The following is a 144,179-nucleotide window of genomic DNA, read 5'->3' on the forward strand; positions in this document are numbered from 1 at the left end:
CTTGCCTTTTTCTCAAACGTTGCATTAAATTCGACTTGGGCATCAAGACAGGTTTCATGTAACAATTTTGTTGATACCTTGAAGTACCAACTTTAGTAGTCCTATTCAGAAGTTAGCACAGCCGAGTTGTATGCATGTAACCCTGTACTGGCCAATGGGGCTATTATCCTTTTCACAGTAGAAAAACAATGTTTTTTTTTTTACTGTTAAGTTATATAAAGACACAGTAATACTTACATCTTTATTGTTAGGTTATATAAAGACTCTTTTTAATATATAGTACCCTGCCTTAGAGCTCCACAGGCCTACCTAAAGGGTGACATAAATATTAAAAGGGGAGGTCTGGACTTTGTCATTAGTTTAAATGGCAAAGTCGAGTTAGGAGTCTAAAACTGCTCTAGAAGTCTGCAGTGGCAGACTGGGAGTCATATTTTAGGGTCTTATTAAGAGTTTGGTGGTGCAGGAGCGGGACCGTCAAACACTGGTTTCTCTCAAAATATTTAGAATTGACATTTAATTGTAGTGTTGTATTAATTTCTCCATTGCGCTTTACAAAATGATGTTATCTTTGTCAATCTCTCAGAGTGGTCATATTTATATGGTAAATGTTTTATGAAGATTTTTGTGGACATACAGCATTAACTTTGTATATATAAGAGTCTTTTTAACACAATTTGATATCAACCCTAGATTTTGTGAAAAGAAAAATATCAACTAAAGATTTTGTGAAAAGAAAAATAATAAAAAAAGATTTATTTTTATGTGTGAATTATAATCATTGCATAGATATCTATGATGTAGCTGCAGTACAGATGTACAAGTAGCACTTTTGCCCAGTGTTAACCTCTTTTTCCAATATACATCCAAAACACCACTGCCAGGTTTCTTTTTTCCCTCCCCAAATTCTGTTTGGCTTCTCAGCTCTTAATTAACCTTCACTGTCTCCCTACTGCGAAGTGCACCATGTTTAAGGTGCTCTGCATCTCCCACAAGATTCTCTATAAACAAGGAGTGCCAAGTCTTGCTTCTCTGATGCAATCTTACTCCCCTACGAGAGCCTTAAGCTCGGCAGACATGAATCTGGCCTCAACATTCGACCCAAAGCAATCAATTCAAAAAAATAATTTTGAAACATTGGCGTCTACTCACCACTGAACCTGATTTCAAGGATCTATTTGTCAACCCCCCGATTTTTGCCTACACCAGGGCACCCAACTTGAAAGAGATACTATCTAAGGATCCTAAAGAACCAATCACGTACCACGGAACACGTCCTTGTCACAACTGCAACAATTGCAACAACGTAATTAAAGGAAATACTATCAGCCATCCCATGAAAGGGCACAATGTAAAAGTCAACGTCAACGCAACATGTGATTCCATGAACCTAATTTACTTGCTGAAATGCCCTTGTGGCAAGATTTATATCGGGAAAACAGAGAGGAAAATCAAAACAAGACTTAATGAACATAAGTCAAACATCCGAACAAATAATGAGCATTCAAGCCTAGCCATGCATTTCAAGGAACAAAGACACAGCATTGCCCAGCTCAAATTTATGGTCCTTGAAGTGGTAGAAAAATGTGAAGAAAAGGACAACAACAAAACTTTAAAGAAACGAGAAACATCCTGGATTTATCGCCTTCAATCTCTGAAGCCTTTTGATCTCAATGACCTTATTGAATTCAGTTGTTTCCTATGATAACTGCTACCAGCACTGACACATTGCCAAATATTGTGGTTTTGCTTCATAATGCATATTTTATTTATATCATTTTGGCTCTTTTATTATCATTGATGACAAGTGTATCACCTGTCCGTTTTCCATATTCATGACAGTCAAGCTTCACCTGCACCATCATGGCCGCCAAACTATTTTCACATTCGAAGTCCGTTTTCACTCATTTTTTTGAAACCTCCGCCCCTTCCGGGCTCAGCCCATGTTAAACCCCCACACGCACACAATCAATATGTATATAAGGAGAAACCCTTTCACCTTGTTCCTTCGAACCCCCGAACTTCCAAGAGACTTCAACTTCGCCATGAAGTAAGTTCATTTCACGATTGGGCTGTAGTGTTTTCCCACCCGTAACATTAGGACACCGTTTTAATTACCCATTTTTTTTAACAGACTTGAACACTCCGCTACAGAGAAATTTCGGTATGTGTTTACTTATTCATTTTTTCGTACTTTTTCTAACCACACGGCCACAACATTGCTATAATCCTCATTTTGAATCGTAACACACAGGCCAACCTGATACCATGTGAGACTTGTTTACAATATGGATTGAGTCAATGTAATTTACTACATTTGTACGTGTACAGGTTCAACCCGATATCCATTGAAACTTGTTTGAAAACAGTGACTTATTTAATGTGATTTATTGCATTTATAAGCGCATTGCATTTATAAGCGCATGTTAAAATGTTTCATTTCCATCCACAGAGCTCCTTGACAAAGGGCACAGCCCGAAATGCATTGGAGCAATTGCATTTGTTTTTGGAGGATCTCACTTGGAGAATTGTAAATACAAGAGATGAATTGAGAAATGTACAAAATAAAAAACACATTCTAAACGGAACTATTGAACTTTATTTAATCACGTCTCTGGAGTCAGTCACAGCAGACTAACCCACACGGTGTGCCCAATTCACAGGGACGCACTCACGTTGTTTGTGCACCACTTTTGCTTCACTAATCCAGCGTATTAGGACGGTTACGCCACCTGTTGGAGCACCCAAACTTTCAAATTTTGTCCACCTGACTGTCACAATTTGTTCGAATAAAACACTGCTGTGCACCTAGCCTACAATTAATTTGTCTGGCCTCAATGCCCCACCATAGAAGAGCCAGGATGCGACGATGCTCTTTTTGTGTCCTTGCCCCAATGCTTTGGAACTCTTTGGTGTCCTCATTAAAAAAAGACTCAAAACCATTTAAGCTTCCAAAAGCAATTGAAGACTTGACTGTTCTCCCTTTAGGCCCAGCCTGCTCTCTCCTACTCTGGGGTCGTCTTACCTGTGACTAGCCCCATGTATGCCCACTTGGGGGCAACCATGCTCTTTAGAAATCTTCAGAATATAACAAAAGTGTTTACTACCACCCTCAAGCATCACTAGCTTACTAGCCATCCCCACCTCCCAACTGAAAGCTGCTAGGATCTCCTCATCTGATGAATATTCTTCTAAAGCTACACTTAACATTCCAGTGGTAACCTTTCTCTTGGGGCATGCATCATCACTGTGGGATGTATGACGTTACAACGCATACTTTTACTCCGCATACCATTACAACGCGGTATTTACAACGAATAGCGTTACAACGCATAGCGCTTAGAGGTGCTGGATAGTGGTAAGTATAATTTTCTATTCCAACTCCAGTCCCCGTGGACACTAGGGAAGGTGTTGGATAGAAAATTAAACTTATTCCCTATCCTAGAGCGCCCCCCAGCGCAATGCGTTGTAATGGTATGCGGAGTAATGGTCGCGTTGTAGTGGTAGTGCGGAGTAAAAATTGCGTTGTAACAGGTGTATACCTCACTGTGGTGTCCTGGCTGCTGACAATGAAAACACAACCTCTGCTCCAATAGTTTCATTAGCCCTGGGTCCCTACTACTCTGCTTGCCAGGTGTGGAGACTCCAGACGATCCAGAAGGCTGAAGCCAGACTCATTCTCAACCTGCCAAAGAGGACCCACATCACCAAGCACCTGAAGGACCTCCAATGGCTCCTGCCCCAAGCCTACAAAGCCCTTCATGACCAAGGACTCACTTACATGAACCACCGCCTGAACTTCCACCTACCTCCCAGGAACCTCCGATCTGCTCACCTCACCCCTCGCACACATACCACTCATTAATTGCTGCCGCACCGCAGGATGGTTCTTCTCCCACCTCGCTGCCAAGGCCTGGAAAGCCCTTCCCCTCCACATCCGCACATTATCCTCGCTGACCAACTTCAGGAAGGGTCTCAAAACCTGGATCATTAACTGACACCGCAGCATAGCGCTTGGATACACTCTTGTTATGTTGGGTTTTGACTTCCTCTTTAGGGTTCTGAGGAAATTACATTGTAGAATGAATACTCCACTCCTTTCCTTTGTGTGGGCCTAGTCCCCCTTCCTAAGATCAACTCCTAGGACTTCTTAGGTACCCTTGTACACACCCACTCATCTGTCCAGTTCTTTGGGGCTAGATAGCTTTGAGTCCACCAGATGCCGGTGTAACTTCTCCAAAAAGCAATTTTTAAATATGTGCCCATCAAATTGGAGAGTCTCTCAGAGATATCGACCTTGTTACCCTTAATCTAGCCATCTAGCCTTTACTGAAGCTAAACGGCCTTAACAACCCTGGCTTAACCACGAGTGCCGTTTTCCTGCGAGCTGTACCATGCTGTCATTAACCATGCACGTGCCTTCACCACGCATATGCGTGGTTACGGCAATGCGCTGTCTAGTTGCTGAGCGGAAGGGGAAGACAGGAAAAGGAAGACTGGCATCTCGGAAGACTCGGGAGAAGACACTGTGTAGTAAGTAGTGCTGGGGCTTAGTCTTGGGGGGTGGAAAGGGGTAGTTTTTTGGGGTGGTGGTAGGTTTTAGGATTAAGGAGGTAGTCAAGGTAGTTTTTATGGTGGGGTAAAGCTTTTAGGTCAAAGGGTGGGGGAAAAAGGGACAGTTTACAGGGCAGGCAGCAGGGTCGGGCTAATTTAGGGATGCAGGGGATCGTTTTTAGGTCTCAGGGCAGAGGGAAGGGGTAGATTTTGGGGCATGGGTTTAATTTTTAGGGCTCAGGGCAGGGGGAGAAGTGAGGGTTTACAGGGTTGAGTCGAGGTAGTTTAGGGATGTATTGATAGTTTAGGGCTCAGGGCAGGGGGGCTGGGGTTGGGGTAGTTTTGGGTGTGTGGGTTTATTTTTTAGGGCTCAGGGCAGGCAGAAAAGGGACAGTGTACAGGGCTGTGAGCAGGGTCGGGTAGTTTAGGGAAGTAGGGGATCGTTTTTTGGGTTCACAGCAGAGGGGCTGGGTTGGGGTCATTTTTGGGGCGTTGGCATAGTTTTTAGGGCCCAGAGCCGGGGTAATTTAGGGATGTAGGAGATCGTTTTTAGGGGTCAAGGCAGGGGGCAGGAGGTTGGGTAGTTTTTGGGGCATGGGTTAATTTTTAGGGCTCAGGGCAGGGTGAGAAGGGACAGTTTACAGGGCAGGGTCGGGGTAGATTAGGGATTTATTGATAGTTTAGGCACAGGGCAGGGAGGCTGGTGTCATGGTAGTTTTTGGGGTGTGGGTTTATTTTTAGTGCTCAGGGCAGGTAGAAAAGGGACAGTTTACGGGCAGAGAGCAGATTTGGGGTAGTTTAGGGATGTAGGGTATAGTTGTTAGGGCTCAGGGTAGGGGGCTGGGTCGGGGTAGCTTTTGGGATGTGGGCTTAATTTTTATGGCTCAGGGCAGGTGGAGAAGGGACAGTCTACAGGGCAGGGTCAAGGTAGTTTAAAGATGTAGGGGATAGTTTAGGGCTCGGGGGCGGCTGGGGTCGCGGTCGTTTTTGGGGTGTGGGTTTAATTTTTAGGAAGCAAAAGAGAGAGAAAAGGGACAGTTTACAAGATAGGGGGCAGGGGTCTGATCTTTAGCCCACATATCCCTTTACTCATCATGTCTTTACCTCGAAATTGGGTGAGGCTAAAGACACAGTTGTGATAGAGACCACGTGGTACAGGCATGCGTGGTTTAGGCATGCATTCTACCATCATACAACCTTTACCGAAGCATCCATAAAGTCCGCCCAATTCTGTGTTGCCCCTTTGAGTGTATTCCTAAACTTGTGTCTGTACTGTGAGTGTAAGACTCTGCCACCTCATCCTCTAAATTAAACATACACTTTTAAGGGACAGAGCACTGGCACAGAGGTCTGGTTAGCGGGCCTCAGTTCACTCTCAGAATCATCACACCAGCACCAAATAGTCAAAAGGTGGGACAGAAAGTGGGGGTTAACCTGTAAAAAGCCATTTCCACAAAACCACCATCCCTGCCATGTGGTTGAACTCATAACCAAGCCACCATTTAAAAACATATTGGAGTTAGACGATTTATTTGGTGCCTGAAATCAAACAATAACTCCATGATGGGAGGAGGGGGGTCACACTCCAGAGCAAGGACATCTGCTGCCCAAAAAACGTCTGGCAGGGCTGGCCATCAGCGGGGCACAGACACTGTCCGCAGCTGTTTCCATCTGACCTGGTTGCAAAGAAAAATGGGAAACCCCGGCACCAGGCCATGTCCAAATTTTGTCAGTGCTTTTTCTTATGGCCCTCCTGTGTCTTATCCCCTGCACCTTCCTTTCAACCCTCCCATTTTTTCAAGACACAAATCACGAATCTGAGGTTGTGCCAACTTTGGTTTACTCATGTGGCAATCTGTCCAAAGGCCAATTCTGCCTTCTCTAATATACGCGAACGCCGAGTACCACCCAATGAAGAAGGACAGGAGTACTGATTGTGTCTAGCGACCCCAAAGAGTGCAGTGCAGGACAGGGAGGGAGGAACGTCTCGTATCAATCCGCAGAACTCACATTCAGGGAGTTATTTATGAGAGAGTTACGCCGCCGGACCATCACTTTTTTGATGCCGCAAATCTTTCAATCATATCTATGAGGCGACGCAAACTCACTCTGCATGGCTTTGCATGGCCTCATAGATATGGAGTAGAACAAAATCAACGCATATTGGTACCTTGCCTTACTCCGCACCAAGGAGGCATTCCATGGGTGTTGCAGTGGGTTTTCCATGCAGCACCCATGGATTTTGACGCTTCTCCAGATTTACTTAACTCCTTGGGTGCTCATGACGAGGTCAGCTCGTCATGAGCCACAGCGCTCCGGTGCTCATGACGAGCTGAGCTCATCATGACCGCGCCCGTTCTGTGGAACGCTCGCACGCTGGGCTGATTCCCCTGCTGTGCTGAGCGTTCCATGGGAACAGGTGTTGCCAGGGCGAGCTCAGCTCGTCATGAGCACCGGAGCGCCGTGGCTCATGAGTCAGACGAGCCGACCTTGTCATGAGCATGGGGGCGCTGTACACGCCCCCCCCACCCCGCCCCCCAGCACAGCGGGGGGAAACAGTCCCGCACGGAGGGGTTAATCATGTAAACCAGGGGCAGCGCCAAAACCTTGCACCAAAACCTTACGCCGTCCCAGAGTGGGCGTAACATGGAGAAAAGTTTTTTCCTGTTTCCATAAAGGGGAAAACGCCTCTCAGGATTGTTTTTGCACAAAGTGCAAGGGTGCCTATGTTAGCCCTAGGCAGCAAATTGTGCTCCAGTGCAGGGGGAAAAGAACAGTATTGCACCGCATTTCATAAATTCAGTGCATTCCTGCCCGTTCACAATTGCCATAGAGCAGCGCAGCATGAAGACTTACGGTGCTGGCCAATTCCTCATAAATGATTCCTTCAGTTCCTAAAGGTTTGCTTGATTAATTGCATTATGCCAGTATTATGGGCTATTCCCTTGCAAGCAGTTGGAAGTCGTTTCATTATTTGGCCTTAACCATGTCCTATCCCAGGACCCTCTTGTTCCACTCCCTAATGGGAGAAAACATCTGTCAGCGCGGAATTGAGGATGCTCGGCTTGACAGGAATTTACGGTAGGAGAGGAGGATAAGTTATAGTTTAACTGCTACTGTGTCTTGATTGTGCTCTACACATACTGAGCACATGAATCATATTTACGCTAACCCATTTTTCCACCGTCATTAGTTTAAGCACATCATATTTCTTTCAATCGTCATCTTATTTACCTTGTTGTGAGTTATTGCTTGTAGAGGTGCTCACAGCACTCGAGTGTTCATTGAAACTAAATAAAAAATAAATAACAAACATAAAACCATCCAAGAACGCGTTCCAACTAGTAATGCTTCAAAGTCACCCTCGAAGTTCTGTAAAGTTGACAGCTTTCACACTTCACTCAGTTTGGGAACTTTGACGAGTTTAGCAGTTGTCCTACTTTTCTTTTGGAAGCTTTTTTCATGCAAAACTATCCTTAGTGGGAATTTCCTAGCATATACATTGTTTGTAATTTTCAAACTTTATAAAATCGGCAAGAAACTTTACAATGTTGAAAGACCTTCGCAGTTTTGCATACACTATTCCCATTGAAGACGTGCCAATATGGTTGCTTGCACATCTGTAAGACTTAATCGGATATTGTATCTATATGTGTGTAATGCCAACAACATAGGCACCTCTGCACCTACAGAGAGTGATTCACTGATAGGGTCTTGAGAGAGAAAGCCCCCTAGAGGACAGAAGTCCAGGGTTTTGTCATAGTGATGTATCAGTGATATACCACTTAGACCACAAACTCCTGCAAAGCATGCATTATCTGCTTAACCCATGATGATTGATGTAGCATGGACTCAAGCAACATGGGTTCAAAAATAAACAAGTACTGGCAAAGGAAATAGGTCTGCTTACATTGGGACTTACAAGTCATACCGATTGGCTTTACTTATGCTTGTGGGTTCTGGCGGAAGCTGCTGCCTGCGATTAACAGCTGCAGCGACATGCTGGTATGGTGGGGGCGCTGCTGAGGCTGCTGCCTGCGCTTGGCAGCAGCAGTGGCATGGTGGTAAGGTAGAGGCGCTGCTGAGGCTGCTGCCTGCGCTTAGCAGCAGCAGTGGCATGGTGGTAAGGTAGAGGTGCTGCTGAGGCTGCTGCCTGCGCTTGGCAGCAGAAGTGGCATGGTGGTAAGGTAGAGGCGCTGCTGAGGCTGCTGCCTGCGCTTGGCAGCAGCAGTGGCATGGTGGTAAGGTAGAGGCGCTGCTGAGGCTGCTGCCTGCGCTTGGCAGCAGAAGTGGCATGGTGGTAAGGTAGAGGCGCTGCTGAGGCTGCTGCCTGCGCTTAGCAGCAGCAGTGGCATGGTGGTAATGTAGAGGCGCTGCCGAGGCTGCTGCCTGTGCTTAGCAGCAGCAGTGGCATGGTGGTAAGGTAGAGGCGCTGCTGAGGCTGCTGCCTGCGCTTAGCAGCAGCAGTGGCATGGTGGTAAGGTAGAGGCGCTGCTGAGGCTGCTGCCTGCGCTTGGCAGCAGCAGTGGCATGGTGGTAAGGTAGAGGCGCTGCTGAGGCTGCTGCCTGCGCTTAGCAGCAGCAGTGGCATGGTGGTAATGTAGAGGCGCTGCCGAGGCTGCTGCCTGTGCTTAGCAGCAGCAGTGGCATGGTGGTAAGGTATAAGAGCTGCTGAGGCACCTGACTACGCTTAACTGAAGCAGTGGCATGGTGGTAAGGTAGAGGAGATGCTGAGGCTGCTGTCTGTGCTTAACAGCAGCAGTGGCATGGTGGTAAGCTAGAGGCACTGCTGAGCCTGCTGCCTATGTTTAACTGAAGCAGTAGCATGGTGGTAAGCTGGGGGTGCTGCTGAGGCCGCTGCCTGCACTTTACAGCAGCACTGGCATGGTGGTAAGGTGGGGGGCTGCTGAGGCTGCTGCCTGCACTTAACAACAGCAGTGGCGTTATGGTAAAATAGAGGCACTGCGGAGGCTGCTGCCTGCACTTAACAGCAGCAGTGGCATGGTGGTAAGGTGGTGGCTGCTGAGGCTGCTGCCTGGCCTGCACTTAAAAGCAGCAGTGGCATGGTGGTAAGGTGGGGGGCTGCTGAGGTTGCTGCCTGCACTTAAAAGCAGAAGTGGCATTATGGTAAAATAGAGGCATTGCTGAGGCGTCTGCCTGTACTTAAAAGCAGCAGTGGCATGGTGGTAAGGTAGAAGAGCTGCTGAGCATGCATACAGAGTGAGCAAAATCCCAGTAGCAGGAGAGAAAAGCATTTGGACAGACTCACTGTGTGAGCAGCATCCAGGCAGTGGAGTACAGGCAGGAGTTAATGCAAAGCCAATAGGCACACAGAAAGGAAGCAGCAACACAACAGAAGGAAGGAAGAGGAGCATTGCAAACCAAACAGAGCAATAGTAGGCCGTTTGTGATCGTACAAGTGCTAGTGTTGTGATTTTACTATGTAGCGCTACACCTCAGCGAAAAGGCCCAACCACTGAAAGACCTCCCAATAAACAATATGAACTGAATAGGAAGCGCTCTCCAAATAATCACTGCGGAATGGAAATAGTATCCATATTAAGGACAGAAAGAGAATGAATGTAATCATATTAAAGTCCATCTAGATTGGTACAAAGATTCTTCAATTTCGTTCATAAACACACAACTAAACGAATAGGTGAGGCTTCAAAACACTCTATTCCTCATATATTGAACATCCAGCCCAGCCAAGTGTTTCGCCCTTCATCAGGCAATACAAATATCTTTCTAATAATTTCACCACGTGCAGTATTATACTCGTAAGGTATAATATTCCAGATCAGTGATGGTCATTGGAAATGAGACCTCCGTGACAAGGTTTGGCTCCTGGCACATTCACTCCTCTCTAGAACGTTGTGTATACTAGTGGGTCAGTGGTGGACCTGTGGTCCCCCATTATGCAGGGGCACCTGTAACTTTAAGGTAGTCCTTCTGCCTCACAGTATCACGCAGCAGAGTGGTATGATTTAATGATATGGTACGCATACGCCGTTCCACTGTCTGCCACTGCTCTCTATGCTACTCCACTGTGTGCCACTCCACTGTACACTACTCCACTCTACACAACTCCAGTGTGTGGCGCTCCACTTTACCCCACTTCATTCTGCGCTATTCGAGTGGACCTTACACCAATGTACGCCACTCCACTGTGTGCTATTACACTCTACCCCACATCACTGTATGCCACTCCACTGTACGCTATTCCGCTATACACCATTATACTCTATGCCACTCCACAGTACAACACTCTGCTCTACACCTCTCCAGTCTACACTATTACACTGTAGGTAACTCCACTCTACTCCTCGTCAGTGTATGTTGCTCCACTGTATGCCACTTCGCTATATGCTATTCCAGTACATGCAATTTCACTCTACGCCATTCCACTGTATTCCACTCTATGCTATTCCACTGTACGCAAGTCCACCGTATACTACTCCACCCCACGCCACTCCGGTGCATGCCACTTCACTCGACCCCATGCAATTCTATGCTATTCCATTTGATGACACTCCACTGTACATCACTCCACTGTATGCTATTACACTCTACCCCATTCCAGTGTACGCCACTCAAGTCTATACCATTTCACTGTGTTCCACTGCTCTGTACGCTACTCCATCATACACTATTACACTTTATGCCACTCCACTGTATGCTACTACACTATATGCTATTACACTGCACGCCACTCCACTGTACTCCACTCCAGTCTATGCTATTACACAGTATGCCACTCCACTATAAGCTACTTCCCTCTATGCCACTCCACTGTACTCTCCTCCACTTTATATAACTCCACTCTACAAAACTCTACTCCACTCTACTAGATTCTACTCCACTCTATCAACGTACATGCCACTGCCGTACTTTGTACTCCGCTCTATGCCTGTACACTCTATTATACAACACTCTACTCCACTCTACGACAGCTTTCACTACTGTACAGCATAGCACTTCACTATATGAAATGCCATCCAATTTATAACAGTTTCCTCGTCTCTATGCTAAACCACTTCAATGTATACCACCCCACTCTATGCTAACCCACTGCACCCTACTCCACTCTATGCCAATCAACTGTACACCACTCCACTTTATCCTATTCCACTCTATGCCACTTCACTCTTCTACACTCCACTGTCAGTATTCCACTGTACACTATTTCACTGTATGCTACTCCACTTTACGGTAATCCATTCTACGCCAGTACGGTGTGCACCACTCCACTCTATGCCACTCCATTGTATGCCACTCTCCTCCACTCTATAAAAGTTTACCACACTTCATGGCATCTATGACATTCTACTCCCCTCTATCCCCGTACACTCCACTGTCCAACTCTACACTCTACTCTATGTTTGGACACTCCAATGTACAACACTGTATTCCACTATACATTACTTTTATATATGACTGAGCAGTGCACTCTACTGTAGGAGATCCCACTCCAATTTATCAGGGTTTACTACCTATGCTATACCAGTACACTCCACTCTATGACACTCTACTCTACAACATAACAATACACTCTAATGTACTTTACTCCACACTGCATTACACCACTCCTCTCAACTCTACTCCACTGTACAAGACTTTACCTCACTCTATGCTACTGTATTGTAATCCACTTTACGCAGATCCAATGTTTCACACTATACTGTACTCTATGTAACTCCACTTTACAACACTGTACCACACTCTATGCCACTCTCCAACACTTTATGCCTGTCTATACCCCTTCACTCTACTGTACAACACTGTACTATACTATTGCCACTGTACAACGCTCTACTTCACTCTACTCTCAATACTTTAGTTCATTATATGACACTGTATGCAATTCTTGGGATGCCACTAGCACCACATTTTACTCCACTCTACTCTGACACAGTACTCCACTTTACTCTACTGTATACCAATTCACTCTATGCCACTCAATGCCATTGTACTCTATGACACTGTATGCAAATCCACTATACCACACTCTACAGCACTGTACTGTACTGTACTGTACACCACTCCACTCTACAAAAATCAACTAGACTATATGCCACTTTACTCTACTATAGCCTACGTTACTTTCCAATACTGTACAACACCCCACTACACTCTACTGTATAACACAGTACTCTAATTTATGACATTTTACCTGACTGTATGCTATGCCACTCCACTCTACTGTACTCTACGCCACCATAGTCCATGACATGCCACTCTACTCTATGACACTTTACTCCACTCAACACTCCCCCACTCTAGTGCACTCCACTCCACTATACTCAACTCTACTACACTGTATCCCATTCTACACTACAGTATTATACTCTGCTCTACACCACTCCAGTCTCTGACACTCTAATCCACCAGATGCAACTCCACTCTACAACACTGTTTTACACTCTATGCCACTCTACTCCACTCTATGCCCATCCAGTCGACTCTACTGTACCACACTGTGTGCCACTCGATGACACAACACTGAACTTCTCTCTACAATGCATTAAATGACACGGCACGCCACTCTACGACATTCTCCTCCCCTGTACTCTACTACACTACACTTGATGATACTCCACTCTATGACACTCTACTTCACGCTACTCAATTCTAAAACACTCTACTCGACTCTCAGACACCCTACTCTACTGTCCAACACGACATTCCACTGTACAACTCGCTGCTCCATTCTACGAAACTAGATTTCACTATATGAGAAACCAGGCCACTAAGCTTTATAACACTTTAGTACTCTACACAATACTCTACTACACTCTACTCTACTCCACTCTATTACAAGCTACAATACTCCAGTCTAATACAGTAGACTTGAAAACACTCTCCTCCCCTGTGCTGAATGACACTCCATATAACAACTCTCCATCTGTGACAATGGACTCTACGCTTCAAACACATTTTCATAAAATATCAAATAAATCATTGAAATTCAAAGAAAAAAACAAAGGTTAAAGCTTAGTCATACTTAGGAAAACGTATTTCCCTACACCAACCAAATTTAGACTACACGAACATTACAGATTCTAAAGTCATAGTTATAACTTTCATTTACAGTTTATCCACCACCTTCAAATTATTATAAGTATCACACCTTTTACACACTCTTTTCAGCTCGCTAACCAGGCAAGTGTATAACTCGCTACTCTACTGTGCTATGTGTTGTGACAAATAATGTCATGTGAAAAGTTAAAATTATGTGTACTTATGCATATTTATTAACCTTTGGTTTTTTCTCTCTCTCTCTCTCTCTCTCTCTCTCTCTCTCTATATATATATATATATATATATATATATATATATATATATATCTCTCATCAAAGTGCCCCAAAGCTCGGGAGAGCACACAACTGTTCGCCTCCCATCCGGGCTTCAAATTTCACTCTCTCCAGCCTTCTGGTTAGTATTTTTTAGTTGCCAACGCGTTTCAAGTCCTAAAGACTCTTCTTCCTGGGCAGTGTACAAATGCAGCAGAGACTTGTTTCACTTTATCAATCCACCTTTTTATTTCTTAGTCGGCCCCTCAATGAGCCTCACTTTGACAATGAGCCTCGCTTTGACATTCATTGGCGCTTTGCGTTGTGGGATCAGTAGTCCCAGAAACAAGACAAACTCCATTGCGTTCGTTTTCGTTAAATTCATTATTTCCTTATAGTAAGGTCCAGAAATAAAAGCGAGTGTTTTGTTAAATTGCTGGCTTGCAGTGCTGCATATTGATAAAGAACAGTTCCTCACCGCAGCTTCCCTTTCTGATGGGCTGGTGCCTCTCCCCACGGCTCGGGCGGCCGTGTAGTAATGTCTCTCATCAAAGTGCCCCAAAGCTCGGGAGAGCACACAACTGTTCGCCTCCCATCCGGGCTTCAAATTTCACTCTCTCCAGCCTTCTGGTTAGTATTTTTTAGTTGCCAACGCGTTTCAAGTCCTAAAGACTCTTCTTCCTGGGCAGTGTACAAATGCAGCAGAGACTTGTTTCACTTTATCAATCCACCTTTTTATTTCTTAGTCGGCCCCTCAATGAGCCTCGCTTTGACAATGAGCCTCGCTTTGACATTCATTGGCGCTTTGCGTTGTGGGATCAGTAGTCCCAGAAACAAGACAAACTCCATTGCGTTCGTTTTCGTTAAATTCATTATTTCCTTATAGTAAGGTCCAGAAATAAAAGCGAGTGTTTTGTTAAATTGCTGGCTTGCAGTGCTGCATATTGATAAAGAACAGTTCCTCACCGCAGCTTCCCTTTCTGATGGGCTGGTGCCTCTCCCCACGGCTCGGGCGGCCGTGTAGTAATGTCTCTCATCAAAGTGCCCCAAAGCTCGGGAGAGCACACAACTGTTCGCCTCCCATCCGGGCTTCAAATTTCACTCTCTCCAGCCTTCTGGTTAGTATTTTTTAGTTGCCAACGCGTTTCAAGTCCTAAAGACTCTTCTTCCTGGGCAGTGTACAAATGCAGCAGAGACTTGTTTCACTTTATCAATCCACCTTTTTATTTCTTAGTCGGCCCCTCAATGAGCCTCGCTTTGACAATGAGCCTCGCTTTGACATTCATTGGCGCTTTGCGTTGTGGGATCAGTAGTCCCAGAAACAAGACAAACTCCATTGCGTTCGTTTTCGTTAAATTCATTATTTCCTTATAGTAAGGTCCAGAAATAAAAGCGAGTGTTTTGTTAAATTGCTGGCTTGCAGTGCTGCATATTGATAAAGAACAGTTCCTCACCGCAGCTTCCCTTTCTGATGGGCTGGTGCCTTTCCCCACGGCTCGGGCGGCCGTGTAGTAATGTCTCTCATCAAAGTGCCCCAAAGCTCGGGAGAGCACACAACTGTTCGCCTCCCATCCGGGCTTCAAATTTCACTCTCTCCAGCCTTCTGGTTAGTATTTTTTAGTTGCCAACGCGTTTCAAGTCCTAAAGACTCTTCTTCCTGGGCAGTGTACAAATGCAGCAGAGACTTGTTTCACTTTATCAATCCACCTTTTTATTTCTTAGTCGGCCCCTCAATGAGCCTCGCTTTGACAATGAGCCTCGCTTTGACATTCATTGGCGCTTTGCGTTGTGGGATCAGTAGTCCCAGAAACAAGACAAACTCCATTGCGAGCTTTGGGGCACTTTGATGAGAGACATTACTACACGGCCGCCCGAGCCGTGGGGAGAGGCACCAGCCCATCAGAAAGGGAAGCTGCGGTGAGGAACTGTTCTTTATCAATATGCAGCACTGCAAGCCAGCAATTTAACAAAACACTCGCTTTTATTTCTGGACCTTACTATAAGGAAATAATGAATTTAACGAAAACGAACGCAATTGAGTTAGTCTTGTTTCTGGGACTACTGATCCCACAACGCAAAGCGCCAATGAATGTCAAAGCGAGGCTCATTGTCAAAGCGAGGCTCATTGAGGGGCCGACTAAGAAATAAAAAGGTGGATTGATAAAGTGAAACAAGTCTCTGCTGCATTTGTACACTGCCCAGGAAGAAGAGTCTTTAGGACTTGAAACGCGTTGGCAACTAAAAAATACTAACCAGAAGGCTGGAGCGAGTGAAATTTGAAGCCCGGATGGGAGGCGAACAGTTGTGTGCTCTCCCGAGCTTTGGGGCACTTTGATGAGAGAGATATATATATATATATATATATATATATATATATATATATATATATATATATATATATATATATATATATATATATATATACATATATATATATACATATATATATATATATATATATGTGTGTATATATATATATATATATATATATATATATTAACACACACACACTCATACGTATATATAATCACTGAAAACCTAAAGGTTAAAGTAATGACATAGTTAGGTGAGAATTTCAGTGATAACGTAATGTTTTAAATGTACAAAGCCACTGATATTCCCCAGTTATAGTTAGCTCTGTTAACGATAACTCATGCCCTAAGGTAACTATAACTTGCACCCACGCCATGCAGACTGACAAATATAATGAATGCTATTGTTTGGCATTATCCATTTGAGACATTTTAGAAGGGGTGGATTCCATGAACAGCCCAGGGATTGCCATTTTTTTGGGATGTGATAGTTTATTTGCAAGGTTGCTGCACTGTAGTGCACTGTAGTATTAATTTGTGCCTAGTAACATATATGAAGTGGTATGTCACTTTCTTCCGTTCCTCCATTTTTTTGGGTGGTGAACAATGGCGTGTTGTGACACAAAATTTAAATATTTGTATTACCTATTATCAGGGGTTAAAGTTCATTAAAAAAGTATGGGAACTGTGTTGCTGCGTGCAATGGGGGTCGTGTCAGTGAGCGTGGGGGCGGGGTCAAAGGTGTGGCTAACAAAACAAAATATTCTGTACGTTTTTTTGGTTTACACCTGCAGGTAACTACATATATAATAATGTGATCAAGGGTCTACGGACCCGAAACGCGTCATGGCTGACGTTTGATTGAGCTGCAATAAACAACTCACTGCACCGCACAAAATTGTGGTCTGGGCTCCTGTTCTTCACCGCCTCAACTATAGTACAATAGGAGTTGCTGTTATATATAATAATGTGCAGCTGAAATGAAAAATAAATACAAGTTAATCAGTGGGAAATGTACTTTCGTCAGGGCCACAGGAATTATCCAACAGGAACTGACAAATTATGCGGCAAGTTGAGTAAATTATGAGGCAGACAAGGCACATTATGCAGCATAATGCAACACATTTTGAAAGAGTATTACTTCATTATTTCCTTATTTCTAAACCTGATAATACTCTGTGGGCATTGGTTCTACCCCATTAGTATCATCCAAACATAACATTATGCAAAAGAAAGGTGACCAGTCCAGCTTTGTGAAGGGCCTTCTACTTCGCAAGGAATACGGCGTCTTAGTTTTAGTAACTTTTGAATTGCTTGAGCTTAAATAAATGTTATTTTGTTAAAATCTGCAGATTATTCAGCAGATCATGGATTATGTGGCAAATGCAGAAGATCTATGATTCTGTGAAAATCGCAGCGACTGCACACAGTATAAGAAAGGCTGCTACAAAATGTGCAAAATGAGATAGGCCGCTACAAAATGTGCAAAAAAGTTCAAGATTAAAAAGATGCTACCCAAATATAGATTTTAGTATTACCCAGACTGGATGTAGTCTAATTTTGTTTTTATATAACAGTACCTTAAAAGCATGGATTTCGTAACTCCCGTGTACTGTCACTCAAAAAATATGAATCTGAGTCATTAGGAAACTTCAAGTGATTCCATCAATTAAAGCCAATGCCTTCTTCCAGGCACCCTTTACATTTGCAGATTAACCAGTTGTGCACATTTACATTTCTTTCAGACATGCAGGCACCCAGGCAAGAAGGCGTGTTTATTGTAGCTGTCTGCCCCACCCTCGATTTCATAGCACAGAATCCTTACACTCTAGTTGAAGCATTTCAACTCTCTGAATTAACTGCAGATAGTTGTCTTTTCACAAAAATAGGGGAACTTTTTTTAATTTAAAAAACATAGGCTCTTCATCCCCCTCCGATCCCGACCACTTGAACCTCTGTCTATTATACACAAAATGCAAACATAAACTTCAGCTGTCGTAGTCGACACTGTCTTATGCACAAGGAAATGGAGCAAGATGTCAAACATAGCATGTATTTGACACGTTCACCCCGAAGGGTATCTCGCGCTGAATAAAAGATGTTTATTGTTACCACACTCAATGGCACTCATTTTATCGACCTCAGAAGAATGAAAAACTGAGGATTTGAACCTGTGATCATGAGGACATACACAGGCCCCTACAGTGGATACATTAGTCCACTAATCCACGACACCCAGCAAACAACTTGAAAAATGGTGACTTGTGGTTGTAATTTCACCTCACTTCAAATTTACACAGACGAAAAGAACATAGCATTGCCTGAGCTGTAACTCTTACTACAACTGTAGCGAGCTGGCAGTCTCCAAACCTTTCGTCATATTGATAACCCAAAACCGTATGACACCAATTGCCGCTTTCTTTATAGTAGGGAGGTCACCTCCTCCATGTCATCACAGCCACATATTCTAGTCCTGAGCTTTTCACCTACAAATTATTGGTATTATCTGGTGTCAGTTTATTAGTTCAATAAAAGCAAAAACAAGCCTAGAACACCCAGAATGCAGATGGCTGAAGCCGAGGATAGTGGGGCCGATTCACAGAACTAACTTAAGACAAAATCCTAAACTTACTACTTTTGGTATTTACAGAAGTTAGGATTTTGTCTTAAGTTTGTCTTAAAACAGACTTAAGACAGACTTAAGACAAAATCCTAACTTCTGTGAATACCAAAAGTAGTAAGTTTAGGAATTTGTCTTAAGTTAGTTCTGTGAATCGGGCCCAGTGTGTCCTTAAAGACATGGAGTGAGATGTCAGCATAAGCAAACGAGTGGTATAGAAGAGCCTGTAATGATCTACCACCATCAAGCAAGGAAAACATTGTGGTGCATTAATACAATAAAAGAACCAACACAACATGCTAAATAAAGAACATATTTTTACTTCTACAGACGTATCTGTAGGTATATTAATTACTGGACGTTCTCGTTAAGGTGCAGTATTTAGGGCTTATTCTGATTTTTATGGCATGATGTAAAACAATCCTCAAGGTCAGAGCTCCTTTGTGTTGATGGTCTGAGGTATGCCAAATAATTTTGCATGACTATTTCCTAATCTTCTACTCAAACTCACTCACCCACCTCTCTGCTTCACAGATGTATAACCAAACCAACATTTAGAGACCCTCATGTGGGCACGATTCACAAAGATAAACTGAGACGAAAGTCTAACTTTACAACTTTTGGTATTCACAAAGGGCATTTACGAGTAGTAAACTTGGACTCTTATCTCAGTTAAACTTAAGGTTTGGTCTTAAGTTTAACTGAGACCAAAATTCCTGGTCTCAGTTAAACTTAAGGCCAAAACTCAAGTTTAACTGAGATAAAAGTCTAACTTTACTACTCATAAATGCCCTTTGTGAATACCGAAAGTTAGACTTTCATCTCAGTTTACCTATGGGAATCGGGCCATGTGTTTTTATTTGTACACCTGACAGCTGGAGAATGCTTGCTGAGTTCTCCATTCTACTCTAGGCCTTTCGGCGTTTGCGATCGCAATTTGGCTCAGTGGTATGTATGAAAGCACAACTGCGTCGCAAAATAGGGAATCTCAAAATTTGCGATTGGCACCCTTGAAATTGCATTCTTAATTTACGATTCTCTAATTGAGAATCGCAAATTGAGAATATATTCCCATTCATTCCTATGGGCCGAATGGGGAGGTATTCCTTAATTGCGAATTGCAATTTGCGATTCGCAATTAAGGAATATGTAGGATTCGCAAAATTATTTGCAAATCCTAAACACATAGCATGTTACGATTCTCAAATAGTCTGCCCCCAACTAAGAACCATGCTGCCTCCTACTTTTTCCATTACACAACAATGGAGGTGAAACCACTTGTAGTCTATGAAGTTGGTGCTGGTCAGTTCTGTATCCTGACACAACATGCACTAAATGCCTCTTCATCCTCCCCCAACCATCCTTTGTTTCTCTCACCCAACAGAGGGCATTACCACGAAGCGAGACCACTTCCCACAATCGACCTGAATATAGAAAGTCCAAACAAGCAAAGGACAAAGAGGAGTCATCGTGTATTGGAACGAGAAAGGAAGAAATCAGAGTAATGAAGATTAACAATAAACAAACCCCTCATGAGATCATGCCACTCTGCCCTGTGACACTTTGAGGCAAGAGGACTACCTGAAAGTCAAGGTGCCTCTGCATAATTGGGGGACAACAGGTCCACCGACGACTCTCCGCAACCCAGGGACAATTTACTAATACCTGTAAGCACTTTTGAGGCTCTAGTCTTAGGGAAAAAAATTCATTTCCGCTTACTGTCTCGGGCTAGTTAAACGTCTTCCAATCAGAGTCCTGGTGCAAACTGACCTATCAGCAAGAACCACATTTCTGGAGTTGTTACCTATTTGTTGACAAGTGGCAGTCCTTGATTGGCCATTGTACTCCACAGCTCTATGACCTTCTAATGTCCCTCAAACTCTCTCCATCCTGAGTGGCAGTTGGTGAATCAAGAATGCTCTGAAGTGGGCAAAGGACTATCTATGCTAATAGTTATAATAGTTTGTTCTTTTTACCTTCCTTGTTTCTCATGGGCTTGGCTCCTAGATCAGTTAGGCCAGGGTCATAATATCTTAAGGGACAAAAAAAGATACATGTTATAAACTAGAAAACAGAAAACCCTTGATATGGCAATTACATCTTTGACATATTCCCAGCTAAATCTATTTGTAAACAACCTTGGAGTACAGAGAACATTCTTCACTGAAAAAAGTACTTACAATTCAGTAAATGTTTTCAGATTGAACAATTTTCAGCTATTCGATTGATGGAGCGTCTGTAATAGACAGATTCTGTCCTTATTTAATTGCTTCTTCTGTTATTTTTGGCTTGATCTCATGTGGCTCTTCTCACACTCCTACCATTTCCCAAGCGATTAGTAACATAACAGATAAAGCCAAGAGGTGGTGTGATGGTTAGTTAAAATAAAATATTGCAACCATTTGCCAAAAAAATAAGATGAAGAAAAAGAGGACACATGCTGCTGCTTACATGTGGCAACAATATGTTCGCAATAAAAATGTAAAATTAAAAAATAATATCTGCCCCATATTATTTAAATTGACGAGTGCAGGTGCACCCTAGCAGGCAGGTTTAGGAACCCTTTTTAGATTTAATGTACTATACAAGAAAGCATAATTCCTAGTGGCACAAACAAAATGTACTATTGGCTTTGAATGAATGTAAACTGAAAACATAGGTTAAATACGTAAGAATGTTTTCTTTTAAATAAAGAGTGTAAAGTTTTGAAAGAAATGCATGGCTAAGAAAACAATTCGATCACCAACCCTTGCATTCAAGTGCACTTCTTTTAGTTATATGTGCACATGTAATCAGGAAGATTGCAGTAACTCTCAATTCAAGAGAGCCAATGGCTTAAATAGGCCAACCCATTGCCCCATATTGCATGCTGTGGTGGGCGGAAGCTAAATATGAATGCCAGTTGAAAATACAATATATGACGAGAACTTACCCTAAGAACCTCAATATAGGTATAGGTCAATATATTTTTTATTTATGATTTCTTTTTATTACATGTCCACATTAAAAATGGAAAGACACATTAAGGGGCATATTTATGACTGGGGTTGAGTCGCGCTTGCACCACACAATGTGGCGCATGTGCGATGCAAGTCCAAAATGCGATTTATGAAGCTTTGCAAGGCCACCTTGGCTTCACATATTCGGAGTAATGCAATGCAGCGCAAATCACTGTGTTGCATTGCTCTACACTTGGTGCTGTGTGGGTGTTCCCATGCAACATCCATAGATATTGACATTTACCAGATTTACCAGAAGTGGTGGACCTGGGAATGTGCCAAAATGCTTTGCCTTCCTAGGTGACGGGCAATGAGGGGAAATATTTCTATTTCTCCTCACTTTTTCATTCTGCAGCAAACATAGAGGAATGCCTCATGGATAGTTTTTGTGCAGGAAGGTGCCCCTTCCTTCACAAATCAATCCTCCTTACAACGCAAGCACCCTTGTACTATGGTGCAAGGGAGCCTGCATTGGCGCTAGGCAGCCAAAACTCCACCAGCGCAGGGACAAATGCAGGAATGTGCTGTATTCTTTTAAATACAGCACATCCCTGCCCTTTCCCAGAGCATGAGACACATCAGGGACAGACAGCAACTTAATTTCAATTAAGATAAATATTCAAAACTTCTAGAAGCAAAATGCCCCAGTGCATCGCAAATTCATAAGCAATCGAAGTTCAGTATCACTAATGCAGCTTACTAGATGAGTCTAGCTGAATGATTTGGTCCCAAAGGTTTTGGTTTTAATAACTTTGCAAAGGTTTGCATTGTAACGATGAATGCATCATAGTATTTGTAGGACATTTGCAGAATCTACTGCATGGATTTCAAGTAGTAGAACCACCCTACTTTAAAGTCTTATTTCAGGTCAGAAGGTTGTAGAACCCAACACTCATAAGGATTATCATCTTTTGTCAGTCGAACAGATCATCGTACGTAACTAATAAAGGAATATTGCCATCAAAATTACAGCAACAAAAAAAAGACTTGGATTTATGGCTTACAGAGTCAGCAGTAACAACAAAGAGTATTGGGTGCATGAGGAAAGTCTTCCAAACTCTTGGTCCGCCTGCATCATTGGTAGATGGACAGATCCTAAGATTTCCTTAGATGGAGCTCATTTGACGGAAAGCCTCTTCCAAGTATTCGATGGAGTAGGGGGATCAGAAGAAGGACGTTGCACCTTCTGCCCTGTTTAGGGTGGATGATGTGATGCCGATTTTGTGTGGAGGTCACCAACACGGGAAAAAAAAATGCCCCCTCCCAACCCCTCCCCACACACCCTGAAGAGGAAACTCCCTGAGTGTGGGAGTCATTTGTTTTTTTGTCTTTCAAAAACAAACTCTCACTCTGTAAGTTTTCTTTAGAAAAATAAAAATCTTTAAAAGCTTGGTGGACAGTCATTAAAACCAATGACGACATTCACCAAACGTTTTTATCTTGAAAGGGACAGCTGAGCTGTGCGGGTAGTTTCTTTCAACATACAAAGATGGCTATTGGTCTGGCAGTTATCTCTAAATTCTGGCAGACTGTAGTCCCTCAGGAAGGTGGAGGTACTGTCCTCTGTCTCTTTGACAAACTGTTCTCCATCCCCAAAAGTCAAAATCAGGCCCAAACAGTAAACAAATACAAGGGTAAACTCAAGGCTCTAAGTAGCAACCAGGGACAACACTGGTATCAAGGAACAGCGGGTTCACTGTAGACTTATCTTTAACACTGTTATTTCCTACTCAGAGGCTGTATAATCCATCCAAATATGAACATAATCATATAGACAGTTTGTGGCCAACAGTTTTAAAAAAACAACCAAATAATAGAGTACTTAATACCTTAATACATTTATTTAATCAGCGAGTAATATATACTCACTATCGAAGTGATAAAATCAGTGATCACATGGTGCAGAAAAAGGGAGCAAGTGACAAGCGTGTATTTATAAAAAGACTCATGACTCTTGGCTCCTCGGGCATTTGTACGATTAACTCAATAGAGTCTATGTTTAGCCTGTTGTTGACAATGCTTTGAACTCTAGAGTTACTAAGAGGTTATTGTTATGTTTCCGGGTGGTTAGAAAGTTCTAATTGTGCCTCCCGAGGGTGGATTACAAAGGAACAACCCTGTTACGTATAGCCATGATGTAACAGAGGAAGGTAATAAATGGCCCGGGACCCAGGATCTTGTGTCAGAAAACCCTACGTGCAGTGCTTGTTCCTAGTCACCTGTGGTTGCTCGCTTGGCTTTTTACAGAGGAGCCCGTGGTGAATTGTGACATGGAACACTGCGTATGACGCCATTCAGCCCTTTCAGTATCTGTTTGTGAGGAGATGCTCGTAAAGTTCTGAAAACAATTGATGTGCATGCAGAGGTACCACATTCATCAGTCACTGTCTGTTTGGCCTCATCATTATTGCCTCCATTGTACTTGCCTTCCCTGCTGGTGAGCCTTGCGTTATCCTGTGTTTGCTTGTTCTGGCATTGGTGGTGGCCTCCTTGTGAGCATTTTGATTTTGGAGTTCATCATATTATGCCTCTTATGCCGAATGAATTATACACGTGGACTCAGCTCTCTATTGATTTTTATGTATCTATATACTTTGATATTGAGGTGTGTTTATATCTAGTTATTTTTGGCCTTATAATAAATCTCCAAAATGAGGAATTTGTAGTCTGTGGTCCTTTAAAGCATGACTACATTGAAAATCTAATCTTGAATTGTTTTACTTCCTTCCACACTTTTTAGCAGGCAATAAAAGACCATCTGCCTTAAAATTAGTCGGGAAGGTAAGGAGCAAAATTAACGTCACTAAATGGTAGCAGAGGATGGTTGCCTCTAGAAGTGAGGAAAGAAGAAGGGAAAATAGGAGTAGGACCGGAAGAACAATGGGGCTTTGGACACAGAGTAGACGACGGCGAAGGCTGATGGAGGTCAGCGGACGTTGATGGTGCGGCGGAAACAGTGGTAGCGTGAGTAGGAAACTGTGTGGTGTGTTAGATTGCGGTGATGAATTAATTGTGTGATGTCTTTCAAAGTTGGGATGCAAGTTGAGTGAGTGTGGGTTTATCGGTTTACTGGTCCGGACACCTGTGGATCAGGAAGTTTGGTGAGAGGACAAGAGAAGTCCAAGATCCCGGGATAGTTTTGTATTTGTAATTGTCTGATCAATATTGTGGGTGTTGTGAAGCGCTATCGACGATTCACTCGTGAGAGGGAACTTTGTGTGAATGTAGGAGCACGTCGCGGGTAGAAAGCCTCAGGTACTGGGGGTGGACTATGGCGATTGAGTGACCAACGCAGGTCGGGGGTCACAGCAGATGAATGTTCGTTTAAGTGTGTTCTATTGATCTTTTAGTGGATGGACAATTACTTCTTTTATGTAACTGTAAGTTATTGTGACTGCTTCTGGAGCATTTATTTGGTTTAATAGATATACAGTTACTTGTTAGTACGAATGTGTGAGCGAGTGTGCGTGGTAAAATTGTAAAGGAGGGTGAGCCGCTGCAAAGAGGGAGCAGGTATGTCAGCGCACGCCGCGCTGTGATAAGTCAGTTGGTGTACTGCAGCGTTGGAATTGGTGGAAGTTTGTTAGAAGTTGAATACTGAAACTTGGGTTGCAAATAATTGATTTTAACAATGAGATGTTTTAAGGTGTTGCGAGATTTGTGTAGAGGCAACACAGGGGTGGTGACTCGGGTAGGGGAAGAAGCTCCGCCAGAGGATACCCCGGCACATTATATGGCATCAAATATAGGACTCAACACTATAGTGTGGCTTCAAAATTGGCAAAAAATTACAGAGAAAGAGGGAGAATTGGCTTTCTCTTGTTATGGGTCCTTTCGTATGGAGGTGCTGTACCAGCTGGGCGGAGAGATGTCTTCTCTGAAACCTTTGCCCAGACCAACACAATTTGAGGCATTAGATGCATGGATGAGAGCAGCAATAGCAAAGAAAAGAGAAGCTTCACAGGGAAGAATGAAGAAAGCAAGGAAGGCATATCAAGATGCCAGGAGGGACGCACAGCTGAAGAGATGGAGAGTAGACACTATAGAGGGAGAACTATTCTATCCATTTCGGTTGCTAGAAGAAGAGTCTGGAGGAAAGAGTAAGACAGAAGAGGAAAGTGATAAAGATGAGTTTTCTTGATAGATTGCTAGCAGAACGTCCTCTACCTTGTGACTCTAGGTTGGAGATGGAGTGGATGCAGCAAAAAGATAGGAAACTTTAGGAGTGGGGCGAATGGGTTCAGAGGATCAGACAACAGGAGTAAGAGGGAGGATTTCAGTGGGATCAAGAATTGCAGTAGAGTCTGGAAGGACAGGATCGGCAGATCCTGAGTCAGGAAAAACTGCATGTACCATGCGGTTACCAGAAGCTCTTCCGGTACCAGTTACTTTTGGACCTGTGGTTTCGATATATAACCCTAGATAGAGAACAGGTGGAAGTCAACAGCAACCAGGAGAAGGGGGGAGAGACTATATCTGGAGGAAGTCTTACAATGAGTGGAACAGGTATGGTTCAGATACCAGTGGAAGCTAGCATTCCACTGCCAACTACAGCTGATCCGTCGAGAATGGACAGCGAGTCGGAACCAAGACGAACAGGAGCTCTGGCAAATTCTAGGTCAGACATCAGAATGTGGGTTTCACCAGTAAGGGAGTCAATGATACGGAGAGAGGAAATGGGGATAAGACGAGAAGCACCTAGGGTACTGTTTAAACCACAGAATTTGTGTGAGGGTAACCATTGGAGAAGTCAAAGTTGGGAGAGAGAAAGTTGCCCAGTTTTGAGAATGGAGGAGAGTGGGGTCAAAGGAGAACACAAAGTTGTGACAGGGAGGAATCAGAAAGTGAAAGAGATCAGAGGATTTTACAAATTACAGTGAAGGCATCATTGTTAGATGTGGAAAGATTAAAAGCAGAAAATAGACCAGTTTGTCAAGATTTCAAAGGTGTTATGGATTGATTTGAATACTTTGTTTGATTTAGTGGTCCCTGGTGATCTGTGGGCAGCATGTAAAGTTGCAAATGATTGGCTCGCTGCAGAACCAGCTAGGGATCCTGTGAATCATGGTCCTTCACCTGAGGTAATGAAGAAAGATTAGCAAGTGATTACATGGTTATAATCCAAAGTAGCTCCTCAAACTGTTGTTTGGCTTAAAATCGATTGTACTACTCAAGAGTCTAAGGAGTCGGTACATGACTATTATGAGAGACTGTTATTGCCTTTTAAACAGTATAGTGGATTGGACACTATTGAGCAGAAAGATATGGGACAGTTTGTCTTGAAGTTTGTATTGGGATTGAAATCTGATATTAGTTTGATGATACAGCAACACTTGATATGTTGGCAGAATTAGTCAGTGGACAAAATTCTGCGTTATGCAAAATTCTACATAAAAGTTGGCACAAAAGAAAACGAAAGACCAGTTGATGTAGGTACAGTTGATGAAAGGCCTGATCTGATGCAAGGGGTTGAAGGAACAATGGGTCGAGGAAGAGGAATGGGTCAAAATATGGTAACCCAACCTGGACAGGGAAGAGGAAGGGGAATGAATGCAGGTACAGGAGGTGAAAAGGTGGCAAATCAAAAGAAAAGTCACTGCTTGTCATTATTGTCATATAATCGGGCATTGGAAGCGCGAGTGTCGATTAAATCCGGCAAAACAAATACAGAATGAGGGAGAGGGACAGATGTCCGAGGGTTTGAACATCGTGACTACACCTAGGTCCATGTATGGGGGAGGTTATGAGCCACAGATGCCGATACCACAGCCTCTGAGAATACAGACAGATAATCAGGTGTACCATCATAGGCCCTATTTTGAAATACAAGACAGATTTGACAAAACTCAAGATCCTCATGAGTGTTAGAGGGGGGTGCAGGAGGAATGCACTCTGGGTGTAGCCTTGGAAGTAGATCAGAATGGACCGTTTGTAGATGCAGAGGTTAATGGTCTTCCTGTTACCTTCTTGTTAGACACTGGAGCTGCGCGCTCCACAGTAAGGACAGAAGTGGTCCCAAATTAATCCCTTTCAGGACAATCAATTCACGTGGTGGGAGTTACCAATAAGAGAAAGACTAACCCATTAACAGACGAGTTACCTGTGAGAGTAGGAACATTCCGAGATAGACATCAATTTGTTGTGTGCGATTCAAGCCCGGTTTGTCTGTTGGGACGAGACCTTTTGTGTAAGCTAAATTGTACCATTATCTTGCACTCCGAGGGGTGTGGAGCTGCAAATCTGTGATGACGATGCAGATTTTAAAATAGCCAACATGAATTTGTGTGCAAAAATGTTTGTGGTTCTCACGACAGAGGAGTTACCGCATGATTTGAGGGACTCAGTTTCTACGATATTGTGGGAGTTCACGGGAGAGGAGATAGGATTGATTCGAGGGGTTGAACCTGGTAAGATACAGGTCAAACCAAATGCCGAATTTCCACGCACTCTGCAGTATAAATTGACTCCAGAAACTGTGGCTGGAATAAGACATGTAATCGAGTCTATGATTGCACAAGGCATTCAGAAGGAGATAAGAGGAAGTCCCTGCAACTCACCTATTATGGGACTGCAGTAGCCTAGTGGCAAGTACAGAATAGTGCAGGATTTGCGCAGGGATAATGAAATTGTGATTCCATGTTGTCCTGTGGTACCTAATCCAGCTGTTATATTATTGCAGATACCATGTGAGGCAGATTGGTTTACGGTCATAGATTTATGTCAGACATTGTTCTCCATACTGTTGCATGAAGACAGACAATTTTTATTTGCATTTAGGATGGAAGACCATGTCTTAACATGGTGTTGTATCCTTCAAGAGTACACAGAAAGCCCCTCTATCTTTAAACAGATTTTGAAAAAGAATCTTGAAGGGCTGGTGGTGCCCCAGAGCTCAGTTCTGGTTCAATACATCGACGACCTTTTGGTCGCTTCAGAGACTGAGGATGCTTGCTCTGGCTTTTCTGAATCATTTGGCAAAGAATGGATACAAAGTGCCCCAAATAAACTTCAGTATTGTCAGACTGAAGTTCAGTATCTGGGTCATCGGATTGAAAAGGGAAAACGAAGAGTGTCACCAGATCGCATAGAGGTGATTCTGCAAATGGGAACACAGAAAGAAGTCCGCATGTTTTTGGGAATGGTTGGCTATTGTCGACAGTGGATCCCAAATTTTTGTTGCAAGCAAAGCCACTATTGAGGTTGACTCGAAAGGACATCAGTGATTCGGTACCATGAGATGAAGACTGCTTGAGAGCCTTCCATGAGCTGAGAGAGAGCCTATGTCGCGCTCCAGCTCTGGGAATGCCGGACTAATGCCGGACTATAACGAAGCGTTTTCGCTTTTCTGCTGTGAAAAGGAGGGGTGTGCATTAGTGGTCCTTGTACAGACACATGGAGGTGCCGGTAGACCAGTAGCTTACTTTTCAGCTTCATTAGATCCAGTAGCTCCTGTGCTGCCCGGAGGTCTTAAATCCGTTGCTGCAACAGGTGTCAGCATTGAAAAATGTGAGAGCATAGTGATGGGTCATCCACTTACCGTTTATGTGCCACATTAGGTAAAGCTGTTAATGACAAGAACCAAGATGTGGCATTTAACAAACAACAGACTTACAAAGTATGAGCAAGTTATATTGGCTTCTGAAAATGTCATTATGAAACGCTGTACCACCTTGAATCCTGCCACAGTGTTGCCACTTCCTCAAGAGGAAGAATAAGATTGTGAAGACCATGACTGCCTAGATGTTACTGAGCTATCTACCAAACCCAGACCTGACATTGTTGATGAACCACTGCCTGAGTCTGATTTGGTCCTTTTTGTTGGAAGAGATGCCATGTTGAGAGTGTTTAGGCAAACCTGGTTTAACCCACGATTTTGTGTATGTGCTGAAGCAGTGTGTCACAGGTGTGTTACATGTTAACAAATGAATGTTGGAAAGAAAACTGTGGTTGCGATGAGTCACATTGGAAGATCAGGAGGTCCTTTCAATAGGATACAGTTGGACTATATCGAGATGCCGAGGTGCAATAGGCTGAGATATGTTTTGGTGGTGGTGTGTATCTTTTCACATTGGGTTGAGGCAAATCCAACTAGATGATGTGACAGTCATACAGTGGCAAAACTGCTATTAAGGGAACTGACTCTGCAATTCGGATTTCCAACCTCAGTGGAGACAGATAGAGGAACACACTTCCATAGCGAAATCATGAAATTGTTGTGTACAGCTTTGAAAATTGATCAGAGATTGCACTGTGGCTACAGGCCGGAGGCATCTGGTCTTGTGGAGCAGATAAATGGCACGATCAAGATGAGAGTATCAAAGGTTTGTTCGTCAACTTCTTTGAACTGGCCAGATGCGCTGCCATTGGTATTGATGAGTCTGCGTAGTACTCCTGATAAGAGGACAGGGCTCTCTCCCCATGAGATATTGATGAGAAGAGCTATGCGATTGCCTACAGTGCCAGCTACAGCATTGATAAACATAACAGATGATTTGGTTTTGGATTATTGTAGGGTACTGGCTGACGTGGTTAATTCTGTGTCCCACCAGGTCGAGGCTGCACCCATCTCGAGAGACTGCTGCTTGACCTTAACCCCGGTGACTAGGTGCTTGTCCGAAAGCACGTGAGGAAGAGCTGCCTTGATGCATGCTGTCGAGGACCATACCAGGTGATTTTGGTCAAAAATACAGCTGTGAAGTGTGGAGGATTGCCAAACTGGATCCACGCCCTGCATACCTGCCGAGTTCCAGAGCCTGTGGAGGTAACGACTCCCCTTGTTCCGAGAAGTGCAACTGAAAATGCAACAGGAGGGTAGGGAACAGGTCATGTCGTAAGAACTCTTGGTGAGGCTGGACAATCAAAAGAGCAAGGAAGAAGAGATCAAGCTGCTCCAGAGTTGAGTTCAGATTCTGAGAGAGCAGAAGTAAACTTTGAACCAGATCAGAGTGAACAGCCTAGTAAAGAAGGATCAGATCGAGAGGAAGAGAAGAGAGCAGGTGCTGTAGCCGAGACGTGGCCAGCAAGAAAAGAGAGGCTGAAAATAAGGCTCACATCTGAGAAGAATATCGCTCTGATTCCTGAAACGTCTGAATCAGATCAAAGTGAAACTGAAGAGAGACCGGATGGTCTAAGACGATCCAGAAGAGAGAGAGTACCAAAAATACTCATCTCCTGAGTGGACGTACTTAGTTGCAGATGCAGAGACTGAGGAGATCAGGGAGGCTGGGGACCGGTACAGTGAGACACAGAGAGAGCACCCTGACAATTGATATTTAGTTGCTGGTCCCTGGAGTTGATGCTTTCGGAATTCTGACTCTGACAGTTCCCGATCCACCAAGGCTGAGTGGTTTGCGATTTTTGATCCTTAACCAAGTTGCTTTCCCTACCTTTAGTCGACAGCCCACCACACAGGAAATGGGAGAGATTTGTGAAGAAATTCTGCAGCTTGTTCTTACAATGCTTGGATTTAATATCATTAACAATGAAGCTTGAAATGTGAAAGAAAAACTTATTAGCCTTTAGAGATAAGATAACTTAGGCCCAAGTGGAAGAAGATCCACCAAGGCTGAGTGGTTTGCGATTTTTGATCCTTAACCAAGTTGCTTTACCTACCTTTAGTCGACATCCCACCACACAGGAAATGGGAGAGATTTGTGCAGAAATTCTGCAGCTTGTTCTTACCATGCTTTGATTTAATATCATTAACAATGAAACTTGAAATATGAAAGAAAAACGTATTAGCCTTTAGAGATAAGATAACTTAGGCCCAAGTGGAAGAAGATCCACCAAGGCTGAGTGGTTTGCGATTTTTGATCCTTAACCAAGTTGCTTTACCTACCTTTAGTCGACATCCCACCACACAGGAAATGGGAGAGATTTGTGCAGAAATTCTGCAGCTTGTTCTTACCATGCTTGGATTTAATATCATTAACAATGAAGCTTGAAATGTGAAAGAAAAACTTATTAGCCTTTAGAAATAAGATAATCTAGGCCCAAGTGGAAGAAGATTTAAATTAGGGACTTTCAATAAAAGAAGAACTGAGGGCAAGGTTAACTACATCTCTACTATAGGTTAGTACTATTGGACTGAATATTGCAATAATTGAATGGAAAAGGAAAATAAAAATACATTGTAAAATACAGGACAAGGCAAAGAAAAGAAGAAAAAGAGACTTTGTTGATTTTGTTTGTGCTTCAAAAACAAACAGTGGTTTGAAATGGAGACTGGAAATTCAGGACGCAGGCAGGAGTGTATAATCGGTACCCTTATTGTTGTGGTGCTTATTGTTATAACTGGGTTGATTGTTACATCTTTGGTTGGATCACACAATGTTGAAAAGAATGGGGAACTGGCAACACCTACCCCACCCGCCTCAGATTTAGAAGAGGGCGCATCCGCAAAAGATAGAGATATGATCAGGGAAACTAGTCGGATGTCACAAGTAGATTTGTCAAAAGGTGATTTCACATTGAATGCATATGCTCGTTTGTTGTATGAGTATGTTGATATAATGGAAGCGAAAGACTGCTATGTGTGTATGCAACTGCTAGCATCAGTAGAAGAAGGTATTCAATACAATCATTTACCTTTGACATATGGCATCACATGTAGTGTGTTGTTGAGCATGTTCTATAGTAAGGCACATTTTGAGTACTACTTCTTTAATTATGATGTGGTACTCTCAGAAGTACCAGTTCTCTAGTATATGAATAAATATGATTACTATAAGGAGGTAGAGAGGATGTCTACGTATTTTGTGGCTACTATTACTTTAGATACATCTCATGCCCATAGATACAATTTGACATGTATGTTATCCGAAGTCGAAAAGAAGTTTGTAGATCAGATAGAAAATCAGCATAGGCAGGCCTTATTTAGACCAGATCCAAAGCATAAAGCTATTCCATGGACCCAGGAAGAATTGGATCATAAGGCAAAGGGGAATTCTGGTCCAATAGCTTTAGATTTCCAGCAAAAAGGGAAACTGTGCATTAGGTATCCGTCAACAAATTATGCCAAGATATTTGTTGGTGAGAGTGATTGTGAACACATTTTCTTTATAAAGGACTCAATAAGGAAGGCGCTATTGGACAAATTAACCATAGTGCCAAATGTGTTTTTGTATGCAGAAAAAGTGCTTATGTGAAATTGTATGTGTTATTTGGCTATGGTATTTCCCAAAATCTTTAATGTAGATGATTTATGGCCTTTGGAGGGAAAAAGAACTCACAGAGGAAAATGGGGTGTAAGTGCGGGAGAAATTGCTGGGGATGTATTTTGCGCCATGATACCCAACTTGTGTGTGATTTTGAATGATGTGAAAATTAATAAGTTGGCAATGCTGGTGGATAAGCTCTCTGTGAATACGGCCCAAAGTTTATTGTTTGTTGATGGGGAGATGGTTTTGATAAGAGCTATGGTTCTTCAAAATCGTCTTGCATTAGATGTGTTATTAGCAAAAGCCAGAGGAGTCTGTAAATGATTGAAAGTTCAACAGTGCTGTACTTATATTCCTGACAATAGTCGGGATATAAGGAAGTACATTAGTAACATTTCAGATATACATCAAGATTTACATGATCTGGCTGCTGATGGACTTTGGGAACAAATTGGTAAGGGATTTGGAAAGGTTGGGAGCTGGTTTGGAAGTCTGGGACAAGGAATAATGGGTTTACATCTTGAGACCTATCATAATAGCTGTCATTTGTATAGTTGTACAATTGGGAACCATCAAGGCTTACAAATGGCAAAGGGCACGACATAATGAAAATTCTTTGAAAAAGCAAGAGCAGCAGATGGAACGACTGTAGGACAGTCATTATCTGCACCTTAAGAAGTTAGAAGGATTTAGGCAGGGATGGCAGGCTACAACTTCTGTTTAGGTCGGTCTTTTCTACAAGGAGAAAACTATGAGAGGGTAAAGTATTGGTGTTATGACACTAGTCATAAGAGGGGGGAACTGATAGAGCGCTTATAGTATTCTAAATTCTATGGGGGCACTATACTCATGGTTTAAACGCACTCACATGTATTTTTATCGTTTGCAGTGTTTCATGATTATTAAGGTACATTTATTCGGGTTATATTGGCATCAGAATGTAGTGAGCACATTTAATTAGGTCTTTGTAAGTATTAAAGAAACTTATAATTCCTGTATGTGTGATGTGCTTGATGAAATTATACTTGTGTAATGTAATTCGTATTTAGTTTAAATTGACTGTATTGTAGGCCCAAACTGTAGGTTGTTTTGAGTTTTGTTTCTACTTGGTTGCTCGAGAATGATAATTAAATGAATCCTTTTTGTGCTCGATGACAGTATGTTCTCATCCTACTACAGGTGCAGGAATTTGTTCTCGTTATTCTTGGATTTAAGGAGATACCTGTAACGTCTTTGACAAAAGGCAAAAAGGGAGGACGACCTTCGTGTCTGGCCTATCTGGGAACAAAGGCCACTGCAAGAAGAGTCAAATTAATTAGAGCTTCTGTGGAAACTTACTGAAAGATGGTGCAAATGGAAAAGTTTACCATGTGACGTATTGTGGGTTGAACTTTGTCTTTTTGTATAATGCACAGAGACAGATTTGGGAGACTTATGCTTATTTTGGAGGAGAAGGAGCATCTTAGAGCGATCCATTTGAAGCAAGCACTTCTTAGGAAGTCAACACGTGCTGACACCTTTGGATTAGGATATTGGGGAAATAGGTAAGTCTTTCATTTAGAGCAGAGTAGGGAAACATACTTTGTTTTTCTCTCAGATGAAAAGAGAATTGGACTCACCTTCTATCCTTTGTTGCATTTTGATTTTGGAGTTCATCATATTATGCCTCTTATGCCGAATGATTTTATATACGTAGACTCAGCTCTGTATTGATTTTTATGTATGTATATACTTTGATATTGAGGTGTGTTTATATTCAGTTCATTTTTTCATTCGAAAAACTTTATTCGATTCTTACGAATCATAAAAGTACATGATTACAATGATAAAATATATACAATACATAATAATTATTCCATATTACATTTTGCAAAAACTAAGTGTAACCAAACAGCATATATAGTTTCAAAGCAAGGTTTTCTGTAGGCTGCCAATTTCCTTATATCCATCCAGAATAAATAAATAGCTTAAAATTACTTAAAGCCCTATTCCCCGATTTCCCTATCGCAATTCATATCTTTTCCTGATTCGCAAAGCAGTTCTATTAAAATTTAACACAGCGCAACACATTACGGCATTGGACAGAGATCGTAAATGATTAAAACCGTCCAGGTATGAACAAGGGGCAATTTCCCTCAGAATGGGCCTAATAAAACGTGCCCTTACATCTTTGTATAAAGTGCAAAACAGCATAGAGTGCATTGTGCTTTATTCGGCTGAATTATTGCATGAACAGGTAGTCAGTCTCTCACACCAACTCGCCTGGATAGGAAAAGCCGCAAAAAAAGGGCAATGTGCAGAGTCGAAACCTCGTCAGAAGGTAGCAGGAATGTGTATGGGTGCTAAAAGATAAATAAATTGTTGGATATTTGGCGACCCATAGAATGGGGTCTTGTCATCCTGGTTAGATATTACTAACTCATTATAATAGGCCTTTTTAATCAGTGATTTTATATTAGATGGTGTGCCATCTGGATTTTCAAAGAAATTTCCTAAGCCAATCTTACTTAAGACATTGTTGATATAGCATAGCCAGGGAATACACGAAAAATTTTCTAGACTTAAACAATCCCTTATAATGCTCTGGTAAAGGATAACTCTTCTGATGACTACACTTTCCCCCATAAAATCAGGGGCGCGATTTTGACTCTATCTTCAACAAGATCCAATCCCAGCTCTGAATGGCAACGTTTTGTAGGAGAGCTGATGGGAACCATCAGCAATCTTTTTATGAATTTATTTTCCAAAATTTGCAATTGCCTGGTTTTTTGACTTCCCCATACTCCTGCCCCGTAGGTTGTAACTGACTGACATTTTGATTTATATAAGGTGAGAATTTGTATCGCTGGCTTAAGACCCAATTTGGACGCAAAGCGAAACAGGCCCTCTATGATTCTGCTGGTCTGTTGGGCCCTGTTTGCAATTGAATTGTCCCAGTTTAATTTGTTGTTAAAAACATTACCTTAATATGCAAAAGAATGGACCTTTTCAATGTTTCTACCGTTTACCACAAATGTCCTCATTTTTGTGTTTTTCGGGCCATAGACCATAATAAAAGACTTATTAAAATTGACCTTAAGATCTAACTCTGTCATAAAATCAGTAAAGCGATCAGGGCTTTTTGTAGACTATTGGTTGTCAAGGTCATCAATACGGTGATAACAGGGGAACTGGATTTCCTCCTACAGTCGGATAATCCAAGTGCTGCTCTATTAGGAATTTCTCCACCCCATTTGTGTATAAAAGAAATAAAAAGGGGGCCAAAATACATCCCTGACGTACGCCCTCTGTGGATGCGATGGACCTAGATTTTTCTCCTCCTGGTCCATAACGTATAGAAACAGAGGTAGATGAATGCATCCTACGTAGGAGGGTAATGAGTGCCTCTTCAAAGCCCATCTTTTCCATGAGTAACCACAGCTTCCCCCTATTAACTGTATCAAATCCAGTGGATAAGTCCATGAAGGCCAAGTGGATTGATCTTCACTTGGCCTTCATGTACTTACCCATGACTAAGGACAAATAGAGGCATTGTTCGTTCGTACCCATCCCCTTTCGGAAGCCGTATTGTGAATGGGATATCAAGCCAGACTCATTTGCCCAAAGCTCAAGACAGGCAAGAATTACCCTGCCCAAGACTTTGCATGTTGTGTTAATTAGGGAGATAGGCCTGTAACAAGTGGGATCATTCCTACTGCCCTTCTTGTATATTGGGACCACCACAGCTTCTTTCCAAGAATCAGGGATGCGGCCCACTATTACCGATCTAAAAACATTTGCCAGCAATGGTGCCCATATTAGGGGATTGCCTTTAATCATATCTAGAAGGACACCGTCTGGCCCTGGGGCTTTTGCAGAAATGCCCTTCAGCAATGCAGCTTCGACCTCCCTAACCGTAATGGACAGACTCAATTGGTTTGCAGTTGTAAAATTAACGGCTAACTCTTCTTTTTGGTTTTGCAATGATACACCCTTGGGATTAAACATTTATGAGAAATGAACTACCCATGCATCTTCAGTTATTAATAATTCCATGTTCCTAACCTCATCCATAAAGAGTGGGCGGTTTATGACTTCCCAGAAGCCTCTGGAGTCCTTGAGGGCACCAGCTCTCTCCAGGTCATCCCAAGCAAGGCTTCTTAACTCTTCTTTTCTTTTCCCAATTACTAATTTATACATTTGTCTTGCTTTCCTAATTAAATCCCCAGCACGGGAGACCATGTGCAGGGCTTTTTTTAGGTCTTTTTGGGCCTTAGAGCACGCAGCATTAAACCACTTTACAACCTGTGGTTCTTTTTTCTTTATGGTCCTTGTCAAATCACGAGCCACGTCTCTACAAGTTTCTTCAAAACTCTGTGTGACCTCCTCCAAACTAAGAACATCGTATGGACATATCATAACCTTATCAATATTAGATCGTACGATGTTCTCTTCAAAATCAACGGGGTTTATTTTACTCCATTCTAATCTCACTCCTTGGTTGGAGTTATAATTTAAGCTGGTCGTAAAATAACAACCAGGGGGTTATGAATGATCACTAGTGGGGTTGGGTTCCACCACAACATTTTTCACCAAATAGGAACATTTCCTAGAAATCAATGTAAAGTCTATAGTACTTGCCCTATCCCCTCCCTGGAATGTTGGATACTGATTAAGTGTAGTACAAACCAGAGTATCAACAAAGCATAATTCGTTAGTTGCGATGATATCATTTAGAGCCTTGTCCTGGACTGTGTGTTAAAAATATGGGAGTGGTTGGTTTTCAATATCTAGCACCCCACAAACCATGTGCGAGCTATACTAACATAAGGAGCAATTGAAATCCCCCAGACAAATTATACAAACAGGAAAACATTTAACTATGGCCTTGTTTATCTCCTCTTTTAAATTAATAATGACCCCACTGTCATTGTGGTCAAAAATGTTATAATACCAATTAATTAGTAAAATTGGGACATTGGTTAGGTTTGAGACCAGGATGACCTGAAACCAAGGGTAGGCCATAATATTCTCAATCTTTATCATTCCGTATTTTACAGAGATTAGGGTAGCTATACCACCCTTTGCCCTCCCTGCAGCAGATGGAATTGCCTGGACACTAGATGAGCAGAAACCATCAATAACCACCTCATCCCTACTCCAAGTTTCTAGGAGGCAAATAATGTCTAAGATCTTAACATTTGGTAGCCAGGCCTCATCTGAGATTCTTGATCTAATACCCGCAATGTTCCATGAAGCCACTCTTAGAACATGTGCATTTTGAGTGGGTATGACCATTTCTCCCACACCAGCGTCAACACCGGGATGTTCTAATGACAAAGTACTCATTTCCACGTTGTGCTTCTTGCAAACTACAGGTAAGGGATGATCAAAATGATCTACCTGATTGGTTATATGTGAACAATCCACCGGGTCATTAAGGAGATCGGAAGCTATCCCAGGGTTACTATTTATAGTTTCCAGTTTCTGTGGGCCGCTAATGCTAGAAGCCAGTCAGTATATATCTCCAAGGTCGCTCAATGGCTCATATCGATTTGAATGATACCATGGGGGTACATAAGATGTTGGTTAATTTGTCTTGATCTCATCCTATCTCTGTCAGACCCCAGGTCTCTCTGTGGCTGATAGAAGAAACCCAGTGGTAAGATGGAAATTCCCCTGGGATACAAGGACCAGGTGTTAGACCTTTCTAATATAGTTTTAATCAATCCTGGGGATCTGAAGGATAGAACAACACAGTCTCCCGGAAATTTCTTGGTAGATTATTCAACCCCAAATCAGCAAAAGGAGTCAAAGGGGGAAGAAAAGGCGGGCCGCCCCCTCTCAATTCATTTCAGACAATAGAAGGCCCCACCTACGTTGCACTTATCATAACTTGAAACACGGGGGATATTAGTAACGTTATCTTATTCTCCTCCTAGTGTGTTAATTTCCACTACTATGTTTCATCAAGGTGCTCCTTTAGTACTAAAAACTATCATCACAGGTCTAAAGTGACTCGTGGAAAAGTGTGGTGTGTGAAGAGAGAGTGCCACACGGTAGCAACATCCGAGGGGGTTCCTGACCTATAATTGCCAGTCTACCCACTTCTCACCATTGGTTGCTCTCTCTTCGTAGTTTGTATGTAAAAAATAATAATAATCACCCAAAAGAACTGATATGTTCCCTTTTCAACAAAGCTTGTATAGTGAAGAAGTAGTGCCCACTACACTAACCATTTATGTGCTCACAAAACCCCAGTGAAAACCAAAAAAGAAAGAGATTTTTTGTGTTCTCACTTATTAAAACCGGGTACTGCTTGCTGGCCATCCAATTTTATTCCTAGCTGCAAGTATTCCCATTTAAAAATGGTTACCAATCAACCATGTTTTGCGCCAGCATGTTTCATTGCCGGAAATTTTAGGCAACTTCGTCAGGACTATAGGGGTTTCTAAGTTCTTATTCTTCACTCCTGGTGAATCCCAAGACCTAGTGGTTGCTGTCTCACTGCATACCTGCAACCACCGTTCATAAAAAGGACCCTGTGTCAAGAGATCACGTGTCCACTGGGTGGCCCCTCAATGTCGAGCACCCAATGCTGAGTCCCTCCGGCGCGTGTAGAGCTACGACCCAACCCACCCAATTCGACAAACCATTTTAAAATCTGTGAGTCATCCATCCCCATCTTCTCCCTTCTATATTCAGTTATGTTTGGCCTTATAATAATTCTACAAAATTGGAATTTGGAGTCTGTGGTCCTTTAAAGCATGACTACATTGAAAATATAATCTTGAATTGTTTTACTCCCCTCTACACTTTTTAGCAGACAATAAAAGACCATCTGCCTTGAAATTAGTGAGGAAGTTAAGGAGCAAAATTAGCGTCAATACTGGAAATACTGGGTGGAGCAGTTGGAGACTAATATCGCTACAGTAGCCCTAGAATAGAACAGGGAATGCTCCAGTCTGTTGCACTTAGGAGGTCCCACGATTCAGAAGCTTGGTAAATCTATGGTTGAAAGTGGCCCGTCCTTTAAGTAGGCAGTCTTGAAGCATGCCACCACTGTGCATTTTGAGCCGCTCGCCAATCCTGACTACAAGCGGTTCTTCCTACGCCAGGCCAGGGAGATACCCAAAGAATCAGTGGGCCAGTTTTATGCTCGATTAAGAGAACTTGCGAGCACATGCATACTGAAGAATGCAGATGATGAGGTTCAGGACCAATTTATACAGGGTTGTGATTTTGGCAAACTGAGGGAGAACATTCTGCAGGCCCGATGATGTCCATGGCTGAAATGCTCACAATGGGGCATTCGAAGGAACTCTCTAAGGTGTGTGCTGTGCATATGGAGGTGGCTCTTCAACGGCAGGTGAAGACGGATCCGGTCAATGTGGTTGTGACGACGTGGGAGGAAAAGAAGAATGTCTGTCCCAAGCCTGCTACAGCTCCCAAAGTATGCTACACGTGCGGAGGACATTAACCCCATCAAGGATACTGCCCCGCCCACAGAAAAAGATGGTCAGCATGTACAAAATTGAACCATTTTGCCAAAGCCTGACATTCATCCGCTACTCTCAGGTACCCAAGTCAGTAAAAATCATGCATACACCAGGTGCCCCAGATGAGAAAGAGGATATAGATGATAATGATGTGGAAGGAGCCATACATGTCATCCATGCCATGCAGCCGGTACCGTATCACCTCCAGCGTATTCCGAAGTGTACCATCCTCCTCGGGCCATCCAGTCCCAGCTTTGATTGAAACGGGAGCTTCAATTAAAATTCTTTTTTTTTCCTCTTCTTACCTTTAAGCAAGTTGCAAAGTGTTACAGCCGTTTTGTGGACCTGGGCTCCCTCCGGCCGACTGCACATGCTTAGGCCCCCTGACCGACTCCTTACACTAGAGTTTTAAGGTGTAATCATAGGACCGGGAGCCTTCACACTTCGTATTTCGTTATCTACACAGTCTCAGATCTCTGCCCATGGTAATAAGAGGTTGCCAGAGGCTATTTGAGATGTTACCAACGCTTGCAACATCAAGACGAACCATTGCAAATGCAGAGTTCAACCATTCTTCCGTCCTTGGGGGGTTGGGGTCTTTCCATTTCATGCAGATTTCCCTGCGCGCTAGTAAAATAAGACACAGTAAAAGTCCTCGGTCCTTTGCTACAAAGTTCTTTGTTGTAGTGCAGTCATCGGCAAAAAAGACTAGAGTCCCATTAACCGTGATATTTATACCAAAAATCTTGCGCAGGTAGCCCCCAATACCTTCCCAAAATGCTACAAGCTTTGCACATTCAAAAAAAAACATGTATGTCATTTGCTTTAGGGGCCATGCATCTATAGCATTTCGGCTCGGGGTTGGGGCAAATTTTGCTATTTTAGCTGGGGTATAGTAGATACGATTGGTGACAAATAAATGGTTTTTCTTTAGGCTAGCTGATTTTGTATATTTGTAGAGAAGATTTAAGGAGGGCTCTAATAACTCTTCTATACCAGATTCAAAGGGAGATTGTCTCCAGACCAAAGCCTGAGATGGAATATCTTTGTCATCTGCTTCAACCAATTTCTTGTACCAAATTGATACATCTCTCTTTATCAAATTGTCTGACATAAAAAAAGAGCTCTGTTTCCCAGTCTCCCATTATACCCCCGCTCTCTGCCTCGAACCAGGATCTCAGTTGTAGAAACTTAAATTTGGAAAATTCAGGGCCTAGCTTTCAATATTTCCCACGGATACACCCCATCAGTATCCCCCAGGTCTGACCAAATGTAACCTCCAGCCTCCCTGATGGGAGCAGCCAACCCATCTTTAAGAGGAGTCCCCGGGAAATCCCAGATGGGGGCGTGGTCCGAGTAGTACCCTATCTCTCACCTAGTCCTTACTTTGCACCAGATTTCTAGTGCATTTTTCAGGACCTTCAGACGCACCTTCTTAAAACATTTTGGTGCTCCAAATTTATAAAGGAACCCTTCTGTTCTACCCCTTTCAACATTGCTTGTCAATTCACTAAGCAGAAACCCCCAAGCTGAAAGTGTTGGTTTTGTTAAAAGCATCCGGATGGCTTTAAATTGAAATGCTACCAATTAACATTCTTGCCTAATCGGTGGGTCAAACTCTCCCACTGCTGTCAGTTCTGCGCCCCACAGCCACTCAAGTATTGGCTTATGGGTCTAACACGCTGCTCCCACTATCAGGTGTTTTCAGAGCGGATATAGCTCATGAGTCCCATTTCACAGGGGCCAAATGTATGTCACCAACACCAGCTCTGGAATGCTGCTGTGCTTCCAAGTCTCCAGCTAGTCTCATTTGCTTTCAGTATACATCTCATACACCTCCACATCAATGACTCTATCCAGCCTGTGGTGCTGAGACATCGCCGGGTACCATTCCATCTGCTCCCAAGGGTGGAGGATGAACTAAGAAAATTGGAATTAGCAGATATCATCGAGAAGGTAGATGGTTCAACACAGTGGGTGTCGTCGATTGTAGTGGCTCGTAAACAACTGTCAAGATTGAGTGAGCCTATCCTAAACTGAGCCGTTCTCTTCCTAATTCTAGAGTTGGGCAGGGTATTTCGTTCAGGAAATCACCATTCAATTGGAGCCAATTGGTAGCTAGGCAGTTCCAGTCAAGGGCTGATTGGTTGGTTTCTGCCGTTTTCGGTGGAATTCTAAGATGGTGGCAGCTGATTAATTTGTAGATGGCAGTCTAGTGCTTCTATCAGTTAGAACAGCATTACGGTTATAGCGCTCGCCCACCAGGGGCCTAATTTATGAGGCCTTGTGTCAGTTTTGCGCTTCCGATGCGTCACTGTTTGTGACGCATCGGCGGCGTAAAACATGCCTCCTGTTGCGCACTATTTACAAAGTGACGCATCTAAGCAGATGCGTCACTTCGTAAACCCCTGCGCTACATTATACCTGCATCAGGTATAATGTATGCAGAGGGGGCGGTCCCCCGCAAAAAGCCTCGTAATAGTGACGCAGTGAAATCTATGAGATTTCACTGCGTCACTTTTAGGACGCTGTTGCGTCAAAATCTTGCGCCTGCCTCACAGCAGGCGTAAGACTGACGCAAGCCCTTTCACATGGGGCTTGCCCCATGTGAAAGGATGCATTGCTGGAGTTGCGTCACTTTTGTGACACACCCCAGCAATGCGTGACTTTTGCGCTTACAGATACGTCAGAAATACTGACGTATCTGTAACTCCTTGCAACATGATGCGTCATACTGTAAATATGACGCATCAATCATGTCGCAAGGAGTGCGCACTGAGAAGTGACGCATCGCTGCTTTCACGCAGCGATGCGTCATTTCTCATAAATGAGGCCCCTGGAGCGCAGGCACACTTCAACCATCTTCCTTGAAGGAGTAACAGCGTCTTATCCAGTGAAGCATTCCTGACAGGAAAACTCCAGCAAGGATAATTTTGTTTGCTTCCAAGCTTGTCAACCGTTCACTGTTAGGCATCCTGAAGGTTGGTAGAGCCACAGTTTTTCTCAGGTATTTTCTTGGGGCTTTGAGAGTGTCCTCTTTTCTGGGGATATTCTCAATGTCCATTTCTTGCCTCAGACATTCGCGGAAGAATTTGTAGTGCACAGTTACGAACCACTTCTACTACTGCGCAACCATTATTGCTAATTGAATAACCATCTAAATTTGAAAAGCGCACATTTACGTACCTCAACTTGCAGCAGCGCTTCCACCTTTGCTAAGAGGCAATTCAGTTGGAGTTAGCAGTACACGATGACATTCCACTACTTACTGCTGAGTTACCTGCATTGCTAAGAGACTAATCTTCTGAAACTATTAGCGTGCAGCATAGTCACCTACTTATTGCTGTGCCACTAACTCTATTCTACAACTAGCTTTGCTTGACTCATCGTAACTTTACTAGTAGCTATAAATCTATACTAATATAATAAAGAGAGAGCCCAAACCTTTGAGGCGGGTAATCTCAGGAACCACAGCACCAATCACAACACCCAATACAGCGTTGGAAAGGGCAGTTGCAGCAGAAGGACATAGGCTATGCAGACGCCCACCATATACATTTAAAAGGTAAAAGAACCGTGCCAGCAAAGTAGTCCCTTGTGGGTGTGTCTGAGTTGTGCTGTGGGCGTGTGCTGGGGCTTGACAAACGCTGGGGGCGTGTGTGACGTTCCGCCCTTCATGCCATGTCTCATATCGTGTGCTGTGGGCGTATGCTGGGGGCGTGGGCGTGTGCGGGGCGCGGAATTACCGGAAAAAAAAGCGAGCGTTGTGCCCATTATTTCATTGTTTTTTTCTTCCCAGGTTCTGTACATTCCAGCTCCGGGTGTGCTTGCCCCGCGCACCCATTGACGTGCACCTGCTTTACAGTATGGAGGTCAGGCATGGCGCTATTCCCAAGGGCCGGAAGGAGCGCAAACAGGGGCCATTGTGCAGGAAATGTAATCTCGCCTTAACTTCCGGTGACGCCTGAAGCGCACACTGGAGATTTTCCACTTCTGTTGCGTACAGGCCTCGCGCCACGCACATCCGGACACAAGGCCCGCCTCCACGGAAATAGCAAGAAAGGGACTATCCCTCCCCGGGAATATGTGATGATATTCCACAAACCAACATCCTGCATACCATCACTCCGCAATTTTTATAACGCGGGACTATTACTCCGCAAAGACATAATTTCTAAAACTTTTAAAACGCATATGACTTTATCACGCATGCCATTATAACGCAAATGCATGTGTGGTAAAGTCATATACATTGTAAAAGTACATTATTAAAACATCAAATATATGTTTGTATATATGTGTATTTATATATATATATATATATATTTTTTTTTTTTTTCGAAAAAGATTCGCACCTTGTGGAAATGCCCCACTGATAGGTTGTACTCCACTATTCAAGCGTGATGTGCAGCAAGGAGCGCAGCGCACACAGTCCCCTCAGCCAAACGCGTTTCAGGATATTCCTCCCTTGATCACTGGCAAACAGGAAACCAATCACAGAACGATTGCAAGAAACCACCATTTTATTTGCAACAAAGCCCCGCCCACTGGCCTCCGGGCATTCTGGTACTTGTGGTCTTGCTTGTCTTTCCCCAGTGGGCTCCGTGAGTGTTCCCCATTATATATTAAAAACCCCAGTGGGTGGGTACTGAGCATCGCTTCACTCCCTGATGCTTTTAAAGTCACGCTGTTGGGACCCCATCAGTCGCGAGTCCAAGAAGTCCTGCACTCCTCTTTTCCCGATATCTTTTAAAAGGGCAATCTGGTCAATTCTCCTAGTTAAGTGTTCACAGAGAGCTGTATTGTTCTCTGTTACCTGTTTCTCAGGGTGAAACAGAGTCTCTGCCTGAAATAGAGGGTCCATTTTTGCCTTCCTTAGCAGTCCTTTCCAGGCCCTGCCCCGATAGGCCCTTTCTTCCCTGGTCGAGGGCCTCATCTTACTTATAAGTGCCACGCTGAAACTGGCTAAATGATGGTCCGACCACCCCACCGGCAGAATTTTCCCCATAATAATAGGGCCTTCCTCTGCAAATATCATATCTAAAATGTGGCCTTCTGTGTGCGTTGTTCTGACGCCCATTGTATCAGGCTCAGGTTTGCACGGGACTGAATGAGCTTGTTGTATGCTTTGTCCATTCTTCCAGTTGCCCACAAATTAAAGTCTACTAAAAGCAATAGCCTAGTATGTGTAAAGGCCATGTTATTACTTGCGTCAATCAAATCCTGCTGTTGTTGTGTATTAGCTGCCCCCGGCAGCCTGTAGCAGACCATGCCTGTAAAGGCGTGTCCCGTCGGATCCTCAACGGAAAAGACAAGTATTTCCGCGCAGGTGATCTCATCTATGTCCAGCGGAGTAATATTCTAGGCCTCTTTAAATATAATTCTGATCCCTCCACCACGACCCCTGTGGCCTGATTCACAGAATGAACTTAAGACTCATTCCTAAACTTACTACTATTTTGGTATTCACAGAATGCACTTACTACTTTTGGCAATCACAGAATGAACTTACTACTTTTGGTATTCACAGAAGTTAGGATTTTGTCTTAAGTTTGTCTTAACACAGACTTAAGACAGACTTAAGACAAACTTAAGACAGACTTAAGACAAAATACTAACTTAAGTCTGTCTTAAGTCTGTCTTAAGTTTGTCTTAAGACAAACTTAAGACAAAATCCTAACTTCTGTGAATACCAAAAGTAGTAAGTGCATTCTGTGAATACGAAAATATAGTAAGTTTAGGATTGAGTCTTAAGTTCATTCTGTGAATGCCAAAAATAGTAAGTGCATTCTGTGAATACCAAAATAGTAGTAAGTTTAGGATTGAGTCTTAAGTTCATTCTGTGAATCGGGCCCCTGGATCTTGGTTTATGAAAAGCCTTATATCCCGCTGGACTGGCCAGTCCCAGCTCTAACTCCAGTCCTGCTGTGTTCCATGTATCTGTCATGAACAGAGCGTCAAGCTCATGTATTTCAAGCAGTAGCTGAATCTCTGTGGAATGCTTAAGAATTGATCTTACATTAAGCAGACCAACGTTTAGTCTGTCATTTTTCACTATGCAAAGCTCAGTCCCTATTGCATTATCTAGTGGCAGTTTACAGAACACGCTTACTCGTTTGCCTAACTCACAAAGTTGTTCCTTAGAGTAGCTACGGCTAGTGTTATCCATCACCACTTTGTCTGAACCGGCAGCATTTCTGGCGCTGTGCGCTGCCGGTGCGGGACAGGCGCAGACGGGCTTGCCTTTGGCACGCGCGCTGTGCGCTCGCGTGCACATTGGTCTTTTGAGGAGGATCGGGTATGAAGTCCTGCCTCCCCGACCGGAAAGGGAAGTTCTGTCAAGCTTAGCCCTGCCCTCCACACAAACGGCACACAGCCGGGGTGGACCAGGGTGGGCGAAGAGGCAATAAGGTTTGTGCAAAGTGCAAAAAAGGTCAGTGCAAAGTCTTGGACAATACAGAATGAATTAAAACGTATTTGTATTTTTCAAAGAAGTTTAACGTTAAAAGCCATCACACGCGGCAGACCGGCATTCTCACCCGAGTCTCTCGCTGCGCTCGCGTGCAGTACTGTCTTTTGAGGAGGATCGGGTATGATAGAGCGCGCGAGGTCACCCAGCCAATGATTCCGCCGTTTCCGGCTTCAGGGCCCATATACTTTCAATTCACACTATTCATTGACAGGGCGACTTCACGGGCTGCTACCAATTGTGTGTGTTCCCTACTGTTATTACTCAGTGTACCCGATTTACCATCCACCGACACGGGTACCTATGACTTCAACGGATCAGGGGCCTAGCTGTAAAAGGAAAGGCAACAAATGCAAATTCAAATGACATTCAATACTGTTGTAAAATGACCACGGACAACTGGAAGTTTAAAATGTTTATCTAAAGTTCGTTTTCATCAAGCATCAAACTTACAAGAATAAGGCAATCAATAACCAAGATAATGAAAGTACATAACTATAGAGAAATAAAGTCAGGGTAATCATTCAAATGCAAATATGAGAGGCAAGGGAAATATGCTATGCATTCAAGGCAAAAACTCTTTAGAAAATTTAAGTAAGGCTGTTCTAGACCATATCAGAAAATGACAAACTGCAATGCAAAATATGATTTCTAAAAGGTAGGATAGCATAGGAACAATTTAAGAAAATATGTAATTGACTTTAAGATCCAATAGTTTGCGGCAAAAGCATGGAAAATCAACATGTGCAAGATGTCACTTTATTAAAGCAAAGACAGAAAAATAAAAAGGTGCAATTTTAAGAACTTAGAGCAGTATTTACCTAGACTGGTGTGGAAACCAAACCCTGGCCACGGGTCAGTTTAAGGACAGGAAACCCTCAAGGAAGGATACCCCTCAAAGGACAGCAGGTGCAGAATGGACACCCAGGACAGGACAGGATACCCTCAGATTAGGAATCAGGACAGGACCTCAGGACAAGACAGCAAACCCTCAGGACAGGACCGCTCAGGACAGGACCTCACCCGCAGTTTGGAAGCAACGCCTGCGCTCCACCCTCTCTGCAGCTATCGATCAAGACCCCGATTGGGTCAGCGAACTCCCAGCAAAGTGCTTCGCCAGCACTTTAAGGTTCAGTAGAACCTTAGTCTATGGTCAATTTCGGACAGAGTGCTCCGCAGCGCTCTGTATCTTCAGTCACCTATTGAGTACGATGGGTCAGTGACAGGTCAGCTAAACCAGACAAGTCGGACAATTTCCCTAGGTGAACCCAGGGTAGATATACAGTTTGGGGACGGTGTACCACCCCCCAATGTTGCAAAGTGTCAGAATCCCTCAATTCGGATTGGTCCTAAGATAGGATTTGGGTAACACACCAATCATAACACACTATTTGGATGCTTCATTTACATATCTGGGTACCGCCTAGCGAGATTGGGGTTCCCATGAGAAACTGCATAGAAATACAATAGAGATATTACATTGTTTCGGAATAAGAACATGTGATTCCGTCCTGCTAGGTTTGCAGGTCAGTTCTCAGGAGCATCTTGCCCATCACTGTCAACTGGCGGTGTTCCATCAGCCAAGGTTGTCGGTGCCCCAGAAAGTCGCACATGCGTAGAAGGGACCTCCAAGATGGCTTTTGGTGCAGTTAGACCCCCATTCCCCGCGGTACATGAAAAGTAAGCGAAAACAAATTAATACATAAAAATAACATTATGAAAACACATCACAGGGTTTGTACTTTCAACTTTTCACTATAAAATATACTTATGCAACCTAAATGTTAGCTACATATAAACAAACACAAGAGCAGTGGCACGAGCAGTACCACGTTACTGGCAAAGCTATGTATTACGCATGCGCATAAATTTCCCTCCAACTCTGCAGACACGTCAGGACACGTGAGTGTGACTGACGCATGCGCAGTAACTAAATACAAGCAGCGGCCATGTTAAATCACTCGAGTGAATTATTTTAGTAAAACACATATGCAAGCATCAAGAAACCTTGTTCAAACATAAAATAACGTTAGTAAAACATACATGTGATTACCTTGTTACACATAAACGAGGTTCATGACTTCGGCAAGTCGCAAAATATGCGAAGCTTTGCTTCATCAATCCCCTCTTTGATGATATTTACTATCATCACAAAATTTTAATGGAACCAGATGCCAACTTTTTTTCACACTTTGTACAACTCTATCTCTTCCAGCAATTTCTCCAGTTTTTCCCTTTCAGTTTTGGTAGGGTGAGAATTCTTCACCTTTTTATAGATCTGATTATTCACTTCCTCCAATTCGAGCTCATCCACACTTCGTTTCACCCCTCTTGCATTCACTTCATGCTTTCTGGTGTGCTTACGGCATTTGCAACAGACAAATATGAAAAATAGGATGAGACCTATAATTCCAATTGGCATCAGTACTTTAAACAATAAGCCTTTTCCTATGCTAGCAAACCAATGACCTACATTTGAGAGACCATCTACCAGTCTCTTCCAGGCACTATCAACCTCGAGTGGTCTGAGTTCCTTTGCCAAATTAGTAATGTTTTTCACATATCTTTTGAGCTGTACACTTTTATCCGGAATATAAGTGCAACAATGTTGAGCCTTCAACATCCGGCAGACTCCGCCCTCTTTTGCCAATAAGGTATCCAGAGCAAGTCGATTCTGCAAAACCATTGATCTGATCGCAACCATTTCGGTATTGACCAGCAGAAATCCATGAGCTGTCTCAGTCGACAACACATCCACTATAGTGGACAATTTGCAAATTCTGTGAGTGTTCAGAACCACTCCCACTCCAGGTATCAGTGCACTGAAAATACTACCCATTATTTCACCCATGCTTTCTCTTTTACTACGCACTAAGCCATTAGTATTTTCACTGCTTCCAGCAACTCCATTCACATGGTATATTTTCGGGAAGACAATGCCAAAATAGCAACTTCCATACCAGTGATCCGGCAATTTGAAATAAGCCTTGTCCCCACAAATATAATAAATTCCAGGAAACACAGGCTCTGACCCATTTTTGAAACCCCAACCTCCAATTACCTTGTAATTATGTTCGCATTCACTGGAACCAATGAAAATGTTATTATAATAGCTAGTCTTCTCGCGGTGAAGACATAGCTTGCCTTTCTTTTCAAAATCCAGCAACAGAGCAGGACCCGCCCCACCAGTTGAGGTGCCTTCCATGTTCTCTGCCCACCTTGGTCTTTTCTGACTTTCGTCATTTGCTTTCTTTTGTATTTTTTTTATTTTAATTCTCCTTTTCTCTGCCATGTTCAGGAACATCTTTTCCTGCTCACGCAAAGAACAAGTCAAGTTATCTCTGTGTGCTTCACCTATGTCAATATCACCAATAGTCAGAAAGTAGTCTCCCATATATCGTATTACGTCGCTTTTTGTATGTACAGGATTCAAGTTCCCACGTATAGGAAGCTCAGAAAAGATCACGTCATTATTAGAGTAATAGTACTGTAACGGTCCTCTTTTGTAAAATAAACTAGCTAAAATGCTACAGGAGATTCCGTATGTCAGCGGCAAGTGATGGTATGTCACGCCTTCAGCTACAGAGGTAGGTAGCTTCATGCAGACATAGCAATCTTCAATTTCCATAGTCTCTACATAGTGTATTAATAAGTTTGCGAAAACATTTAAGCGTGTCCTGTTTTTAATTCCATGATAATGTAGTTCTCCCTCATCTGATGCTTCTAAGTTTTGTTTTGTTTGTCTCAGTGCTCTCTCATGTCTAGCTACACTCTGTGTTGTCAGCTCCTCACTGTCAGCATTTACAATTTCAGTAGGGACAATATTAGTATCTTTGCTTACAGCAAAGGGAATGAAAATTGGTAGTCCTATCCAGAGTAATATCAGGACAACTATACTACAGACACATACCTTGCAGCAAGTTTTGCAACTGCTGCGACTAGGTCTACCATTCACGTTTGCATCAGACATATTGGCTCAGTAGAAGTTTCTCAACCCTTCTTTGTGTCTCTACACAAGTATCTTACTTTGTGCAAATTCACGGTGGCTCTTCTTCTTCTTCGTCAGAGTACTCAGGGACGGGCTCTCCGTCACTTACGTCAGTGATGTCGAGATCTTCAAGTTCTTCTAACACAAGGGTCCATTCAGGTGACTTGTACTTTTTGTTTTGCCTCTTTATTCGATCACTCCTTCTTTTGGAAGTGTCTTCTGGTTGTTCTGCTATGCGAGCACTTCTCCTTTCCTCTGCACGTTTTTCTTCTACCGTTTTTATTCTCAGTCTCAATTTCTTTACGAATCTAGGCTCCAGATGCTTTCTTTTCTTAAGTCTTTTCGTTGGCACTTGGACTTCGTTTTCTTCTCTTACCCTCTTATTTTCATTAGCTTGTGGCAATTCTGCTTCAGTTTCTTCTTCTTCTATCTGACTAATTCTAGGGCTAGCATCTGTTTCTTCTGCCTAGGTACTAATCTGGCCTGGTTCAGGTAAATTGTGTGTTTGCTCTTCAAGTGTCTCTGACTCTGTTTCCTGAACACGTTCTTCTAATTCTATCTGATCCTGTTCAAGCACTTCGATCTCTGGACTTTCTTCTGCTCGAACTATTACGCTATGTCTAGTCTGTCCCTTCCCGATATCAGGTGTCAGTGGAGGAGTATCAATCACTTGCTCTTTATTCCTCACTTGTTCAGTATCCTTCACTTGTTCAGTATCGGGCACCGGCTCTGCAGCATTCACTTGTTCTGTATCAACCACGTGCTCTATCCCTGTCTGACCTTCTCCTTCCTCAGTTTTGATGTGAATCTCAAGAGTCTGAGGTTCTTCGCCTGTGCCTTGCTTTTCCTCTCTAGTCCACTCTCTACCTTCCCAAAGTCGTTCACTTGTTTGAATGGGGTCTTCGGTGAGATCAATCAAGGGAATCCACTCCTCTGGCCATATGCTCGGCTGCTCGTCTTCAGCTACTTCTGGCTCAGCTTCTTTGACCCCTTCAGCAGGCTGGGCTCCTGGTAGTTCGTTGTCAACTATTCTTGGGCCAACGTCGGCTGATTCTGTAGCTCGACTGGTACTGGGCTGTACGTCGTCAGCTACTTCTGGTCTGGCTCCTGCAGAGTCCTCTGCGGGACGTCCTTCTGCTTCAGGCACCTCGTCTGGTGGTACCTTCTGGGTGTGGCTGGCGTGTACCCAGCGTGGAACTCCTGCACACTTTACTGCTGTGGTAGTTACCAGGATCACCTGACGCTTTTCTCCCCACCTTGGCTCCAGGCAGCTCTTCCGAGTATGCTTCTTTATCTTCACCCAGTCCCCCGGGACCAGTTTGTGGAGAGGAGTCGTTGGATTGAGGATGGCGTCTTCTCCGATCTGGCGAGAGATAGAACGCACTTGGTCACCCAATCTCTTGCAGTATTCAAGCACCAAATCATCAGTAATACTCAACAGTTTGCTTCCAGGCACCCATGCTTGTCTCATCACTCTTCCCATAATGATTTCATGGGGACTTAGGCCTGTTTTGCGATCAGGAACACTTCTTAGTCCCATCAGGACCAGAGGCAGGGCCTTCACCCAGGTCAATTTAGATGCATCACACAGTTTTGCTAGTCTGTTCTTGATAGTTCCATTTATTTGTTCCACTACTCCAGAAGCCTCTGGACGGTAGGCACAGTGAAGCTTTTGTGAAATTCCAAAGGCCTTACAGAGTTCGTCGATCACTTCATTATGAAAATGTGAGCCTTGATCTGATTCAATAGTGACTGGAACCCCGAACCTAGGTATCAGTTCTTTTAATAAACACTTAGCTACTGTTTTTGCGTCATTTTGGGGAGTAGGGAAAGCTTCCACCCACTTTGAAAATAAACAGACCATGACAAGGACATACCGCTTCCCTTCACAACGGGGCATGGTGATGAAATCAACCTGTATTCTCACAAAGGGACCCCCTGACCTCCCAATTTTTCCCAGTTCAACCACCGTCTTCTTCCCTGGGTTCATCTTTTGACATGTCAGGCACCTCTGGCAGAGGGACTCTGCTACTTTCCTGAACTTTTTACTGTACCAAGTCTGTTGGAACACTAGAATCATGGCGTCCCTACCAATGTGTGATCCTTCATGTATCAATCTCGCCATTGTGCTAAGTAAGTGTCTAGGTAACACAGGCATACCAGTTGGACCTATGATGACACCATCAACACGTCTTGGTCTACACCCATCGTCCTTCCACTTCTCTCTCTCTTGCCAAGGTGCCGCCTGCTGCCACTCTTTCACTTCATCCCATGTAGGCACTTCTTCAAACACCTGAAGTTGGCAGCTGGTTCCTGGCCCCCCTCGTTTTGGATTTACGATATACCGATCTCTGGCGCACCATTGGGCCACTCGATCAGCAAAATCATTTCCCAGTGATACAGTGTCCAGGTCCTTCTTATGGGCGACACACTTTACCACAGCCAGTTCCTTTGGTAACTGGATTGCCTCTAAAAGGTCTTGAACAACTTTTCCATTTCGAATAGGGGTACCTGATGAAGTCAGGAACTCCCTCTGTAGCCACAACTGGCCAAAGTCATGCACAACCCCATAACAGTACTGACTATCAGTATACACTGTTATGCGTAGGTTCTTCCCAATTTGGCAAGCTTTTATCATAGCAATCAATTCAGCTACTTGTGCAGACTTTATGTGATATAAATAACCTGCTTCTTCAATTTTGGTTAAGGAGACTACCGCATAGGCAGCACTCAGGCCTCCTTGTTCATGTCTCAGACATGAACCATCCACAAATAATTCCTTGTCATGCACAGGCAATGGTGTTTCTTTAATGTCTGGACGTGGCTTGGTATTGAATTCTATTAAATCGATGCAATCATGCTCATCATCCACCCCACCTTCCATATCCATTGGGTCGGGGAGTAAGGTGGCAGGGTTCAAAATACTGCACCTAACAATGTTTACTTTTGCAGCACCCACCAGAATCCTCTCATATTTAGTCAGCCGACTAGGGGTGAGATACTGAGTCTTTGTTCTGGTCAGTAAAATTACCACTCCATGTGGGACATACACAGTTACCGGATGTCCCATGACAATGGACTCACTCTGCTCTAAACTTGCGCAGGTAGCAGCTACTGCTTTCAGACAACCTGGTAATCCAGCAGCCACTGGATCCAGGGTGGCAGAGAAATATGCCACAGGCCTTCTTGTTGTGCCATGATCTTGTGTCAGGACTGATAATGCACAGTTATCACGAGTGTCACAGAATAGGGCAAATTCTTTGGAATAGTCTGGCATTCCCAATGCAGGGGCTGTACACAGACAATCTCGCAGTTTCGTGAAGGCTGTTAAGCTTTCATCATCCCACTCTACAACATCTGGTGTTCCTCTCTTGGTCATTTTTATCAAGGGCCTAGCTAGGACTGCAAATCCCAGAATCCACTGCCTGCAGTATCCCATCACACCCAGGAACATTCTGATCTCTTTCTGAGTACGGGGTAACTGCATCTTTTGAATTATTCTCACTCTTTCCGATGTCACTTTCCTGACCCCTTTCTCTATCTGGTGCCCCAGATATTTCACTGATTTTGCACAGAACTGTAATTTGTCAGGGGCCACTTTATGTCCCTTCTCACACAGGTGATTCAGTAAGGCAATGGTGTCAATCACACAATCCCTATGACTTTTAGACGCCACCAAGAGGTCGTCTATGTATTGTACTAAGACAGATTTCCCAGGTAAGACCAAAGTTTCCAAACATTTTTTCAAGATCTGATTAAAGATAGAGGGGCTCTCTGTGTACCCTTGAGGGATCCTGTTCCAGCAATACACGTGACCATTGAAGGCAAATGAGAAAAGAAATTTGCTATCTGGATGCAAAGGAATGGAAAAGAATGCATGACACAGGTCTATCACAGTGAACCACTCAGCATCCCAGGGAATCTGATACAGAATCACTGCTGGGTTCGGGACAATAGGGCAACAGGGGACCACTATCTTGTTGACTTTTCGCAGGTCCTGCACTACCCTGTACTTGCCGCTAGGCTTCTTAATGCCCATAATCGGGGAGTTACATGGGCTACTCATTACTTCCTGTATGATGTTTCCTTCTAGCAATTTCTGTATTTCCAGAGTAACACCAGCTTTCACTTCTGCATTCATTCTGTAGGGTTTAGTATTGGGGTATACTGCATTGTCCTTGATGGCTATCTGTATGGGGTCCACATTTTTCATTAACCCTACATCTTTCCCAGTAAAGTCCCACACCTCTGGCTTCACTGCTTCTTGGAGTTCTTTGGGTAAATCCTGCATGGTCATTCGTTTAATTTCCGAGTCAGGGCGGACTAACATTATTTTATAAATGCCGTCTTCATCTGGGGTCTGAATTTCAACACCCTTTGGTGTGCAAAAGATGGTACAGTTCATTTTGCACAGCAAATCACGTCCCAGCAAGTTCACTGGACTGGTGTCGCAAACGACAAATCTATGCATTTCCTTAAAGTTTCCAATTGAGATCTCCATGGGCTTGGTAACAGGAGTACTAATCAATTGATTAGATACACCCACTACTTGGATGGCTTCTCCCGAGAGGGGTAGGTTTGGAACGTCCACTGTTCTCACAGTAGAACGGGTAGCACCAGTGTCCAACAGAAAAGTGACATCATTTCCGTCAACCTTTCCTTCAATGTATGGTCCAGACTGGTCTACCGGCAAGGAGGCGCCAAGTACGCACTCCTCGTCCTCCCCTCTCAGGCCCCGTCAGTACTGGTCATCACAAAGGAAGGTATCATTTAATAGATACTGTGAAGTTGCTGCATTTCTGTTCTCATTGCTTTCCCAGACTTCTATCTCATCTCCCTCTGTTTGTTTTCCCTTGTATACTTGCTTTGGTGCTCGGGGCACCTGAACTGTTTTTACCTGTGGTTGAGTCTTTCTTGGTCTTTCTTTCTGCGTCTGTGGAGTTAAATCAGGTGTTTTGGGGTTATCATCCGGCAAGTAAGGACACTCGTTACGCCAGTGTCCAATTTCGCCGCACTGATGGCAGGGAAATTTCTTCATAGCCTCCTCCCTGCTCATTTTGGGCCAGGGCTTACCTCCTCCCCCACCCCCAGTACCTTGGTTCTGAGTGTTCTTGACCATGTTACTCAACTGTTTTTCCTGCTGTTCTGCGAGCTTCACCTGAGCCCACATGACCTTCTCCTTGAGAGCCTTTTTCTTTTCTGCCATCTCGTCCTCGCAGTACTTTGCGTACCGCAGGACCTCGTCTACCTTTTTGGTATGCCAACAGATTTTATTATCTTTTATCCACTGACAAATTTCAGGCCTTAAACCGTTTACAAACCTGTAAATGAAATGCGTCATATCCTTCATTTCGATGTTATCTATACCACTGTATGTTTTAAACACCTGCAACAGCCTTTCATAATAGGAGTGCACTGTCTCCTCTCTTTCCTGCGTTGTTCTATCTATCCTGGTCCAATCAGTTTCCTTTGCTGGCACCTTGTTTTTCAAATGCTGAATCACTTGTTCATATTTTTTCATCACTTCAATTGACGGCTCCCCTGTGGCGGAGTCCCTCGGGTACTCCTCACTAGGCCAGCTTATGCCTATTTTACACTCGGTCCATAGATCGACCGGGACCACAATATCGAAAAACCCATCCAGGTCTTTCCACAGGCATTTTTGCACCTTTACGAACCTTTCCACTTGCCGGTACCATTCAACTGGCTTTTCGCGCAACTTCGGGAAATCGTTAGTAAAGGACACAATATCCTGTCTGGACCATGGAACGTGCACATACCTCCCACCTGGCACTTCACGCATGGGGCATAATGTTTCAGGCTTGTCTACTTCTCTTAAATGGAACTCAGGGGTAGCTTGTCTGGATCGAGCCTCATCTTTCTTTCTTGCCCACCTGCTTCTCCACCTTTCCACATCTCCCCATTTTTGCAAAACTGCAAGCAACTCTTTAATCTGCACCTTCTGCCCTGACACATTCAGGTTCTCTAAATCCTTGTCTGAGAATTCAGCTCTGTAAGGCTTTTGTAAGGGCTTGGATCTTGAAATATCTACCCCCATACTAGCTGCGGTGTCTGTCAGCTTTTCGTGGAGCACCCTGGTACTTCTGGTAAGGCTTTTACACATGAACAGCAATTCTTCTTCAGAATAGGTGTTTAATCTGTCTAACGCCACATTTCCTGCCATCAATTCCTCTATTTCTACCCTCAGCTTGTAGAGGTCTAAAGGTTTCGTTTGCGGAGCCTGTTTTTCTAAATCACGACTCCAACTTTCAATCTCTTCCGGCGTTACCAAGGAAACACTCCTAGTCCCTGTTGCTGATTCTAATTTGATTTCTTTCGCATCAAAAGGATTATGCCTCTTCTGCACTCCCTTTCCGGTCTGTTTGTTTGGCAGATCCAAGAACACCACTTCGGACTCGCACTCACTGGACTGATCGTCTATCAGTAGGGGCTCTTGCCTCGGCGGGGCCATTATCGGGTTCATAACTGGAGGGTTCGGATTTCCTTGACTATTCCCATACAACGGGACTACTGGTCCGATCGTTACCGGAATAGTCAAAGCTTCAGGACTGGTATTTAACTGGGAGATTTTCTGAATTATTTCTGTCCTTTGTCTAGCTAGGGCCTCTTGCTCCCTTTCATCCAGTACTCTTCCTAATGTCCGGTCAGGTATCATCTGTGGGGTCAGGTGAGGGGTAAGACTCGGGGCAGTAGGATGCGTTTCACTTGGTCCTCCACCATAATTTGGTTTTGGGAACAAAGTTCCTGTGCCAAATGACCTGCGCTCCTCCCCATATGGAGGCTGCAAAAAGGGTACTCCTGAACCTACTGGCTTTTCTTCGTTTTCATACAGAGGTCTGGGAAAAAATGTTCTTTCACGGGAATATTTTTCCTCTGAGCTCACGGGCATTCTAGGATATATATCGCGTACCTCTGCGGGTCCGGGGTTCCCTGGCCACCTCCCCCCCTACATAGGGATCTGTCCTCCTCCTTAATAGATGGACGCTGGGGATTCTCTCCTGCACTGGAAGGTCGGGCTCCCTCATTATAAGGGGGCGGACTTCTCGTAAAGATGTCATCTAACAATTCATCGTCTGACTCCACAAGGGCCCCCCAATGCTTACTCTTTTCTGTCCTTTTCTCTCCCCCAGAAGGGTTACCTGCTGGCATCATGGGAAACAGACCCTCAACAATCATGCTCTGCCTCCACTGTTTCATCCTTTTATCCCTGGTCTCTTGTTTCAGCCTTGGGTACCACTTGGTCAGACCTTTGTCCATTCGGGGTTTCTCTCTTTCAAAAGCCTCAATCTCCCATTCCTCTAATGCCTCATACTGCGTTAGTCTCGGTCTGGGATGCAATTCATTCATGCGGGTTCTTAAATTAAATAAAATCCTGCCATTGAAAGTACCGTCTAACGGAAAAGCCAATACTCCGTCATCTTTTGTGTACTTTACCCAATTCTCCAACCACACACAGGTATTGTACCCTCGGTCAAACATCATGAATGAGGCAGGAGTATTCGGTGGCGGGATAGTAACGCCCTCTCTAGATTTAATCGGTTTGTCCGTTTTGAAATAATTCTTTACCCTATTTACAAGGGACATCTTTCTCTTAGCTCCGTACATAATATCGTATCTATTAGCTTTCCACTGATCCCTTTCAAACCCTTGGTTTCTTGGATCGGGTCTAGTCTCTGGACAATACGAGTGCCACATACGATTTCTACGCTTAACTCTGTTTACAATGTCACCTCCAATCAGAACGCGCCTTGCAATTCCGTGCGACCAATGGGTGCACGCGTTCAAATAATTTCGGCCAATGGGTGCGCGGCCCCTTCGTGAGACTGTCCTCACGCTCCGGCGCTTCACCCCTCCTTTACAATTCCAGCCCCGCTACCCGCCCGCTGCTTCTACCAATCCCAGCGTGGCACGGAGTGACGTCAGAGGCGCTTCGCGACTGACTCCCACCCTTCACAAGGTAACGGAAACTTTCTTTCCTTTTAAAGTGCTCAGTGCTTGGTTATTTTACAACAAATACACATTCGCCACAGTGCTCAAGTGTCTAGACAGGATAGCGTTGTTTTACTGCAAGTAAACTACTTCCATTTACTTTTCACGCGCTGCGGGCAGATCTCTTCCGCCTACCCTTCACTCCAGCATCGGTGCACCTGTTATTCCCCTAAACTCAACCACTTCTCCGGGATATATCCGAGTCTAAGGTTTCCCAGCGGACCCCTCTGCTTTCACCCTAGCTCCGAGGAACCTGCTACTTTTCCGATGTGACCCTTACTAGGTTACGCCACTATGGGAATTTTGCCAATGAACCTCGTTACTGACATTTATTCACACATGTATTCAGAAAACCCTAGTTAGTGCTACCCGGTTATCCTAACCTGCACCTAACTTTCCTTAAGCCTGTGACCTCAGGACAATGGATTCTATTCACCACTTGCCCTTTCAATTCCCCGGGGAGTTCGGACAACACTGACTGACACGATTTACAAACGCATGGATTAATACATATAACAATATAAGAACAAGAATAATAATGAAAAACCAGTTCATTGATTTTCAGCAGCGTATTCACAAGAGATTGATCGGGTCCCTCGGAACAGCCGCTCTTATAGCAGCATTAATGTACTAGCAGCTACCGACTTAACTAGTCTAACTAGTCCTACCTAAACTTTAGCTAGTCCCTAACCATCCTCTGATCTACCAGAAAACTGATAGAGCGCGCGAGGTCACCCAGCCAATGATTCCGCCGTTTCCGGCTTCAGGGCCCATATACTTTCAATTCACACTATTCATTGACTGGGCGACTTCACGGGCTGCTACCAATTGTGTGTGTTCCCTACTGTTATTACTCAGTGTACCCGACTTACCATCCACCGACACGGGTACCTATGACTTCAACGGATCAGGGGCCTAGCTGTAAAAGGAAAGGCAACAAATGCAAATTCAAATGACATTCAATACTGTTGTGAAATGACCACGGACAACTGGAAGTTTAAAATGTTTATCTAAAGTTCGTTTTCATCAAGCATCAAACTTACAAGAATAAGGCAATCAATAACCAAGATAATGAAAGTACATAACTATAGAGAAATAAAGTCAGGGTAATCATTCAAATGCAAATATGAGAGGCAAGGCAAAAACTCTTTAGAAAATTTAAGTAAGGCTGTTCTAGACCATATCAGAAAATGACAAACTGCAATGCAAAATATGATTTCTAAAAGGTAGGATAGCATAGGAACAATTTAAGAAAATATGTAATTGACTTTAAGATTCAATAGTTTGCGGCAAAAGCATGGAAAATCAACATGTGCAAGATGTCACTTTATTAAAGCAAAGACAGAAAAATAAAAAGGTGCAATTTTAAGAACTTAGAGCAGTATTTACCTAGACTGGTGTGGAAACCAAACCCTGGCCACGGGTCAGTTTAAGGACAGGAAACCCTCAAGGAAGGATACCCCTCAAAGGACAGCAGGTGCAGAATGGACACCCAGGACAGGACAGGATACCCTCAGATTAGGAATCAGGACAGGACCTCAGGACAAGACAGCAAACCCTCAGGACAGGACCGCTCTGGACAGGACCTCACCCGCAGTTTGGAAGCAACGCCTGCGCTCCACCCTCTCTGCAGCTATCGATCAAGACCCCGATTGGGTCAGCGAACTCCCAGCAAAGTGCTTCGCCAGCACTTTAAGGTTCAGTAGAACCTTAGTCTATGGTCAATTTCGGACAGAGTGCTCCGCAGCGCTCTGTATCTTCAGTCACCTATTGAGTACGATGGGTCAGTGACAGGTCAGCTAAACCAGACAAGTCGGACAATTTCCCTAGGTGAACCCAGGGTAGATATACAGTTTGGGGACGGTGTACCACCCCCCAATGTTGCAAAGTGTCAGAATCCCTCAATTCGGATTGGTCCTAAGATAGGATTTGGGTAACACACCAATCATAACACACTATTTGGATGCTTCATTTACATATCTGGGTACCGCCTAGCGAGATTGGGGTTCCCATGAGAAACTGCATAGAAATACAATAGAGATATTACATTGTTTCGGAATAAGAACATGTGATTCCGTCCTGCTAGGGTTGCAGGTCAGTTCTCAGGAGCATCTTGCCCATCACTGCCAACTGGCGGTGTTCCATCAGCCAAGGTTGTCGGTGCCCCAGAAAGTCGCACATGCGTAGAAGGGACCTCCAAGATGGCTTTTGGTGCAGTTAGACCCCCATTCCCCGCGGTACATGAAAAGTAAGCGAAAAAAAAATTAATACATAAAAATAACATTATGAAAACACATCACAGGGTTTGTACTTTGAACTTATCACTATAAAATATACTTATGCAACCTAAATGTTAGCTACATATAAACAAACACAAGAGCAGTGGCACGAGCAGTACCACGTTACTGGCAAAGCTATGTATTACGCATGCGCATAAATTTCCCTCCAACTCTGCAGACACGTCAGGACACGTGAGTGTGACTGACGCATGCGCAGTAACTAAATACAAGCAGCGGCCATGTTAAATCACTCGAGTGAATTATTTTAGTAAAACACATATGCAAGCATCAAGAAACCTTGTTCAAACATAAAATAACGTTAGTAAAACGTACATGTGATTACCTTGTTACACATAAACGAGGTTCATGACTTCGGCAAGTCGCAAAATATGCGAAGCTTTGCTTCATCAGGTATGAAGTCCCGCCTCCCTGACTGGAAAGGGAAGTTCTGTCAAGCTTAGCCCTGCCCTCCACACAAACGGCACACAGCCGGGGTGGACCAGGGCGGGCGAAGAGGTGCAAAAAAGGTCAGTGCAAAGTCTTGGACAATACAGAATGAATTAAAACCTATTGTATTTTAAAAAAAGTTTAACGATAAAAGCCATCACACATGGCACACCAGCATTCTCACCGAGTCTCTCACTGCGCTCGCATGCACTACGGTCTTTTGAGGAGGATCGGGTATGAAGTCCCGCCTCCCTGACCGGAAAGGGAAGTTCTGTCAAGCTTAGCCCTGCCCTCCTGACAAACGGCACACAGCGAGGGTGGACCAGGGCGGGCGAAGAGGCAATAAGGTTTGCGCAAAGTGCAAAAAAAGTCAGTGCAAAGTCTTGGACAATACAGAATGAATTAAAACTTATTTGTATTTTTTTTTAAAGTTTAACGTTAAAAGCCATCACATACGGCACAACGGCATTCTCACCGGAGTCTCTCCCTATCCTGTGAAAGCACTGGATATTCAATCAGCCCCCGCTCCTACTACTGTCACAGGTGTTCGCAGTTTCTTTGGGGTGGTTAACTACTTTGGCAGTTTTATTCCAAATCTCACTTCTCTCACCTCTCCCCTATGTGAACTAACTAAAGCCAGTGCAGTGTGTGGGTTGCAGACTGCCCGGGAAGAAACATTCGCTGGGACCAAACAAGCTTTGTCTGCACACAATACCTTTACATACTTTGATCCTCACCGTGATTCTGTGTTGCAAGTTGATGCTAGCCCCATTGGCCTAGGAGCTGTTTTGTCTCAGCACCTGAGATCATGGCGTTAAAATAAACATTTTAAGCTTGCTCGTGTCTCCATTTACTCCCTGTTCTGGACTGATATGAGAGTATAACGAAAGAGTGCTCACGTTTCTCACCTCACCTATCCTAAGTCGCATGTTCTGGGTTGTCTAACCATTGGTGACTTTGCTATAGGACGAAGAGCTAATGAGACACTGATGCTAGTCTGGTAGGGGATGTTGGGTACTAAGGTGAGTTTTTTGGTACACCCTAATTCACTGAGGTCCTGAGTCTCTGTGCACAGTTCTGTGACTGAGCAGAATCCCTTCAACAAAACAGGATGATGGCCGATGGGCTCCTGTGGCGTATGCAAGTAGGGCTTTGACTGAAACAGAACAGCGTTACTCTCTCATCAAGAAGAAGGCCACTGCTGTTCATTGGGGATGTAGTCATTTTCACATATACCTCCATGGACAGCCATTTGCAGTTCATTCTGACCACAAACCATTGATACCGCTATTCACTGGTTCCTCGTCTAAACCACTGCCTAGGATTGAGAAGTGGATCCTCCAATTACAGGGATACTGGTTCTCTGTGGTGTAGTGTCCAGGTTCTCTCCAGACATCAGATGCCCAGGATGTGGAGGAATGTTTGAGGCATGTGGTTGAACGCTCAAGGTCTTTGCCAATGTCCCTTGAGGAGCTTGTTACAGCCAGACGTTCTTACGAATATTTAAAACTGGCGGTCTCTGTAGTGGCATGAGGGAATCGGGTCACACTCGGAATGCTTCATATCACACATAGGAGGCATGTGCAACTCTGGCATCCCTGCATAATGTGGGCAATGACCCGGCTGTATCACCGGAAGGGTGCTTACTGAGAGGCCCTTGTCTGGTCATTCCAGAAACACTGCAACATCAAGTGGTGGACCTCGCTTACACAGCCCGTCAAGGGGTCGTCAAAACAAAGTCAATACTTAGATGTAACGTCTGGCTCCCTGGTTTGGCTGATAAGGTAAAACAATGCGCTTTGTGTCAAGCAACTGGTTCGGCAGAACCACCTACTCCTCTTATCACTGAATTCATTCCTCCTGTTCCCTGGCAAAGAGCTACTGTGGATTTTGGAAGCCTACCCGATGGTCAGCACATGTTGGTGATCATATATGATTTCTCAAAGTACTCGGAAGTAGACGTTCTGGAGTCTGTGACATCAAACCTGACTATTACTTGTGTTGAGAAAGTCATGGCTGCTCATGATTTACTGAAGGAGCTAAGAATTGATAATGGCCCTCCTTTTTCCAGTCAGGAGTTCACTGATTATATGACCTTTTGAGGGGTTTGTCATCGGAGGTTTACTTTCCAGTGACCACATGCAAATGGGGAAGCAGAACGTTTAATGCGAACCTTCGAAAAAGTTCTGAGAATTGCACTGGCAAAAGGGCAGAACATAGAGTGTGCTCTGTATGCCTTTCTATGAGTATATCAGCTTACTCTGCATGCCACAACCAAGGTGTCCCACAATGCTCTATGCATGAACAGAGTTCTTGGAGATATGATTTCTAATGTTGAGGAACCATCTTTGCTCCGGGATCAAGTTGCTGATGCCTTGCGCCAGAGATGTTCAAAATGACAAGACGTCCAGAAAGAGACGAGCTAAGCTGAGGCATTTTCAGATCGATGACTGGGTGCTTGTAAAGAATTGAAGTCCTGTGAGTAAATGTTTGTTGCCTTTGGAGGTAGACCCCTGGAGGTTGAGTGCATTGAGGGAGTAATGATCAAGGTTGTGAGACCATTGCAAGGAATGTCTCATATTTCAATTGGAACCAACAGCGGGATGTTCAGTTGACACTTGTGGGATGCCTCCTATTTGGGAGCGAGTCGGAGAGCATGGAAGTCTCACAAGGTGGTCTCTGTGAGCAGACAGGAGCCAAGACTGGGAAGCTGTTATCTACAAACTGCAGAGCCAGCGGAGTCTTGAGAGACTTTCCCGAGGACTGATGTCGAGAATGGTCTAGTTGGGGAGTCTCCTGCATGTCCAGATGTGCCAGGAGAAGTGGATCCTGGTTTGTGTTGGCAAGGCATGGCAAGATACAATCTGTGGCCTTGTCTGGCTGTTGCTACAAAGCTGAAGGGTTTTATACGAACTTAAGGGCATATTTTTCTGTCCTTGTCAAGTGGACCCAGTTGTGTGTGCTTTATTTCTTAATGTAGTGCTAGCTGAATGTGAGGGAGCTGTTGTGTTAGTTTAACACTGACATATGTTCCATTGGCTGCTGATTGTGGTAATTTTAAGGTTGAGCCTAGGTAGCACACACCCGCTGTCTCTAGACATGCTGTAATCTACTTCTGTGAGCTTTTATCACATCCATCACTTTCATTCGTTCCTTGGCCTGCCTTATGAAATTTCTTTTGATTGTAATGCTTTAAATGTGTCCCTCCTTTTGTTATTTATGTTATGTTAACAGAGTTTGTAGAGCGCACTGTTACCTTTGGGTGTCCGGGCGCTGAAGCAACTGTCACCCTAAAAACTGTAATCTACCTATTCCAAGAAAAGTAAAGTTTTCAATCCTCTTCCGAAGGTGAGGAGATCAGAGGAGTTTCTGAGCTGAAATGGCAGATTGTTCCATGCCTTTGCAGCTCCCCAAGTGAAACTACGTCCATCCCAGTTAACTGTCTTGACTAAGAGGACAGCTACCTGTTTGGCTGTCAGTGAATGCAAATATCTAACCGGCATATACCATTTAAAGCGGCCTTTAAGACATTCTGGTCCACTGTTCATTAGAGCCTTAAATACAGTACATAGGGCCTTAAAGGTAATCCGCTGGTTCACTGGCAGCCAGTGGAGGTGTCTAAGACCATTTCTCCCGGAAATGAACTTTGGGGTGTTGGTCAACAGTCTGGCTGCGGCATTCTGCACCAATTGCAATCTGTGCAGATGTTTCTTATGCAAATTCAGAAATAATCCATTGCAATAATCTAGCCTCGGCAAGACAAGTGTGGTTACAACAGTCCTGAAGCTGTCCTCTGTTAGCACCGATTTAATCATTTTTAATTTTCTTAGCAGAAAAAAACTTGTGGAGACTACCAGGCTAACATGGTCCCGGTAGGTGAGATTGCTATCCACCATCACCCCCAGGTTTTTGGCTTTGAGAACGGGTGAGGGTAGATCGCCAATTTCCTCTGGCCACCATTCCTGAGACCAGAACTTGGGTCTATTACCGAAAATAACCACTTCCGTCTTACCGGCATTAAGTTTCAAACAGTTTGCCGTCATCCATTTTGAACTGGAACTCATGCAATTGTGGCATTTTGAGGCCGCATCCATGTAATTATCACGCTTCAAGGACAACACAATTTGCGTGTCATCAGCATAGGACGTCAAGTTAAACCCAAAAGATCTAATAAGAGATGCTAGGTGGCTGACATAGACGTTAAAAAGCGTAGGGCTTAACGACGACCCCTGGGGTACTCTGCAGGGGAGCACGAAAGGCTTGGAGCTCGCTCCTCCAATTTCCACACATTGCGTCCTGTTTGCCAGAAAGGATTTCAGGATACCCCTGATCCCGGCTATGGCTAGACGGTCCATCAAAACCTCATGATGGACCGTGTCGAAAGCCGCGGACAGGTCCAACATAATGAGAATAGCCGAGCCCCCTGATCCACCGCTTCCCGAATCTCCTCAGTGGCTTTTAACAGGGCGAGCTCAGTACTGTGTTCAGCTCGAAACCCGAACTGGGTGGAATCAAGCACACTATTATCCTGGAGAAATTTGTTAAGCTGAACATTGACCAGTTTCTCCAGTATTTTAGCCGGAAGAGGGAGACGAGAGATTGGTCGATAACTGTTGGGATCACCAGGGTCCAACGTGGTCTTTGTAATCATTGGAAGAGTTAAGGCTGACTTCCAAGCCGTGGGATACTGACCTGACTCCAAGATGATGTTAAATAGTGGTGTGAGCTGCTGAGCAAAAACTTCAGGATTGTTGTTAACCAGAAAAACGGGGCAGGGATCTGATGGCGAACCTGAACGTGCTCCTTTTAATAGGTTGATAATCTCTAACAGATTTATGGTGGAGAAACTCTCCAACTTTCTCCCTACCCGGCCCTCCTGGACAGAAGGCAAAGTTGTAGGCCCTTCATCAGGATTCCGGTTGGAAAAAGAGGAAAAGATATCCTGCACCTTTTTAAAAAAGAAGGAGGCCAGAGTGTCACAAAATTCCGGGCTACTAAGTGCCCTAGGTTCGCTAGGAATTAAGAGCTTTTGAATAGTTTTAAATAATTTGCTGGAAGAAGATTTAGCTTTTAATATCATATCAGAGAAATCGTTTTTTTGCCTCTAAAAGGGCTTGTTTATACAGAATTAAGCAAGCCTTATAGGCTGCTGTCTGTTGGGGGCAGTATCCCCTCCTCCAGCTGCGCTCACGTCTCTTACAAACAGTTTTAAGCTCTTGCATCTTTCTTGAGAACCAAGGAGCTGATGGAACAGCTCTTCTTGGGGTGAACTTCTTGACAGGAGCAAACGCGCTGCAGGCAGCATTGATCCAATTTGTATAGTTTGAGGTGTCTTCCTCCACATTTGATGAAAGGGAGGGGGGCGAGCCTGATAGTACCCTCCCTAGCTCGTCCTTATCTATATTCTTCCAGTCTCTGACAGCAATTTCTTTTCTAGGGTCCATTTCTGATGTCTTGGGCTGTTTCAAACCCAAGGAGAAGAAAATGGCCGAATGATCGGACCAGGCTAGGGGCAGAGTTTCTTGAATTGACAGATTAGGCAGATTAGAGAAAAGGCCATCCAACGTGTGGCCAGCATCATGCGTTGGACCCTTAACTCGCTGCTCAAGATCCCCACCCAGCATAATCTGAGCCAGTCTTATGTTATCTCCATCAAAGGCATCCTCCAGATGGAAGTTAAAATCCCCCAGCACAGTGAAGGCTGTTTTGGCTGGTTTGTTCCAGCCCTTTTACGATTAGCCATATATAGTGTTGACGCACTACTTTTTCTTTTGCCTCAGCGTGTTATGTAATTTTCCTGGACTTTTCCGAACTCTGCTTCCATATCCAAGTGCCATCCGTTGCCTTTGATCCTGGCTCCTCCCGCCGTTGTCTGTGTTGCCTTTGTTCCTGCCCACCTCCCCTTGTCCATGTTGCGTTGCTACTGCCCTTGCCCCTACCCATTGACCATGTTTTCTTTTCCAGGCCCCTCCCATTGTCCGTGTTGCCTTTGTTTCCACCCCCTCCCGTTGTCCATGTTGCCTTTCCTCCTGCCCTCCTCCCAGATAGCATCAGAAAGGGTCCTGCTAAAGCCCTTGATTTTTGACTGGAAATTTCAGAGCAAGAGTAATTCAAAATTCAAGCCAAAGTTCCTTGCCGGCCAGGATACTTTCAGTGCCGTCATCCAGTGAAGATATCTACCTTCGGACTTAGTAACTTTTCTGGTCCCCTGCAGTACTAGGCTGAATGCTGTTGCCAAACAAGGCCGGATTGCCTTTCTGCAAAGTCCTGCTGAAACAGATGTGTCCCAGTGACAAAGCTCCTTCATCGGATTGACTTGCCAGACTTGTCCTAGTCCTCTGGATGTCTTTGGAGTGAAAAAAGGTACTAAGTCCCAGGTTCCTCAGGACGTTAGGAGGAGTACAATTTGATACACCCAAGGGTCCCAGGACCTTAAAATCAGCACTGGAGACTGATGACTTACTTCAGCAGAGGCCATCACCAGTCTCCATGGCAAATCCAGTTGGAACTGGTATGCTGGGATCTTGAGCAAAAGGGCTTTTAACAGCTTGTTGTATCCCTGTAGCTTAACAGGAGGTCAGCCAACTGACCCTTCGTGTCCACTTGTTGGGTGTGGGTACAATTTGGAGTCGGTCTAGCCTTTCAAGTATCCCCACAGGTTTCAGTGGCATGTGCTGTCCTTCTTCTCCCTGCCACAGGTTCAGTAGTGTTCTGAAGAGGGTGACAGGGGGATGCCACACTAGTGCCTAATGGTAGGGGTGACTTATGGCACCTCATTAACCAATAGGGAAAACATTCACCGGGGTAACTGTACTTCTCAGCAATTCCTGTGAGCCCTTCCTCAAGTTGTTAAATCAAATCTAGCAGAAACGTTCTCCCCCTGTGCAGAGCTTCTCTTCCAACACCAGAGGTGCAGCCAGGAAAATGGACAATCCCTCCTTTGTGATTACTCAAAACTGATTCTCAGGGCAGCTCCTCTCCCACTGGATCAGGCCTAGGTGTTAGCTACATCTACCTGTGATAGGGTAGCCATATTGAAGTTGATTAAGTTCCTTGGCACTGCCCAGATAGTCATAATGTTAGAGGAAAAGAATACCTCCCAACACTCAAGGCCTTTGTCTCAACTCTGGGAGAAATGTCATACCTCATGAAAGGGCTATTCAGCTCCTGGGTGACAAGTAGAAGTGCATGTAAATGAATGCTCTCCAATCTTTTCTGTAATAAGAACTACTTATGTTCAATAAAAACTTACTGAGAGCTACTAGTATTACTAGTGTTGTAATAGTAACCACATCTGACAATATTACATTAGTGCCCACCACATGCAAGTACACTTCTAGCGATTAGGCTTGGTTGCCAGTATCAATGTAAATACATCTTGGTTAATATGGAATGCTTCTACATGGGTAATACATAACAGCCACAGCAGCAATACCTTTGGCATCAAGGTTATAACATTTTTAAAAAGTCTCCCAAATATCACATGATTTATCTGTCAAATATCAGCGTAAAATATATGTAGGAAATTCTGCCATTTCATTTTCAAATATCAGTTATGAATTCTGAAATTAAAGACATTTCTGCCTCAAATATGCATCTTACTTTTGGTGTACCTTTGTTAATTCGACCAAGGAAAACCTTCTAAATTTAGTAGGCTAAGCTGCACATTGTAGAGCTACTTACAGGTAGCTGGAGAGCTAACAATAGCTCACAAGCTATTCGTTGGAGAAGCCTGACGATTTAGACAGGCAAAAGGTGACTTTTTAAGAGTCACTTTAGTTAAATTCTGAGCACAAATCTTTCATTATCAATGAATTTGGCCTGTCATAAATATTTTACAAAGTCCATGAATTAACTTTGTATCTGTCCCTTAAGCAAAGATAACATACTTTCCTTTTAATGTTATATCCCAATGGTTTCCTATGGTGCAACCAACATTATTACAATGAAAATACGTTCCAGGGTTGTTCTCACTGTAAGGACATGTTTATCATTAAACATTTACATGTTCTACTTTTTTATATTATGCATCCTGCCTTTTTTCAGCATTAAGGTCTACTGACGGGTGATATTCATATTTAAAAGGAAGGCTTTAGACTTGTCATAAGTGATTTGGCAGGTCAAGTTCGCAGTTTTAAAACTGCACAGACAGGCTACAGTGATAGGTCTTCAGTCATTGTTTGCAATGTCGCTCTTGTGGCAACGCAATATATGCTGCAGTCCACTAGTAACATTTAATGTACAGGTCCTGGGTACACTGTGTATCATATGCTAGGGCTGATAGGTAAGTTAAATATGCCAATTAGGACTGTACCAATACAATATGTTTTTAGGAATCAGAGCACCTCCACTGTGCACTGCACAGTCCAAAAACCAGCAATACAATCTAGCACAAAGACAGGATGGCCATGCAAAAAGAGGCATTTCTTGTCCACTCATTTTATATAAAATATTTCTGAGAAAAAACACCTCCCCTTCAACCATACATGTACAAATATGTTTTCTAATTATAGACTGTTTTTGTGACTGAAATTGGCTACTGTTAAAAAATATATATGTTTAATTTTGTTACTTTTTTGGGTAAGAAAATCTCCAAACTATTTTGAAATTGTTTTCAATTGAGTTTTCTTCACTTTAGTTTATTTCTAATCTGCTTTTTTTACATCTAGATCAACAGCAGCTGCAACAGACTGTTACTTCCTATCCTTTAGGGTTGTTTTTGTTATGACTACAGCTCGCTCAAATTTATGAGCCTACAAAAGAATTGGATGGTTAGTGAAACTCATGTTTTATGGTTTTACAATTTATCACTAGAAATAAAAACTCACATAAAAATGAAGAGAAAGAAGGCATGGGTGACTGATTTGTATTGTTGGCCCCCTCACCACAGTGGCACACAGCAAAAGGCATTATGTTAGAGAAAAAGATTGTTGATCATCAGCCTTTAAGATATCCATATGAGGTGGCACCTAAGAACAAGAATCAGTGGTTACTCATACCAGGAGGAAATCCTGAAGAAGCATGCTAACACTAATAAAGTAATATAAAGCACTGAAACATGATGGATGGTTCCTCTCTTGAGATGCCTACAGTATAAATGAGGATTTCAAGAACTCTTTTGAACTCTATTTGGGCTTAAACTGTTAGAAGTCCTATATTTCGAAGAATGAAAAAGCGCCTATTGTTCATTGTTATTCAATCTGGGATGCCTCAATGTAAGAAGCTAATCACAAGTTGGATATTTGCTGGAAACTAGGAGTAGGGGAACCTGCATTTTGTCCACATTCAATACATGTAACACAAATTGTGCTTAGACTATTGTTTACGGGAAAATTGTATGTAATTTTTGATACAACTGCACAAAATATGGTTCTGGGAAGGAGTCTACCACCACCATGCCATTTAAATTGAGGCGATTCCTACTCCCTGTACACGTCATTCGCTGATGATGTACAGTCGGTGACTGAATTGCTCTGTTTTTTCATACAATAATCAAAACTACTTAACATTTTAAAAAAAATACACAAAGTAAGCCCTTGTTCAAAATGAATGTGCGACGAAATAACACTTTTGTCCATTTAGCTGATGAAATCATGCAGTGAACGTTTCTAGCTCAGCACCTAGTGCTGATGCAAAACATCCTGGTCCATAATCCCTGCAAAACATTTTCTACTGAAACCGATTCTTCCATGAGTGAAAATTACATGAACAGCGTAAGAGTAAGGAAAACAGAGATTATGCAAAATAAGCAAATGTTAATGTTGAGGATTTACATGAGATTATGCTTGTATAATAAGATTTCCTTACAGCCCTGGGTCTATTTTACCGGGGTGCCTTTGGGGGTGCAACAGGCGTTTGTCTGCTTTGGGCATTCCCGGGGCACTTGGGTATTACAGAGTGGGCCGCAGACGCGTCTCCTTCTGTAATACCGATAGCGCTGGTGCACATAAAGCACCAGCCCTATCATCAGAGGGCATTCCCTCATTTTCATGGGCCCCATGCAAATGAGGTAATCCCTTTGCCTTTGTACCTGCGCTGTATTACAGTTGTGGGTACAGAGGCAAAGAAGCTGTCAGTGCACCTCCTGATAGCAGCCCTCTGGGTGGGGAAAGTGGGTCCCATGGACCACCGAGACCTCCCCTTGCAGGTGTGTGCAGTCACTCAGTGCACTTGCCTGCAAAGGGGATCTCTAATCCCCATTCGAAGTGCAGGCGGGTTGCCACCTGCAGTGTGAAACACGCTGTTTGTCACCTGAATGCACTGCCCTCAGGGCAGTGCTGTTTCGCAGCTGCCCTGCGGGCAGCGCATTCACCATAATGCAGCACATTCTACTGGTTTGTGCTGGGTGCACCTTTTGAAACGTGTGCCCAGCCCTAACCAGGAAAACGTGCCCATTCTGTAACATGGCCCCTGACAGCCCAACTGCCTGTTACCTTCAGTACGGTCTGCAACCTTTTGCCACTTAATCTGAGTGTCATGTGTCTAGAGGCAGAAAGCACCCCCTCAACATAAGCTACAAACAGCAGCCCATGAGCACAGTGTCATTTTGTGGAGCAGGCGTATGTTTTGGAGCTGTAATCTCAGTTGATGCACTTGGTGTAAATATTTTTAGATTTGGATTAGGACCCCTTTGTGTTTCTGCAGAGTTTATGTTGAGAAAATTAAAAAATGGTAAAAGAGGGTTTTTGGACCAACCCCTTCAGCCACAGCTGTATGGGTATTAGAGACAAAGCAGGCAGGGTCTTTCCACTAACCCTGGAGGCCTTGTCGGATATCCCTGTCACTAGCAGAAGTAAGGGTGTCACAAAGCAGGAGGTCACTTCTAAACAGTGCAGTGTCTTTCCAGCGTGCTGTGGCTACACTATGAATTAGATCTGATGTAACAGCTACAGGAGGGTGTAGACAGCTCCTTCTTCTCCAAGCTGATCTACATCACATTGTGTTGCAGCTCAGAAGAGCAATGTTCTGTGCTGCTGCTGCAAACCCTGTAGATCATGGGTACACACAAACATTTTCCATGGGGCACAAAGTTTGATCTGTGATGTAACCAAGAGCCACTTTGATACCAGCTAGGTGGCGGTCTTGGGGGCAGCAGTGGTATGGTGGGTATGGGGAAGTAAGGCATGTACATCTAGTGGCTGAATTGCACAATGTGAAACCAGAAAACCTAGGATTTATCTCAACTTCCTCACTTTACCGAATTGTGTCATCGCAGGCAATTGTTTTATTTCACGTTTCTTCCTTTTTCTTCATTATTACATATAAGAGGACCTCGAAAACACAAGACATCAGGCTGTGCACTGTACAAAACCTTCTCCTGTGTTTGATTTACTAAACTATAATGTTGTTCATGTACAATAGGAAGGCACTCACATCACCTTAAGATTGCACATAAGTGCACATTAGAACTTACTTGCCTCTTATTTCACTATTGGCAATTTTGTTGGTATTTGAAGAAGAATTAATGTTTCTAAATTCATGTTTCAAAACTATTACTTTAAAAAATACTTCTCAATATAAAGGGGTGATGTTGAATTCTGTTGCATTGGGCAAAGCTTAATCCCTGTTGTTTGCCCTCCGATTGTGCTCTGTGAATTCAGTAGCATGTTGGGTTTGCCTAAATGAGAATGGTGAAGTAAAACGATTTTGACTTCCTTTGATTTATTGCAGTGCTTAATTTGAGCTGTTGGTTTCCGACTCTCAGCACCAGCACTTAATAGTCAACACCGACTCTTATGACAGTCTGCCACATGGTGGCGCTGTTTGTCTAATTTAGAGATGAGCAAAACAACAGTTGATTATTAATTCAATATACATTCCAAATTACTTATACCTGCCACCCAAGCCATTCTTATAGTGTCTGGGCCTGGAGTAGTCTGAATTCTCACACATGTAGAAGTGTAATGGTTAGTAGTTGTGTTGGCACTGTCATTTGCACCTCTGGCAGGGTATGGGGGATGCAAGCTGCAGTGACCTCCTAGAGGGTCCTGGCACTTATTTTGTTGCAAATTAAGCACTGATTATGTGGCTCACTTACGTCCTTGCTATCTACTTCTGCAGGTTCGATTAGGGGGAAGTCCAAAGGTTGATTTGATTTAGCCTGTTCCCTTGCATATGGCAGTCTTATTTCTGCACTAAAAAGTCACCTGGAACACAATATGAAATTCAGCTCTGTAGACATGGGCATAAAAACCCTCTGTGAGCTAGAAAGGAATATGTAGGGGAGGAAGCATGGGTGTCAGTGTTTTCAGCTGGTGCCACTCTTGATTTGCTACATTTTGGAAGGTTATGAATTAACCCTGGGCGAAGGACTTCGCTTCGCCCACACGGAGTGGGCGTAGTGTTGCCTACTTCGCCCTTTGCAAAGTAGGCGTAGCAGGCAACACTACGCCCACTCCGTGGGCGTAGCGAAGTTGCCCGCCACCCGCCGACCTCCCGCCCTCCCCTACATACCTAATTTTGGAAGTTCTCGAGAGAAATGTGCATGCGCGGGCGGCCGCGCATGCGCATTGTTATCCAAGATGGCGGCGACGGCGGCGCCAACGAGCAGAGGGAGCCCCGGGATGCAGCAGACAAGGTAAGTGCCTTTTATTTACTTTTATTTCTGAATTTACAAAAATTAGGTATGTAGGGAAGGGGGGCAGGCGGCGCTTAGTGGGGCTGTGCGAAGTGCATAGGTGGCCGTAGTTTCTCGCCCACTTTGCGTAGTTTCGCGTAGCCCCACTACGCATACTACGCCAAGGGTTATTATGAATACCCTTCATAATGATGAGCCTCTTTAAGTATGGAAGCTTTAATACTGGAATTTAGGTGGGTGGATCTTTTTAATAATGTTTATACTTCACCTTATTCAGATACTTTTCATTTGGACGTGCCTTGTGCTGATGTAGACATAGAGCTTTTAGATAATGATCTCCTCTGTTTTCCTTTTTATTTGACTCTGGTCATTTCGGCAATTAAGTAGAGTCATGGTTTTCCAATGGATGTATTTTTTTAAAATAACATTGATTTATGGGCCCCTATTATAACTAATGTCATAAGGACTGCAGTTGGTAGCCCTTTGCCTCTTTTATGGTCCAAGATCATCATCGCCCCGATATGATTTAAGAAAGGTGACTAAATGAATCAATGAATAAAGGCTTTTATATAGTGCACAGCTACTCAAAAGAGTGCCCCAGCGCATCAAAGGCTCCTGGTGCAAACCCCCTACACCAACATCAATTGCAGAAAAGAAAACAGAAAAAGAGGAAAACAAAAAGCTACGGGCAACTCACAATATTGATTAAAAATAAGAGTGTTTGAGAAGCTTCCTAAAAGTAGCTAAATCTGACACCACTCTCAAATAAGCGGGAAGCTCATTCCAGGCCTGAGCACAGAGGAACCCAAACGAGGATGCCCCTGCCCGGGTGCGAGAAATTCTAGGGACTGTTGCTAGATTCATCGAGGTAGATCTCAGAGTTCTGGAAGGAACATAGTGGGCATTCCTTCGGCAAAGGTACCTAGCCCCCTTTCCATGAAAGGCTTTAAAAAAAGCACCATGGCCTTAAATCTGAATCTATTCTTTACTGGGAGCCAATGGAGTGCTGTGAGATGGGGGACATATGAGTTCTAGCTTTAAGCCTTAGAATGGCTCTGGCGGCGGCATTTTGAGCAACCTGCAGATGCTTGAGAAGATATTCTGGGCGGCCGAGGTAGACTATATTCACATAGTCCAATGTTGAAGTAATCAATGCCTGGACCACAGATCTCCGGCAGTCTAAAGTCAAGAGTGGAAGGAACTTCCTCAACATCCTGAGGAGACCAAAGGAGGTTCCCACCACTGATTGGACTTGGGCCTTAATAGATAAGCGATCATCTATGAAGACATCAAGGTTCTTTACCTTTTGTTGTGCGGCGAGCAGTGGAGACATTTCTTCTGGCCACCAGAGTCTCCAGTCGTCTGGCGGTTGGGTGGTGAATAAAGATAATTTCAGACTTTTTTGGATTGCATTTAAGCTGGTTCAATCTTAGCCCTGCAAACACTTTCAGAGAGGAATATTTTGATCTTGGTTCCCTCTAAACTCCTCCCTTTGTCGCACGTGAAAACGAGCTGTGTGTCGTCAGTGAATAAATTATTTTAGCTCCATATGTCTCTGCCAGGACAGCTAAAGGGGAGATATAAAGATTGAATAATGTGGGGCTCAGAATGGAGCCCTGAGGGACTCCCACACCCATTCCCAGGATTCCAGCTGCAAAAAAAAGGTATCCAAACCTCCTGCTCCCTGTTTTCCAAATAGGAGGCAAGCCATTTTTAAACTGAGCCTCTGATAAGAGTCTGGATCCTGTCCAAGAGCTTATCATGAGGCACGGTATCGAAGGCAGCTGATAGATCTAACAGGATCAAAATGGCTTTCCCTTCCCATCCAGGCTCTCCTTAATGTGTTTAGAGCCCTCTAATAGGGCAGACTCAGTACTATGGCTGGCTCTAAACCCAGACTGACCAATGCGGAGAAGGCTGTTGGTTTCCACATAGTCAGTAATCACCAGGTGCTACCTCACTATCTCACTTCTTGACTCCACTGTTAAAATCGTGGGAAGATGTCTGCTGGTGTATCAGAAGCTTGGGTTGTGCAGAACACTATTTTATCAGATGTCCATGAGGGGTTTCTGGCAAGGACACAGGACTGTAGAACAGTGCCGGAATTTGTACTTGCTTGTTAGAAGGTACATGTTGGCAAAGAAAGGGTCCATACACTTTGCCTTTATGGACCTGAGCTGTGCCTTCGAATGTGTAAATCGTTTAAAGCTCTGGTCTATTATGATAAATGTATATTCTGATGTTACCACAAAGACAAACTTGATATTTACAAAGATAAGAAAGTTTCCTCTTTTTGTGTGTGGAAAAAGGAACTAATAAGGAGTAATAAACATATTTCTCCTTGTTACACCTCATTTGGGAATGGATAGCATTTTGACACATTCCCAGGTTTACAAGTCTCTGTAAATCTGGAAAATGTCAAAATCCATTGTGGATTCTTGGGAATGCCCATGCTCCACCCATGGAAAACCACCCAAGTAGAAATGTAATGGTACATTTCTTCGCAAATCCACACAAATCAGGCTTTGCTAACTTTGTAAGTATTGCTGAAGCCTTGGCATTGTTCTTGCACAACCTTGCCTGATGCAAGGACAGTGTAAAGGCTGTATAAATATGGGCCTCATTCCTTAAGTGCTGTGGGATGTAAGAACCACTATAGAGTATTGTAAATCTTCGGTTTATAGCACACTTTAGTTTCTTCCCCTCAGCCTCTACGGAACATGTGGTCAGTTCACAACACAGATTTTATCTTATTTGTTTTGAATGAATCTACTTCCTCTCCTGGTTTCATTCTCCTAGTGAGGCTCTTGGTCAACAAAGATTGTGTGTTGTCCATGTGATAATCAATCCTCCCTGAGAACACTTAGGGGCATATTAGCAAGTACCTCGTTAAAATTATCGCCGTTTTAGCGGCAGGAAACTGCCGTTAAAACGGTGATAATGGGCTTGCTAATATGGTTATAGAATGCCAATAGAAGCCCAGGTTAGATGTCCTGCACCTCTAACCTGGGCTTCTATTGGAATTCCATAACACATATTAGCAAGCCCATTATCACCGTTTTAGGTGCAGTTTCCTGCCGCTAAAACGGCAATAATTTTAACAAGGTTCTTGCAAATATGCCCCTTAGTTTTTTTTGGTTTTTTGTAAATTTAGTTTAATCCCTAGGAAATGGTATCCGTTACTAATACTCCGTGTTTTAAACATGAGCCAACCTAGACCCACTTTAGTCCTTTTGCAGCGGCTGTCCTCTAAAATCATCTGTCTGGCCATTGTCAACTTTGTGCATAGTGCGCTCAGAACAAACATAGTTTACAGTAGTTATGACCAGTGGAATCTAGATGTGTTTTAAAAAAAATATTATTATGTTTGTTTAATTATTTTGTTAATGATGAACTGCCAGTGGAGAGATTGGCCGCAGGTACACAGGAACGTGAAGCCAGGAGGAAATCTAGGAGGTATTATAGGGCACCTCAAGGCACCATAAGCACCAAGGGCACTTGGGCCCGCAGCCCCCACCTCAGCCTTGCCCCCACCCCAGACCCACATAAGTGCTGGAAGTCAAGCGCCCTCCCCTGCAGCAGGACCAAGTGTGCAACTGTGCCGGCCCCTCAGGGGGAGCCCCGAGTAGCTAGGCGAGTGGCAGTGTGTTCCTGCTCCCGCAAGTCTACAGGGTTTGGGTGCACGGGTAGCGGGGGCTCCAAGTTTGGAACTGGTGACCATCTGGGGATAGGACTACACAGGACCTTAATTACCTTTAAATAAAGGAAATCTATAAAATAAGGAAAATTACAAGACTGAGGAGTGGCGGTGGCAGTACAGCACAGCACTTCAGTATCTTGTCAGCTACTGTAATGGCACAGCAGAGGTAAGTGAATTAGATATAATGAATCAGTAGGGAAACATTTAGAATATAAAAAGAATATAAAAAATAAAAGGAAGTCCCAATTGATGAACTATTGCGGCAGATGGTTCGTTAACAGCTTTGCAATGGTTTGTAAGGTGGATGGGGAGTTATCCACAAGGTGCGTAAAGCAGTCCATCTGCAAATAAGTAATAAGCACTGGAAGAGCATTGTGGGGGGATGCTGAAAGATAAAAGAAGGGCTAATAAGGTAAACTTAAGCCCACTACCTCAGTCACCAAGCAATGGCTCCTGGAAAAAGAAAATTACAAAAAGGGTGAAATGGGCTCTTACAGGCGGATCTTGAGGCTTCAATAGACATTGGTACACTGGAAGAAAGTGTGGGGAATCCTAAAGAAGGAGAGAAAAGGCCATTGAGGAGAAACGCAAAGAAGAAACCAGTTCCAGAAAGCCCACAGTATGGAGAGAAGGGGGGTGTCTGTCTCCAAATCAATCAAGGACTTTGTGGGCAAACATTTTGAGAAGAAACAATCCCCATTAGAAACATTGAAAACTGGAGATGTGCAGCTATTAGAGAATGTGAATGCAAACCAATGTGATCTAGAGTCAAACTTAGCCATCATAAATTATCAAAACATTTTAAGCCAGGATGAATCTACCATGGAACCAAGACTGTCCTCATCACTGCGGCTTTTTACTTCTCAAGATGAAGAAGCAACGCAGCAGGTGGAGAATAGTATTGTATCGAGTGATTGAGAACACAGAAGAGTCAACTCAAAATACTATGCTAGATTAGATATCTTGGCTACACCCTCAGCCTCAATGCTGGACATAATGCTAATGTTGCAAACAACTTTGCAAGGTTTACTAGAAGTAACTATGATGAATAATAATATTTTAAAAACCCAAAAAGATCAGCTACAGCTATTCTGGGCCATATGCCGTCTATAGAAAGACCTGTCTTTTAAAATCAGAATATGGGAAGTGCTGGGGAAACCCTACAGTCGGTAGAGTTGGAGAGTGTGTATGTTTCCAGACGCCCTATGTTGATAACAAAAATGGGGGAAATCATTGAGGTATAGGCAACATGTCCCGCGGTTAAAAATACGGAGGATGGCCTGGCAACAGGGAAAGGGGAAGGAAAAGAAATGGCAGAAAGGAGAAGATGGAGCAAATCTCCAATCAGTGAATACTCAAAAGGGGAGAAACTCTGGAAGTGATTTAAAGAAATGGGTAAAGAAGGGGACCTTTGGGAAAAACGGGATGGAAGCCCAAGTGAAGAAAAGGAATGATCAATTAAAACCCCCACGAAAGAATAAAAGGGAGGAAGAAATGTACAAGCCACAGAAAAAGGGCTCGGGAGAAAATGAAAACAGCAGGGATAAGGTGGCCAGAGGAAAAAAGTTACATGCAACACTCAATAAAATAATGGGGGAGGAAAGGGGGAACACTCTCAAGGTAGATAATAAGGGTATGGATAATATGTGGTTGTATTTTGAATGATCCCAACTAGAGAGTGGCAAGAAAAAAATAAGAAAGCTTCGACCCTTAAATCTGGTCCAGCTCATATTTGCTTTTTCCAAATGCACAAGTTTAAAGGAAATAGGAACCAAGGATCTTAGACAAGTGGGCTTTACCGAGAATGTAAAGGAAACAAAGTCACAAAGGTTTTGAGGTACTCAGGGCTGGTAAAGGTGGCTATTGTAAAAGCAGAGAAAGAGGTATTGGAGAAAGAGATAAGAATAATCTCGAAACAGAATTGGACGTGAAAAGATACCAAGGTAAAGCTTTTATGAAGTACCATGCTGGTTTTGGGGTAAGACAGGTCAGGCTGATAGATCCAGAGTGTGAGGAAAAACCAAATATTGAAATTACTGTAGGCACTGCAGGGATCAGCAATCATTGGGTTAACTGGAGCCTTGAAAACACCTTGGTAGGCCCTTTCTCGCCAGCCCTGGAGGAGGTGGGTTGCTTAAATGAAATTGATTAGGACATTGGGTTGCCGCACAGCCTTGGAATTCTAACATGGAACATAAATGGGCTTGGAAGAATGTCAAAACTAGAAAGCCTTAAAAAGTTAACCAAACAATTGGAGATGATGTCTTCGCAAGAAACATGGTTGTGCGACGAAACCCATATATTTGAACGGTTTGTTCAACTAAATAGGCCTGGGAAGAAAAAACAGCAGGGAGACCCCGCAGGGGGATTATGACCCTAATATCAACCAAGATTACAAAAAAGGTGACATCTATAGCTGTAAAATGTAAATGGTTACTGGCTTGCAGAGTATGCTTGTTGGACCCTGATCTCAAGCATGAAAATATGGTAATTATGAATGTATATATGTAGTGGGGGATCCCAGAAGAGTACATGATAGAGATGGGGCATTTTAAGGAAGATGTGGACTCTCTATGTGAAAATTGTGACAACGATATGCTTATTCTAATGGGAGAGTTTAACCATAAAATTAACCCAAAAATGATAGACCCCTGGTTTAAAGAAGTACTCCGATCATATAAAATAAGTATGGCTAGTTTCCCTGAAGGTATACAATCTCGATGAGACATAGCATTAGGGAAGTACCTGGGCACAAAGGTTTTGTTTGGTCTGAATGGCAGGATAGATACCTATTGCCCTGCTAAGCAAACGTTTAAAGTAGGCACCCAACTCTGCTCAATCAATTACATCTTCCTACACACCTGGAACTTTGAAAAAATAAAAGGGTTTGGTGTAACACAAAGAGTAGAAAGTGATCACAATCTGCTGAAACTAGAAATAACTTTAGGTAAAAAGAGCTTATGAGATAAACTAATCCCCCAACAACTAGTTTCTCAAAGTGAATAACTACTAGATTAACTGTGGAATGTTTGGCAAAACTGGTTAACTTGCAAAAGAAATTAAGCCTGGGGAACGTCAGGTTACAAAAAACTTGAAGGGTATGAAGAAATGATTAGACAAGTGGTGCAACGTCTTAGGGTAAAACTAAAATACAAACAATCAAGGACCAAGAATAATCAAACACATGATAGAATGAGAAGGTATTGGTTTAGTGAGGAATATAGGAAATGAATGAGGTTGAGAAGGAAAAGGGAGAGAAGCCTTAGAGTTAGATACAATCTTGGGAGTTATACCACTTTAGTTAAAATGAGGAAAGTGTATAAAATGCTAGTTCAGAATCAGAAAAGGAGATATAAAGAGGAGTGCTGGGGGAATCTGCTGGAAGCAATAGAAACTAAAAACACACAAAAAGTTGGGAAGTTAATACAAGAAGGGTCAGGTAGGATACAGGGGGCTATGAGTTGGGTGGTGGAGGAAGGAGCATGGGAAGAGTATTTGGGGCACCTGTATGGCAAGCGGACAGAGCCCGTAGAAAGAGATACTACACACTAGGTAGGGGTGGATGAAGATAAAAAAGCACATTTCTCAGTTGATAATGTAAAACATACTATAGCGAAACTAAATCTATCTTGTGCAGCTGCCCCAGATAATCTCCCCACAATTAAAATAAAGATATGATCTGAGTGGTGGGCTGAAGTGCTATCTCAAATGTTTTTGAATATATTAGATACAGGTCAAATCTCTAATAGCTGGAGAGGGGCCATAATACAACCGTTACATAAGAAAGGACATGTGAAATGCCCAAAAAATTATAGGCTGAGCAGCCTCCTGGATGTGGGGAAAAAAGTGTTTGCGAAAATAGTCCTGGTTATGCTGAAGGAATGGGTGCAACAGTGGTCAATTGTTGCTTTGTAGATTTCCGGGCAGCCTTCGATCCGGTAGGCCAGAGGTGCCTATGGAAAACTCTGACAAAATATGACATTCCTAATGGGTAACAGACCATAATTCAAGGGTTGCACACGCTAAATTGGACACAGGTCATTAAGGACACTGAGAGGACATTGACTCTAAAAATATCGATAAATAATGGTTTAAGACAGGGGTGTGTGCTGGCCCTTCAACTATTTGCCATTTTTCTAGTGGACCTTCCTACTGCCCTCAAGGTGGAGAGAAGTGCAAGTCCCAGAATGAAAAGGAAACCAATATCATGTTTGCTGTATGCAGATGACTTGTTATTTTTTAGATCAGACAGATGTAGGTCTTCAACGGAAGTTGAATGCATTCAGTGAATATTGTAGGTCTAAACATCTAATTGTGAATATGGACAAAACCAAAGTGTTTGCTTTGGGAAAAGAGTAGATACGTTTAAATGGTATCTGGGCCCCACAAAGTTGAAAACAGTAAATGAATACAAATACCTAGGGGTTTGGTATGAAGGGTCCCTGAAATGGCATACACATTTGGAGGCCCTAAAAGCAGGAGCCCTTACATCTGAAAGTGGTTTGAAAAAATGTAATTGTGACTATGGAGAGTTGTCCCACCATCCTATGTTGTAAGCTTTTGGTACCATGATACACCACAATTACAATATGGTGCAGAAATACTCTGCATTAGTGGAAAAAGTGGGTGGGATATTGAGGAAGGGAAAGTGTATAAAGAATCTATTTTCCCTTCCAGGCTCATCCATGATACAAGCAATAAGAATGGAGACGGCATGAGCTCATGGAATACATAGGATCAAATGGCACTAATAGGATTTTGGAAAAAACTGGGCTTGAGTGAGGAACAGATATTGTCCCAATGGTGTAAGAACGAGATCCTGCAAAGGTTTCTAAAATGGGCCAAAGGAGTTAGGAAACAACTGAAAACGGTATGCGGGAATTTGGATGTGAGAGTATGCCTACAGGCGTTACAAGTAAAAGTTGCCAAGGGGGAATTAAGAATCCTAGGGAAGGAACTATCTCGGGAAAAGGATTGGCAGCACTTGAGAGAAAAAAAATCAGTTCAATTTATGTTAAGCTCCTGGCAGAAAGAAACCCGGTTCTCTTACTTGGATATATTACCAAATCGCTGGTTTAGGTGTGAATTATTGAGAATAAGAATTAGTATAAATCCATGGGTAACAAACGAGAGAATAAAAAGGGAAAATTATCCATCCTGATGGGAAATGTACTTGCGAATTGGATACAAAATGTGATACTCTGCATATATTAGTGGACTGTTTAAAAGTACTACCCTTGTGGAAACTGATCCTACGCCCCATCCTTTTAAAATAGGGAATCAAGAACTGTGCCCAAGCCATGAAACTTCTTGTTGATATGTGTAATCTAGATATTGAAATATCTATTGGAAGGTACATGACTGCAGTAAAAAGATTTTGCTTAGAGCAATAAAACGTATCACACACTTGGGTAACTAATAATTGAAATAAAAGCCATAATCTGAAAAGTATAATATCAATGGTGTAGGAGTTTAGTTTGATTCTGGTAGAAGAATTACAGACAGGAAAAACCCTCGCTGGTAGGTAATATTTTTATGGAATATGAAGTGTTATGCGTCTCATTTTAATTCTATCTGAAATATGGCAATGATATGGTTAAATTGGATTTTTTAACCCCTTCGACGCTGATGACGAGCTCAGCTCGTCATGAGGTACACCTCTCGTACGCTCATGACGAGCTGAGCTCGTCATAAACCGCGGGTTTTTAAAAAGTCAGCGCACAGCGGGAAAATGCGCCGCACGCATGCGGTTAAGGATTATTGTTTTAACTAAAATTGTTGGCAAAATTATTTATTATATTAGAGTTATATATACATTGATATATTTTTGCACTGTTTAAAGACCAACGGTCTAAATAAACATTACTTTGACTGACTAACAAAACTGCTTTTTAATGCAGCTTGTTATTTGTTTGTGGAACTTTTATGTTTTAATTAACTATATAAATTAGTGATTGATTGACTGATTGACTGATTGAAATGTCCTTTAGCATCACATAACACATTGGCCCTCATGTAGGTTTTTAGTGGGTCAGTAGCTGACCATTACTGGCTGACAGTTACTGAATGTTCTGCCTCTACAGTGCCTCATTTATACTTTGTTTATGCTTTAGAATTGCTCCTTGCGCTTACTGCTGGTCTCTTCATCTTGGAGGTCAAGGCAGATGGCTTTTCAATTATTTTGTGAGCTGGGTGACGCACAAGAGGAGGCGGTCACCGCAGGAACTCGGCTTTGCGCAGGCCATGACTCATGGGCAGTGTCAGAAGGACTCTTCATTAGAGGTGACAGTAGGAATAGAAGAGGGTGGGGGTACGTGCAAAAGCTGCAAACGGCATGTGCTAGGAGCCACGGTAACTGAGGAGAACCTTGGATTAAGTAGATGGTCAGTCGGCGCAAACTGTCAAGAGCTGGAATTGGGATTCGGCTTGAACTATCATTGGTCTCAAAGTAGCAGAGAAATTCAAGGGACGTTTTGCAACCACCTGTATCCACAATTCAACCATCATGTCAACCAATTCAAATGACACAGTATTACAAATGCAACTGTACGCTTAGTGCAAGAAAAAAAAGAAAGTAGGCATAAACAGTGACCAATTTATGGGCCCGATTTACAGAACTAACTTAAGACAAAATCCTAAACTGACTACCATTTTGGTATTCACAGAAGGCACTTACTCATTTTGGTATTCACGGAAGGCACTTACTCATTTCGGTATTCACAGAAGTTGGGAGTCCTAACTTTACTACTCCTAAACTGAGAAAAATCCTAACTTTAAGACTTTCGGTATTCACAGAAGGCATTTAGGAGTCCCAAAGTTAGGACTCCTAACTTCTGTGAATACCGAAATGAGTAAGTGCCTTCTGTGAATACCAAAATGGTAGTAAGTTTAAGATTTTATCTTAAGTTAGTTCTGTGAATCGGGCCCCTGGTATCTAGTTTTCATAACCAGGTGACAATGGCAACCATGTTAATTGTGTTACCTTTTATCACTGACAACCATAGAGCTTTCAGCCACACATCATATCTTTAATCTCCCCCTTGTCAAGCGTCTTATCTTTTCCACGGGCAACACAAATACCCATGTAGTACTAGGAGAATGATTGAAGGTCTACAAAATTGCTCTTAGGTAATGACATGCTGTCATATGACTGCAAAAAGAACGCACTTCCACAGTGTTTGTGGAAGGTAGGTTTAAGAATATTTCATACCTTGCCTGAACTAGGGAGTGATGACTGCAGAGATAAGGGCATGAAACACCTTGAAACACATTTTGAATTAGTAACTAACATACTTAAATGTTACACATTCTTTTTACGAAATCAAAGTGAAAATTAATCCATGGATAAATGTGTTGCCTACCTTAATAGTTTAATAGTGAACTTTAAGTTTAAAAGGATGCTGGATGAATATATAAATGCTTAATACATGGCCCTTTGATGCAGGAGAAATAACAGCAAAATGTGTAGTACATGTAAATGAAAAGAAACAAAATGTGGGTGGTAGAAGGAAAACAGTGAAGTGAGACAAACAGAAAGGAGAAAAGAATACAGTTAGAGACAACATTAAGAATGTTTTCAAAGAGAAACCGGAGCCTATCAAATATGAAAGTTTCACTGAGGAATGGTAAATGAGATATGGAATGTTTATCAACAGAGTAGATGACAGGGGATGTACTGCCTGGAAGCAATATGTGTGAAGTGCTGCTTTAGGCTTAATTTATTCCCACGTCTATTGCCTTCTAATCATGGCTGTTTCAAGGATTTGATGATGTCCTTTTGTGATGGTGATTATGTTTCAGCTAATGATACCTTACACATTGTCAACAGGTGGGTGGGTGCCAATAAATCACTATATCCCGGGTGCAATGAGATAGAAGAGAAGGAGATCCATGTGATGTTTTTTTACCCAGCATACCATCCGGCTAGATCTAAATGGATTCTCCAACTATGTAAGAACTTAAGAACAAGAAACTACAGAGAGGTTTATAGATTACTAAAGCATGATACGCACCCGGTTGTTGTTGTTGCTATAGCAAAATATTTATTTGCAATGTGGTGCAAATGCAGATGCTTTGTGAGATGCTTGGATTGAGTTTTAGATGGTGTTGTTTTACTACTGATCAATTTCCTGATTTTAAATGGTATTAACTGATGTTGAAATTTGTTTAACCTCCCTTGTTAGCTTATTTATATTTTTAAATTTACATTTTTAGTATTATATGATGGTATTTTTCTATCTTGATTTTAAAGATTGATTATATTTGGGATGCTCGATTTTGCCTAACTGTTATCAAGGGTTAATCTGTAGAGGGGCAGTCTCCCTCTTTATATTGTTTAGTTTTTGATATTCAGGGTTTAAATGCGAGAGAGCAATTATTGTAATTGTTTTTATACTCCATTATGCTATCTTATGCTGTGGCATTTTTTAAGTGTTTCATTACTGTGCTTTTATGGCAGTATTGCCGAAAGTTTTTGAACTGAACTAAACTATAATGTTATTCATGTACAATAGGAAGGCACTCACATCACCCTAAGAGTGCACATAAAGTGCACATTACAACTGACTTGCCTCTTATGTCACTATTGGCAATATTGTCGGTATTTGGGAAAGAATTAATGTTTCTAAATTCATGTTTAAAAACTATTACTTAAAAAATACTTCTCAGTATGAAGGGGAGATGTTGAATTCTGTTGCATTGGGCAAAGCTTAATCCCTGTTGTTTGCTCTCCAATTGTGCTCTGTGAATTCAGTAGCATGTTGGGTTTGCCTAAATGAGAATGGTGAAGTAAAACGGTTTTGCCTTCCGTTGATTTATTGCACTGCTTAATTTGAGCTGGTGGTTTCCTACTCTCAGCACCAGCACTTAATAGTCAACACCGACTCTTATGACAGTCTACCACATGGTGGAGCTGTTTGTCTAATTTAGAGATGAGCAAAACAGCAGTTGATTATTTTTTTTTTTTTATGTTTGAAAGCTTTATTAAAAGGAAAATAGATATTACAATAAGGTGACATCGGCAAAATATGAGAAAAGGGCATACAATGGAATAAAGTAAATAGAGGCAGCCAATATCACAAGGAAAAACAAAGCATTTTAAATTATTTGGGAGGGGAGGAAGGGGGAAGGGAGGAGAGAGGGAAAGAAAACATGGTATTTATCATAGAAAATAGATAAGTAAATATAGAAAATACAGTAAATGTGAATCAAAGAGTACAGTAAAAAACCATCATATTCAGTAAGTACTTGAATGAAACCTGAAGTAAAGGAGACCAATATAAAGCTAAATTATTACAATATGAAAACTGAAAAATATCATAACTGAAAAATATCATAAAACTACAGGCAAGAGTACATGTGTTCAGGGGGGTTTGAAATTATCCGAAGAAAGTGGAGAGTAAAACTTTTTGGCAGATTGATCTAAGTATAGAGTAAGAGGTAGCCAGTAAAGGTCAACATTTCGGGAAGGTTTGCAGCAGGAAGCAAAGGCAACATCAAGTCTGTGTGATTGACATACAAGATTCCACCAACAGTTTAGAGACAATTTGTTCAAAGATTTCCAATTGGAAACGATATGTTGTAATGCAAGAGCCAGCATAAGATCAAAAAGACCATGAGAATGTGGGGGGAGAGCTAAATCTTCTGAGAGGCTACCGAGAAATACAAAAGAAGTGGAGAATTGAACAGAGATGGTAAAAATACGAGAAAGACGAGAGAAGATCTGAGACCAGAAAATACGAGTTGAAGGACAGAAAAAGAAGAGGTGCAAAAGATCTGCAGAGGGAGTATTACAGGTCCAACAGGTAGAAACAGAATCCGGATGAAAGCGAGAGATAGAAAGAGGAGAAAGGTATAATCTGTGGTAAAAGAAAAATAGGGTTTGAGTGAGAGAGGCAGTACGGGAAGTCTTCAAGGATCTAGCCCATATTTTGTCCCAAAGCGAAGTCGGCCATGAAGAATGTAAATCCGATTCCCAAGTGTAATAATCCAATAAAAAGCATTTAGTTGAAGAAGCTTTATTCAGCAGCACAGCATCAAGTATATAGCTTCAAGGTCCAAGTACAACTGACAGAGAGAGATAGAATGCATTACCAGGAAAGTTCTGAGAACCAGAACTGTATGAATATAGTCTCATGCAATTAAAGGAGAAGTGAAGTATTTTGCAGGATGTAACACATCTTCCCCATAAACAAAATGAACAAGGTGATTAACATATATACAAAATCATAATAGAACAAGGCAAAGCTTTGCGGAGCAAATTATTATACATAGTCTCGTAAAGAAAGAGGTTTCTTGCGATTGCGGGAACCTAATTTGATTCTGGTAGCAATGGTGTCAGTAGGGGTTTTAGAACATAGACTTGGTGCAGAATTGTGACAGGAAAAGTGGGAATTCACATCATACTGGATTGGGCACTTCGCAATCTTGCTCACATTCCAGACCTTACCATCTTGCGTGATAACAGAATTTTGGAAAACATTTTTAACTTGAATAGGTCTACTATATCTGCTCATTCCTTTGCTAATAAAGGAAGGTTTCAGAATTTTGACCCAATCACCCACTGCCAAACCATGTTCCTTAGCTCTCCACCTTTTGTTGTACCACAGGGCAGATTTACTTTGTTTAGAAGCTACTCTGTCCGCAACAAGTTTGACATCAACAACTTCCTCACAAAAGGCTTTACATTTTTCTTTGAACCACCAAGGACAAATAACAGAAGCAGGGTCTCTTCCTTTGAGTAACTTAAAAGGACTGATCTCAGTGGTGGTGTGTGGAGTTATGCGATAATGCCAAAGCTTCTCTCTGAGAATATTCAACCAGTTGCCTTTTTCCTTAATGGCATCAATGACAAAGTTCTTTAATACACGGTTGAAACGTTCAACCTGACCATTCTCATGTGGCTCGTAGAGTGATGTCCTAATATGCTTTATGTTGCAAGATTGTAAAAATGACTGCATTTCTGATGAGACTAATTGTACTCCATTATCTGACACTAATGTGGAAGGACAACCCTCTCTAGAAAATACTTCTTGGAAAAACAAAATTATGACCTCAGAAGTAATTTTTGACACAAATTTTACCTCTGGCCACTTAGAATGGTAATCAATAATCACAAGTGCAAAGCGAGAAGATTCAGGCAAATTATTGAATGGACCAGATATGTCAAAGGCAATTTTACTCCATGGAACCTCAGGCCAAGTTACCGGCTTGAGAGGTGGAACAACAACTTTTAGCATTTTGTCTTTGTCACAACACTCACTGCAATCTCTAACCACCCGATCTACGAATCTATCCAGACCAGGCCACCAGAAATTCAATCTAATTAAACGCTTCATGGCAGAAATACCGGGATGGGTTTTGTGCGCCAACTTGAGTATCAACTCTTGAACACCAATAGGTGGAACACACTTGTCACCTTTGAACACAAGATCACCATCACAGAATAATTCATCAGCAACATTGAAGAATGGAACTATATCTTCTCTAACATTGATTTTGTTGGGCCAACCTTCTAACAAATATTTCTTCAAAGTAAGAAACTTTTCATCTTCTTCTTGACATTGAAACCAAAATTGTTCAGTGATCCCTTGATACTGTGAATCCACGAAGTCCTGCAAACCACACACAAAATCCAAATCTTCACCCTTTTTAACACTGTCAATTAAAGTAAGACAAGGCAGGCGTGACAAGCAATCAGCCGTCACATTTTTCTTTCCAGGAATGTATTCCACTGTAAAGCTGTATTCTTGTAATCTGGATGTCAAACGTGCGATCCTTGCTGTGGAATTCCAACCTCCTCCCACTGATAGAATATTTACAAGGGGCTTATGATCAGTCCTCAGAATGAACTTACTGCCCCAGATATATATTCTATAGTGTTCTATAGCCCATACACACGACAGTAATTCTCGCTCAATGACTGCATATCTGCGCTCTGTCTCATTCAGTGTCCTGGATGAGAATGCTACATTCCATTCTGACATACCATCAGTTTGGGAAAGTACACAACCTAAACCATATAAACTTGCATCTGTAGTGATTATACACTTCTTTCCCATTCTAAAGGGTCTCAAAGTCGGGGAACCTACAATATCCTTTTTAATTTCTGAAAAGGCGTTTTCTTGTTCTGTGTTCCAAACAAATTCATTCTTTTGTCTTAAAAGTTTTCTCAAGGGTTCCATTTTTGTAGCAAAGTTAGCAACAAATTTGCTGTAATATTCACACATGCCTGAGAAAGACAAAAGCTGTTCCTTATTAATGGGAGCAGGAGCATTAAGTATGGCCTCTACATTTGATTTTTTAGGAATTAATCCTTCCCTTGAAAGTGTGTGCCCCAAATACTCCACAGATTTCTTAAACAACTTGCACTTGTGTGCTTTAAGGGTAAGACCATAGTTTTGTAGTCTGGAACACACTTCATTGAGATGAACAGAATGTTCCGCATCATTTTTCGAAAAAATTAGGATGTCATCCTGAAAGCATTTAACATAAGAATCTAGATCTCTAAAAATTAGGAACATTACCCTCTGGAATACAGAAGCGGCAGAAGCCAACCCAAATGGCATTCTTCTGCACTGAAAGAGACCCATGGGTGTGATGAAAGCAGTGAGTTTCCTAGATTCTTCCGTTAACTCTATTTGATGGTACGCTGATCTAAGATCTAGGGTGGAAAAGATCTGCGCACCATCAAAAAGTGAAACTAATTCGTTGATATTGGGAAGTGGATGGCAATCTATAACTATGTTAGAATTAAGAGCTCTCAAATCAATACAGACTCTTAACTTTTGATCATGTTTTCGTACGAGAACAATGGGTGAAACCCACTCAGATGACTCAATAGGTTCAATTATATTATCTTTCAACAGATCATCTAACATGTCTTTTAGTTCAGACCTGACATTGAGGGGTACACCTCTCAATTTTTGTTTCACAGGAATAGTATTGTCTTTTAAAACGATTTTGTGTGCAAAACCTTTCAATTTTCCTAATTGATCACAAAATACTTTATCAAATTTTTTACTCCAAAATGAGATAACATCTTCTTCCCGTTCAGAAATACTATTAACCATCTCTTGGTCACTACACAGTTCAATGGGATCTTTGGCTCGTGGATTTAGTTTGATACCAAGTTCCCATTGATCTTGCCACCCAAGAACATTTACACCTTTGGACGCTATGTACAATTTAATATAGGCAAATCTACCTCTAAAAGTCAAATGCACATTTAAAAATCCTTCAATTGAAATATCGCCTCCATTAAAGTTTTCAGCTAAAATGTCAGAAGATTGTAATTTGGTAAAATCACACACTTCCTGTAATTTTTCATCAAAATATTGTTTAGTTATGATGGTCCATGGGGAACCAGAGTCTACCATCAATTCTAGATCAACCCCAAGTATGTTAAAATTGCATTTGGGAGATTTCTTGCTAGTAAAAACAATGGTACCCTTTTGTAATATGGACACAACGTAACCTCTGGAAATCTCTTGTGGGGTAAGTTCAGAATCATTAACTGAAGAAACTTTGATGGGAGTGGGATAATTAGGAATAACACGTGATTGTCCTGTTCTTCCTTGTGAGTTAAAACGTCTCTCCCTACAGACATTACTAAAGTGTCCCAATTTACCACAAATGTTGCAAGTTCTATTAAGAGCAGGACATCCTGGGAAAGAAGCAACATGTGCCTTATTGCCACACCTATAACAGGAAACTAAATTGCTACTAACATCAGGTTTCCTGTAATTACTATTTGACCAATTTTTAATGGTGGATTGTGAGGTATTGCTATTCTTTGCTTCGTTCTTGGACTTGACTAAGCATACTTCTTCCTCAACATTAGTTTTACTAGCATTGGCACTTTGTTTATCTACGATGTCCATCCATTTTTCAGACATTTCTGTAGATTTAGCAATGGCAATACTCTCTTCCAAACTGGGATCACCAAGGCACCATAACTTATCTTGGACTTTCTTATTCTTAACGTGGACTATAATTTGGTCACGTATCATCTCATCAGCCATTGTACCAAAATTACAACGTAATGTTAGGGCTCTTAGAGATGTGAGAAAGTCATCGAAAGATTCATCTTGTTTCTGTGCTCTGGTGTAAAATTTAAATCTATTAAGAGCAATATTAGCAGTGGGTTTAAATCTTTTCTCTAATCTGGCAAGAGCTTCAGAATAAACATTGAGACTATCACCACTGCCAGAAGGAGTAGAAATGGGGGGCAGAGTTCTGAAAATCTCTTGTCCTTCTGATCCTATACAATGTAATAAAATGCTCTTTTTCCTTTCAGAACCCATTCGCTCTCCGTCAATGGCTTTCATATAGTTGAAGAACTCCTCCTTCCATCTTGCCCAAGGCAAAGGAGGATCACCTTTAATTTGCAAAAATTTAGCAGGAGGATCAAACTGCATTTCCAAAGACAGAGTTAAAATTAAAGTAATTGCTACAGAACTTGTAAAATAGTGTAGTATATCAATATGCACAAATATAGTAAAACATAGAAAATATTGTAAATATAGTAAATGAAGTGATATTAATCAAATAACGCCTTAATTCAAAGTCACTTGTAGAAATTAGTAAAGTTTCTTTAAGTAATTAACACGAATAAAGTACCTTCCTTCATGACACGGTGGCAGAATGTTAAAGATAAATGAAATCTCACAAAATAAAATTAAATTGTAGTAAACGCTGTAAACAGCGATGAAAAAGTAGGATTTCCGTGAGAAATTGATTGAATGGCGCGTCTGTATAATATTAATTAAAGCGTTGGCAACCTTCGCGTATAACTGAAGTTTCCGTGTAGGATCGGCGAAGGGTTGCTAGGTAACTGGAAACAAAACAAGATGGAGTTACGTTGCACGCAGCGTGTGACGTAGGACGTTACTCTGCGTGTAGAGTGCGTTTCAATGCGCACCAGTAGCTGGATAGAATACGTGCTGGCTTGTTGACTGACGTGTTGAGACTATGACGCTCCGTGGTGTGTTGCGTCTCGGTGTCCAGGCAACAGATCGGTACCTTGGCAATAGGAGACGCGTTGGATGACGTCTATGAAGGCTCAGCGTCTTCGTATCCTGGTAACCAGAAACGGGCTTCGGTGAGGCTCGAGCAGCGATTGAAAGATGCAAATTCTTTAAATTGATGAAATGAAGTCGGAAAAGTCTCGCAATTTTCGCAGTAGGCTCAGGAAACCCAGGAATAAAGGTTGAAGAGGAGCAATTCCAAGTGGGATGATTTCGGGGAGGTGGCAAATGTATAAAATCCACGGAAATCCAGCAGAAAGTCTAAAATTGATGAAAATGGGGTTCACTCCGCTCCTGTGCTGTAGATGGCTGGAGTCCTCGTCGCCAAATTTTGTAATAATCCAATAAAAAGCATTTAGTTGAAGAAGCTTTATTCAGCAGCACAGCATCAAGTATATAGCTTCAAGGTCCAAGTACAACTGACAGAGAGAGATAGAATGCATTACCAGGAAAGTTCTGAGAACCAGAACTGTATGAATATAGTCTCATGCAATTAAAGGAGAAGTGAAGTATTTTGCAGGATGTAACACCAAGACAATTCCAATTTTGATTTGAGACGATCTGGGTTGGGGGCTGAGAAGTATCGGTAAATGACGGAAGCTTTAGGAGTTGTAGAAAGAACAGTGAGTAGAGAGGAAGACGAGGCTGATAGGTTTTCAGAAGGGAGAGAGTAATAACGATCTAGAATGGTTTCCATAAGGATTGGGAATTTCTTTGCAAAAGAAGGAGGGCAGTGGAATTGGGAGCGAAATTTGGGAAAGGAGCAAGGGGATGAACCATCAAAAAGATGATGTACCCATATGATACCTTTCGCTCTCCATGAGGGCCATGCAATAGGTCTGTTATTAATTAAAATAAGTGAATTGTACCATATAGGCAATAGTAGGAAGGATTCCTGTGATACTGAGGTAGGAGAGACTAAAGGATGTAGAAGAGAAGAAGTATGTTTGAATAGAAAGGGATTAAGACATGGGGCTTTAGAGGTGAAGCGAATTACCTCTTGGAAGGAGTATGGGAGCAATAATTCTCGTTCAACAGAAAGCCAGAGGGGAGAAAAAGGGGAGGGTTCCTGAGATAACCAACGGGAGGCTTGTCGAAGGGAGAAGGACTTATGGTAGAGGCGAAAGTCTGGAAAGTTGGTACCACCATTAAGTTTAGATTTACGTAGGTGTAAAAGCGATATGCGAGCTTTTTTCTGCTTCCAAAGAAATTTGGACAACACAGAATCAATACGACGGAAATATGAGATTGGAATACGAAGTGGGAGCATGGACAGTAAGTAGATCAGAATAGGGGCAATCATCATTCTGATGGAGTCGAGACGGCCCCACCAGGAAAGAAATAGTGGATTCCAAGAGGTGAGTAATGAGTCTATTCTAGAGATGACTGCATTCATGTTGAGTTGAATAGACGAAGAGATAGAGCTAGAAAAAAGAACACCAAGATATTTAATTTTTGTAGAATTCCAGGCAAAGCCAGTGGCTGTGAAAAAGTGGGGAAGGCAAAATTTGGTTAAAGGAAGGATCTCTGTTTTGTCAGAATTTATTTTGTAACCTGAGACCAAGGAAAATCTCTCAAATTCATTTAATAAAGCGGGGACAGAGGTGGTCGGATCTGAAATAAATAAAAGGATATCATCAGCATAAGCAGACAATTTAAGATGGTGTTTACCATACGGGAAACCAGAGATGGATGGATTATTTCGTATGGAAGTAAGGAAGGGCTCAAGCGCTAAAATAAATAAAAGAGGTGATAAAGGACAGCCTTGACGAACGCCACGTTGGAGTATGAATGGGGAAGTGAGTTGACCATTAACGAGAACAGAGGCTTTGGGCATAGAATATATTAAAGAAATATAAGATATAAATTTGGGATGGAAACCATGCCATTTTAAGGAGGCCATGAGGAAGGACCAGTCAACCCGGTCAAAGGCTTTCTCAGCGTCTACTGAAATGGCTGCAAGGGGAAGTGAAAGTGAAGGGGCTTTACTTAAAACATTAAGGAAAAGTCTAGAGTTGTCCGACGTTAAACGGCCTTTAACAAATCCACATTGTTCTTTGCCTATAAGATGCGGTAGGAGCGGGTCAAGGCGAAGAGCTAGTAATTTCGCAAAAAGTTTATAATCCACATTAACTAGTGATATAGGTCGGTAATTTTTACAAAACTTAGGATCCCTACCATCTTTAGGGATAAGGCATATGGTAGCGTCCTGAAAGGAGCCTTGGGCTGATCCAGTAGAACAAAAAGACTGAAAGAGAACTAGAAGTTTAGGGAGGAGGAGGTCTGAAAAGTGTAAGTAGAATTCAACCGGGAAGCCGTCAGGTCCTGGAGTTTTGCCTTTAGTGAGGGAGGAAAGAGCAGAAGACAGTTCCGAAATAGTGAGGTCAGAATCGACGTCCGAGAAATTAAGGTGGGAAGTATCTGGGTGAGGTATGTTGTCAAAGTAAGATTGAATAAGCTCTGGGGCGGGAGGGTTTTCCGGAGTATATAAAGTCTCATAAAAAGAGTGGAATTGTTCTAAAATTTCTGCGTCGGTATGAAGAAGAGTATTAGAGGGGGAATAAATAGAGTCAATATTAGTTCGTTCTTTACGGGATTTTAAATAGTTAGCTAATAATTTACCTGATTTATTTCGACCTCCATAATATCGCGCGCTGCTCCGGAGGAGAAAAGAGGAAGCAGAGTCCGTGGTAAGTTTGTTAAAGGCTATCTTAGCTTTAAGCAATTCAGGGGACATAATCTTAGTAGAGGAAGTATAGAAATGATGTTCCATCGATTTAATATGTGCAAGGGTAACTTTACGTTCTTGAAGGAATTTTTTCTTCTTTTTGGAGACAAAATCAATAATAAAACCTCGGGCTGTGGCCTTAAAAGAATCCCAAAGAATATGAGGGGGGGTATCAGGTGTATAGTTGAGGTGAAAAAATTCAGAGGTGAAAGAGCGAAAAGAGGAAGAAAAAAGAGGATCAACAAGAAGAGAAGGATTAAAACGCCAGCGAGAAGATTTAGGAGTCAGAGGAAGAAGGTCAAAAACAGTGATAATAGGAGCATGGTCAGAGATAACAATCGGTTCAATAGAAGAGGAGATAAGGTGTTGAGAAAGAGATGAAGATAGAAAAATATAGTCTAAGCGGGAGAAAGAGGCATGAGGAGGAGAAAAAAAGGAGAAATCCATAGCATCTGGGTGAGTGAGCCTCCACGAATCTACAAGGTGAGATTGAGTGATAGTGTCAAGGAATTGCTTATGTGGCTTGTGAGGGGAAAAACGAACAGAGGATCTACGATCTAAAAATGGGTCCACGATCTGGTTACAATCTCCACCTAATAAAAAGGAATCATCTTTATATTGAATACATTTTGCCGTAATGGAGGGCCAAAAAGAGGAATCAAAACAGGTAGGGCCATAAACATTGAATATCGTAATTGGGATATTATTAATTATTAGCTTAGCCAAAACCCAGCGCCCCTCATCATCCTTTTCTTCTAGAACTACTTTACACTGGAGTCGTTTATGAATCAAAATAGCCACCCCATTCTTTTTTTGAGAAGCAGGAGAAAATAAAACAGTTCCAACCCACAATCGTTTTAGCTTCAAAGATTCAATATCAGATAGGTGAGTTTCTTGAATAAGGACAATATCTGGATTGTAAGATGAGAGGTGGGAGAGTACTCTGTGCCTTTTGATAGGGTGATTAAATCCTTTCACATTCCATGAAACAACTTTGAAGGTGAAAGCTTATTAAACTGATCAAAACCAAGAATTGCAAGAACATACTGTACATCTAGTAATGCAAACTGTAGAAAAATAGTAACCATAAAACTTTTCAAAAAGGAAGAAGGAAGAAAAGGTAGAAAAGGAAGAAGAAAAAGGAAAAGGGAGGGGGAGAGGGGTAGGAACAGGGAAAGAAGATCAGTGGGGGAGGAAGAAAGAAGGAAAGAGAGAAGGCATAGAAGACAGTACAAATCCAAAAGGATGACTGTATTAAACATACCTGAAAGGGGAAGTATACAAAGGGAAGGTGGGGAGGTGGTGATGCGTTACAAGACGTACGGACCAGGATCAGGAGGAAAACCACATCGAGACCGCACAAAAGGAACATGGGACGGGACAAAATGTTGAAAAGGAGTATCCGATATATATCCGTCTGGGGAAGAAAAAGGAAAAATTGTTAACATACAGAACATATGACGCAGAAGAATAGGTGCAAAAAGTAGGAAAAGAAATCAGAGATATATAGGAGACGCAAGAAAAAGACAAAAGGGAGAGATACGCCAAAAGAGAACGTGAAAATTGAGATGAGAAACATGGAGAAGTACATGAAGGCAAAAAGAAGCCATTAGAAGAACAAGCATGTAGACAATAAAAGTCCCATTTCAGCCACTGTGCGAAGCAGAAGAGGAGGCGTCCATCCCTTCTTCACTGTGTAGAAGAAGAAAGTTTCTTAATTCTCCAGGTTCCTGAAATGACCAAGACTTGTCGCGATAGGTGACCCTGAGAGTACAAGGGTGAAACAAGCCATATCTTGCTCCCAGGGAGCGCAGAGAAGGACGCATAGCCAGAAATTCTTTCCGTCTGGAGGCAGTGACATTGGAAACATCCTGAGATAGAAATACTCGGTGACCTTGCCAAGACACTTGTTTTTTAGTTCTTGCAGCTGAAAGAATCAATAGGAGATCTGTGTATTTCAGAAATAAGATGATGACTCCACGAGGTTTGGAGGAGGAGCCCGTTCTGGCACCTAGTCTATGGGCTCTTTGTATACTAATGGAGGTGGACGGTGGTAGGTCTAGAAGTTTCGGCAAGAAAGTGGTGAAGAAAGACACTGGATTGTCCCCCTCAAGATTTTCCGGCAAATTGTAAATACGGAGGTTATTCCTCCTATTGCGATTTTCCAAATCTTCTGTATGTTTTTGCAGTGAGAGGACAGTTTTTTCCAAAGTGTCTATACGTTGTGTGTTGGATTGAACTTCAGGAAGGTGCTGTTCTACAGTAGAAAGACGGGCGTCCATATTGTCCCATTTATCTTTTAAAAGCTGCATATCTGTACTCGTTTTTTCAATAAATGGACGTAGCGCACGTAGCTCCTCTAGAATTTGGTCAGTAGGAGAAGTGGAAGGATTGTCTTCTGGTGTAGGAGAATGTTGCTTAAGGCGTTTGCCCGTTGGAATAGGTGGGGGAGGCTTACTGGTGTTGGTATGAGCCAATGAGGATTTTTGAGAAGTCATTTTCATAGAAGTTGTGGCTTAATTTGTACCAGATGAAGAAGCCTCTGAAGCACTCCCCGATGGCGTGAAGACAAGTTTGCGCAATCTGACCGTAAAAATGACTGGTCGCGCTTCACATATTCTCAATTCCCTGAAAAACAACTAAAGGTGCATTTGAAATGTTCCAGAAATATCTCCAAAGAGAGGCGAAGCACCAAGAAGTGACTGATTTGAAAAAGCGTCAGGGAATTAGAGTGAAATAGGCAGTGAGTACAGAAGAGAGGAGACTAGAATGGGAGCATATGGAAGGGCTTCCTGAAGGAGCTGAGGCGCATGAAAAATGAGCAAAGAGTCTCAGAGAAAGTCGTTATAATAGCGCCATGAGGAAGAACACTTAGGAGAAAAAGGATTTCAGGGCGTTGAGCATGTTAGGGCATGAAAAACACAGCTGTCAGGGGGTGACGCGCTGTGAAAACTGCGGGTTGGTTGTGCCCTCCAATGTGGAAGAGGAGAGAAAAATGTAGGAAAAGAGTTTTCACATGAAATGCATCTCTCACCCCTGAAAGGAAGTCGGCGTCTGCAAGGTCGTTGGTGTCCAGGGACACGTCGCGTAGTGGCAGCGCCCGGCAGCAGAGGCTCCGAGACTCGGAAGAGCCTCAAAATGGCGGCTCCGTGAGGGGCTGAGAAAACATCTCGGAGAGGGGCGAAAACAGCACCACCAGCGCCGCAAAGCTGCTCCACCGACTCCGCCTATGTTCCGCAAGCTAAATCCAGCGACGGTGCCCAGTAGCGGTCCCGTTTACATCGGGAAGATATGCCGTGAGGTGATCGATGCGGCGGAGCTCCGTACCTAGCCGGCCATCTTGCGCGGCAGCCAAGCCACGCCCCCCAGCAGTTGATTATTAATTCAATATACATTCCAAATTACTTATACCTGCCACCCAGGCCATTCTTATATCGGGATCCCCTCGCTTGAAAGTGCTCAACTGGCTGCCCTTCGAAGCAAGAATTCATTTCAAATTAGCATGCATCACTCATAAAGCATTGCACCACAAAAAGCCAGCTTACCTAGCACAGAAACTCACGCTTTCAGGAGGATACCGATTCTCCAGGAGCAAAGCTTATCTACTACTGAAACCAGCTTGTTTTTGTAAGAAAAGAACTTATGACTGAGCATTGTCTGGGGCAGCACCGAGAATTTGGAATGCACTACCCCGAGCATTAGAAGAATTCCATCCATCGCAGCATTAAAAAAAGAAGCAAAATCATTTTATCTGAGGAAATTAAATTTCCCCCATAAGACCATACAGCAGAACTTATGTCTACAAACCTTTCATGTCTGTTTCCATGCATCCGCTAGCCTTTCACTAACCACACATGGGCTTGTATATATGTTTTACACGTGGTTGTATGATTTAAGCTTTTTGATATTAATTCAACTGTTGACTGATATATATGTTTATACGCTTTCCTGAAGTTTAATGCTGTAAAGATTATGGGCCAGATGTAGGTAAATCTCATTTACCGATTTTTAAATAACAAATTTTACCGATTCGGTATTCATGAATCGGTAAATGAGGTGTAGATAAAAAATGGGTATTTTTTACCGATTCTGTAAAATTCGGAATCGGACATTCGGAATTTACCGATTCTGTATTTACCGAATCGGTACTTACCGAATCGGCATTTCCCATTCATTCCTATGGGCCAAAAGGGCCATAGGAATGAATGGGAAATACCGATTCGGTAAATACCGAATCGGTAAATACCGAATCGGTAAAATCCGAATCGGAAAGCAAGCAAAAGTGAAACTGAAGAAAACAGCCAATCAGGTGCTACCACCCTCCCCCTCCCTACCAGTAAGTGGCTACCCAGGCAGCTGCCTCTAATTAGAAGGTTCTGGAGAGGCAGTCGGAGCTGAGCAGAGACACAGAGCAGCAGGGAGAGTTTTTTTGAAACTTTACAAACTGAAAAATGGAAAGCAGCAGTAAAAGCCAGAAGGCAGACAGAAAGAGGAAAATAAAGTTCAGCAGCATGGAGCTGCAGGTTCTTGTGGAGGAGGTAGTGAGAGTGCACATCAAACTTTTTGGCAGGCACTCCCTCACTGTTCCTGAGTCTGCCAAACGAAAAATCTGGCTGGCAATTGTTGAAAAGGTGAATGCTGTGGGAGTCACACCCAGGAATACTGAGGATCTCAAAAAAAGATTCTATGACCTCAGGAGCCTCACCAAGAAAAAAATGGCTGAAATCCACAAGCAGGCTGGCCTAACCGGTGGAGGCAGGAACCCAGCGCCCCCCCCTGACTGACCTTGAGGAGTTGGTGGCCTCAACCATTGAGGCAGACAGCGTCTGTGGACTGGGAGATGTGGACAGTTCAGCCAGAGCTGCAACAAAAAAAGGTAAGATGCATGCGCTGCTTTACACCCCATACCAACCTGCTTCCCTTTACCCTTTGTGGACAAGCAAACCCCAGTCCAGTACTGCTATCACTACACAGGAGCAATGCATTATGGGAAATGTAGTCAGCAAATGTAAAACCATGTGTAACAGCGCAGACATCAGCAAGTTAGTGAAAGTAATGCAGTTAAATGAAAGTTAAATGTGTAAAGCATTTATTGTAGTGACTGTGACACAGTAGCACTCAGTTGATATACGCTTTTTCATACCTAGGGGCTAAATCAGGCAGTCGACCCACTAACACAGAAGGGACTGCACCAGCGAGGGAGGAGAGTGAGGAAGCAGGTCCAAGCCAAGTGCAAGCCTCGCAGGAGGAAGGTGACACGACTGGCATCTCCCATGAAGATGACAATGTTCATACCCCAGTGTTGCTGCACTCCCCACAGCTTTCCCAATCCCCTTCCTTGGTATTCTCACCAGAAACTTCACCAACACTGCTCCAGTCCACTCCTGCAACCCCACCAGCCAGGAGGCGTGTCGTGGCCCCACTACCAGTAATGGAGGCAGCAGAGGGTGAGGGTGAGGCTCAAGTCACCGTAGATGTGAGTTCAGCAGCACTGCAGTCCACAAATGAGACAGTCACAGCTCGCAGGAGACAACGCAGACCCAGCAGTGCAGGTGGACGTGGTGATGGCACTGTGTTCCGTGGGCTGGAGGGCAGCATGGTGCGCATTCAAAGGATGCAGGGCAAATCCATCCAAGCCTGCCAACGCCAATTCAGAGCCCTGAATGTGCAAATAGGAGACATGGGGAAAGGCATGAGAGACATTGTGGAGGCAAATGAAGAGGTTTCAAAAAAATCAACTGACATGGCAGCAGGGATGCAGCAGATGAGCAACTCAATTACGCAGCTATGCTCAAAACTTGACAGTCTATCACACACAAGGTGCAGGGATGCCCGTGCCCACAATACAGCCATCAATCGCTTGGCTACTGCCACATCCCTGCTATGCAGGAGGGGCGTACATATGCAGGAGGCTTTGACACAGAATACAGCTGAGGTCACCGGGGGCATGGCCAGAATAACAAGTACACTAGAGGCAATGTTGATTTCACACACAGCACATAATCCTGCCCTGGACGTGGCAGAGGCTGAAGACACTAGTAGCCGGAGCAGCCTATCAAGCACCATTGTGGAGACACGGAGGAGTACCAGGCGCCAAGCTGAGGCTGCAGGGCACGCTGAACAAAGCGAACAACATCCTAGTGGCTCAGGGAAGCGCGGGCGCAAGTGACATTACCGGTCATGGGTGAAGTTACCCGGGACATACAGTCCCCAAATGTATAATGTTTAGTTTGTTGCACTTAAGTGCTTGTACGTTGTGGCACCATTAAAATACTTTGGTCGCATACACAACCTGTCTGTGTCTCATTACTTACTCAGAAATAGCTGCGCGTAATCTCCTCACGTCTGTATCTGCCATCACTTGGTGTTGACACTCCAGCAGGTTGTGGTTCAGGCACAGCAATCTCGTCGTCATGATCATCAAAGTCTGACAACCCCACCTCAGTGCCCTTCTGCACAGCAACGTTGTGCAACATAGCACAGGCAGCAATGATCTTACAGCAGGTGATGGGGGTATACTGCCGTGCACCTCCACTTTTGTGCAGGCACGGAACCTGCTTTTCCAGATACCAAAGGTACGCTCTACCACATTCCTGGTGCTCTTGTGGGCCCTGTTATACCTCCTTTGGCTGGGTGTTGAGGGGTTGAGGTAGGGGGTGAGGTGAGTATGAAGGAGCGTATGTAATGTATTCCCATTTCCTAAAAGGAAATGGGAATACATTACTCACATGCATACATGTACTTCTTACTGCAATAGGTGTTCAAGGGGTCGCACACTGTGTCTTACCTAGGAGGTATCCTTCACCAAATTCCCCTGCTGTCAGCCGTGAATAGATTCCGCTGTTCTGGAATATAAAGGAGTCGTGGGTACTCCCAGGAAATTTGGCAACAAGGTCAGTGATGGCGCACTTGGCATTGCAGATCACCTGCACATTGATGGTGTGAGTGGACTTCCTATTTCTGTATATATACTCCGTGGCAGCAGGGGGACAAATCGGAATGTGGGTGCCATCAATGCAGCCAATGATATGGGGGAAACGCGCCATCTGGTCAAAGTCATATTTTGTTTGGACCAGCTCTGCAGGGGTTGCAGGAAAAGATATATAATGGTCCATCCTCTGTAACATGGCGTCAAGGAACTTGTGGAAGAACCGTGACAGGCTGCTCTGAGTCACCCCACCTACCGCAGCAACCACACTCTGGTAGCTCCCAGACGCAAGCAGGTGTAGGCTGCACAGCACCTGCACGTGGGGTGGAATAGCATGTGCCCTTGGGGTAGTGTGCTCCAACAGTGGTTGGAGGGCCCTGAATTTAGGTGGGTAGATCTTTTTAATAATGTTTATACTTCACCTTATTCAGATACTTTTCATTTTGATGTGCCTTGTGCTGATGTAGACATAGAGCTTATAGAGAATGCTCCCTTCTGTTTTCCTTTTTATTTGACTCTGGTCATTTTGGAAATTAAGTAGAGTCATAATGGCAAAGCCTCTCGCCCAGATGGTTTCCCAATGGATGTTTTTTTTTTTTAAATAACATTGAATTATGGACCCCTATTGCAACCAATGTCATAAGGACTGCAGTTGGTAGCCCTTTGCCTCTTTTATGGTCCAAGATCATCATCGCCCTGATATTATTTAAGAAAGGTGACTAAATTAATGAATGAATAAAGGCTTTTATATAGCGCACAGCTACTCAAAAGAGTGTCCCGGTGCATCAAAGGCTCCTGGTGCAAACCCCCTACACCAACTTCAATTGCAGAAAATAAAAGAGAAAAAGAGGAAATCAAAAAACCAAGGGCAACTCACAATATTGATTAAAAAGAAGAGTTTTGAGGAGCTTGCTAAAAGTAGCTAAATCTGGCACCGCTGTCAATGAAGCGGGAAGCGCATTCCAGGCCTGAGCACCAAGGAACCCAAACGAGGATCCCCCTGCCCGGGTGCGAGCAATTCTAGGGACTGTTGCCAGATTCATCGGGGAAGATGTCAGAGTTCTGGAAGGAACGTAGTGGGCAATCCTTCTGCAAAGGTACCTAGCCCCCTTTCCATGAAAGGCATTACAGAAAAGCACCATGGCCTTAAATCTGATTCTATTCTTTACTGGGGGGAGCCAATGGAGTGCTGTGAGATGGGGGACATATGAGTTCTAGCTTTAAGTCTGAGAATGGCTCTGGCGGCTGCATTTTGAGCCACCTGCAGACGCTTGAGAAGATATTCTGGGAGGCCGAGGAAGAGTATGTTCACATAGTCCGTTCTTGAAGTAATCAATGCCTGGACCACAGATCTCCTGCAGTCTAAAGTCAAGAGTGGAAGGAACTTCCTCAGCATCATGAGGAGACCAAAGCACTTTCCCACCACTGATTGGACTTGGGCCTTCATAGATAAGCGATCATCTATCAAGACGCCAAGGTTCTTTACCTTTTGGTGTGCGACGAGCGGTTGAGACATATCTTCTGGCCACCAGAGTCTCCAGTCATGAGGCGGTTGGGTGCCGAAAAAGATCATTTCTGACTTTTCCGGATTGCATTTAAGCTGGTTCAATCTTAGCCCTGCAAACACTTTCAGAGAGGCAGATTTTGATCTTGATTTCCTCTAAACTCCTCCCTTTGTCGCAGGTTAAAATGAGCTGTGTGTCGTCAGTGAATAAATTATTTTAGCTCCATATGTCTCTACCAGGACAGCTAAAGGGGAGATATAAAGATTGAATAATGTGGGGCTCAGAATGGAGCCCTGAGGGACTCCCAGATCCATTCCCAGGATTCCAGCTGCAAAAGGAGGTATCCAAACCTCCTGATCCCTGTCTTCCAAATAGGAGGCAAGCCATTTTAAAACTGAGCCTCTGATAAGAGTCTGGATCCTGTCCAAGAGCTTATCATGAGGCAAGGCATCGAAGGCAGCGGATAGATCTAACAGGATCAAAATGGCTTTCCCTCCCCCATCCAGGCTCTCCTTAATGTGTTTGGAGACCTCTAATGGGGCAGACTCAGTACTATGGCTGGCTCTAAACCCAGACTGACCAATGTGAGAAGGCTGCTGGTTTCCACATAGTCTGTAATCACCAGGTGCTACCTCACCATCTCACTTCTTGACTCCACTTTTAAAATCGTGGGAAGATGTCTACTGGTGATATCAGAAGCTTGGGTCGTGCACAACACTATTTTATCAGATGTCCAAGAGGGGTTTCCGGGAAGGACATGGGACTATAGGACAGTGCCAGAATTTGTACTTGCTTATTAGAAGGTACATGTTGGCAACGAAAGGGTCCATACACTTTGCCTTTATGGACCTGAGCTGTGCCTTCAAATGTGTAAATCGTTTAAAGCTCTGGTCTATTATGATAAATGTATATTCTGATGTTACCACAAAGACAAACTTGATATTTACAAAGATAAGAAAGTTTACTCTTTCTGTGTGCGCTACAGAATGCAGCACTTGTGGAAAAGGAACTAATAAGGAGTAATAAACATATTTCTCCTTGTTACACCTCATTTGGGAATGGATAGCATTTTGACACATTCCCAGGTTTACAAGTCTCTGTAAATCTGGGAATGTGTCAAAATCCATTGTGGATTCATGGGAATGCCCATGCTCCACCCATGGAAAACCACCCAAGTAGAAATGTAATGGTACATTTCTTCGCAAATCCACACAAATCAGGCTTTGCTAACTTTGTAAGTATTGCTGAAGCCTTGGCATTGTTCTTGCACAACCTTGCCTGATGCAAGGACAGTGTAAAGGCTGTATAAATATGGGCCTCATTCCTTAAGTGCTGTGGGATGTAAGAACCACTATAGCGTATTGTAAATCTTCGGTTTATAGCACACTTTATTTTCTTCACCTCGACCTCTACGGAACATGTGGTCAGTTCACAACACAGATTTTATCTTATTTGTTTTGAATTAATCTACTTCCTCTCCTGGTTTCATTCTCCTAGTGAGGCTCTTGGTCATCAAAGATTGTGTGTTGTCCATGTGATAATCAATCCTCCCTGAGAACACTTAGGGGCATATTAGCCAGAACCTCGTTAAAATTATCGCCGTTTTAGCGGCAGGAAACTGCCGCTAAAACGGCGATAATGGGCTTGCTAATATGCGTTATAGCATGCCAATAGAAGCCCAGGTTAAATGTCCTGCACCTTCAACCTTGGCTTCTATTGGAATTCTATAACGCATATTAGCAAGCCCATTATCGCCGTTTTAGCGGCAGCTCCCTGCCGCTAAAACGGCGATAATTTTAATGAGGTTCTTGCTAATATGTCCCTTATTTTTTTTATTTTTTTTGTAAACTTTGTTTAATCCCTAGGAAATGGTATCCGTTACTAATACTCCGTGTTTTAAACATGAGCCAACCTAGACCCACTTTAGTCCTTTTGCAGCTGCTGTCCTCTAAGATCAGCTGTCTGGCCATTGTCAACTTTGTGCATAGTGCGCTTAGAACTAAAAGAGTTTGCAGTAATAAGACCAGTGGAATCTAGATGTTTTTTAAAAAATATTATTATGTTTGCTTAATTATTTTGTTAATGGTGAACTGCCAGTGGAGAGATTGACTGCGGGTACACAGGAACGTGAAGCCAGGAGAAAATCTAGGAGGTATTATGGGGCAGCTCAAGGCACCATGAGCACCAAGGGCACTTGAACCAGCAGCCCCCACCTCAGCCTTGCCCCCACCCCAGACCCACATAAGTGCTGGAAGTCATGCGCCCGCCCCTGCAGCAGGACTAGGGGTGCAACTGTGCCCGCCCCTCAGGGGGAGCCCCGAGTAGTTAGGCAAGTGGCAGTGTGCTCCTGCTCCCGTAAGTCTACAGGGTTTGGGTGCAAGGGTGGCGAGGGCTCCAAGTTTGGAACTCGTTTATATCTGGGGATAGGACTACGCAGGACCTTAATTTCCTTTACATAAAGGAAATAAATTAAATAAGGAAAATCATAAGACTGTGGAGTGGCAGTGGCAGTACAGCACAGCACAGCACGTCAGTACATTGTCAGCTACTGTAACGGCACAGCTGAGGTAAGTGAATTAGAGATAATGAATCAGTAGGAAAACATTTAGAATATAAAAGGAATATAAAAAAATGAAAGGAAGTCCCAATTGATGAACTATTGCGGCAGATGGTTCGTTAACAGCTTTGCAGTGCTTTATAAGGTGGATGGGGAGTTTTCCACGAGGTGCGTAAAGCAGTCAGTCTGCAAATAAGCACTGGTAGAGAATTGTGGGGGGTGCTGAAAGATAAAAGAAGGGCTAATAAGGTAAACTTAAGCCCACTACCTCAGTCACCAAGCAATGGCTCCTGGAAAAAGAAAATTACAAAAAGGGCAAAATGGGCTCTTACAGACGGATCTTGAGGCTTTAATAGAAATTGGGAACTGGAAGAAAGTGTGGGAAATCCTAAAGAAGGAGAGAAAGGGCCATTGAGGAGAAACGCAAAGAAGACACCGTACCAGAAAGCCCACAGTATGGAGAGAAGGGGGGGTTGTCTGTCTCCAAATCAATCAAGGACTTTGTGGGCAAACATTTTGAGAAGAAACAATCCCCATTTGAAACATTGAAAACTGGAGGTGTGCAGCTATTAGAGAATGAGAATGCAAACCAATGTGATCTAGAGTCAAACTTAGCCATCATAAATTATCAAAACATTTTAAACCAGGATGAATCTATCATGGAACCAAGATTATCTTCATCACCGCGGCGTTTTACCTCTCAAGATAAAGAAGTGACGCAGCAGGTGGAGAATAGTATTGTATCGAGTGATTGAGAACACAGAAGAGTCAACTCAAAAGACTATGCTAGATTAGATATCTTGGCTACACCCTCAGCCTCAATGCTGGACATAATGCTAATGTTGCAAAAAACTTTGCAAGGTTTACTAGAAGTAACTATGATGAATAATGATATTCTAAAAACCCAAAAAGATCAGCTAAAGGCATTGTGGGAGATTTAAAAGCTATTCTGGGGCATATGCCGTCTATAGCAAGACCTGTCTTCGAAATCAGAATATGGGAAGTGCTGGGGAATCCCTACAGTCAGCAGAGTTGGAGAGTGTGTATATCCCCACACGCCCTATGTTGATAACAAAAGTGGGGGAAATCATTGAGGTATAGGCAACATGTCCCGCAGTTAAAAATACGGAGGATGGCCTGGCAACAGGGAAAGGGGAAGGAAAAGAAATGGCAGAAAGGAAAAGAGGGAGCAAATCTCCAATCAGTGAATACTCAAAAGGGGAGAAACTCTGGAAGTGATTTAAAGAAATGGGTAAAGAAGGGGACCTTTGGGAAAAACGGGATGGAAGCCCAAGTGAAGAAAAGGAATGATCAATTAAAACCCCCACGAAAGAATAAAAGGGAGGAAGAAATGTACAAGCCACAGAAAAAGGGCTCGGGAGAAAATGAAAACAGCAGGGATAAGGTGGCCAGAGGAAAAAAGTTACATGCAACACTCAATAAAATAATGGGGAGGAAAGGGGGAACACTCTCAATGTAGATAATAAGGGTATGGATAATATGTGGTTGTATTTTGAATGATCCCAACTAGAGAGTGGCAAGAAAAAAATAAGAAAGCTTCGACCCTTAAATCGGGTCCAGCTCATATTTGCTTTTTCGAAATGCACAAGTTTAAAGGAAATAGGAACCAAGGATCTGAGACAAGTGGGCTTTACCGAGAATGTAAAGGAAACAAAGTCACAAAGGTTTTGAGGTACTCAGGGCTGGTAAAGGTGGCTATTGTAAAAGCAGAGAAAGAGGTATTGGAGAAAGAGATAAGAATAATCTCGAAACAGAATTGGACGTGAAAAGATACCAAGGTACAGCTTTTATGAAGTACCATGCTGGTTTTGGGGTAAGACAGGTCAGGCTGATAGATCCAGAGTGTGAGGAAAAACCAAATATTGAAATTACTGTAGGCACTACAGGGATCAGCAATCATTGGGGTAACTGGAGCCTTGAAAACAGCTTGGTAGGCCCTTTCTCGCCAGCCCTGGAGGAGGTGGGTTGCTTAAATGAAATTGATTAGGATATTGGGTCGCCGCACAGCCTTGGAATTCTAACATGGAACATAAATGGGCTTGGAAGAATGTCAAAACTAGAAAGCCTTAAAAAGTTAACCAAACATTTGGAGATGATGTCTTTGCAAGAAACATGGTTGTGCGACGAAACCCATATATTTGAACGGTTTGTTCAACTAAATAGGCCTGGGAAGAAAAAACAGCAGGGAGACCCCGCAGGGGGATTATGACCCTAATATCAACCAAGATTACAAAAAAGGTGACATCTATAGCTGTAAAATGTAAATGGTTACTGGCTTCCAGAGTATGCTTGTTGGACCCTGATGTCAAGCATGAAAATATGGTAATTATGAATGTATATATGTAGTGGGGGATCCCAGAAGAGTACATGATAGAGATGGGGCATTTTAAGGAAGATGTGGACTCTCTATGCGAAAATTGTGACAACGATATGCTTATTCTAATGGGGGAGTTTAACCATAAAATTAACCCAAAAATGATAGATCCCTGGATTAAAGAAGTACTCCGCTCATATAAAATAAGTATGGCTAGTTTCCCTGAAGGTATACCATCTCGATGAGACATAGCATTAGGGAAGTACCTGGGCACAAAGGTTTTGTTTGGTCTGAATGGCAGGATAGATACCTATTGCCCTGCTAAGCAAACGTTTAAAGTAGGCACCCAACTCTGCTCAATCAATTACATCTTCCTACACACCTGGAACTTTGAAAAAATAAAAGGGTTTGGTGTAACACAAAGAGTAGAAAGTGATCACGATCTGCTGAAACTAGAAATAACTTTAGGTAAAAAGAGCTTACGAGATAAACTAATCCCCCAACAACTAGTTTCTCAAAGTGAATAACTACTAGATTAACTGTGGAATGTTTGGCAAAACTGGTTAACTTCCAAAAGAAATTAAGCCTGGGGAACGTCAGGTAACAAAAAACTTGAAGGGTATGAAGAAATGATTAGACAAGTGGTGCAATGTCTTAGGGTAAAACTAAAATACAAACAATCAAGGACCAAGAATAATCAAACACATGATAGAATGAGAAGGTATTGGTTTAGTGAGGAATATAGGAAATGAATGAGGTTGATAAGGAAAAAGGAGAGAAGCCTTAGAGTTAGATACAATCTTGGGAGTTATACCACTTTAGTTAAAATGAGGAAAGTGTATAAAATGCTAGTTCAAAATCAGAAAAGGAGATATAAAGAGGAGTGCTGGGGGAATCTGCTGGAAGCAATAGAAACTAAAAACACACAAAAAGTTGGGAAGTTAATACAAGAAGGGTCAGGTAGGATACAGGGGGCTATGAGTTGGGTGGTGGAGGAAGGAGCATGGGAAGCGTATTTGGGGCACCTGTATGGCAAGCGGACAGAGCCCGTAGAAAGAGATACTACAAACTAGGTAGGGATGGATGAAGATAAAAAAAGTACATTTCTCAGTTGATAATGTAAAACATACTATAGCGAAACTAAAACTATCTTGTGCAGCTGCCCCAGATAATCTCCCCACAATTAAAATAAAGATATGATCTGAGTGGTGGGCTGAAGTGCTATCTCAAATGTTTTTGAATATATTAGATACAGGTCAAATCTCTAATAGCTGGAGAGGGGCCATAATACAACCGTTACATAAGAAAGGAAATGTGAAGTGCCCAAAAAATTATAGGCTGAACAGCCTCCTGGATGAGGGAAAAAAAGTGTTTGCGAAAATAATCCTGGTTATGCTGAAGGAATGGGTGCAACAGTGGTCAATTGTTGCTTTGTAGATTTCCGGGCAGCCTTCGATCCGGTAGGCCAGAGGTGCCTATGGAAAACTCTGACAAAATATGACATTCCTAATGGGTAACAGACCATAATTCAAGGGTTGCACACGCAAAATTGGACACAGGTCATTAAGGACACTGAGAGGACATTGACTCTAAAAATATCGATAAATAATGGTTTAAGACAGGGGTGTGTGCTGGCCCTTCAACTATTTGCCATTTTTCTAGTGGACCTTCCTACTGCCCTCAAGGTGGAGAGAAGTGCAAGTCCCAGAATGAAAAGGAAACCAATATCATGTTTGCTGTATGCAGATGACTTGTTTTTTTTAGATCAGACAGATGTAGGTCTCCAACGGAAGTTGAATGCATTCAGTGAATATTGTAGGTCTAAACATCTAATTGTGAATATGGACAAAACCAAAGTGTTTGCTTTGGGAAAAGAGTAGATACGTTTAAATGGTATCTGGGCCCCACAAAGTTGAAAACAGTAAATGAATACAAATACCTAGGGGTTTGGTTGGAAGGGTCCCTGAAATGGCATACACATTTGGAGGCCCTAAAAGCATGAGCCCTTACATCTGAAAGTGGTTTGAAAAAATGTAATTGTGACTATGGAGAGTTGTCCCACCGTCCTATGTTGTAAGCTTTTGGTACCATGATACACCACAATTACAATATGGTGCAGAAATACTCTGCATTAGTGGAAAAAGTGGGTGGGATATTGAGGAAGGGAAAGTGTATAAAGAATCTATTTTCCCTTCCAGGCTCATCCATGATACAAGCAATAAGAATGGAGACGGCATGACCTCATGGAATACATAGGATCAAATGGCATTAATAGGATTTTGGAAAAAACTGGGCTTGAGTGAGGAACAGATAGTGTCCCAATGGTGTAAGAACGAGATCCTGCAAAGGTTTCCAAAATGGGCCAAAGGAGTTAGGAAACAACTGAAAACGGTATGCGGGGCCATTTGGATGTGAGAGTATGCCTACAGGCGTTACAAGTAAAAGTTGCCAAGGGGGAATTAAGAATCCTAGGGAAGGAACTATCTCTGGAAAAGGATTGGCAGCACTTGAGAGAAAAAAAATCAGTTCAATTTATGTTAAGCTCCTGGCAGAAAGAAACCCGGTTCCCTTACTTGGATATATTACCAAATCGCTGGTTTAGGTGTGAATTATTGAGGATAAGAATTAGTATAAATCCATGGGTAACAAACGAGAGAATAAAAAGGGAAAATTATCCATCCTGATGGGAAATGTACTTGCGAATTGGATACAAAATGTGATACTCTGCATATATTAGTGGACTGTTTAAAAGTACTACCCTTGTGGAAACTGATCCTACGCCCCATCCTTTTAAAATAGGGAATCAAGAACTGTGCCCAAGCCATGGAACTTCTTGTTGATATGTGTAATCTAGATATTGAAATATCTATTGGAAGGTACATGACTGCAGTAAAAAGATTTTGCTTAGAGCAATAAAACGTATCACACACTTGGGTAACTAATAATTGAAATAAAAGCCATAATCTGAAAAGTATACTATCAATGGTGTAGGAGTTTAGTTTGATTCTGGTAGAAGAATTACAGACAGGAAAACCCCTCGCTGGAAGGTTAATTTTTATGGAATATGAAGTGTTATGCGTCTCATTTTAATTCTATCTGAAATATGGCAATGATATGGTTAAATTGGATTTTTTAACCCCTTCGACGCTAATGACGAGCTCAGCTCGTCATGAGGTACACCTCTCGTACGCTCATGACGAGCTGAGCTCGTCATGAACCGTGGGTATTTTTAAAAAGTCAGCGCACAGCGGGAAAATTGCGCCGCACGCATGCGGTTAAGGATTATTGTTTTAACTAAAATTGTTGGCAAAATTATTTATGATATTAGAGTTATATATACATTGATATATTTTTGCACTGTTTAAAGACCAACGGTCTAAATAAACATTACTTTGACTGACTAACAAAACTGCTTTTTAATGCAGCTTGTTATTTGTTTGTGGAACTTTTATGTTTTAATTAACTATATAAATTAGTGATTGATTGACTGATTGACTGATTGAAATGTCCTTTAGCATCAGTGATCAGTAGCTGACCATTACTGGCTGACAGTTACTGAATGTTCTGCCTCTACAGTGCCTCATTTATGCTTTGTTTATGCTTTAGAATTGCTCCTTGCGCTTACTGCTGGTCTCTTCATCTTGGAGGTCAAGGCAGATGTCTTTTCAATTATTTTGTGAGCTGGGTGACGCACAGGAGGTGGCGGTCACCGCAGGAACCCAACTTTACGCAGTCCATGACTCATGGGCAGTGTCAGAAGGACACTTCATTAGAGGGGACAGTAGGGCTAGAAGAGGGTGGGGGTACATGCAAAAGCTGCAAACGGCATGTGCTGGGCGCCGCGGTGACTTAGGAGAGCCTTGGATGAAGTAGATGGTCAGTCAGTGCAAACTGTCAAGAGCTGGAATCGGGCTTCGGCTTGAATTATCATTGGTCTCAAAGTAGCAGAGAAATTCAAGGGACGTTTTGCAACCACCTGTATCCACGATTCAACCATTATGTCAACCAATTCAATTGACACAGTATTACAAATGCAACTGTACGGTTTAGTGTAAGAAAAAAAAAGAAAGTAGGCAGAAATAGTGACCAATTTATCTAGTTTTCAAAACCAGGTGACAATGGCAACCATGTTAATCATGTCAACTTTTATCACTGACAATCATAGAGCTTTCAGCCACACATCATATCTTTAATCTCCTCTTCATCAGGCGTCTTATCTTTTCCATGGGGAACACAAATACCCATGAAGGACTAGGAGTATGGTTAAAGGTCTACAAATTGCCATTAGGTAGTGACATGTTGCTATATGACTGTGAAAAAAACGCACTTCCACATTGTTTGAGGAAGGTAGGTTTAAGAATATTTCATACCTTGCCTGAACTAGAGAGTGATGAATGCAGAGATAAGGGCATGAAACACCTTGAAACACATTTTGAATTATTTAGTAACTGATATCCTTAATTGTTACACATTCTTTTTAAGAAATCAAAGTGAAAATTAATCTATGGATAAATGTGTTATCTGCCTAAGGAGTTTATTATTGAACTTTAAGTTTAAGGGATGCAGGAGGAATATATAAATGCTTAATACATGGTCTTTTGATACAGGATAAATAACAGCAAAATATGTGGTATATGTGAACGACAAGCAACAAAATGTGGGTGGTAGAAGGAAAACAGTGAAGTGACAAAAACAGAAAGGAGAAGGGAATAAAGTTAGAGACAAAATTAGGAATGTTTTCAAAGAGTGACTGGGTCCTATAAAATAAGGAAAGTTTCACTGAGGAATGGTAAATGAGATATGGAATGTTTATCAACAGAGTAGATGACAGGAGATGTACTGCCTGGAAGCAATGTGTGTGAAGTGCTGCTTTAGGCTTAATTTATTCCCACGTCTATTGCCTTCTAATCATGTCTGTTTCAAGGATTCAATGATGTCCTTTTGTGATGGTGATAATGTTTCAGCTAATGATACCTTACACATTGTCATGATTTGTCCAAAATATAATCACTTGGGATTTAAACTCATACACCCACTTTGAAAGCTTATGAATATTTACTCAAGTTAGAACTGCATGATTGTATCTACAGTTTTTAAATACACCCACAATCAGGTTTTTTTTTACTTTACATCTCTGGGGTTTATAAAGCAAGCGTCATTTTAACTTGTGCTAACGCTGATCTTTGTGCTCTGTTTTTACTGTGTTTGTCATTTATGATTTTATTCTTAAAATCGAATAAAGAATATTGATTGATTGATTGATTGATTGATTGGTGAGTGAAGTGAAAAAAGTTAAACAATGTGTAAGAGTGTGGAAGAGTGGTCGCATTAGAAAGGAGATACATTGGATAAATAGTGAGGAGAGAGATAGTTTGTAGTTTAACTCTTTATTGATTGGTTTAGCAAACCATTTACAATTTAAAACATGGCTAAATCGAACAATAAAATGACAGTAATAAATGTTAAAAACAGTGGATTTAAAATCGGTAAAAATTTGGTGAACCATTAGGGGCTAATAATGTTCTACTGGAAGACATCGCTCTAGCTTTCCGAGGGTCTGGACTCCGATTTGATTATTAAGTCTGTTAACTCGAACTGCCATAATAAGATGGGGAGTGTTTAGATGTGGATATGGCTTCCAGTTGTTTTGACGCTTTGTGGATGAATTTCGCAAGCCCAATATTTAGCTTGGTGTTGTCAGGGTTAAGAGATGCCATTATTGCTTGGCGACAAGATGGAACTCCCAACATGATACATTGTCCTCGCAGCAATGACCGTCTGGCTATGAGCAATGCTGGGCATGCACAGACGACGTGTTCCATTGTTTCAGAATGGTAACCACACAACCTGCATTCGGTACTGCTACTTGGCTGGTGCCATTTGGGGAGGTTCTTCAGAAAGGGCCAGTTGCCCATCCTCAGCGCTATTAGTAAGGAGTGAGGTGATGATGATACTGAGTGTGCCCTGAATGTGGCAGGAGGCCCAGATGAAAATGACATTAAACAGACGAGATGCAATATAAGTATAACATTTCTTTTTTTTTTATTTTAGTGCACCCTGGGCAAAATATACCATGTCAGAAGTGGGATTTTATATCAAATGTGCTAAATAAGCAGCAGACTTGCTACCTTTCAATTTTACACTGGAATGATATAGAGGTGCAGCAATTAGCACAATAGGATATTTCATGGCCAGCATTATATTTAAAAAAGAAAAATGATATGTGCAGCTAAGTAAGAAGCAGCTGTTTTAGGGTTCATCCATTAACCTGGGTTAGACATGCAGTTTAAGCCAGATGCCAAAGTCCAAATTTAGTAAGTAAAATTGTTGTGGATATGACTTGGAGGGAAAATAACTATTTAGCGATCCCTTGGGAATATTGAAAGGTTTTGTCCATAAACTTGTATCACACAAAGAAGTTATGCTGTTGGTACTCAACATCAAGAGAGGCAATTGTGTGCAAAAGAGCAACTAGAAGAGGAACTGGAAAAGCTGGGCAAAGATGGTATTATAGAAGAAACAGAGGAATCAAAATAGCTTGCATCGGTCATCATAGTATGCAACTGGGCAATTCGCTCAGTGCATGTGTTGACCTTAGTGATCTTAAAAAATGCAATTTGGGTAGACAGCCAATATCACCACACATGGTGTGATGATATTACTTGTTGGGAATGTTAAGTGCCTCCTTAGATTTTCACCTTAAATTCATCCTCCGCATACCATCAAATAGAGTTGCACCCACCATTAAATAATAATTTCAAAACAATTGTAACACAGTTTGGGCTATACCAGTATAGGAAAATGGCTTTTAGTTTAGGCCCTAGCTTCTTCTTGTTTCCGAGGATAATCCCAAAAATATTTGAAGACATGCAGAACTTCAATCGCTTACAGGACGAATTAGATGAAACATGCTTTACAATTGAAAATGTATTAGAGTGCTTCATAGAAAGAGGGCTGATAGTCAAAGCACATTCTATAAATTTAAATTTCAGAGTCTAACATACTTGGGCCATATTATCAATGAAAATGGGGCAATATTAGGATATAAATTAGTGGATCGAGAGGATAAAGATCAACTGAGATCATACTTAAGACTGGTGGAGTATAACTCCAAATTTGTGGACAATATTACAGGAAAAAATAAAAAAATACTGAGCTTTTTGAACTAGTTATGAGGTCTGAGTGGGATGGGAGATGTAGCGATCCTGCTAGACCTCTCCGCGACCTTCCGCACCATCTCCCACCGCGCACTCATCATTTGAATACTCCAAATTGGAATCACAGACCGTGTTCTCAAATGGATGGTATCCTTTCTCAAGGAGCACACCCAGAGAGTCTGCCTCCCTCTGTTCACCTCGCAAGCCAAGCACACCATCTGCGGCGTCCTCCAAGGCTCATCACTCAGCCCGACCCTCTTCAACATCTACAAGACACCATTCACAAACATCGTCAGACCACACAACATCAAATTCATCTCCTATGCCAATGACACACAGCTCGTCTTCTCGCTTTCATCGGACCCCACATCCACAAGGACTAACTTCCACAACCATATGAAGAGCATCTCAGCTTAAATGAACGACAACTGTCTGAAGCTCATAATGGGCAATACTGACGTTCTGATCTTGGGCAGAGACACCGTCCTCTGGAAGTACTCCGGGGTGGCTGTCGGAACATGGACCCAAACCCTAAGACCAAGCCTATAACCTTGGCATCATCCTTGACAGCAAACACTCCATGAAACATCTGGTCAATGCCATCTCCTCAGCCTGCTTCCACATGCTCCTCATGCTCCACAAAGTTTTTAAGTGGCTCCCCATCAGCACCAGGAAGGTGGTGACTCAGGCCCTCATCGCAGCCGACTGGACTACGGCAACACACTCTATACAGGTACCACCACTGAACTCATTCAAAGACACTAGAGGATTCAAAAAACAGCCGCCAGACTGATCCTCAACCTGCCCAAGTGAACTTTCATCACCCAGCACCTGAAGCACCTCCACTGACTCCCAGTCCAGAAGATATGCCAATCCAAGCTCCTGACCCACACCTACAAAGTCCTCCAAGACCAAGGACCCATCTACATGAACCACATCCTGCATTTCCACTAACCTCCCAGGAACCTCCACTCTGCACACCTCACCCTCACACAGATACCTTGCATACGCTACAGCTGCTCAGTAGGGCTCCTTCTCCCATCTTGCCGCCAAAGCCTGGCATGCCCTCATCCTCCAACTCTGCACCCTCACTGACCATTTTAGGAATGGGGCTCAAGACCTGGCTCTTCTACTGATACCTGCAGCAAGGGCCTGGATACCCTCTTTGGTGACAAGCTGCGCTTTACAAGTAAGACTTGATTGATTGATTGATAAAGATGTGTTTAAAAATATGGAATTAGAAATCAAGGTGGCACATGCATTATGTATGGGTAAAATAAAAAGGTGCAATTGTAATGGCTGACGGAAGTACCAATGTCATGGGAGGGATACAAAAGTAGTAAAAACAATGAGAAGGTGAGCGTTAACATCGTCAAATATACCTTTTGGTTGGCAAATGTTCAAGAATATAAGTTTACTATTACATTAGTGTCAGGAAAAATAACTGTGAAGAAGATTTGCTTATAATGACAAAGCGCATTAGAGTTCAGGACAAGAAAATTGTTGATGAGATGCAAGGAGGTCAAGCTGGGTGGCAGTAATAGGCCACAAAGGTGCAAATGCCATTGAGGTAGGAGAATAGAAAGATGCTATTTGAGAGTATAAGGAAATGCAATAGATCAGAATTTGGTTGGTTGAAAGAAAGGAGGGATTTGAGGAATTATGTTAAGGATGATTTAAACAAGGGAGTTTAGAAAAAAAGGAGGGATATTAAGTTAGTTCAGCCGACATATTAAACATATGGGGCCCGATTCACAGAACTAACTTAAGACAAAATCCTAAACTTACTACTTTTGGTATTCACAGAAGTTAGGATTTTGTCTTAAGTTTGTCTTAAGACAGACTTAAGACAGACTTAAGACAGGCTTAAGACAAAATCCTAACTTAAGTCTGTCTTAATTCTGTCTTAGGTCTGTCTTAAGACAAACTTAAGACAAAATCCTAACTTCTGTGAATACCAAAAGTAGTAAGTTTAGGATTTTGTCTTAAGTTAGTTCTGTGATTCGGGCCCTAAGATTTTTGGGAGTTGGCACAACAAGTCATTTAAAATTCAGAATGACCATGATATGTGAGGCATGTGATGAATTACATAAAAACTGCTGACATGTCTGGAATACCAGGCAAACTATGACATGATGTTGTCAAGGTAAAATGGGACCGATTGTTAGTTTAGATACCATTTGTATTAGCAAGGAAAGATGCCACTCGAAATGAGCTGAAGTAGACCTTTTAAGTGAAGTAAAAACATAAAGTGATAGAATTTCAAGAAAAGAGGCTATCCTGAAAACTATAATAAGATAATGGAGAAATGTTTATGTTCTTAAGAGATATTAGAACATTGGAATGTTGGGAGCTCCATTGCAGACAATGGAGTGCTCCCTGCTTCTACGGGCCATTAAAGGCAGGCAGAGCAACATTCCAATATTCTACATTCTATTTATATCCCCTCGAGCTTCGAGAACCCTTTGTTTAATTTGTTAGAGCATTCTACCCTCTAGTGGCAGAATGTTCTAATAGCCTTATAGCCCTTCGTAGCAGGGCTATACCGGTTATTAAAGTCCCGCTGTTTCCTTAAAGTCTCTCGCCTTCGGCTCGGGCCTTTAACGATTCAGCGGGCCTTTAATAGCCGGTATAGCCCGCTACGGCGGGCTATAAGGCTATAATATATTATTATGCACAGAAAAATAGTGTCATATAAACCCACAGCAAACAGCCTAGTTGAGAGAAAACTAGAGTGATTAAAATAGTCTGAAATTAGCTAACACAGGTAATCATCTGTGGAGGAGAGATGTGGTGCAAGAAATGTTATGGGGATAGGACTACCAAACATTCAAATATAGAACGTTCGTCTTAATGAGAGGAGGGAAGAATTGAAGCACGTTATCAGCATGGTCGGACACAGTCAATAGTACGATTTAGATGGGAACAAATGAAAGAACAAGTGGAAGAGAAAATGGGAATATACCAACAATTTGGCAAGAAACTGAGTTTGAAAAAGTAGGACTAGAATATGTAAAGTGCTTAGAGGGCCATATTTATCAAGCTTTTGTGTCTCCCTTGCACCACACAAGGCGGAGCAAGGGTGACGCAAAACCAAAGTGAGATTTATTATGCCGAGCAGGGGGGCCTGCATGCCCTGTTAAATCTAGAGTAACGCAAGACTGCACAAATAGCTGCCTTGCATTACTCTGCAGGAGGGAGGCATTCCATGGGTGGAGCGTGGGTGTTCCCACACATCCACTGATGAGGTGTGACAAAGAGACCTATCTTTATATGTTGTTGTTTTTCTCTCTTTCTACATGTACTACATCCTACAGCAAATATAGAAAGAGGAAAGTGCCTCTCAGGACTGTTTTGGTGACGGAATGTGTCCGTTTCCTGCACAAAACAATCCTACCCACAATGCAGGTACCCTTGTACCATGACACATGGGTGTCTGTGTTGGCACTAGGCAGTCAAAAGTGTGTCAGAGCTACGTAAAGTACAGGAATGAGCCGTATATTGGTAAATAGGGTTCATTCCTGCCCTTTCAAGCAGCGAAGCAAGGTGGCTTGGTGAGCTGCACTGAGTGAAAAAATTACAAATTTGGCCGTAAGAATCCAAGAAGATTATAAAAAAGGTGTGTAAAAGGGACCACTGTCATAAACCTGTATATGCATAGTCCTGCTGGTTCCATTTTCTATAAGACGGGGAGTAGCAACTCCCTGTTTCTACACCCATTCAGCACCAGACTGGTGGACAACGAAAGTGTGATCTCATTGGTCCATAGGATACAGATAATGAAAGGCAATGCGCAAAAGATGGAGACCTAACAGGGATCTGCAGCCAAGCCAAATATCAAACTAAAGAGGATCTGGGGTCTTCACCAGAGTTATTAGCTGGAAGCATAGAATTAACCTACAGTGTTTAGCTGGTCTCCACCTTTGGTGTCTTAGAGTACCACTGGAATTACTTATAGGAACCCCATACTTTGGTGGAAAACTAAATGACCAGTTTAACACATTAATCCCAGATAGCAAAATGTCACCTGTACCTCAGGTTATTAAAATAAACATGTTGCCAATGGCATATAAGTTTTTAAAAGGGTTGCTAGAGAAACCTGCAAATGTTTCTAAGTAATTCTATGTGACACAACCGTGGGCAGAACCTCAACAGTGTCATCAAAATTGCTCTATTTGTTGTGTACAACCCTGGCTACAGGGCGTAAACCACTGGGTCTAATCCTAAATAGCCTTAGATTGGAAAGGGCCAGAGCATAAACAAGCCAAGTGGCAAGCTGTACAAGCAGATGTGAAATGACTGAGGGTGTGAAAAGCAAGCCAGGAACATGCCATGTCTGGTGAGTAGAGTATTTGCCATCATTATTGGATCTTGGCCAGTACTTAGTTTGTAAAAGAATGAGTGTTAATGCCCAAAGCTCTGCTCAGAAGCCTATGGCCAGTGCTATCGAATATCAGGGGTGCCGAATACCGAGGCTGTGTAGTCCTAAATTCACTTTTGGCCTCTTGAATCCACTACCACTGCCACTACCACTGCCTCGTTATCTCACTGTTGCCATTCCCTGCTTTCCTCCCTTTGTGATGGTTTTTTGTCTTTCTCTTCAACCTTCTTTCACTTGATAATAGTCAGTGTCTGATAAAAATAAGACCAGGTCCCCAAAAATGAGTGCTGGTGTGCTCCACTGGCAACCACCAGCTCAAATTAAGCACTGATCTCATCACACCCACAGACAGGGCACCATCAGACTGCAGGCTAAGACGTGTAAAAAAAGAAAAAACAGGACAGCAGGACTTTCCCATCTATGCAACCAGGTTCTAAAACAACATCCCTCTATCCATCAGGGCCACCCAAATGCTGCTCTAATTTAGGAAACAGTTGAATACTCACCTCTTTAAAGAACACTACATTGCAATGCATTAATTATTCACAACCCAACTTCCTCTCCTCTTATTCATTTAATGTATAGCTGCCTTTAACCATGTGCAGAGCTCTGCTGCGTTTTGATTGGACTCTCGCTACACAAATGCAATATAAGTACATACATTTGATTCATTGCTAGAGCCCACTATTTATGAGATCTCGACCAAAGATTTGTGGTGGGCATCCAAGGGTCTATCAACCTGGAGAGGAGTCCAAATTCCTACAAGTTCTCTGATGTGATGTATCGGAGATGGAAGGACAGCCTCCCCAGTACACGGTGAAATGTAAGAGGATCTCCCTCCACTGAGGTACATGCTGGCAGCAAAGTTGAGTTCCTGTTAGCAACTCAAGGGAGAGTGTCTCCCTACAGCTCTCATGATGGCCAGAACTTGGAAAAGCAAAGACATTTAGCTTTCCCCCACACTCACAGAAACCAAGGAAAAATAGTCCATACCCAGCCTCATTCAAGGCTGGACAGAAAATGAATGGCAACCTATTATAACAGTGCCTTTCACCAGAGGATGACAGCAGAACTCTGATGCATGCAAGTGTGTCTCAGTGTGAGTGTGGGTGCACATGTGCGTGCACACACACACGCGCACACACACACACACACACACACACACACACACACACACACACACACACACACACACACACACACACAGGTAGAGCCAAGACAGACAACTCATTCCTCATTCAGTCAATACGTACATGAAACATGCATTGTACGTATTGCCACTTATAACATCGATTCATGTTTCGCATCTCACTGGGCACACAGAGAATGGAAAGTCAGCCAGGGAACATTGATGGTCGTTTACTACCTCGCCCTCCATCATCCCTTCTGCATTCAGAGCATCCATTGATATCATCATTTCTCTCTGTTTCATTCCCCTGACAGCCTAAATAGGCATGTAGTAGCAGCCATCACATGATAAATGTAAATGTAATAGTCAACCAGGAGCATTGCACAGGCCCCTGCATCCCTTGAGGCACTGGGGACCCCAACCCTTTAGGAAGCTCTATCCAGGCAAATATATGTGAGATACAGGGGGCCCTCGTCACATTCTGCAGAAGGGGCATACTTATGGGTTACTCCACTGGGCTCAAGGACTCTACAGTGAATCTTAGAGTCTAACAAGACAATATTTGTTAGCAATTTTTCCCAACCCCTTTCTACAAAAAATCCCTACGTCCCTTAAAGATAAATAATATTCCAGTCTTGATTCTATTACCGAATCACAAATTGGATTTCTGATTCATTAGTAGGAAGGGGCATGTTTAGGGCGTCCCTTCCTAATACCAAATCGCAGTGGAATGTGTGAATGTTTTGCTACTGAAATGTGGTCACAAAACATTCGCATTTTACCACCTATTTCACCTACTTCAAGAGGGTGGTAACCCATTCACAAATGGGATGGGTCCCAAGAGAATGTTTGTAGGCAATGGTATCAAGGTCCATGCCCTCTTTTAAAATATTCAAACAAAACTTTTCATTTTCTTTTAGAAACACATCTCGTTTTTCCTTAAGGAAAATGGACTGCAGTTAAAAAAAAAAAAGATTGTGTTATTTAAGAGTAATCACAGACATGGTCGTATATTGACTCTAGCAGGCCACCATCCCTGTGACTTTTGCGATTCACAATGTGTCGTAAACCGAGACCTACCTCATGAATATTTATGAGGTAGGTCTATTTGCGACCCACTGGGGATCGTAGGAAGTGTAAAGCACACTATTTACATTGGTGCTTGTGATTACCAAATAGCGAATCGCAAAACATTCTATTTGGTAATCGCAAACCTTTCCTTACATCTGGCCCAAAGTTGCTGTGCTGCATTGCGCGACAAGATTACAGCAGGAAAACACCTTGGGCCTCATTTATGAGGATGTGCGTCACTTTTACGCCACTTTTAGGACACAAATGCGTCAATTTCTTGTGCCTGCCTCACAGCAGGCGTAAGACTGACGCAGGCCCTTTTACATGGGTCTTGCCCCATGTGAAAGGACACATTGCTGGTGTGGCGGCACTGTTGTGACACACTCCAGCAATGCGTCACTTTTGCGCCATACAGATACGTCAGAAATACTGACGTATCTGTAACTCCTTGCGACATGATGCGTCATATTATAAATTTGACGCATCCAGCATGTCGCAAGAAGGGCGCAATGAAAAGTGACGCATCGCTGTTTTCACGCAGCGATGCATCACTTTTCATAAATGAGGCCCCATATCTACAGAGATATGGCACTGTCCTGCTCTCTCCCTAGGGTTGGTGCATGATCAGGCAACCATGTGCCACGCACACACCTTTGCACCAAAGTGCAATGGTGTCTGCTTGAGTCTTGCATAGGTTTTATGCTTAGACTAAATTTAAAAGCTTTCCAACTCAGATGTTTGCTGTAGAGTGCAGCACACATGCAAAGGGGGAAAACTTTGGCAAAATAAAAGCATTTCTCCTTTTAAAAGCCTTATTCAAAGTGGAGTTATTTTTTGGTGCAAAAGCCTGTCTAATATTATTAGTAGATAGTGTTTTGAGTGAAAAACACTGGGTGGTTGCACAGAAAGGCTCATGTATCACGCATGGAAAGCCCCTTGAGTGAGAGAAATGCAAAGCACCGCTTTATGTTACTTTGAGGGCACTTTCTAGCGCAAAACTAGTTTTGAGCTGCAAAGTCAATTTAAAAAAAAGATTTTGCAAAGGTTTTCCTCACTTTTGTGATGGTAATCCAGCACAAAATGTTTATTAATCCTGGCCAGAAAATCAACCGCGGTTCCTGGAGGAGAGCTGTATACACTTACAACCAATCAACACAACTACTGCATTTAGAACTGAGACAAACATCACAATATCTCACTGATGACAGTTTGTCCAAACGCTTCCCACAAAACCAAAATTACACACATGATTTACGTAGAATTACACATCAATAGACATCAATTGCACCTATCCTATGTTCTCAAAGGAATAAAAATATACCTTTATTTATTACATCTTGGCATCACAATAACATGACTAGGGTAACGTTAATGCGATTCTCAAATATCAATTTTTAGAGAATCGCTATTTAAGAATCGCAATACGGGATGTAATAAATAATTCGTAAATAGTTTGCGATTCCTTGGCATTCCTTAATAGCGATTTACAAATGTGAATCGCAATTAAGGAATACCTGCCCAGTCATTCCTATGGGCCTAGATGCCCATAGGAATAAATGGGAAGACATTCTCAATTTGCAATTCGCAATTAGAAAATCGCAAATTGAGAATGCAATTTCAAGGTTGCCAGGGTGTCAAAAGGACACCATGTTGCACCCCTGGAATATGTATGTGTGCACATGTGGCGCACATACATGCCCTAAGGGCATGTATGTGCGCCACATGGCATTTTTAAAAATGCAAAAAAATGCATTTTTCAAAGACATCGCAAATTACCACCAACTTGAAGTTGGTGGTAACTTGCAATTCCTTAAGGCCAAATCGGACTTTTTCTGTCCTTCATACATTGCATTTGAGTAATCGCAATTTGAGATTCCTTAAATGCAATCGCAAAATCGAGAAACGCATATTTTGCGATTCTCTAATTTGCAATGCCATTTTGAGATGATACATCCCAAAAGGCCTTTTCCCGTTCGCAAACGGGCCGATTCTGAGAATCGGCCCCTTTGCGAACGGGAAAAGGGCTTGATGAATAAGCCCCTAAATTACTGTTCTATCATTAAGAGGAGTGTGGCAAATAGGACATTGATTTTAATCACATGCATCTAAACTGTGGTCCAGGAAGAGATGCTTGTTGGGAAGGATTAACAGAGCATCGTCTTATCAAGAGATGCTGGATGAGTCACTGCACAAATGTGTGTGTCTAAAGGAGCAGGAATCAAATTAAGCGCTTGTCCCATCTGTCTGTGACCACAGTGTGAACTCTGCTTCCACTTCAGCCTGCTCGCCGGTTCTATTTGCAGGCATAGATTTGTTTGTTCCAGATCCGCCTGGCGATCAATACCGAGCGCTCTGGCCTTTTTCGTGCTTTCAGAGCCTGACTGTAAAAAGGATGAAAATGTATTGTCCCATTTCCTTAAACAGAAATGGGGATGAGTCAATTCAGAAGAACACAAAGACAGAACTTATAAACACACAAAGTCTAGAAGATCACACAACAGGCCCATAATCAGTGCTTAATTTGTAAAATAAAATAGTAAGTGCAAAAGCTTAAGGCGGTTTCAAGAACACCGCTCAAAATTGACTGCAGACGGTGATATTAGTCATTATTAATGTATATTTAAGTGTAAAACGCTCTGCTGAAGTGCTAGCCTCAAAAACAAACAGCGCCACTATGTGGTGGACTTTTAAAAGTGCCAGCGTTGAGAATTAAACACCAGTGCTGAGCCCTGGCAAAGACTGGCTCAAATTAAGCACTGTGTCAATATCTTCATCTCCACTTGCTGCTACTTTTTACCCAGGATGATCTTCATATTTGAGGGTATTACCAGTAGTTTGCTTGAAGTGATCTAATGTATAGATTTATTTGTGAAGTAATGTATAGCAATAGCCCCATGGCAGTGGTGTCATGTGCAATGTGTTATTTGTTACCATTGTTGAATGTGGGAATTCAATGACTCACAAGAAACATAGGGACTGATTAAAAGTTTGGCAGATAGGAGACTCCATCACAAACATGACAGATATCCTGTCCGTTGTGTTACAAATCCATTATAGACTATGCACTTGCAAAATGAAAGATGGGATATTCTTCACATTTGTGGTCCACCCTTCCCAAAGTCTCTTGTGGGGCATGATGCCTCGCCCATCTTGCACCATGGGTAACAAATGGAACATAACACCCAGACCCCATGGATGTCACTTCCACACCTAACACCAAGGTTCTTAAACTGGTTCTGTTTAACACCAATCTTTCCCTCAATCACCAAGTGAATGCTGTCAACAAGAAGTGGTTTGTCAGATCCATCTACTTTGCTGACTTCCTCATATACATGCCCCTGACAAATAGATGTAATACTCCTAGTAATATCAAGCCACTGGCAACAGCCTGTATGCCATCCTCTCAAAGAAGTATCTAGATAAACTACAGAGTCCACAATTATGCTGTTCTACTCACACTAAATTTACAACATAAAACAATTGACATAAACATTTATTGCACTCCACTAGCTCCCAGTCCAAGAGAGATGCTCAGTCTGTAAATCACTTCCTGATCACCATGCATCACACCGCAGAGGAGTTCTTTATCCTGACAATGTCACTAGGTCAGCCTCCACAAATCTACTTCAGGTTTATCTGTATAAGCTCAAAGGTTTTGGAGGAATTGGCTATTATGTACAGGGCTCAACTCTTTCTGATTAAGACTTGATGACAACAAGCTCACCACATAACTTCATTTACATTTTCAAATGTTGGCCTTATTCTTTCAGATGCTATAGAAAGATCAACATTTTTCAAGGAACATTGGTACCTTATTTCCAAGTTAACACAAAAATTAATATATAGAGATACAATGAGTTCTATGTTAGGTGTCCGAATGGAAGAGCAAACAAATTTATTGAGTTAAAATAACGCATCAATAATGTGGGAGAAGAAACAAAGAGAAGTTTAAAACTTCTAGTCTCAGACATTTCTCCATGTGACTACAATGAAAACGTAATGGTCATGTCACATATACTGTTAAGTACTTATGTTCACATAAATTATTATATAACAGCCACTTGAGCCATGGTACTGTGGTCGAAGATGTTTCAATCCCTTAAGTAGATGATCCAACCAGTTAGGCATCAACATGTGTCTCTTCAAGGGCTGTAGATCGTGATCTCATTATGCAGCCTACGATATACGTGAAGGGGCAGTGGTGCAGTAGCATGCTAGTGAAAAAAGGCTAAGCTGTATAAGGTAAATTGAAGTAGAAATAACATTTGGATCAACTGACCAAAAACTATCAGAGATGGTCAAGTAGTATAGAAAGGGCAGGGGCCCTTGGAACAATCATATTACATGCCGGATTCGGTCTAAATGGCAATAAGAAATGGCAGTCCAGTATGAGGAACGGCATCCTCAAGCTAAGGAAACCAACCTGAATAGGGTGACATGCCAGGGCAAGTAGTTACAACATTTCTGCAGCTGTGTGATGGAAGTGAACTGCAATCAAAAGAGAAATAAGGTATGCTTTTGCACCGCTAGCCCCTTCACGTATATTGAAGGTTGCATCATGAGATCATGATCTATAGTCCTTGAAGAGAAGTCTGTTGACGCCTTTTCACCTGATGCATGTCTAGATTGATTGGATCATTCAAACAATATTAGTGTCACTAATTGGTTTTTACTTTTTTTCTCTCTCTTTCCTCTTCTTTTTGTTCTCTTTCTCTTCTCTAGCAGCTATTTTTTTCAGGCACAATTATTTATGTCCTGAGGATGATCCCCACATCTACTTAAGGAATCGCAACGTCATCGACAGCAGTACCATGACTCGAGTTGTTGGTATATAATTGTTTACGTGAGCATAAGTACTTACCAGTATATGTGACAAGACCATTACTTGTATAAATGCTTTATTTCGGCCAAAGGATATAAAAGATTTCATAATAACACACCATTCATAAAATAACCTAAAATATATCCAGCCGTGGGGGGGTATGACGTTACAACGCATACTTTTACAACGCTTACATTTACAACGCATTTTTACAACGCAACATCCAATACAACGCATTCCATTACAACGCATACTACCTTTAAAACGCATACCATTACAATGCATACCATTACATTGCATACATGGTAAGTATTGGATAGTGTAGGGGTAAAAATTACTATTCTAACTCCAGTGGGGTGCAACAGTAGGGTAAGTGTTGCATAGTGTAGGGGTAAAAATTACTATTTTAACTCCAGGGTGTGCAACAGTAGGTTAAGTGTTGGATAGTGTAAGGGTACTATGCGTTGTAATGTTATGCGTTGTAATGGTATGCGTTGTAATGACATGCGTTGTAGTGGTATGCGTTGTAGTGTCATGCGTTGTAATGGTTGCGTTGTAATGTCATGCGATGTAATGGATGTTGCGTTGTAAAAGTTTCGTTGTAATGGTAGTGCGTTGTAAAAGTTGTGTTGTAAAGGTTGTTTCCCCCAGCCGTGTGTTACATGATTTCAGTAAAAGGATCAAACTGTCATAATAAAACAATTTTATTCAATAAAACATTTTGGAGTATATAAAAGGGATAAATGTTTAGCTGTTTATACAATCCAAGGTGGGTTCCCTGATCACAAATATCTTAATCTTTAGTACATCATAGTTTTAACCCCATTGTCTTCCTTATTAGACCCACTATAAACTGATATCTAGATAGCGCAAATATAACGTGTGGTAGGGTACTTGTTGACAATACCCTCAGTGCCTCTTGATGCTTTATAAATGTGGTAGGGTACTTGTTGTCAATACCCTCAGTGCCTCTTGGTGCTTTATAAATCCCAGTGAATCACATAGTGGACAAATCCATTTACTCTTGCCCTATCATACGCTGGGCAGAAAAGCAAAATATGTGCACTATTTTCGGTGTTATTTATAGACCCTAAAGTGCTTCTAGTGCATAGAGTACAGGAGCGACCTTCCTTGCCCCCCCAGTTTGGAGTATGGCTCTTGATCTGTAGTATGTTATATATTAGCTTTAGGTTCAGAATTCTTGTTAAGTATGGTTGTACCTGGTCAAGGAAATCTTCGTGATTTGGGATTGACTTAATGGAAAGGAATTCAGTTGTTAGCCTTCCTAACCTCGGATCGCAATAAAGCGAGTTCAATATGTGTTGCCAGTAAATTCCCTTCATGTCGCCTTTACAACTTGACGTTAAACTGTACAGGTTGGTCCATCATGATTCAAGGCCTAACTCTATAAGCCATTTCCGGACAAATCATAACCATGTAATGTAAAACACGTATTAATATCCAATAGTTCGCAGGCCCTTTCTCTATATACTAATAATTCCTGCGTTGTCCATAGCTGTATCCAGTAGAGCAATGGGCATAGGGCTGCGAGATGCCCTATACGCTTCAGGTTTAGATCATGAAACATTGGGACAAGTGGTGTTAATTGGGGTAATCCCAATAATCTCCTCACAAATTTGTTTTCCGCAATTGTCAGTTGTTTGATGTCACTTGTACCCCATAACTCTGATCCATAGAGTGCTGCTGCCTGGACCTTACATTTGTATATATCAAGTGCTGGTGTTACAGATTTACTTATAGTTGAGCTAAACTTCTTGAGGATTGCGTTTTCATTGTAGTCACACGAAGAAACGTCTGAGACTAGAAGTTTTTTTACATCTCCTCTGTTTGTTTTCCCACTTAATTGATGTGTTATTTTAGTTCAATAAAGGTATTTGCTTTTCTATTCGGACACTTAACATAGACCTCAGTGTATCTCTATGTATTAATTTGTGTGTTACCTTGCAAATTAGGGACCATTGTTCCTTGAAAAATACTTATATCCTTGGTCCCTTTGTATCTTTGGGTTTCGCTTGTCTTTGAAAATATACACTAAAGATCGACAGCTAATGGAATATGTCCAAGGATTTTCCATTTTCCTTTTCATTTGAAAACACCTCCCATATCCTGGGGCCATCTTTGAAGGGTTCCTCATTAGCAGACCAATGGACTATGTTTATCTTTGGACATTCAAATCACTAGGATCATCATCATTATGATCCTTGGGATCTGCTTCTGTGGCTTGTATTTTGCTACAGCTTTCCCCCTAACATTCTGAGGTGGCCTTTATGTTGTATGCATTACCCTACATAAAGGTATAAATAAATGACATGCCTCAGTTGATTAAAGGTTTTTGTTTTGAAACAAAACCTAGATAAACTGAAATAAGCCAGTTATGGTAGGCAACACAACTATAATTCACTCATCAGTAATTTAATGCTGTCCCGTCATTCTATTAAATATTAGTAATTGTCTTGTAGATTGAAGGTGCAGGGGTCTATTCAAAAACAGAATTATGTTGTACTATAGTAGTAGTAATACAATTGTACTACTAAATTACTTCAAAATGCTTTTCACAAACTACAAGGGTACATCTCCACCTTCAACTCTATATTTTTTTGATAGGGAGATCCTCACACATGTGACTTTAATACATAGTAGTCAATGTGGAGGCTGCACACAGCAAATTGGACAAGGGTAAGGGAAGACTAACAAGGAATCCGAGAAGAAGGAAAACGATTAACATGAAATTTGAAATATAATTAAGAAGTAATGCGGAAATCCAAAGCACTAATGAAACGTTTCAAGGTAATGGTGTAAAGAAATATGTGGTACTACAGATACCACCCTTATTTCGAAAATGAACCCAGATCCAGGAAGTGAATCACTAATTATCCTGCAGTTGGATCTTGTGTTCCAGTTTTCCTCAGCGTCTACCGACAAGTCTCCCATCATTTCCAACACCTGTGTGCCTGACGTTTTATTGTCAGCCTACGCTTTGCCTGGATCCTGACAAATTGCTCTAACCTTCTTTATTTCTGTCAAGTTTCATTTAGAAGCCGGTGACGTTGCATTTTTCTGCACCTTTAAAGAGGTTGGGGAACAACTGTGCAACTTTACCATTTTTGCAATATTTTGCTGTGTCACTCTTTTGAACAATATTATTTAATGCAAATAAAATAAATGGTTCTGTTTAACATATAATTTGATGAACAATATTCTTCCCTCCATGATTCCATTGTGCAAAGAAAAGTGCAGTCAAAGGTAGATTCCAAGGAAAATGTTGCATGCATTTTGTAGCTTGGCTTAGTTTGATTGGAGTGAAAATGATCTCATTCTGCAGAAACGCTTTGCAAGGAGGAAGGTGGAGATGAACCACAAACTTTTTAAACTTCGCAAAGTATAAAAATGCAAAAATATGCAAAACTTCTCAGGCGAAACAGTAAATCTCCATATCACTTGCGCACACACAAAAAGCTGCTTTACAAAGAATATGAGAGCGGGAACATAAAATGAAAGTCTGTACATAATACAAATTACCTTATTATTTAAGTTGAACTGTTTACTGTCTACGTCATTGGCATCAGAACTATTCACAATGAGGCCCATAGTCCTTTTAAACAGAATGATGGAGTCGACCAGGCCTAATCATGGACTCGGTAAGCATGATTGCAACGATCATCTTCTTACATCTTCCTTTATACATTTTTGATGTTGTAAATTTTGTTCAACGGTTTACAAACTTTCTACAGATTAAAGTTGAAACTATTAGCATAGGTTATTTAGACGTTATGTTCTGGCTGATACTTTAGGATTTGGTGGAGTCAAAATAATAGGAAAAATAATGTCTATTGGAAGAAAAAACTTTATTTTCGTTTTTTATTTACAACGCCTCATTAAGTCAGAAAGATGACACTCATTCCATCTAATGAAAAATTTAATGCACGTTTAAACCAACATTTTTCATAACAAACTCAATAACTTATATGTTAGCAGCAGGGCTGGACTGGCCGTAGCAGGCACCAGGCGTTTCCCCAGTGGGCCGGAGGGGTCGGGCCAGTTTTCATGACGTGGGGGCAGATTTTGCAGCAGTACTGCAATATCAGTCCTCAGTAACAAAAGCGGGAGCATTGCTTTTTACTAGCACCCCCCTCTCCCTCCAGGGCCGGCCGAGCAGCAATCTGCCAGGGCTGGTTGCTGTTTCCAGTCCGGCCCTGGTTAGCAGCACTCCTCATCGTGGGATGCCTATTGTTTCCCCATTGTACTTTAGTCCCTCTTTCAATCAGGGATTTACAAAGCATGACAAATCACCCATGAGGGTCTCAAGGTGCTGGATTAGATACCCGTTTTGTGTTGATGTTTTCCTTCGAACAGCCAGGTCTTGGGTCCTTCCCTGAACTCCTGAAGTGATGGGTGGTCCTGAGGTGCAGGGGAAGGTCATTCCATGCCTTGGACACAAGGTGTGAGAAGGAGTGTTCTGCATTGTTGCTTTGGTGGATCCGGGGGCTGTCTGCAAGGGAGAGGGAGGCGGATCGAATGTGTCTGGTCGATTGGTGGAAGGTCATGTTTGTTGATGTATGCTGATCCCTCATTTTGCAGGGCTTTGTTTGCATGGGTCAACATCTTGAAGTGGCATTTCTTCTCGACCAGGAGCCAATGTAGCTGCTTGAGGTGAAGTGTAATGTGGGTCCATCTTGGGAGATCGAGGATTAGTCTTACAGCTGAGTTTTGCATTGTCTGTAGTCTAAGGGTGGGCGTAGTATGCGTAGTGGGGTTACGTGAAGCTACGCAAAGTGGGCATGAAACTACGCCCACCTATGCACTTCGCGTAGCCCCACTACGCGCCGCCCGCCTCCCTCCCGCCCTCTCCTAAATACCTAATTAAAGTTAAAGATACTACAAAAGTAAATTAAAGGCACTTACCTGGTCCGCGGCGTCCTGGGGCTTCCTCTTTTCTTTCGCGCCGCCGCGTCTTCCATCCCAATGCGCATTTGCGGCCGCCCACACATGCGCATTTCTAACGAAAAATGCGCATGCGCGGGTGGCTGCGCATGCGCATTGGGATCGAAGACGGCGGCGCGAAAGAGAAGAGGGAGCCCCGGGACACCGCGGACCAGGTAAGTGCCTTTAATTTACTTTTGTAGCATCTTTAGCTTTAATTAGGTATTTAGGAGAGGGCGGGAGGGAGGCGGGTGGCGGGAAACTTCGCTCCGTCCACGGAGCGTGCGTAGTGTTGCCTACTACGCCTGCTTTGCAAAATGCAAAGTAGGCAGCACTACGTACACTCCGCGGACGGAGCGTAGCACTACACCCAGGATTACTGTAGTCTCTTTAGGAGACTTGCGGTGATTCCTTCATAGAGTGTGTTCCGTAGTCCAGCCTGCTGGTGACGAGGGCCTGCGCGACGGTCCTTCTGATGCTGTCTGGGAGTCACCTGAATATCTTGCAGAGCATGCGTAGGGTGTGGAAGCAGGCGAATAAGACTGTGTTTACCTGTTTCTTCATAGATATCTTGCTGTACAGGAGGATGCTGAGGTTGTGTTTGTGGTCTGTTAGGGCTGGGGAGGGGCCGAGTTCTGCAGGCCACCATGTGTTGTTTCATGGTGAGGTGTTGTTCCCAAAGAGGAGGACATCTGTCTGGTCCGTATTGAGTTGGGACAGTTGTCCTTCATCGAGTTGGCAACATTCAGTATATATCTGTGGAAGTTGGCTCTGGAGGTGGAGGGGTCTTCTGACAGCGAGAGGATGAGTTGGATGTGGTCAGTTTAGGTGATTATGATTAGTCTGTGTGATCTGACGAGGTTGGCAAGGGGGGGTTGAAGAGCTTGGGGCTGAGTGAGGATCCTTGGGGGACGCTGCTGATGATCTTCTTGGGTTATGAGGTGAACAGTGGGAGATGGATCTTCTGGGCTCTTCCGGTAAAGTATGAGGGGATCCATTTGAGGGTTTCTCCCTGGATACCGATGTTTATAGCAGATGTTTATTGTTACCCAACTCAATTGTACTCATTTTATCAACCTCAGAAGGATGATAGACTTAGTGGACCCACTGGGATTTGAACCTGTTTCCAGGTGGTTGAACACAGGTCCCTACAGTGGACACAATAGTCCACTAAGCCACCAGACCTCGTGTCTAGGTGGTGTGGGTTGAAACAGAGATGAGGCAGGACCTTCAGGCTGCTGTCAGAAGAGTGGTATCTACAATTTATTCATTTATTTTAAAAGTTTATATAGGGCTGGCTAGACCCAGAGGTATCAGAGCGCGTTACATGAGAAGATAATATAAAGCAAACATTGCATACAAGTAGATAAAAAGATAATGAAACAACATGTGAGATATACAAATCAGAATAGATATACAGGTGCAAGAGCTATGCACTTCAAGTAATTAGGTAGATGATGTTCAGGAAATGGACAAATATTACTGGACTAATATAACATGGTGAATTGGAGGTCAAGTGCAGGTCACAGGTTAAGACCCCTAATAATAATTGGGCAAAACATGGCATACAGGTAGATAAAAGATAATGAAAACAAAATGCGAAATATACAAATCAAATAGATAAACTGGAGCAAGAGCTGTACATATCAAGTAATTAGGTAGATGATGTTCAGGAAATGGACAAATATTACTGGACTAATATAACATGGTGAATTGGAGGTCAAGTGCAGGTCACAGGTTAGGATCCCCAATAATAATTGAGGAGGTGGATTTTGGTTTTACAATGTATACTGAGCCCCATCAGCAGCTGACCCTGGGGTCATTCTGAACTGGTGGTCAGGCATTGGTGCAGTGGGAGGGGAATGCACCATGCAGCCAGACAATGCTGCCAGGTGCTCCCTCTGGAAGGCGTGCCGCGCGGCTGTGGCACAGGGCGCCAGTGACCAGTCATTACTGCCCTCCTCCTATGCTTCCTGAGTCTTGCAGTCAAACATGCACTTTGATGTGGAAGTGATCTGTCTCTCTCCCAGGCTGCGGAGCTCCTTCGTACCACATCACTACACATCTGAATGAATTCACACGTGTGAGGAAAGTGCTGGCAGAGGCGACTGGCGTCTCAATGCCAAAGTTGACTCGGTCACTTAAGAAATATCACCTGTCCGTGGAAATGCAGGATAACAAAGAAAATGAACTGCAGGCTTCTGTTGACACAGTTTGCAAATTATTTCCACCAGAGCCAAGGCCCAGAGCCATTAGACCTTGGCTCAAGGAGGCTGCAGAAGGAATAACTTGCACCTTGCCAAGTTAACGCTTGTATGGTGTGTGTTATTTACGGGATGCATGCTATGAGGGGTGGGCGTCTGTTGCCATGATGTTACTATGTACCTTGCATCTCTTTAAGGGGCCCATTTGCTAGCCGCAGTCTGTAGCTGCAGCTTACCGCAGAGAGCATGCATTTGTAAAGTTGGTCTCTGAAAATGCCCAACTCCCTTTGGGGGGGGGGGGGTAAAGGGCGGTATCAGGCGCTCCTCTTTCTCTCCTATCTACAGCACTATTATACCATGGGCATAATTAACTGGTAATGGAGGCCCACTGTGCGATATATCTAATGTTGAGTAAGTGCTTTCAAAATTCACCATTTTCTGCCTGCTTTCTGTCGTTTGCTATGGTCGACACCCCTTGTTTTCTGTTGTTTTCCGGGTGAGCGTTACTTTAAGGCCACTACAGACAGCTGCCTTATGGTGCTACCATAAAAGGCCACAAGAGGGTGCCAGATTGCAGCTGGTGGGCTTAAAATTTGCCTTATTATTCGGAGAAGTACAGCATCCAAATGGCAGTCTGTCATTTTGCTGAGGCCTGTACTAGTATGCCAATAAAGTATTACTTTAAGAAAAGATGAAGTTTAAACAAGAAAGAGTTTGTCAATGTGATTACAGCATAAAGGCTTGCCCTGGTTTCAGAAATTGCCTATCGACTGGAATCTTTGCAGCTCAAATCTGCAATTGGTATGGTATTGTAGTATTGTGACTTGTCTTAAAGGTGTGCAGCCTCACAACCCTGGGGTTTTGTGTGGAGTAGGATCTCCCAGGACGTGGCTTTTTGTACTGGGTATTGGGCTATGTTGATAATATGCATTTTGCATGACTTGAGATGTTTAACATGGCCCGGGGTCTGGCTGGATGCTGGTGGGCCTTTGATGTGGTGTGAGTGCACTTGCTTGTGATCTGGAGCTCAGCCATCCTGGCTCCATTTAAGGGTAGTACAAATTAGCAGTTTACCCAGTGACTAATAGTCAGCTAGGGGAGTTTCTTTGGGTAGATGTCTTGCGCTGTCTGATTACTGTGTGTTAGCACTCCCTCTGATGCCTGATGTTAATACACAGTAAGAGACACAATAGCCACCACTGCATCCTGGGTCCCATCAAGATCCCCACACAAGATAGCGAAGAAATTTGGTACCACTACAAAGATCGTACAAATCATTACCGTGTGCCATCAACCATCAATCAATCAATCAATCCATCAATCAAAGCATTTGTACAGTGCACTACTTACCCGTGAGGGTCTCAAGGCGCTAAGCGGTTGGGGAAAGCTGCTACTGTTTGAAAAGCCAGGTCTTGAGGAGGCTTCTGAAGGTCAGTAGCTCTTGCGTCTGCCGTAGGTGGATGGGGAGGGTTTTCCATGCCTTGGCGGTGAGGTCGGAGAATGATCTGCCGCCGCCGGTCACTCTTCAGATGTGGGGGACAGTGGCGAGGGCGTGGTCGGCAGAGCGGAGGTGGCGGGTGGGGGTGTAGAAGCTGAGTCGGCTGTTGAGGTATGCTGGTCCGGTGTTGTGGAGTGCTTTGTGTGCGTGGGTGAGGAGCTTGAAGGTTATCCTCTTGTTGACGGGGAGCCAGTGCAGGTCTCTCAGGTGGGGTGTGATGTGGCTGAAGCGGGGGATGTTGAGGATCAGGTGTGCGGAGGCGTTCTGGATGCGTTGGAGCCGTTTCAGGAGTTTGGCCAAGGTTCCTGCATAGAGGGTGTTTCCCTAGTCCAGTCTGCTGCTGACAAGTGCCTGGGTGACGGTCCTTCTCATTTTGGTGGGGATCCACTTCTAGATCCTGCGGAGCATGCGGAGGGTGTTGAAGCAGAAGCTAGACGCGGCGTTGACCTGCTTCGTCATGGAGAGGGTGGAGTAGAGGATGACCCCTGGGTTGCGTGCGTGGTCGGTGGGCGTTGAAGCTGTTCCTAGTGCGGTCCACCACCAGGAGTCGTCCCGGCCAAGGGGGTGGATCCGAGGATGAGGACCTTCGTCTTGTCTGAGTTCAGATTCAGTCGGCTGTTTCTCATCTAGTCGGCAATGGCCTTCATTCCTTCGTAGAGGTTGGTTTTGGCGGTGTGAGGGTCTTTGGTGAGGGAGAGGATCAGCTGGGTGTCAGCGGCATAGGAGATAATGTTGAGGTCGCACAGTCGGGCGATGTGGGCGAGCGGTGCCATGTAGATGTTGAACAGTGTTGGGCTGAGGGATGAGCCATGGAGTACGCCGCAGATGATCTCAGTGGCTTCGGAGCAGTAAGGGGGAGGCGGACGCTCTGTGATCTGCCGGAGAGGAAGGAGGTGGTCCAGTCCAGGGCTTTCTCTTGGATCCCGGGGTTGTGGAGGCGTGTTCATAGCGTGTGTGGCAGGCCGTGTTGAAGGCGGCTGACAGGTCCAGAAGGATGAGGGCCGCGGTTTCTCCATTGTCTAATAGGGTCCTGATGTCGTCGGTGGCGGCGATGGGGGCAGTTTCGGTGCAGTGGTTGCTGAGGAACCCCTACTGCGACGGGTCCAGGATGCTGTTCTCCTTGAGGAATCTAGTCAATTGTTTGTTGACAGCCTTCTCGATGACCTTCGCAAGGAACGGGAGCAGGGAGATGGGTTGGAAGTTCTTGAGGTCCTTGGGGTCCGCCTTAGGCTTCTTGAGCAAGGCGTTGATCTCAGCGTACATCCAGCTCTCCGGGAAGGTTTTTTTTTTTTTTTTTTTTTTTGGTGCAAGACGTTTATTGAGTACTGTCGAGAATACACAGCGCGATGCCCACAACCCGGAGGCCGGCCGCCATCAGTGCTGTTCAGCAGGAGGAATACAGGCAATCAAAAAGCAGCTTAGGCATTTCCTCATAGATAGCACATCAACATATTGACAAGCACAAACGCATTATAAGCATATCACTTCGTCTTACATTTTTCTCATTTTTTAGAAACTTTAAACATGTGCGAAAACCCAGTTATATAGAGGGATAGGCAAGGACGCCAGTTGTATGGCATAATTACATCTTACAGTTCGTATGAAACAAGAGAGATAGAAGGAGAAGCAAAATGCTACCGTGCAGTACATGGAATGAAGGTCACAAGTAGATCGGGCCAAGTCATCATGTCTCATGTGTTGAGCAGCGGAACCCCTAAGGCCAATGCCAAGGCAGAGGGTAATCAGTCCCATATCGCCACCCACCGAGGCAGTGGAGCATGTGGGGAGTGAACGGGGTCTTACAGCAGGGGGGGTACGGGGGGGGGGAGACTATGACAGTAGTAACGCAACTCGTAGCAGGTGATACATCCCCACATCCCCCCATGTTCAGTGAACAGAGAATCAACGACCCAGTCATCAAACCTTAAACATCGTCAGCCGACGGAGAGTCCATAATCAAATAGCAGTGCAGTGGGGCCCATATGTCAGTGGGCCTAGAGGTGGGAGGCAACAGTTCAGAGTATGTATGTAATTGTTCTTGGCAGTACACCATGTCCCGCATCCACTCCTTGAATTTGGGCGCCCTTCCCCTTCCCCACCTGCAGGCTACTCTACGCTTGGCTAATAGCAGGGCCATCGCCACATATTTGCGGTGAGCTGCCTGGAGTGGCTCAACATAGCCTAGCAAGGCCAACACCGGAGACGGCTCCACCACCATATTTATCATCTTGGAGAGCGCCTGAAAGACCTGATCCCAATAGTGGTATACCAGATTACACCCCCATGCAAGGTGCAGGAAATCCGCCCCCGGAGCCCCGCATCTATCACAAGTGTCAGTAGCCCGCAGCTGAAATCTGTGCAGCCGCACAGGTGTATAGTATAATTTGTGAAGGAATTTATAGTGTATGATCCTGTATCTACTGCTGGATGAAATGCGTTCAGTTTGCTGCAGGCAGAATGTCCATTGTTTATCTGTAAGGGGAACGGGCAGTTCCCTGTCCCACCTTTCCCTAGCAGGCAACGCAGCGTATTCCACATTGGCACGTATAGACCTATATAGCGTGGACACAAGCTTGTTGGGGTTCTCGAGTTGGAGTATGTGTTGTAAAGGGAGTAGCACAGGAGGTTCGTGCGGGAAATCCGGTGTAATGGCCTGCAAACCATGTCTGAGTCTTATATAGTAAAAGATCTCCAGTGGGGTCGGTTGGATCCCTTCATAGAGTTGGTCTTTGGTACGGAAAGTGCCGTCTCTGTACAAATCTCCCCATGTGTGAACATGGAGTCTTGTCAAGAGCCTTTGAAAGCCAGCCTCCTGCAGTAGGGGCAATTGTGGGTGATACTTCAAGGGCAGCAGAGGGGTATATATCAGCCGTAAATCCAGTTTCGAGCTAATATGATTCCATGCCGTCACTGTGCTGAGGACCGTATTTGGGGTCTTGTCTCTACCCTCCACTGGGGAGTAAAGCGCTCCTTCAATTGGAGTCGGGTGCGCTAGCCAGTGTTCAGCCGCCAGCTGGGGCATGTATCTGGGTTGCCGTATCCAGAAATAGGCGAAGTGGGCCTGGGCAGCTCGGTAATAGAGCTCAAAGTCGGGAACTCCAAAACCGCCCTGCAAGTAAGGCCTGGTTAGGACCTCCCATTTAAGCCGGGGCGTTTTCCCACCCCAGACCAGCCTGAGCAATTCCGAGCGCAGCAGCCTAAAAAAATATGATCCAGGATGAAACGGTATATTCAGGAATAGATACAGAAGTTGAGGGAGGATCACCATCTTAACTAGTGAGGCCCTCCCGGCCATGGACAGGGGAAGGGTGATCCACCGGGAAATGTTATCACTGATTTTATCCATCACAGTCCCGTAATTGGCACGAATAAGCGCCTCCCTATCCTTTTCTATATGTATACCCAGGTACTTGGCGAGTGGATATTCCAATGGAAATTTACATGTCGAGGCAGTAAGTGGAAAGATGCATGAATCTGTACTCCAGAGAGGGCCCCAAACCGGATGAACTCTCTAAGTATGGGGTGTAGATTCTCACCCGGGTGGCGAATATAGAGTGTAATATCATCCGCATACATAGAGATGAGGATCTGCCTTTGGAAGCACCGCAGTGCACGATCCTTATGATGTTGACGCAGTTTAGCCGCGAGGGGCTCCGTGGCTATGGCAAACAGGAGCGGGGATAGAGGGCAACCCTGCCTAGTCCCCCTGGAGACAGGGAATTCCGGGGATAGTTGCCCGTTAATAAGTACTCTGGCTACAGGACGTGTATACAGCAGTCTGATCCAGGAGATGAAAATAATAGGGAAGCCCATACGTTCAAGTACCCGGAATACATAATCCCACTCGAGCGAGTCAAACGCCTTAGTGGCGTCTAAGAAAATGGCTGCCATTGGCAAGTCCTCATGGACAGAATCATATACTGAAAAAAAGGTACGCAGGTTGTGTGATGTCGCTCTGCCCGGGACAAACCCAGCCTGATCAGGAAGTATAAGGTCTGGTAGGAGGAGACTAATGCGCGCCGCAATTAATTTAGCAAGGATCTTCACGTCACAAGTTAACAATGATAGGGGTCTATAGGAATCGCAGTTGGAAGCGGGCTTCCCAGGCTTAAGCAGGGATGTGATGAGAGCAGTTCTCATGGAGGCGGGGAGGTGACCAACTTCCAATGCATCCTCGTACACTTCACGCAGGACCGGCGCCATGAAGTCTATATATGTCTTATAAAATTCAATGGGGATGCCATCTAGCCCAGTGGCCTTGCCTGACTTCATGTGCATGATGGCCTCCCTGACTTCGTCAAGTTCAAATGGGGCACTTAAAAATGCCCTCTGGGAGTCGCTCAGCCAACCCAGCGACACGTCCTCCAGATAGTCTTCTAGTGTCAGTTCCCCTGTTCTGGTCGAGGTGTAAAGTACACTATAGTGTCGTACAAATTCATTCAGAACTTGTGTGGTGTCCCTGAGCAGCAGCCCATCAGCAGTCTCTAACTCAAGTATAACAGTGGGCGAGCGCATAAGTCTAACTGTAGTAGCCAGAGCCTTCCCAGGCCTCTCGCCCTCCCCATATCGTCATGCCACCCAGTGTTTGTGTCTGAATTTCACTTCTCGGGTAGCCTCATCTGTATATTCCGATATCTTTTCACGTATCTCAGCCAGTGTGATGTCATCTGGGTTTGCACGAAGGGCTTCCTCCGCTCGCCCGAGATCTGTTTCCAGGGCCCTCAATCTATTCAGTATGCTCTTGAGTACTCCCGAGCCCTTCGAAATGCAGAAACCTCTAAGCGTGACTTTAAATGCCTCCCATATAGTCTCAACATCTCGTACCGAGTCCTTATTGCGTTTAAAGAAGTCTAGACATTCCTCTCTAAGCTCCTCCTGGAACTCCATATCTAACAGCATAGAGGGTTGCATGCGCCATGCCGTGACGGGGGGCCCAATTCAGCCCCTTTCAATGTAATAGGAACCGGAGAGTGGTCCGAATATGTTCTGGGGAGGTGCGTTGCGTGTATCAGTGACGTGTATAGGTGGGATGTCAGGAGTATGTAGTCAAGTCTAGCCCATGATTTCGCTTGAGCGGTGAAGTGAGTACCTTCCCTCTTCGTCCCACAGTGAGAACGCCAGGCATCGATGAGATGGTTGCCTTCAATAGTCGCACATAGGATCTCACTCCCATTAGTGTAGTGATGTGGGGCGGGGTGTGATCTGTCCAAGGCTGGGTTCAATGATACATTGAAATCTCCCCCCCAAATGATGTGGTGCGACCCCGTCTCAACTATTGCTGCCCAGGCGGTGAAGTATTGCGGATCGTCTACGTTAGGTCCGTAACAGCAGGCGAGGGTCACTGTCATACGTCCCAGTCTGCCCCATATCAAGCAATACCTCCCCTGGGGGTCTGTCCTCGAGCCAGTTAGGTAGAAGGGTGTACTTCTTTTGATCAGAATAGCTGTACCACGTGCATAGGAGGAATAGGAGGAGAACGCTGTGTATGAAGCCCATCTGCTACCAAAGGAGTGAGGTCTACCAGACGCAAAATGCGTTTCCTGTAGGAAAGCAATGTGTATTTTATGGCGATCGAGGTACCCCAGTATCTGTCTCCTCTTTCTATGGTCTCCCAGCCCCCTCACGTTCCACGTGATCACATTCAGGTGTGTGTCCCCCATGGGTGCAACTGGATACATATAACAGAAATCAAGACATCCACTAGGGCGTAGTAACAATCAGTAAGGTGCATATCCATCCCAAGTCTTGCCCATTCAGCAACCCCCAGGAGGGACGGGAGTCGTCCCTCAGAAGTACCACCTCCAAGACCAGCACTGCGCGGCAGCAACACATATTGACCACATCTGAAAGTAGTCCCATCTCTCTTTCGGCCACAAGCCAGCTGCCTCCCAGCGCGACATAGAGACAATCCTACAAGAACCAGTGCACATGTTATGAACCAAAACCAAACAGGCGTCCCAAAGCGGTCCCTCTCCCACCACTTACAAAGACGCAGAAACGATCCTCCAATTCTTAAGTCACCTGATGTGAGCCAAACATAAACAAAACTGCCCAAACGACCCCCCTCCCTCCCCCCTTTAATGAATCCCAGCGAAAGAACTAGGCCCACGAAACTACCAGTGGCATCCAACAGCCCATTCTGGATTCCCCATCCATCCTGTGCCGCAAAGGTAAGCCGTTCCATGCCAGCCGCATTCGTACCATGCAAAGTCCCTCGCCCGCCACCCCCCTCCCACTGAAGCATCCCCAACTTGCCAGCTTCCCACGCCCACCCCCCACCCACACAGTAACCAAAACAGTTGAACACCAAAAGAGCAAAAGTCAAGGACCTTGGGGTACACCCAATAGGGGCCATCAGAGGTGCACTTCCTACCACCCCCAGTCTTCCCGCTCCGTGCAGGTCCTCCCTTAGCATCTCTGTCCGGAAGGGAGAGGGAGTAGGGGGGGTGGGTGCCTGGCATACATTACCACCTGCAGTCCAGCACCCGTCCATAGTGCCCCAGGGGCCAGTCGCAACCACTGCACACCGTGATATCCTCCGCACGTAGTGAAGCAGCGATGAGAATCAAGCCGAGCAGGAACTCAAAACAGTACAAGGCCATTGATCATTCATTCAGGACCAGAGTCACGTAGGCCGTCAGCATCTGCAGGTCGTCTACCACATTTAGGCAAAGTTTTAATATAGTCTTCAACTTGTTGGGGATTGAGAAAGAAATGTTGCGTGCCTTGGTGGGTTACTCGCAGTTTGGCCGGGTACAAAAGGGCATAGTCAATGTTCAGGTCTCGAAGTTTTCTCTTAACCGTAAGGAACTTCCGTCGCTGTTCTTGAACCACCGTGGTAAAGTCAGGATATATAGAGAAGGGCACTCCATCATAAGCGAGGTTTTGGTTCGCCCGGGCCGCTCGCAGCGCCGCATCTCGATCACGATAGTTAAGCAGGCGCGCAATAATGGGCCGCGGTGGGGCGCCAGGCTTGGGTTGGGGACCAAGTGAGCGGTGAGCGCGCTCCACAATAAACTGGTTCGAGAGAGCTTCCGGTCCGACTGCAGCCGTAAGTAGCTTTTCAATGTAGAGCTCCATCTTCCCGGTGTTGGTCGATTCTGGAATGCCCGTGACGCGAATGTTGTTCCGTCGACTTCTCGCTTCCAACTCCTCATTTTTGGCAGCAATCACCCGCAATACATTATCCATTCTGGAAAGTCGTGAAGTATGCGCCGCAGTGGCGTCGTCATTTTCGGATATTCGGCGCTCCACCTCCGTAAGGCGTTCTTCATGAACATCCATCTTCTGGACTATGCCATCCATTCTCGCGGATAGCCTGTCCACCTTGTCTACCACAGTGGCAAAGCCCTGGCGCATCTCCTGCAGCATCGTGGCAATGTCCGGGGCTGTGTGGGCCGATGCGGAAACCTCTGCTGCCGGACTCCTAGGCTGCCCGCTGTCTCCCGTGTGCCTAGTCGTTTTCTTCTGCGTTGCAGGCTCAAACTGCAGTTTGGGTTGTCTGGCATCCGGTTTCCCCATAGTGGCAAGGAGAAAGGGCGCGCTCAAACGTGACGCACACCGTGTCTGGAGGGATGCGGGGTGAAGAGGCCCACTCACAGTTGCTGTGGCTCCGTACAGTAGGTTCCACACTCCCCACGCGCCCCACTGGTACAGGTGTAGAGACTGCAGCAGGCCAGTGCGGAGGTCCGAGGGGCAGCCAAGCGTGGACCAGAGCCAAAAGTGTGTACAAGGTTTCAGGCACTCGGGTCAAGCGTGCCACTGTTCTCTAGTATAGGGCAAGAGGTAGCGCCTCGAGGCTCATAACAGGAGCACCAGGGTGTGTCTATCTCCGCATTGCAGGTCCGGAGCAACAGCTGAGGCAGGGATCGTGGTAAAACTGCACACACACAGAACACAGGCAGGTCAGGGCTCAGATGACTCTCATTTGGGGGCAGTAGCAGGCCGATGGCGGCGCCATGCGTCCGCGCCTGATGAAATTGAAGTTCAGAGGTCAACGGGGGTAAAGCAGCTCC

This window comes from Lissotriton helveticus, chromosome 9 (genome assembly GCF_964261635.1).
Source record: "Lissotriton helveticus chromosome 9, aLisHel1.1, whole genome shotgun sequence".
Taxonomy (NCBI): Eukaryota; Metazoa; Chordata; class Amphibia; order Caudata; family Salamandridae; genus Lissotriton; species Lissotriton helveticus.